Source organism: Globicephala melas, chromosome 5 (assembly GCF_963455315.2).
Source record: "Globicephala melas chromosome 5, mGloMel1.2, whole genome shotgun sequence".
NCBI lineage: Eukaryota > Metazoa > Chordata > Mammalia > Artiodactyla > Delphinidae > Globicephala > Globicephala melas.
Window position 1 is genome coordinate 138,853,236 of NC_083318.1, and position 102,622 is coordinate 138,955,857.

At 42.8% G+C, this 102,622-nt stretch overlaps 2 protein-coding genes and 1 long non-coding RNA gene across 3 annotated transcripts; 1 reads left to right on the plus strand and 2 right to left on the minus strand.

Moving 5' to 3' along the window:
* Window positions 1-16,087: 16,087 nt before the first annotated feature.
* On the minus strand, window positions 16,088-21,411 carry LOC138842707 (uncharacterized). Its single transcript, XR_011377498.1, has 3 exons — window positions 21,196-21,411; window positions 18,421-19,739; window positions 16,088-17,140 (listed from the first exon to the last, which is right to left on the minus strand). It is a non-coding gene; the product is annotated as an uncharacterized lncRNA (long non-coding RNA).
* A 1,638-nt stretch (window positions 21,412-23,049) lies between these two features.
* Window positions 23,050-44,559, plus strand: CTSO (cathepsin O). Its single transcript, XM_030865769.3, has 8 exons — window positions 23,050-23,302; window positions 30,027-30,135; window positions 30,705-30,844; window positions 33,899-34,066; window positions 35,383-35,504; window positions 39,859-40,022; window positions 40,590-40,682; window positions 42,781-44,559. The coding sequence occupies exons 1-8, from the start codon at window positions 23,195-23,197 to the stop codon at window positions 42,813-42,815; spliced, it is 939 nt and encodes a 312-aa protein (XP_030721629.1). The 5' UTR covers window positions 23,050-23,194; the 3' UTR covers window positions 42,816-44,559.
* A 2,630-nt stretch (window positions 44,560-47,189) lies between these two features.
* TDO2 (tryptophan 2,3-dioxygenase) lies at window positions 47,190-66,952 on the minus strand. Its single transcript, XM_030865792.2, has 12 exons — window positions 66,918-66,952; window positions 66,589-66,694; window positions 65,172-65,262; window positions 63,152-63,222; window positions 62,017-62,144; window positions 60,327-60,513; window positions 58,990-59,097; window positions 51,860-51,971; window positions 51,203-51,260; window positions 49,738-49,817; window positions 49,075-49,165; window positions 47,190-47,343 (listed from the first exon to the last, which is right to left on the minus strand). The coding sequence occupies exons 1-12, from the start codon at window positions 66,950-66,952 to the stop codon at window positions 47,190-47,192; spliced, it is 1,221 nt and encodes a 406-aa protein (XP_030721652.1).
* Between the last annotated feature and the right edge of the window lie 35,670 nt (window positions 66,953-102,622).

A 102,622-nucleotide genomic window follows, 5' to 3' on the forward strand; every position in this document is an offset into this window, starting at 1 on the left:
CCCTGTCCCGTCCCTGAATGTCATCGCAGGCCGACTTCACAACTTTCTGAATATTTTTCCTTACTGGAATTTGGTCCAGTCCAAGTTAAAATTCCAGTCTCAAACCTAATTCCACGCTTTCCCTTCTGCCGCCTCTGGCCCTGCTTGTGAAATGGCCCGAGGAAAGAGACATGGTCAGCTCCCCACGCCTCACCCACGCTCTTGTCAGCCTGAGGCCCTGGGTCACTGTAGCCAGAGAGTGAACTGGGGGGGAACAGGGCAGATGCCACTTTGTTGAACCGGGACCCCCGCGCTGGGTCACTGTCGCTCATCCAACTGATACAGGCTGGCGGCCGCTCCCTCGGTCCGGCAGACGGCCCAGAGCTGGCCCCTCTCTGAGCACACGTGCGAGGCCCTCGGAAGCCCCCGCCTAGTGCACCGTTCCCTGAAATGAGATACCTGGCTCAGGTTCAGTGTCCAGGACCGTCCAGCTCTAGCCCCTAATGGTCTAGCAAGCCCACGGCCACTACCGTCCCCTACACAGTGAGCTTGCCAGAAAGACAGAGCTGCCATACTCCCCAGCAAGCCCACTCCTGGGCATATATCCGGAGAAAACTATAATTTGAAAAGACACGCGCACCCCGATGTTCGTTGCAGCTCTATTTACAAGAGCCAGGTCATGGAAGCAACCTGTGTGTGTATCAACAGAGGAATGGATAAAGAAGATATGGTACGTGTGTACAATGGAATATTAGCCATAGAAGAGAAGGCAATAACGTCACTTGCAGCAATATGGATGGACCTAGAGATTGTCATACTAAGTGAAGTAACTCAGAAAGAGAAAGAGAAAGATCATATAGGTGGAATCTAAAAAAAATCTAAAAAAATCTAAAAAAATGATACAAATGAACTTATTTACAAAACAGAAACAGACTCACAGACTTAGAGAATGAATTGTGCTTACCAAAGGGGAAAGGCGGGGAAGGGTTAAATTAGGATTTGGGGATTAACATGTACACGCTACTATATAGATAACCAACACGGACCTGCTGTAGAGCACAGGGAATTCTACTCAATACTCTGTGATAACCTATATGGGAAAAGAATCTGAAACAGAGTGGTTATATGTATATGTATAACTGAGTCACGTTGCTGTACCCTGAAACTAACAAAATATAGTAAATCAACTATATTTCACTATAAAATAAAAGTTAAATTTAAAAAAGGAAAAGAAAGAGCCCAGCTGCACCCCCTGGAGGTCTCCACCTGACCTGTGAGAAACACGCGTCCCGGCCCTGCCAGCCCGGTGGGCGCCCCTTTCCTCCCCCCAAACACCTCTGGCCCTGACCAGGTGGCATCAGGCAGGGAGCAGTAGGGCTGCCCAAAGCAGCATCCGCCTGCAGAGCAGACCCCAGGCTGCGCTGGTTTCCATTTCTGCAGACCAGGCTTTATCCCTGCACGCTTCCCACCAACCCCACTGCGGTCACCGAGCCCGGGGACTGGGGCTGGAGGGACTCGGGACCCCCCGCGGACACTGCGCCTTCTTCTCCTCAGCCATCATTTCCCACAGTCTCCAAGGGACAGGGCTTCTCACGTCCACGGGGCTGGCTCTGCAGGTGTCCAACTGCATCTACTGGTCACTGTCTTTAAACTGTGGAGAGTTTGCTCTTGTCAGTTTGCGGCTGTGGATCCAGGCTTCCGGTTTTAGGGTGAGGCGAAAAATGTTAGTCAATGGTGGATGACAGGATTGTTACAAATATGACGCATGGTAAAGAAACGTCTGGCAAACAATGACACGGAGCAGACGGCAGCAAAAACATGTATTCGGTCCGTGCTCTTCCCCCTGGGTGTGGTCACAAACCTCCCACCGCGTAGCTGGTCTCATCTTTCTCGCCAGCCTCCATGCAAGACGGGGGCTGGAGGCAATTCAGCCTGTTAGCTCAGCTCTGCAGCTCTCCTCCATGCTCCCCCCTAAACAGTGTTTGTGTGAGTGCACAGGTGCTCGGGATCCTGAGGAAACACAGGGAATGGACTCTCAGGTCTGTGCAGGGTCTCTGGGGTCCCTTGCATCTTGGCAAAGATCTTGTTCAGTGGCCAGCCTGATATTTCTTGGGTGCACGTAGCCTGGGTCCATCCCTGGGTGATCTAAGAAGCATCTGTGGCTGAGTCAGTAGCTGACTAACGGCAGACTCAGCCTTGCACAGAGCTAGACACCCCACATCCTCTCCCAGGTCCCCTGGGCCTGACGGCCACGGATGCAGTTTCATCTCCCCACGACCTTGGCGCCTGCCATGCCGTCCACTGACCCTTTGCTCAGCATCCGTCCCTTACGGGAGCCAAGCAGTGTGAGAGGTACCAGTGAGGACCTTCGTGTCTGACCATTCCATCCACCCTCTTAATGAGGATCCTGGCTCCTCCATCCTCTGTGGGAAGATTTTTAAACGCTTGTGTGCTTTTCCCACTCATTCTCTGTAAGTTTCCCTCGGAAAGTTCTAATCGCCGATGAACCAAGAGATTGAACTACCAAGTGTTTAGTTCACTGGGATTCCTCAGGAGGGTCATCACCTCCAATGGAGTTGACAGAAGAGAGACACCATCATTACTTACTGGGTGACTTCTAGTAGGGATTTCATTACATTATCTGATGCTTAAATTTAATATAAAAGAAAATCTTACTACAATATTGTAATATGATTGTATTGTGCTCATTAAAGATGGAGATATAATGAAAATAAAGGTTTATAATAAAATAAAAATAAAATAAATAACTGTAAATCTGGCAACTGTGCTCCCATTGCCTTGGGAGAGGTCTCGGCATAGGTACGTAGCATAGAATTCTGTGATACAGAAAATAAAAGTGGTGTTTAAACATAATCCCAGTTACCACAGAAAATAAACGTTCCTTCATAATTTACAGAAGTTTGTTCCTCTTTGGAAATGATACATTAATACTTTTTAGATTTTTCAAATGCATGGTCCATTTGATAGTTGAATTTGATAGCTAAAAATCACTTTGATAGTTGAAAAACTATAGTTACACTTAGCATCTAAGAAATGACACCCTTGAGCTGAAGGTCATTCTTTCCTTCCAAGAAATTCTATTACACATCATAAAACTTATTTTGTAAAAAGAAACTAGAACCATTATCCTCCCAGCCTCTTTAATTGATATTACCCTGTAAACCCTCTAGTTTATAACTTTGAAAAGCCTCAGAACCAACATTTCAAAGTTGAAACTGGAGTAGATTTTAAAAGCCTTTATGTTCCAAGCTATCTTTGAAAATATGCCTATGTTGATTTAAATCATTTATTTTTACTGTTACTAAAACTTTCTAGGTTTGGTCAGTTTGGGTACTTTTTAAAAAGTAAAATCATCAGTTACCCATGTGCGAATGATATCTGAAGCTAAAATGTCTCAGAAACTCTGGATTTTCTGAACTTTCAGAACTAGAAAATAATTCGGCCTTTCATTTGGATCGCAGATTTTTATTCATGTAGTAATTAGAGCTTTCCTTCCACGTGTGACGCATATTTGCTACTTGTTTGAAATAGCAATGTTCACTTCTTCCCCAAGCGGGATTATTAGCTGGAACAAAGGTGGGATTCATTCAGAAGTATTTGGCCAGGTCTTCGGTAGCAAAGTGAAGTGGAGAACACAGGCAATTAGCAGCAACTACTGAGTACTCACTTTTCACAAATTTTTCTAGAGTGCCTTGTGAATAGCTTTAAGGGAAACAACCGGGTCTACCTTCACAGCATTTAAAATTAAATAGGAAAATCTAGAAAAGAGCATCTCTACACATGAATAAATACGCTCGTAATTTAAAAACCTAAACAAATGCATCAGACGTAGCTTTTGTTTGCAGCACACATGCCCATAGAGATGAGATCATTGCTGCAATTCTTTTGTTGTTTGCCCCAGACACAGTTTAAGAGAATAGAGTAGTGCCCACAATAATACAGGGCCTTTGTGTCCTAAGACAGAGGGGTCACCATCAGCTTTCCACTCAAGAGGGATTCCAAGTTCCGTACATTACTTTGCACATGAGGCGTGGTCCAGTCAAGCTGGTAACATTATGGCCCTTGGAAATGCTCACTGGGGAAATCCAGCTGGGAAAATCACACTGTACAGATAGTGTCTGTCCTTCCTAAAATAGAGTCTTGTCCAAAGGTTGCTTCCTGCCGTGAAAACAGAGACATCGCAGGTCAAAGTCCAGATGACCTGGGTTGTTTTAGACACTGTTGTACATATATTATGGGCATGATCCTAAAGAGATCTAGCAGGCTATTTAAAATATAAATAAATATAAACTGTTTCAATTACACTGCATATAATTTTTCAATTTCTATAAGCATTTTTCAATTAATCCTTGTGTCCTCTCTTCAGTACTCACTATTTTACGAACTATATTTTATCAGTGAGTGAATTAGACAGGCTTCTGCTGTAGCCATGCTGCACAGCAAACCTCACCCAGATTTCCGGGGCTTATGAAAATAGTCGTTTTTTCCACATGCACACATTGGTGGGTGATCTGCTATTTGGCTCATCTCAGCTGGGCTTGCCTCGCCTTGCGAGCTCGATGGGATCACAAGCTCCAGATTGGTCTGGGTCTTCTCTTCAGGATGAAAGAAAGAAAGAAGAGATAGCTTCCTGAGATACATTCCTCTAGCAGCAAAGGGCAGGTGTTCCCAGAGCATCGGCTGATACCTGACCAGAAGGCACCGGTTTAGAAAAGCCCATGGTAACTTCTGCCCAACATTTCATCAGCCAAAGCAGGTGTCTCATGGCGAAGCCCAAAGCCAACGGGTTGAGAAAATCCATTCCGTCCCCAGGAGAGTGATAGCACAGCAGGCGAGAGACGAAGAACTATGGGCCCGTGATATAATCCACCCCACTAATGTAAGTAAAAAGATGGATAATAAAACCTAGTGTCTGGTGATCACTGGCAAACACCACCCTAAGAAAAATCACAACTGGGAAAGGAGTCAGGATGGAGCGATGTAACTGCCTGGTAAGGACACGTCAAGGTCGCGCCAGCCCCAAAGCTGTCCGTCTCTTGTGCGGCCATCTGTGTCAGGCCCCAATGGATGTTCTCCTGACTCAGTGACACAGCCCACCCTGTCCACCTTCACCTGGGTTAGTGTTTCGGCAACAATTTCCCAAATGGCATTCCTTCCGGGTTGAGTCCTGGCCTCTACCTCAGGTATCCGCTCATCAAATCCTTCATTTATACTCACTCAACCTGGGTCTGGTTTTCCCACTGCCACCTCTCCCGTCAGCACTGGGTGCTTAGAACTTGACAACCTTGACTCCTGACTCCGTGCGTCCTACCTGTGAATCATCCAACGTCTTAATGAGAATGTTTATTCTCAAAATTATTTGACAGTTACAAATCAATCAACATATCTTATGAATTTAGACTATTAATAACATAAAGAAAATTGTGATTCAATTTTACGCATTTCATTTTTCTGTAAAATAAAGATGAAATGTAAGCTGTTGGGCTTCCTAACTACCAGAGAGGTCATGAAACATGGTAGAATAGGATAGTTTCTGCTTTTATCCCTTGCCTCTGTCATTAAGATGTATAGTTACTTTTCACACGACACGTATCCTGTACCTGAATTTTTGGTAACCCCATTCAAAAGATGGCAGTGTGAGCTGAAAAGCCTTCATAGAACCCTACTCGGATGAGACTAAATATTTGAGACAAGGTTATAACATTATCTTCGATAATTAAAGATACATATATATTTTATTTAAAACTAACCACAGTGTCCCACACATGGAATCCCTCCAATTTTAAAGTTTAGAAATTCCCTACAGGTTTAACAAATACATTTAAGTGATGCAATTTCTGACTTAGCACTTAACATTTGACCTTTTACTTTATTATTTAGTCTTGAACCATATGTTCAGATGAGCATCTGATCAGGAAGTCTTCTCCTCATGAACTGCATTTTCAGATTGTTTATTTCACGGACTCAGAGTCAGTCATTTCAGAGAACATTCAAGGATGGTCTAGTACGTATCAAGCGCTGAACACTCTAAGATAGGGGTCAACAGTATCGGCTTCTAGCAACATGGAGATTTGTCTGTAGTTTGCAGATATTATATGCCAGGGATACAGGTAAGGAAGAGAAAAACAAATTAAGAATAAAATATATTTTGGGATAGTTTAATGTCTTACGAAGAAAATAAGCAGAGAAATGGGGAAGAAAATGGCCACCGGCATGTGTACTGCTTGAATTATGGAGGTCAGGGGAGACATCTGAGCTGAATCTAAAGGAAGAAAGGGCTAAGTAGTGTGGATCCCCAGCAACGTGGAGACCTGGGAGGAGAGAGCTCCAGGCTCAGAGGAAAACAGGACAAGATCCTTGTGTGTGAATGTACCTGTGGTGACTAAGAGGCACAGTAAGGACAGGGCAGGAGCTGATGCCCAGGGAGCAAGGGGGAATGTGGTACCCCGTGGGCTCATCATGGTGGGCAGGTCACCAAGGGAATTTCGGAGTAGATGATGGTGGTTTCCAGGGGGTGATTTCCAAGGGTTGCTGGATACAGGCCAACAGAGAAGCAGTCTGCCAATGAAGGGATAGCAAATACTGGGTATATGGGGACTTTATATCCAGTAATCACTCTCTCATTTATTAACGACACGAACTTGGCCAAATGAACCAGTCTTAGAGACCTCATTTTTCTTACCTATAAAATGTAGGCGTCTGTACTGTCAAGGTGCTATTGTAGGCTTTAATAAATTAAATTAAAAATCTAATGATCTAACACTGACTGACAACTAACACTGTTATATTAAGCTTCTTTATGTTAACCATACTTGGGGTCTGTTTCATCCTTCAGCCTAAAACTATAATATGCATAACTTCATGGCTGTACAAAGTAGTATCCTAGCAACAAAAAAATAAGTACTTTCTTTGTACTAAGTTAGTAACTGCAGTATGCCCACACATAGGTGGAAGGAAAAATGCTAGAGCTCTGATAGAAGCAAAAATTCTTTCAAAAGATAACTAATAGAATTTACATATTCGGTCAACACATACTTGTTAAATACCCACTAAATGCCAAAAACTATCATGATCACTGAGGACTCAAGGTTAGTGCTAGCATAAACCAAAACTCTGGTTTCAGCTAAAAACACATGGAAGGGAACCAAAGTGTCTGCAGCAGTCAGGGTTCTCCAGAAAAGGAACAGAGTAGGAGAGACTTATTGATTGCCTGCTTGACTGATGATAAGGAATTGACTCACATGATTACAGAGGCTGGCAAGTCCCAGGACCTGCAGGGTGAGTCACCTGCAGCACCCTTTACAGGATGGAGTCTGGAGACCTGAGACCCAGGAGAGCTGAGGGTGCCGTTCCGCTCTGAAGTCCAGCCGGCTTCAGGTCCAGAAAGGGCCAAGGTTTCATTTGAGTCTGAGGCTGGAAGAAAGCCAGTGTCCCCAGTTTGAAGGAAGGCAGGAAGGAGGAATTCTCCAGATTCGCCATTTTCTTCTAGTCTTTTTTTTTCAATTTGCATTTCTTTTTTTTTTTTTAAACATCTTTTCTGGGATATAATTGCTTTACAATGGTGTGTTAGTTTCTGCTTTATAACAAAGTGAATCAGTTATACATATACATATGTTCCCATATCTCTTCCCTCTTGCGTCTCCCTCCCTCCCACCCTCCCTATCCCACCCCTCTAGGTGGTCACAAAGCACCGAGCCGATATCCCTGTGCCATGCGACTGCTTCCCACTAGCTATCTACCTTACGTTTGTTAGTGTATATATGTCCATGACTCTCTCTTGCCCTGTCACAGCTCACCCTTCCTTCTTCTAGTCTTTTTGTTCAGCCTTCACCTGCTTGCCCAGGGCCTACCCACATCGCAGAGGGCAATCTGCTTTACCAAGTCTACTGATTTAATCTCATCCAAAAATTCCCTCATGGAAACACCTAGATTATGTTTCACCCAATGTCTGGGACCCCTGTGGCCCAGTCAAGTTGACACATAAAATTAAGCATCGCAGTGTCCAATTTTCAAGGCTGATTGAGTAATGCAAAAGAGGGGTAACCATGGCAGTAGAGAAGGGAAGAAAGCAAAGATGTACAAGATGTAGGGGAGGTGAGGGGACTGGGGACGCTGGGGCCTACAGCAAACGTATTCTGCTGAGCTGGGTCATCTGATGCTTCTTCATGGAGCTGGGAAAAGGGGTGTGTGTGTGGTGAAGACTATCGGTGCAAAGTCAGAGCAGCTCTCTCCCAGCACAGATTCCCACTGTGCCACTGCCACTGGGGTGTATGTCTCTGTGTGTTCCTGGCTGTGTACGTGTATGTGTTCATACGTGGCTGGGGAGCGGGACGTGTTGAAAAAGTGGGTTAGAGAAAGGGAGGTTCCTAGGCAGGACTGGTGTGCACTCGTCCTTTGCTCACTCCTGCTTCCTGTGGTCAGTGCTGCAGTTTCAAGGTTGTGAGCAAAACACGAATGACAACCTTGAGAAGTCGCACAGTTCAGTCTTCTGCCTTCCAGGATGCACTTTTGCACTTATGTCTTCTGGAAATCAGATGCTATCTTTTGATTTGTCTATTTCTCCAGAAAGGAACATTTCAGAGGCTAATTCATTATCAGAAATATTCGATTCCTCCACAGTTCTGCCACACACAATATTAGCGCATAATAAAAGCCTTTAGAGAACTTGGGGGCTCTGATAACACGATTACTGTTGCTTCCTCAGTGCTGTGGCTGCTTCTCTGCTCTGCCATCCACAGACACCAGTTGTGTGACGGGGGACTCGTTAGTTGGCCTCTTTGGACCTCAGTTCCTTCCACCGTAAAATGAAAGTTTGGGTTAGAGAATTATTATGGAGCCTTCTCATGTTAATTCTGTGCCTATGATTTCTACAGCTTTATTACTAGATTCTTTCACCCCCCCCCACCATCCCCACCCCCCCCCACCCCCACACCCCCCCCACCCCCGCTCCAGCCAGGCTACATTCCTGTTTTAAAAAGTACCATGCTGCCCTCATGTGGTCATACCTGAAACAATGCACATTTGCAGAAACCAGGAAATAACGTTTTTTGTTTTAACTAATGTCAAGTGAAATCCTATACTTGAAGTTAAAATGTATAAATAGTAACAAAATCTATTTGGATCACCTATCCGCTAAAAGTGTCAAGATTTCACCTACTCACAGTGATGCAAAATTTTCCTGTAGGAATAATAGCACAGATTCTAACATGAGTTAACATTAATTAGCTAAGTACTAGGCAAAATTAAAATTTTACATATCTCATCTCACTTAGTTTTTCAAAGATAGGTTGTTTTGATATATTAGTTTTTAGATGTGTGCACTAAAACGCACTTGGGGAAAGTACCAGGATGTCAATAAATAAATGGAAAGGCCAGTATAAATCTAATTTGTCTGACTCATAGCCCAAGCTCTTTCACCACCGTATTCATGTTCAATCATTTTATATTTACAAAAGTACATTTTCTAACATTCCATTATTTCAGGAGACAGAAGGAAATGGACAAAGAATTCTTGAAAATGTGGTGAAAGAATAGATATGAAAACTATAAAATGCAATGCCTTATACGAAAATAAGAACTCAGAGAACATTAATTCTTTCTGAATTACCTGTCCTATTGTTAATAGTACAATACGGCTTTGTTAAGTAACTAATATTCGCTACCAACCCTTTGGGATGTGAATCAATAAAGAGATTAAATATCTTACATCAACCAATGTGTACTGATTTTCTCAACAGTTCAAACCCTAACCCTGGTAAGCGCAAAAAGATCTGTTAAGAATTCTGGAATGAAAGGGGATTTATTCGGGTTTCTAGCTCTGTTGAATGACTGCATAAGGCAGATCAGCAGTGACTTGTTCCAAGTTGCAAAAAAGAAAAAAGAACCATTTTTAGTTTAAAAATGAGACGGCGTGTCTCCTCAGAGAAGCAGTAGCAGTCAGAATACCTCGTTAATCTCTGGCTCTCCAGGGGCTGGCTGTGTAAATTTTAGGAGCTCTTCCTCTCATTAGGAAATGTCTCATCTGCAAATTAAAGAGATTAGACTCTAGGGTTTGATCCTAGTGATTCTAAAAAGTCTTGGGTTCGGATCATCTTCATCTTTGGTCCACTTTGTTTCATAATGCTGTAGTCCATGGTAGGAAGATTTGCGCTTGGTTAGGCTTTAGTTAACTTATTCAGTTATTTCTCAACCACCTGTCTGAGACTTGAGGTTAACAATCTTATTTTTGCCCATAACAACTCAATGACAGAACATGTGCCATCAGATCCTTTTAATGCATCACAAAGGCAAAGAAAGCCAGTGACTGAATGTCACATGACATTTTCTCTCCCCAAATTCCACGCATAAATCATGCTTCTGGTTGTCTCAAACTACAAAAACCCCTTTTCCGTAAATATCTCTTAATGAAGAAGCATAAACTTAAACAAAAATTGTCCAAATTCGCTGGGTCAGTAGGAATATCTAAGAAGAAATTATGGCTGTATTTATAAAACCTAAACAAGTTAGAGTCATTAGGAAATCACCTTATTTCCCTGACAATAATGATAGCTAGCTCTTATACTATATGACTCTAAGTCCAGTGTCAAGATCAGTAAAGGTCTTTAAGATGCAGAAAAGACAAGGAAGGGCTACTGTCTTCAAATATGAAATGATTTTTGCATAAGGACTTAATAATATAGAGAGTAAAGCCTCCAAATGTTTGTTCTGAATCTTGTCCCAAAGGGAAATTTTATACTCAAACAATTGTAGCTACTATTATGAATCAACTTCTATGGCTCGAGCACTCTTGATCCATTACCTCTAATCCTCACAACAACACCAGAACTAAAAATTATTTCCAATTTATATATAATGCTAATTGAGGCCCAAGAAAGATAATTTCTTAAGGTCACACAGACAATAAGCAAACAAGTATAAGAACCCACGTCTATCCAAACTCAAGGCTGTGTTTCATGCACTAGATATGTCACATGCACTGTGGCATTACCTGAGGTCTTAGCTCAAGAATTACCTTAAAGACTGTAGTGCAAAAATATGGTGTTAAAATGGTGACCATCAGGAACAAGGTAAGTAGACTCCTTCTCAGCACTGCTTTTCAACATCATAACTGAAGTCCTAGCTAATGCAATAAGACAAGAAAAGAAAAGGAAAGCTATGAAGTTTGAGAGGGAAGCCATAAACTGCCTTTGTTCACAGATGACAGATTCATCAATGTAGAAAATCTGAAAGAATCAACAAATCTCCTGGAACTAGTAAGTGATCATAGCAAGGTTGCAAGATATAAGGTTAATATAGTAAAATCAGTCTCTTTTCTATATAGCAGCAATGAACAAGTGGAACATGAAATTGAAAACATAATATCATTTACATTAGTACCCCCCAAAGTAAAATACTTAGGAACAAATTCAATGAAATATGTACAAAATTTGTATGAGGAAAACTACAAAACTCTGATGAAAGATATCAAAAAAGAACTAAATAAATGGGAAGATATTCCATGTTCATGGATGGAAAGACCTAATATTGTCACGATGTCAGTTCTTCCCAATTTGATCTGTGAATTCAACAGAACCCCAATCAAAGTCCCAGCAAGTTATTTTGTGTATATTGACAAAGTGATTCTAAAGTTTATATGGAGAAGCAAAAGACTCAGAAGAGCCACCTTGATTATTAAAGGAGAAAAGTCAGAAGACCAACATTACCCAACTTCAAGGCTTAATATAAAGTTACAGTAATCAAGACATTGGGGTTTAATGGAACAAAATAGAAACCTCAGAAATAGATCCATATAAATACAGCCAACTGATCTCTGATGAATAAGCAAAGGCAATACAATGGAGCAAAGACCATCTCTGCAACCAATGGTGCTGGAACAGCTGGACAGTCACATAAAATAACGAATCTAGACACAGTCCTTACACCTTTCACAAAATAGATAGACACCTGAATGTAAAAAACGAACTATAAAATTCCTAAAATATACTCAACAATAAGTGTATAAACAACCCAGATAGAAAATGGGCCAAAGGTCTTAACAGACCCCTCACCAAAGAAGATATATAGATGGCAAGTAACATAAAAAATGGCCGAAATCCAAAACACTGACATCAGTAAATGCTGTCAAGGATGTAGAGCAACAGAAACTCTTATACACTAATGGTGGGAATGCACAATGGTACAGACACTTTGAAAGACAGTTTGACAATTTCTTATGAAACTAAATATGCTCTTACCATAGGATATAGCAATGGCCCTTTCTAGTATTTATTCAAATGAAATTGAAAACTTATGTTCACAAAAAACCTGCACATGGATGTTTATGGAAGCTTTAGAGACAATTGCCAAAACTTGGAAGCAGCCAAGAAGTCCTTCAGTAGGTGAATAGACTGTGGTATACCCAACCAATGGAATATTATTTAGCACTAAAAAGAAGTGAGCTATTAGGCCATGAAAGGATATGGAGGAAACGTAAATGCATATTACGAAGAGAAATTTAAGCCAATTTGAAAAGGCTACATACTGTATGGTTCCAACTATATGACATTCTGGAAAAGGTAAAACTATGGAGAACGTGAAATGATTGGTGATTGCCAGGGGTCAGCTGTCTGGAGGGATGAATAGGAGCACAGAGGATGTTTAGGGCAGTAAAACTACGCTGTATGGGGCTTCCCTGGTGGCGCAGTGGTTGAGAGTCCGCCTGCCGTTGCAGGGGACACGGGTTCGTGCCCCGGTCTGGGAAGATCTCACATGCCACGGAGTGGCTGGGCCCGTGAGCCACGGCCACTGAGCCTGCGCGTCCGGAGCCTGTGCTCCGCGACGGGAGAGGCCACAACAGTGAGAGGCCCGCGTACCGCAAAAAAACAAGCAAACAAACAAAAAAAACTACTCTGTATGATTCTATAATGGTGGATATATATCATTATACATTCATCAAAACCCATAGAATATTTAATACCAAGAGTGAACCCCAGTGGAGAAGAGTGATGAGCTAATGTAGGCCATTGATTGTGACAGATGTACCATCTGGTGGGGACGTTGATGGTGGGAGAGGTCGTACACGTGTAGGGACAAGATGTATACGGAAATTCACTGTTATCGTTGTTCAATCTTGCTGCAAACCTAAAATTGCTCTAAAAGTCAAGTTTATTAATTTGTAAAAATGAGTGATCAATAAAAATCATTTAAACCAAGTAATCCTTCAAAACAATGAAACTGAATCTTTCTGCAGCTAACTGCCCCTGTAGTTCAGCTGTGAGTAGTTTTCTTTTTTGTATGCTTCCTGGGTTATAGATTTCTTTTGCGATTGTTGAGTGTAAGGCTAGATTATAGTCAGGATGAGTCAGCCTCATTTATGCAAAATCCACCTGAAGACTGTTTTGTGTGTGTGTGTGTGTGTGTGTGTGTGTGTGTGTGTGTGTGTGTGTGTCCCTCCCTGTGAGTCTTGCTTTTCTTACATCTCCTGTTTGGGATAATGTGATTTTTGCATAGACAATAGAAGTTAAAAGGCATGTAATCATTTCAGGCTCCATCTAACTCCAGGAAATGGAGAGATATTAAAAAGGTTGTACATTAGTACTAATGACGTCCTGAGAATAAAGGATACTAGAATTATTTTCTTAGATCATGCAAAGGACACAGTTCCGCTATTTAAAATGATTGCGTGAGAGAGAAAGGGAGTTTTAGGGTCCTGCAAAATATTATTGTCTTGTGAAATGTATTGTTTATACCTACAAGTCCCAGATATTTCTGAAATACTTAAGACCATGGAATAATCTAAGTCTATGAGGAGAGAACTGCTACTGTTTTGCTACAAGCAGCTAATAATGGTTCTAAGGTAAACCCATTAGCTGTCACCACAGCGCTTGCCATGCAGCAGAGCTAGTGCTATCCTCTGCTCGCATTCATTCAAATGTCGGCAGAATAGAAATGGATTGAGGTTTCTATGGAAACCACTCATGGTTTCAGGCATTTCTTGGGGCATTTTGTTCCATTAATTGTTTGGAGAAAGGAGGTATACATCAGGGCTTTTCATTAATGACATTTTCCCTCACGGTTAGAAGCTGGTGGGTGGAGTTACCACCTTGCCTTTTGTTTTACCGCAGTCTTAGCAGCTCCTGTGGCAGCTTCCCCTCCGGCTGAGAAAATGGAATGAGCTACTTCTAAAGCTTAACAAATCCTGCCCATCAGCAGTGGCTGTTCAGACAGCATTTCTTCTCTTCGGCCTTAAAGGAAATTTGAAATTCTCATACCTAGAAATTTATGTAACTTATTTTCTCACTCAGGATTTATGTAGCTCCTATGAAATGTAAACAATGCAAAAAGTCAAGACAACTTCAATGCCTTTGTGAACCCAATTAGCAATAACAATAACAGAAGGGAATGCTTGTGGGGAGGGGGGATTTTGGGGCATTCATGAAAATTTCAGTGTGAAATCCAAGACCAAAGAAAATAAAATATTTCAGTCCAGACACTAGTTAATTAATTGCCTGGAGGAATAAGATCCCTCCCATAATATAGAGAGAAAAATTAAAAAGAAAAAAACCAGCTCTTCAACGACTCAAGTGCATAATGAGTGTCACGCTTTCCTGTAATCATACCAGAACACGAGAAGCTCGTAGTGGACTAAAGAAGGTATTATTAATAAAGAAAAGCCAACACTAAATAAATAAGAAGAAGAAACAACCACAGAGGTTCCTTGGAGTAACTGAGGGCGGTCCGACAGCTCAATTTACATCTCATCGCAACCACTGACTACTTAGGATCTTAACTAATTTCCTTAGTCACCATACAAGCCAGTGACCTCATTTCTGGAGTGAAGGTGAGAATTCCTACCTTGCGGAGGTGTTGTGAGGATCAGAGGTCATGGATAAGGTTCCTTCTCATATCAGTATAGTCATTATCTGAGACCCTGCAGTCATGAGGTTGTATAGGGATGCAAAATTCCACATATCATGCAAAACATCACTAAACTACTCTCTTATAAAATTAATATCCATTCAAATATTATCCCTAGTTTAACATGAGCAGTTTCCTCGGCTTATGTTTCCGATTATTTGACTATCATTAGCTGATTAAAGTTTACAATGTCTCTTGCAATTATAGTGTTCCTTGATAAGGAGTTAATAATGCATCTCTTAAGAAGATGCAGAATTTCATAAAGCATATAAAGATGGGGATGAAGAAGTGAAGAGGCTGCAGGGCAGAGACTAGAGCCGGGCGCCCCCGACTCAGATGGGCCAGTTATCAGATACACAACATTGAGCAAGTACCTCTACTTTTCTGTGTCTCCGGTTCCCACGTGCACAATGGAAAAATTACAACCCCGTTTCCTACAAGGATTTGTTATGAGGATTGAATAAAGGTAATATTTGCAAAGTACTTAGAACAATGCTTAGAAAATCTTAAGCACGGGTGTTCATTAAAGTAAAAATAAAAACAAACAAAATAACTCCATAGCAAAGTCATTTTATTTATTTTTTTAATTGGAGTTTAGCTGATTTACAATGTGGGGTTCATTTCTACTGTACAGAAAGTGACTCAGTTATACAAGTATATACATTCTTTTTAATATTTCTTTTTTATCAAGATAAATATTTTTTTTCTTTTCCATGACGGTTGATTACAGGATATTGAATATAGTTCCCTGTGCTCTACAGTAGGAACTTGTTATTTATCCATCCTATATACAATAGTTTGTATCTGTTAATCCCAAACTCCCAATCCATCCCTCCCTCACCCCCTCCCCCTTGGCAACCACAAGTCTGTTTTCAATATTTGTGAGCCTGTTTCTCTTTTGTAGATAAATTCATTTGTGTCATATTTTAGATTCCACATGTAAGTGATATCATGTGGTATTTGTCTTTCTCTGTCCGACTTACTTCACTTAGTATGACAATCTCTAGGTCCATCTGTGTTGCTGCAAATGGCATTATTTCATTCCTTTTTATGGCTGAGTAATATTCCATTGTATATATGTACCACATCTTGTTTATCCATTCATCTGTCGATGGACACTTAGGTTGCTTCTGTGTCTTGGCTATTATGAATAATGCTGCGTTAGCAAAGTCATTTTAAAATAAAGTAAAATGATTATAAACTGAAGAAAACCCAGAAGCTTTATGACAAGATAGAAACAATAACAAATAATGATCTGAATACCACAGAGGTTGAGAAGCATTTGTGAAAACAGTGGAAACGCTGGATTGTTCTCACGCACACACAAATGACCGCGTACGCTGCTAGTGTTGACGTGAGGCTGTGGGATCTTGTTTCCCAGACGCACCAATGGGTCCAGCTCCTGGTGTTCACAGCCTGTGTCATCCCCTCCACCCACCCTAGACCAGGCTTGGTCTGTGTAACTCAGGGCAGAAGGGTGCTGTGCAACTTCAAGGTTAGGTCATGGGAGACACTGTGGCCTCACCCCGGTCCTTCCCTGGCCTGTTCTCCCCACCCCTGGAATGGCTCACTCTTGAGGAAGACAGCTTGCAGGCCCCGTGGAGCCCTTGGGGGGCCCCAGGGGGTAGGGACCGGAGGCCTTCATCCAGAAGCCTGAGGACCTCTGAGGACCCCTGCCAACAGCCATGTGAGCTTGAAATCGAATCCCCCGACCCCGTGAGACCTCCAGATGACCACAGCTGCTTTCAACAGCTTGTCTGTGTCAGCTGAACAAAAGGCACAAACTAAACGTTGAGAATTATTGTTACTTGGCACACATTCTGAGGACCTAAGCCCGGGACGCAGCCTCTCAGATGGCTCGGAGGGACTGTTTCAAAGAGGCAAGGGGGGAGCCAGGATATAGAGGAGTTTTTGCTACAAAGACCAGGTAGTCGGAACATCAAAAGATTACTGTTAAGTAAAGAAAACCAGACATCTCAAGTTAAGGAAGTTAGAGCTTTTCGGTGTGTGGAAAGATGCAAAATCTGGGCTCACTGAAATTGTTCCTTTGATGCCCACCTCAGCTCTCTGGGGCAAGTCTCCCCATCACTGCAAGGTGGCTGCGGTGGCTGAGGGCTAGATGGCGGGCATCCTGTTTCCATCCTGAGTCCCTCAGGGCTCACCATCCAGGCGGCTGGAACGTGAGGGCTCGACGGCTGCAACATCCTTTGTTTACTGATATGGCGGCAACCGCTTTCACTGACACCTGCAACCCCACGAGAGAGCCTGAGTCAGAATCACCCAGCTAGTTCGCTCCTAGACGCCTGCCCACAGACACTGTGTGAGATCATAGAGGTTAGTACTTTAAGCTACTCAGTTTGGGGGTTATTGTTATGTAGCAACAGACAGCCAACACAGAAGCAAAGGAAGCCCAGTGTGCTATTCTGCCAATTTAATGAGAAGAATTACACCTCCCACATAGATGAAATTGATGGTGTTTATTCTAAAAATTAGCAGGAACGTGCAACCTTCAATTTTCAAGATAAAAGCTTTTTCAAATCCCTTTCTAATAAGTACTTAATAAGTAATTTTGATTCCCCTTTAACCTGCAGAGAAGTACACAGTCTGAGCGCTGCTTCTGCACTCCCCGCGTTCTCTCCTCTCCACCGCACGGACGTCTTCGATGCTTCTGGACCGTGCCAGGCACACTCCCACCTCAAGGCCTCGGCACTATTCTTTCCTTCTTAGTTTCTTTCTCCCAGACACTTGAGCATCTCACTTCACCTTCTTCAGGTCTGCTCAGATGTCTCTTCCCCAGAGAGTTTCCCCCCAAGCACCTTACTGAAAATCACAGCCCCACCACTCACTCCTGACCCTCTGTATCCTGTTTTATTGCCTTGTAACACTTATACTAACTTGTGTGTATCCTTCCTCCCTGGAGGCCAGCTCCACGAGGGTGGGGATTTTTGCCTCTTCAGTCACTTACTTACTGACAGATCCTCATTAACCAGAATGTCTGGCACTTAATAGGTGCTCAATACACAATTGTTGACGTGCGCTTAGGAAATAAATTTAGTTTAAATGGTTTTTTTACTGAACCAGTTTTCCTGGGGTAAGGTGGCTGCCTGTATTTAAATGTTCTGACTCAGTAGGTTGTCAATAAACAGTAGCTATGATCTGAATGCAAACTTCTGCTAAAATATATATATATATATATTTTAGCAGAAGTTTGCATTGCAAACATATATATATGTTTGCTATATATATATATATTTATATATATATATATATATATTGCAATCATATATATGAGCTTGAGTGACTTACAGGAGAGGGCTGGTTGCAGAAGAACAGCTGGAGTTGATATGAACATTGACCTGTGAGCTCGCTGTTTAAATTAAACCTTTACCCCCTATATTCCGAGAGCAATCGTCTCATCATACGTGCATAGAAAAAACTTTCATGTCTTTATTCCTAATACCCAGAACAGGTGTACATTATCTTTATTATCAATTTTCCATCAGAGAATAGGACGACTCACCGTACCTAGGCAAAAACGAAAGACGTACGCCAGATGGTGGTTCTAAAAAGTCTAAGAGGGCTGACCTTGACATCAATTCCGAAGACTCCTGGAAGCCTTGTTTAGAAAAGGTTAGAGTAGAAAGGCCTAGTAAGCCGCCTGTGTGGGCATGTGGCATGGGGAACCACACAGGACCCTGTGCTCAGAGAGACTCAGCCCTTGTCGCCATCCTGAAATTCTTAATAACGTGTGAATAGGGGGCCTCCATTCTCAGTTTACACGGGAAGATGCAAATCACATAGCTGCCCTGAGGCCAGAGAGGACAATATTACTCACTGATACTCACTGTCCGAGGAAATGAGCAGAGATGCAATGACCAGAAAGGAATATGAATTTTCTCTGAGGGAGACACCTCAGTCCTTTTTCATTTCCCTGCTGAGTGAGGGGAGTGCAGAAACAGCAGCAGGCTTGGTGTACTGCTTGCCATTCTAAGTGTGGCCCCTGCTACCAGCAGCAACAGCCCTGGGAGATGGTTAGAAAAGCATAATCAGGACCCACTCCAGAACTACTGCACAGGAATTTGCACTCACTGTGCACTTTAAATTGGAGAAACAAATCTGTGTTCTTCTGAAAGACAATGGACATTAGAAGTGGCCTGGTCTCCTTGTTACCAAACTCGGGTTCAGTTGCTCACCACTCAAAAGCCAATAATTTGAGAGGCAAGTGTGAATAGAAAGGAAAGGTGCTTCAATCAGAAAGGGCGGCAATCTGGGGAGAAGGTGGACTCATGTCCTAACACCAATGCCCAAGATTCTGCTCAGCCAGGACAGTGTTTAAAGGGGAAAATGGGGGGAAGAATCTCAGTGAATCATGGAGGCAGGAGAGCGTGCAGGCTGGCTGACTCCTTCTTCAGATGTTATCTCCTCTGCCTAATCTGCCTGCAGGATTGTTAAGGGGCCTTGGGGGTAGAGAGATAGCCATTCTTTACTTGCTGAATTCTTCATTCTTCCTTCTTTTTTTGAAGGTGTTGGGGGTAGAAGTTTAGTACTTTATTTATTTATTTTTGCTGTGTTGGGTCTTCGTTTCTGTGCGGGGGCTTTCTCTAGTTGTGGCAAGTGGGGGCCAGTCTTCATTGTGTTGCACGGGCCTCTCACTATCACGGCCTCTCTTGTTGCGGAGCACAGGCTCCAGACGCGCAGGCTCAGTAGTTGTGGCTCACGGGCCTAGTTGCTCCGCGGCATGTGGGATCCTCCCAGACCAGAGCTCGAACCCGTGTCCCCTGCATTAGCAGGCAGATTCTCAACCACTGCGCCACCAGGGAAGCCCCATTCTTCCTTCTTTTTATCTAGGAAACAAATCAACAGGTTAGCAAGGCATGGTGTGCATTCAGGAGCCCGTAAGCCAGAAGTTAGGTTAAACTGCCTAGTGCTCTCATTCCTACAATTATTCTTTTAAGGTTAGAGGGGGACAGAAATGTATAAATAGGAAAAAGGGGCAAAAGAGCTGCTTTCATCCTTAAAGTGGCCCCCCCTTCACCAGAAAATCCTTAACCTGAGATGCTGCTGGAATGGGATGTTAACTTATTTGAACACTACTTCTGCTCCTTTGGTCCATTCTCTAGGATTAGGTTAATATGAAGTGAAATGATCTGAAAAAATTAAAAACAAGGAGAAGAAAACACGAAGAACTGGGTGACTATGAACTAAGCTGAGCAGGTGGAAAGCAGTGCAACGATAACCAAAGGAGGGGAAAAGCTACTTAAAAGTAAAATAAATAGCTAATACTGAGTGCTTAAGACATGCCAGACACGTACAAAGTGACTTTGCGCGATGATATACTTTATTTAAACCTGGCCACACGGCCGGATGTGAGGCTCCTGGGCACAGGGCCTGCCCCGAGCTCAGCCCCGGCCAGCCTAGGGTCTCCCGGGTGCCACCAGCTCTGGAGGACAGAGCCATTGCTGAGCCTGCCAGGAGCCCAGCCTCGGGGTTAGCGGCTGGGCCCAGACCCTGGCCCTGGCGATGGTGAGGCTCAGCATGCCGAGCAGGCGGCCGGAGCGCGGCTCCCTGTGCCCAGGCCACCCGGGGCCAGGACTGTGCCTTGGCCTGGGGCCCGGCGTAGGGGGGGCCGAGGGCAGGAGAGCTCGTCTGTCTGACTCTGCCCTGGAGCTTGGTCACCAGGGTCCTGGTTCAGAGCTCCCTTCACCTGGCTGCCTGAGGGCCCCAGCTCCCGGCCCCAGAGGTGGACAGACGCCTTGGGGGAGAGGCGCCGGTCCCGACGAGCCACATCGGGCAGCGCGATCTTTATCAGTGCCTGGCCGTGTAGACGGGCGGGGGCTGCTGGCCGGTGGAGGGGCAGCAGGGTTCCGTGCCCACTGCCGGTAGTTCTGGGTGGTGTAGCGCGGGCGCTGGGCGCTGACAGGTATAGCACGTAGTCAGACGTGCGCCACAGCGGCTCCTCTCCGAATGGTGCCTGTGGATCGCTGGGGGGCCAGGACCTGGGTCACCGGCTGGCCCCGCCTCCTGGCCCCGGGCGGTCTCACCCCAGCCCCTGGGTCGCGTGCCCTGGCCCAGGATCACCGTACTCCTTGTCCCATGGGTCTGTCTTCCCACAGCACGCTCCCTACCGCGCGCGGGGGCCCCTGTACTGCGCGGGGATGATGCCGTCTACCAGGCAGTCGTCTCCCGGAGCCGCTGGGTGTAGGCTGCGGGGTAGGGGTCAGGGGTCATCTCTGCACCTCTGGGCCTCACCCTCCCCTCGAGGAGGGCCTGGTGTCGGGGCGGGCGGGGCCGGGCACTCACCCGAGGGCATGCTGTGCACTCCCGGGGAGTGTGGCATCCGCGCTTGTGGACATAAGCCTCGAGGTATGGGCTGTCCAGAGCGCCTGAGGGAGCGTGTTCCAGGCTTCTCGGGGGTCCAAGCTGGTCAGGCCCGTGTACCACTGTGGACCGGCAGCATCGCGTCCCATGGGTGTGTACTTCCAGCGCAGCACCTGCTTTATGGCCGGCGTCCGGCGGGGCCCCTCCTGGGACAGGTAGTCATTGCTGAGGGCGGGGGTGGAAGAAGAGAGACTGAGTTTTCAGCCCCCCTGCCCTCCCCGGGCCTCTTCATCCCCTTCGCCAGCGCTGAGGGTGCAGAAGCCTGGCCCGAGGTGCGGGGGGCCTCGTCTGTCCTTCAGTACTGGACACCCTCCCACCCAGGCTGGCAGAGGGTGGGAGGTTGACCCCTTGTAGCCCCTCCTCTCTGCCACATCCTCTCCAACCCCCAGGACCTCCTAAACATTTCATCTTTTCTTGCCTCTACTAAGTCCTTTGCCCAGCCTCCCAGACCTGCAGGCCCTTTCCTCCAGGAAGCCCCCCTGGCCTGGAGATGCACCAGGAGGACGTGGTCTCAGCTGTGGCTGAGTGAATGGCACAGGTTTCACCGTCATTGGTCTGGCCTGGGAGCCGTGGGCTGGGGACACAGGGAAAGTGTGTGGGGAGCCCAGGTTCCCAGGGAGACCTTCAGGGAGCTCTTGCACCATCACCACCTGCCCAGTCATCGGGGCCAGCTGGGAGTGAAGACAAGCTCACATTTAAAGGAGAAACTATGCAGCTACACAGGAGTGCCTGTTCCGGGGGCCTCTGTTGCCAGAGCCCGTCCCAGGATGAGAGCATCAGGAGGGCTTCCCCAAGGAGGAGGTGGCAGTGATGTGAAGAGGGACCCGCTTGTGCAAAGGCCCTGGGGCATCAGGGATGGTGTAAGGAACAGAGTCTGACAGAGCAAAGAGGGAAATGGAAATAAATATGCTAATGATGGCAAAAATCTAACCTCAACCAGGTACCATTAAAACTAAAGCTATCCTTCCGGAACACCCTCGCAGCACCACTGCCCAAGAGACAGACATGGGCACGTGCTGTGCTTTGACTTGGTGAGCTCCCTCCGGGGAGATGCCCTAGGGAATGAGGACGTGGCCCCAAGATGGTCCTAGCAGGGATGCTGATAAAACGTTCTCCCCTGGTGGGCTCAAACCCTGGTGGTTCCGGGACACAGGTTTCAGGAAGTGGCCGCAGGCTGGGTTTGCCGCTTGCAGGGAGGGGAGTTTGGGGACCATCTGGGGAGCCCCACTCTTCTGAACTACAAAATGAGCCGAAACCACAAAATGCACCTAGCTTGTAAAAAGGAATTAAAAGTCTAAAATAAGACACACACACACACACACAATTTGACCACAAACTTAAGAATTAAACGCTACGTTTCTTTCTGTGCAAATGAAGAAACTGGCTTCCAAAGTTTGAAACGGCCATAATGTAATAAACCGAAACATTGTGTACTATTTTCACAACTGTACGTTTTGATATGTATTTAATAAACATCTGCTGAATGAATGTCTCCGTGCAAATTCGCAGACATTATTTCGGAATCAGGTTCCCAATGTCAGAGCCCATCACAGAAGAAACAGGATGAAGGTGAAATTAAACTCCGCGGCTGCCTGCATCTTTCCATCCGAGACAGAAGGAGGAGGCAGAAGGGGCTTGAGGCAGCAAGTGCGGTCACGCGACAGCGCGTACTGTCACTCCCGTGCGAAGCCCACCCTCAGGCTCTCTTCTAGCAGGCGCGGGGCGACACCGGAACACGGGGTCCCGGGCGGGCGCTCCGCCGAGCACAGCGCGAAGCCGCGCTTCGCGGCCGCCGGACGCCCACTTCCGGGCGGCGGGGAAGAAGGGGCGTAACCGTCTCAGCCCCGCGCCCCGCCCGCGGCCCCCAATCCCCGTACCTGCCGGCTGCGGGAGCCCGCGACCGGAAGAGGGAGCGCGCGCGATGGAGCTGCGGCGCCTCTGGCTGCTTTGCTGCTGCTGCTGCTGCGGCTGCTGTCCCGGTGCCGCCCCGGCCCCGCCGAGCGGCCGCAACCCGCCCGCCGCCTTCCGGGTACCGCGCTCCCCGGGGGCCCTTCCCGCCTGCCTGTCCCGGAAGGGGGAGGGGGACCTGAGCTCACCCCCGGGTCCCCTGGGCTTCCTGTCCCGGGGACGGGGGAGGAGGCCCTGAGCTCACCCCCGGGGTCCCCTGGGCTTCCTGTCCCGGGGAGGGGGAGGGGGACCTGAGCGCACCCCCGGGTCCCCTGGGCTTCCTGTCCCGGGGAGGGGGAGGGGACCTGAGCTCACCCCCGGGGTCCCCTGGGCTTCCTGTCCCGGGGACGGGGGAGGGGGACCTGAGCGCACCCCCGGGTCCCCTGGGCTTCCTGTCCCGGGGAGGGGGAGGGGACCTGAGCTCACCCCCGGGTCCCCTGGGCTTCCTGTCCCGGGGACGGGGGAGGGGGACTTGAACGCACCCCTGCGTTCCCCTGGGCTTCCTGTCCCGGGACAGTGGGGCCACCGGAGCGCCACCCCCGGGGTCGCCTGCGCGCAGTTCGGTGACGCGCCTGCGTTCCAGAGCTGGCGTGACGCGCGCGAGCCGTGCTGACCCACAGAGGGGTCCTCCAAGAAAGATGTGCAGCTGCGGGTGACCACTGGCTACGTCCAAGGTGGTCCTGATTGGAAGGCGCACCCCCTTTTGGAGCCCCCGGGCGTCCTCGCCGCCTTCCCAAACTGCATTTCAAGGATGGGAACCAGAAGTAGGCGGAGAAACCTGCCCATCTTCCGGAGGGGGCGCTGGCCACCTCCTTCTGAAGTCGGAATTTTATCCGCACAGAGCCAACCTTCAGCAAGCTCAGGGAATCCTGCCGGTTTATGATTTAACTGAACGCGGGCCCCTTGGACTAGCGCACACCCTGCAAGTTCCGCTGACTTGGTGGAGACCGATTTAGAGAAGGGGGAAGCATTTCATTTCCTTTTCAGATTATTCTGAAAAGGCTTGGTAATCTCAGATGCACGCCAGCATTAAAACTCAGGAACACACCAGTTAGCTCCGTATAAATAAGGTTTTTCCTGAAACCAAGCTGCAAGAGGTAATGATTTAGAGTTGTCCTCACTGTGTTCTATTCAATATGTATCTAGTGCTGGGAGCCGTGGGCTGGGGACACAGGGAAAGTGTGTGGGGTCATGAGAGGTCATTTTTTAAGTTATCAAAGAAAATTCCTTCTTAAGCAAAAGCAAGTATGAAATCAGTAATCCTGCTGCTTAGTGGAATTGCATTTCTTATTTTCCTGGTATTTTCTTGAGCTTTCCATGGGATTCTGTAGCTGCTCTCTGCTCCTTCTCCTCGTCTCCCTGGACCTCCAGTGTTTAGGAAGTATCAGCCTTGCCTGATTCTGCGCATTCTTGTTTTTTGCCCAGACCAAGATGTGTATTTTTATCACCAATTTATTTCTCTAGCTTTCAAAACCAGAAGCACCGGTATAATCGCTTAAGATCAAAGTTTTTGTCCTATATTCCATTCCTGCCCTGAGCTTGGAGGCATATGGTGGTGAACTAACACCTTAGGGGAAAAAAACCAATCCCACCCATACCGCTAATGTATTCATTGACTGAAGAAATAAAAGCACTGCCATACTTCTCAAAAATAAAAAAAATTGAGGATTGAAGTCACAAGGAGGCCAGAGTAATGAATATGTATTTTAAACCTGTGTTATTTATATAATTTATAAATATATATGTATTCACTCATACTGTATAGTTACTCATACTAGAAACCATACCCAGGAGATGATGTCTAGAAAATACAGCTCCTCTCGGGTTCTGCAAGGGTGCATGCCAGGAGATAGTTGTAAGCAGACAAGTGCAGAGTGAGGAAGATTCTCAGTAAGTTTAAAAACCTTGAGCTGAGAAAGCCTGAAAGATGTTCAAAGCAATTGCTCCCAGTGGGAGTTTAGTTCTTGAGATGGGGGCCCGGAAGGGAGAGCAACGAGGGCTTCTGTCCACACTTGCTGGAAACTGTGTTTGAACCTAAACAGCTGTTTGGACCTTGGGCAGAGCTGGACGTGAGCAGATAGAAAGGGCCTTGCTTGCTGGGTACCCACAAGCATTGGGAAGCACCCCTCTGGCCCGGCAAGATGGATTAAAATGTGTTGTAGGGCTTCCCTGGTGGCGCAGTGGTTGAGAGTCCACCTGCCGATGCAGGGGACACGGGTTCGTGCCCTGGTCCAGGAAGATCCCACATGCCGCAAAGCGGCTAGGCCCATAAGCCATGGCCGCTGAGCCAGCATGTCCGGAGCCTGTGCTCCGCAACGAGAGAGGCCACGACAGTGAGAGGCCCACATAACGCAAAAAAAAAAAAAAAAAAAAAAAGTGTTGTAACTGACACTCAGTATAACTCTGCAAAGCTTTATCTCTTTAAAATTATGTCAGGGCTTCCCTGGTGGCGCAGTGGTTGAGAGTCCGCCTGCCGATGCAGGGCACACGGGTTCGTGCCCCGGTCCGGGAAGATCCCACATGCCGCGGAGCAGCTGGGCCCGTGAGCCATGGCCGCTGAGCCTGCGCGTCCGGAGCCTGTGCTCCGCAACGGGAGAGGCCACAGCAGTGAGAGGCCCGCGCACAGCAAAAAAATAAAAGTTAAAAATAAAATAAAATTATGTCTCATTAGGAATTGGTTGAGATTCTCTGTTTACCCATCGGGGTAAATTATGTACAGATTCTAGAAAATTCCCTGGCTCCATAATCTTAAAACGAAAAAAAAAGTTTAAAAATTAAAATAGAGTTATAAAGTGCTCTGTGTCGTGCTAGAGAGAATGGAGAGGTTTTAGGGTGAAAAGTGGACAAATGTTGAACCAGCAGCTGTAGTCTTTGGATCTTGGTATCTTAGTTAGGGAGAGCAAAGAGGTGTCCTCTTGTTTGCAAATGCATTGATGACTGACTAGTGGCTGCCCAAAACCCAGTGGAAAGGTGTTCAGGGAACTGCTGACGCAGCTAGAGAAAGGATCTGATTGATTAGTAATGTTTTCACCATCATGGGTTCATGGTGAAACGTTTTGTCATCCCTGCCTTACGGGGTTTCCTAAGTTCCCCGGGAATATTCCTTGAGCGGAAGTCAGGTGGCACCTGTGATACTTGTACACAAACCAACACCTGTTATTGTTGGGTGAAGACCAGGCTCCTCCTGGGATGGTTATGGGATGCCTCACAGGATAAGTGACTGGAGAAGGGGGGGACAGCAGCTGCCCCTCTGCCCTTTCACTCCTTAGAAGCTTCTGGTGTTCAGGAAGCCCCTGCCGTTGGGTTCAGCCTGTTCTTTGTGCTACAGCCCAGGTGTGGACTGACATTTGCTGAGGCTCCCTGTCTGACCACAGAACAGCTGGTCTTCTGACCCCCGTGGGAGACCACAGACCCAATAAGGGAACCAATAAAAGTTGTATGTTCTCACCTCAGAAGAGTATTTGTATGCCAATGCACATGTGATTTTGCTTAAAATTTCAGAAACTCCACCTTAAAAATTCTTGCCTCGATGATTACATGCTCTGTTTTTAAAAAATAAAATTGTGTGTACTTTGAGGCATGTTTGTTTATGTATAAATAGAAGGTCATTTTACAATGAATGATCCTAATGAATGAACCACAGATGCTTGCTGTAAACAGCCCCTGAAGATCTGGATTATTTCCTGCAAATAAACTTTATCCAGAATGCTTTAAACCACAATTTCTGTCTAACAGAAACGTTAAGAGGTGAAATTGATGTAAGACACTGTGGTTCGGGTGGCAATTTCCAATGGCTCTAGCTTCACGCATACACTGCCAAAATGAAAATGTACCAGAAACTGGAGATCTTGGGTCAGAATCGATTCAGTCTTTCGTTCATCTGTCCATCCGTTTATCCAGTACTTTAACATCTACCATGTATAACAAGATAGTCTAGGTTTTCTGACTAATTCAGTAGGAATGAGACACAAATGGATTCTGTTCGAAGTTGGCCTCTGATTGAAATAGGCGCTTCATAGATTCTTTCCATCAGGTTGAAGAAGTTTCTTTTCATTCACTGCTGAGAGTTTCTATCGTGAAAGGATTATGAATTGTTAAGTGCTTTTTCTGCGTCTATTGAAAATACCATATAGTTTTCCTTCCTCTTTCATTCCATTAATATGGTATATTATGTTGATTGATTTTCAGCTGTTAAACCAACATAGTCTTTTTTAATGGCCCTCACTTGGTCATGATGTATTGTCTTTCTTATAAATTGTTGAATTTGATTTGCTAATATTTTCTTAGGGATTTTACGTCTGTAGTCATGAGGGCTATTGGTGTGTATTTCTCTTTCTTTGAGATGTTTTTGTCTGGTTTTGGGATCAGGGTTATACTGGCCTTATAAAATCAGTTGCAAAGAGTTCCCCTCGCCTTTGTTTTCTCAAAGAAGGTGCGTACAGTTGGTATTGGTATTTCTTGTTTAATTGTGTAGAATTCACCAATGAAGCCATCTCGCCTGGAGTTTTCTTTGTGGAGTCATTTTCAGTTAGGAATTTAATGCCTTTACTTGATAAAAAGCTGTTCAAGTTTTCTGTTTCTCTTGTATCCAGATTTGGTAATGTGTGTCTTCCAAAGAGTTTGTCCGTTTCATGTAGGTTGTCAAACTTATTGGCCTCAAGTGGTCCGAATATGATTCTTCTAGTTCCTGAAGCGTCTGTAGCGGCCCTTGTTTCATTCCTGATATTGGTGATTTGTGTGTCTTCTCTTTCTTTCTTTTCTCTATCCCAGGAGTCAGGACTGAGAGAGGAAGTCGGGGAGGGTCAGGGAGAGTGTCTGCAGCATCTCTGAGCTGAGAGAAGGGGTGAGGGCAGGGTACCCTAGACGCCCCGCAGGCCAGGGGAGGGTAGGAGGCCATGGGGACACACAAATCCCAAACCAGTCTTCAGTGGAGGCCCTTCCCCAGTAGGCCGGCCGAGTGCTGAGTCATGGCCTGGGTGCAGCCTGTGAGCACCAGGGCCTCCCTCCCTGCAGTCCTGGCAGTTCAGATTCAGGGGGTAAGCTCCCTGTGGATGGTCTGTGAGGCCCATCCTCCTGGCTGCAGCGGGCTTTCCTGTACATCCGTAAAGGTCCTACCTTCTCAGGCCTTCGCTCATCCCTCCAGCTCGCAACAGTGGCCAGTAGATGCTTACAGGACGAGGAAGCCGCTGGACTCCTCGGCAGTTTGCAGTCGCTGGCTTAGATTTGTCACGCGGCCTCTACTCACTTGCTTTGCATTTCTGTTCTGTTGATGGATTTTTACGTCTCCTTCCCAAATTATATTCGGAGGCTTGCTTCATCGAGATTATCTTTAAATATCTAAACCTCAGTAACTGTTGATTGATTAACAGTCCCTCCAGGCATATGCTCCATAAGGAAAAAATAAGATTACGATGAGTCCCAGGAATAATTTGCTTGAAAACAAACAGCTTATGCCATTTGCAGCAACATGGATGGGCCTAGAGATGATCATACTAGGTGAAATAAGTCAGAGAGAGAAAGACAAATACCGTGTGATATCGCTTGTATGTGGAATCTAAAAAACTGATGCAAGTGAACTTACTTACAAAACAGAAACAGGCCCACAGACAAAGAAAACAAACTATGGTCACCAAAGGGGAAAGGGGCGCAAGGGATAAATTAGGAGTTTGGGATAAACATATACACACTACTGTGTATAAAATAGATAACCAACAAGGACCTACTGTATAGCACAGAGAACTATACTCAATATCTTTTAATAACCTATAATGGGAAAGAATCTGAAAACGAATACATATGTAAAAAAAAAAAAAGCAGCTTAGCACTATCAAGGGCATGACGTATATAAAATGTAGTTATGCATATATTCAACAACAAATATTAATTAAGCATCTGTTGTGTGCCAGGTGTGTGCTCAGTGAGGGGAACCCAGTAGCGAATAAGACAGACCAGCCTGGCCCTCATTTTGCTTATAGGTTTATGGGACAGACACGCAATAAACACGTAAGTGCACAAGCAAGTACAGAATAGCTAGAGCTGGAAACTTACCAAATGGTGGGGTCTCCTGAAGTTCTATTTATCCCACACAGCTGGTTAGAAGTAGGAAATGGAGGCGTGCTCATACAAAAGACAAGCCTAAGGTTATTATCACAAAACTCAAAGCTGAGGAATCTGTAACAATGGTCCGATTTTCCCTTTGGAAAGACAAGCCAGGCGATCTTCCTGGGACAGTTCCAGGCTTGCATCTCTTTCCCAAAGCCTTTTACCCAAAATGAAACAGAGACCTCTATAAAGCTCAAGGAGAATCGGATTTATAGATTCATTAGTTACTTACTCCTTTTTTCGTGCTTCATTAGTTGTGCTGGGAAATACGGAGATAAAGAAGACAGTGTTCCCAGATCCATAGCTGTTGGATCAAATGAATGCTCTTTGGCGACAACTCCCACTAGTGTCTAGTGTTTATTTGCAATTTATTTTATTTTTTCCACTATGTTAAATAAACATCTATTTAGTGCTTTCAACACGCTTAGTAAAGAGGAATTATAAATGGTTACCCATTTATATGAATTCCTGGAACATTCCTTTCCCAGCTTCAAAAATTACTCCTGAAATCAGATAATATTTTTAATACAAAACATTTATAAAAGTAATCTGATTATCTTAGATGACCTTCCATTGTGATCTGCAGGAAATAAATCAAGCTTTAACTTTTGCATCTGAAAGCTATCTCCAAGTAAGTTATACGCAGCGTGCTCTGGAAAGTTAACATGGGTGATATAAATGAGTGTGTTTTTTTTTCCTTTTAGGAAAGTCTTAATAGACATCGATACTTGAATTCTGTATTTCCTGGTGAAAACTCCACTGCCGTCTATGGAATAAATCAGTTTTCTTATTTGTTCCCGGAAGAGTTTAAAGGTACGGTGCGATGGGGCTACTAATTGATTAGTTTCCCGACTTTAACTTGTTTCCTTAACTTTTGAGAATTGTTCAATTGTGAAGCTAGTAAATTGAGTAATACTTAATATTCATTAAATGCTTAATAAATGTCAAGCACGTACCTGGTGCTGACAGTTAGAAAAGTAAATTCATGTTCACTCTCTTCTAGTTATTGCTTAAGAACTAAATACCGTAAATACAGACATTTCCACGTGGCTCTGAGGGCTAATACCTCATCTCTCCTCCAGTTTTCTGTGCTCTTTCTATTCAAGACACCCATGGTTCCATGGCTTGTGATCAAACAAATGATGTCAATTATACTCATCTTTTTTTGACCTGCTTCTATCAAACACGTCATTTTATGTGAAAGCCCCGGCCCTATTGGAGGGATTCTCATCTTTGTAGTTTTCGGCTAATCCATTTCATGTATGGAAAAGCACAAAAGGCAGACTTTATCAGAAACTCCACTGTTGCTGTTGAAACGTCCCTCCAAAAGGAATCCCTATAATATAATGTTGGTTGCCTTTTCTTTTCATGTGTATCCTCAGCTATTTATTTACGAAGCAGACCTTCCAGTTTTCCCCGGTTTTTGGCGGACGCGCACACATCCATCTCCAACGTGTCTTTGCCATTAAGATTTGACTGGAGGGACAAGCACGTCGTCACCCCAGTGAGGAACCAGCAGACAGTACGTTTGTTTTCTTTTCCTTTTTGATAAGTGTCTGAGTCACTCTTGAGGTCAAGTTCGATCACGCTTGTAAAGGAGCCGTCACTGCTGTAGGTGGAAGGACACCCCAATCATCAAAAAATGGAGAACCCCTGGTGGGGGAGACGGATGTCAGGCCGGGCTCTCACTCTGGCGGTGAGCTCTGTGGGCGCCCCTCCCTGGCTGCCTAGCCCCCTTATCACGGTCCCCAGGCCTGTGCAGAACAGCGGGTGGAAGGCTGGAGGAGGTGAACTTAACCACTGACGCTTGAGCCGTTCAAAAGGGAAACGACGTGGGCTTCCCTGGTGGTGCAGTGGCTGAGAGTCCGCCTGCCAATGCAGGGAACATGGGTTCGTGCCCCGGTCCGGGAAGATCCCACATGCCGCGGAGCAGCTGGGTCCGTGAGCCATGGCCGCTGAGCCTGCGCGTCCGGAGCCTGTGCTCCGCAACGGGAGAGGCCACAACAGTGAGAGGCCTGCGTACCGCAAAAAAAAAGGGAAATGACGTGACATCAGGCACTGGCCCCCCACCGTGTGCCCTGGCCTCTTGGGTTCATCCCCTGAACTCCCTCAGAAACCCTACCTCCATCCCCACCCCTACGGGATCGCACACTTTGTACCTGTGATCCTTAAAAGTGCAGTCAGTTCTGCTGGAATGTGACATAAACGTTCCTAGAAATCACCAACTGTGTAAAATCAGGCAGTGAAAATGAGAGGGAGTATAGAAGAAATGAGGTTAGGACTCAGCGCTAAAAACTTTGTGACACACTAAAAAAAGGCAGAGAAGTAGTAAAAGTGGCAGTGCCGTTTTACATGTGTTAAATGATAAAGAAGTGTGTAAGTCCTGCAGTAAATGCAACCATTTACCACCCTGTGATATCACTTACATGTGGAATCTAAAATATGACACAAATGAGCTTATCTATGAAACAGAAACAGACTCACAGACATAGAGAGCAGACTGGTGGCTGCCAAGGGGGAGGGGGTGGGGGAGGGATGGAGTGGGAGTTTGGGGTCAGCAGATGCAGACTAGTATATATATAGAATGGATAAACAACAAGATCCTACTGTACAGCACAGGGAACTATATTCAATGTCCTGTGATAAACCATCACTGAAAAGAAAATGAAAAAGTATACATATGTATAACTGAGTCATTTGCTGCACAGCAGAAATTAACACATCATTGTAAATCAACCGTACTCAATAAAAACAAGTTTAAAAAATGCAGCCATTTACCTTGCAGAAGTCCTGAGTGTGCCTGTGAAGATCACCTGGAATCAGAGGGAAAGCGGGACCCCAGGTGTGGGTAGGCACACTCATTCACGAGGCGAGCCATCTCCCCGGCAGACATTGGAGGGCAGATGCGCTTGCCCCGCACCCCCGCTGGGCACGGGGATGCCCACTGACCTGGGAAAGTTGGTCCCTAACCCCAGGGATGCCCCAGTTTGTCTGCAGTAGAAACCTCAATGGGTCACTGAGTCTCCTCTCCTAAGACCACCGCTTTGGACCCAGCAGTTCCCCGGTCACCATCTAGTTAGGATGATCCTTTCTGCTTTCTCAGATTCTGTATTTATTGTTCTGTAATCATCTGCTTTATTTTTGGATTCGTAATGAAGGGTGATGTAGTCTGAAACCCAGTCCATCCAGGGTGTGCTTACGTTGTATTCAAGGCAAACTTTTAATTAGGAATCTTCTTACTAAAGGAAAGATGTTTTGGAGCAGGGACTGTCCCCCTGGGGCAGTGGTAGGTGGGTAACCTCAGGTGACCTGCGTTTACAGTTCTCAAGGGGTGGGCACCCTGCTGGAATGTCCCCTAGTGAATGCGGTACCCTGCTCCAGGCACTGAAGCTGGAGGTGTAAATAAGGCCACTTTGAGGCCATTAGATCGCTCAGAGCTTCCCTCCACGAACACCACCAGCTGTGCGTCCTTTCTTCGCCTGCAGTACCTGGTCCCGGGATTAAGACAGTTCCGCCCAGTTTCAAATCCCACTCTCTGCCTTTCCTGCAGTTCTTCCTTGTATGAAATTCTTGATCCTTTCCTTCCACCTCCTCCCTTTCTTGTAGGACCAGCCCTTTAATTCTTTTGCTCTAGTTTGTCCAGTGAGGGGAAGTTAAGAGTCCCACACTCAGGAAGATCGTGGGCCAGTATCTCAAGGAGGAACGAGCAGTAGAGGTCTCCATCATTGGGACATTTCCTGTGTTCATAACTGTGATGGGCTGAAGAGTCATTCAGCCAGTTCCTGAGTCCGTCCGTGAAAGGGACCAACGTAGGCATCCTCACCCCTGCTCACCTCATCCCTGCCTTCTAGCCGGAGCGGGGGAGGTGGATGGCCAAGCAGAGGGATGGAAGAACGGGCTGGGCATCGGTACACACCTTAGATGCAAGCCACCTGTTCAGTGAACTGGCTCGATTTTTTTTTTTAATGTATTTTACTGAAGTATAGTTCATTTACAATGTTGTGTTAATTTCTGCTGTACAGCAAAGTAACTTACTTTTATATATATATATATATATATTCTTTTTCATATTCTTTTCCATGATGGTTTATCACAGCATGTTGAATATAGTTCCCTGTGCTCTACAGGAGGACCTTGTTGTTTATCCATCCTATACATACTAGTTTGCGTCTGCTAATCCCAAACTCCCACTCCATCCCTCCCCCATCCCCTCCCCCTTGGCAGCCACAAGTCTGCTCTCTCTGTCTGTGCAGACTCATTTTTTTAAAAAGACCATCAGTTCAAGTGTGTTCCCAGTCTCTAAAATTCACTTGTATTCTGCATCGTCTAACCTGCAATAGTGATACTACCAATTTACCTTTAATGAATAACTAGATTTTGATGCTTCCAAGAGAATTTTGGGTTTCGTTTCCTTTTTTCAACTAGAAAGTCGACGGGATTGGCGTTTATATCCTGTGGGCCTGGGCCTCTAGACTGTGCTCACTTGATTTGATCATCTGAGATATCAGAGATGTTGGCAGACTTGATTTGCACGTTATTTGATAGTAAGTACTGTTCCTGTTTCTGTCCCTGGCAGTGCGGCGGATGCTGGGCCTTCACCGTGGTAGGAGCAGTGGAGTCCGCGTGCGCCATAAAAGGGCAGCCTCTGGAGGCACTGAGTGTCCAGCAGGTCATAGACTGTTCATACAGCAACTACGGCTGCAACGGAGGGTCCCCGCTCAACGCTTTGAACTGGCTCAATAAGGTGACTAGGTCCACAGCCTTTTAAGCTGCTTGTTTAATGCACATTCAGAATTCACAGACAGTCTACTCTCATTTACTAAATAATGTTTTCAGGGTCGGCAATGTAGCTAACCAGAGCTTGAATTAATCAGAAGACTTCCCAGTGTGACCATATCCGGAAACAGAGTCTTCAGGAGGCTCTGGAGGTTAAATGAGGCCATAAGGTTGGACCCTGACCCGATCGGACTGTGACCTTGGACTTCCAGTGTCCAGAACCGTGTGAAAATCAATTTCAGTTTTTTAAGCCAAAAAAGAAAAAAAGAATTGCTTCTGGGCAGGTCAGCCATCAATAGTGAAACCAAAGTATGAAAAATCTTACCTGCAATCGGTGTTCAGAAAAATATTTATGTTTATTTCCTCACATTACTTAACAGATGCTTTTTTTTTTGCAGATGTGTGTCACATGACTCAAAGCTGAGAGCGTATTCACTTCCGTAGAATTTCCGAGTGTTTAGGTTTACAGGGGATGAGCGGTCAGCTGATTGGGTGCTCTCTGTAGGCGCAGGGCTGAGCCCACGTTGCGCGTCAGTAGCTGGCATGGGGCTGCGCCCTGTCTCTCCCCCTCCAGAGGCTTCCCCAGCACTAAACACCCTCTGACGCTGTCCTAGGTCCAGCAGCAGTGGCGTGAAGCCAGCGATGAGGTGTTGTGAAAGCTTGTCACGACAGCGCTCCCCAAGCTCCAGGGCCCCCCTCTTACTCATTTGCTGTGTTTTGAGTCACCGCACACTGGACACTGATGCTCTGTACATGTTATGGGCAGCAGTGGGTAGAGCGTGTGCCCGTGCTCGCATAAGCCCCGCTCTCCGAAAGGGAGGGTTCGGTCCCGAAAACCGTACGGGTGTGTGGCATTTGCCAAGTGAATGGCAGCGAGAGAAGTGGATGGAAGGATGCTTGTGAGCACAACGCAGGACCACTGCCCTGCCTGAGCCTCAAAGGCTTGGCCACCCAGAGCCAGAGCCGTGGAAGGAGAGCGGTTTACACGCCTGTACCCTCGGGAGAAGGAGAGCCAGACTTTATCATCAGATCACCGGAGGTCCCGGGAAACGGAACACAGGAAACACAGGAGCCAAAGACAAAGAAAGACATTGAGTTTAAGTACCTAGGGTGTCCTTATAAAACACCTAAAGCGTTCATTTAAGATTTTCATAACTCAAAGAATACCCACACGATGAAGGTGTGGCCCAGGCTAATCTTATGTTGACACATGGTAATAAGTTCTGTTTGATTTCTGACACAACCCCGTGACAGAGATAACTTTGGGCGTGCATTTTCTTTTAGATGCAAGTGAAGCTGGTGAGAGATTCAGAATACCCGTTTAAAGCCCAGAATGGTCTGTGCCGTTACTTTTCTGACTCACATTCTGGATTTTCAATCAAAGGTTATTCTGCCTATGACTTCCGGTAAGTGTCTCCCTCTGTTGTGGTTCCCTCTGTATCTCTTAATTTATTATCTATTGATTATTTGGAATGAATAAGTTGATTGACAGCATCACTGCCTACTCTTGTTTTACAATGGCCTTTTTACTGAAAATTGGTAATCAACGTGGAGGTCTATGTACGTTGTTTCTTAAATACAATCCGCTTTCTCCCACGTCATTACAAATAGAAACAACACACTTAAATTAACACGTTTCAATCCAGTTTAAAGTATAATTGACACTCACCACCTCTTACCAAGTTTAAGTGCCACGCTTCCCTTTAGCGTATTTCAGTCTTACTCATGGATCAATGCAAGATTGCTCGGTGTAGACTCCAGCTAACGTCAAGCCGTCTACTTACCAAGAAGCATTTTTGAACGCACTCTGTGTTCCTTGCGTTTCTCAAGTGATCAGCTGTAAGAAAAACATGAAGTGCGGTTTTCATGTGAGAGGCAAGAAGGCAGAGCACGTGAAGAGCTGGTGACGTAGCACATCTGTAGGCGCGATGGGGAGGCCGGAGAAGAGGACTTGTGTTGGGACTGGAAGGGTACAGTGACTTTGGACAGATTCAGGAGAAAATAATCATTTAAAAATTCTTTAAAAACTCAGAGCCGGCTAGAGAACCATTATGACCATTTGATTTCGTGCAAAACAGGTGCTTAGGGATGAGGAGAGCCACGCAGCTCCTGGCTTCATTTTTTAAAAATATGAAGGGAGCTTGTCACAGTGTTTCGAAACAGAGAAAACAGAAGGATTAAAATCAGTTCAGCGAAGGTGACAGATTGCCCTACTACTTAGTAAATATAAAAGGATCTCTGGGTGCACGTGGAGTCTCCCCATGGGATCTCAAAGAAATCACGGGCGAATCTGGATCCTTGAGCAAAATGGAACCCTACGACGCCAGCATCCTTGCGTCCGAGGATGGCCAACCGTCCCCGGCTCCCGTCTGCGGGAGGGGCTCTCACCAGGTGGCCTCAGGGCCCGAGGGAGGATGCACAGAACCCACGATAAACGGGCAGGGTCGCTGAGCACATCGGCCCCCACCTCCCTTGAGGGTGAAGCTCACGCACTTTCTAAACAAGCAAGTGCGTCTCTAAGCTGTCAGCTCCTGGAGAGTCTAAGGGAAGTGTCTGCACATGAAGGAACTGCATCTTCAACGTGTCATTAGAAAGGACTCAGGGCATCCCTTGTCACGAGTAGCAGACTGAAAAAGTTAGGAAGAAACAAAAGAATAATAGGCACTAGTCTGAGTCAGAGAGAGAGGGAGAGGGAGAGAATGCAAAGGTGACTGCTTGGGGTCCGAAGCAGGATTCCTCCAGCCCTTGGATTAGAAGACAGAGGACCTTGTGAAATCCCTCACGTTACAGCGAACGGTTAACTCTGAGAACACAGCGCCAAGCTCACTGCGTTAGACTCTGCAAGAAGAGCTTCCTTTGATTTATCCATTTATTCAAGTATTTACTGAACCCTGTTTTAGGTTCTGGGGATTTGGCAGTGAACAAAACAGACAAAAATCCTGTCCTCAGGACTATATTTTAGTGATAGAGACAAGAAATAAATGAAAGAAATAAACATATGCCTGGTCTGTTAGATGAAATAGCTTTAAAGAGAACAAAGCAGCCGTGGGGTGAAGAGGAGACACGGGAGGGGTGCACAGTCTCAGGACGGGAGCCCAGGGAGAAGGTCCCCGAGGAGGTGGCCTTTGAGTGAAGACGTAACCCTGCAGATACCTGGGGAAACAGTGCTCCCAGCAGAAGGAACTGTACATGCAAAGGCCCTGAGGCAGACAAGGGTCTGGCATAGTTAAAGAGCAGTAAGGACGCCAGTGTGACCGCCACAGAGAGAAGAGCAAGATGGGCAAGTGATGAGGTGACAGGTCGTCAGTGATAACCTGAGCAGTGTTACGAGAATGGCCTTAGACCTGGTGGAGACTAAAGCCCCACAGGGTATACGGAGGGATGTTTCTGAGTTTGTACAGAAGAGCATCACGGGGGACTCCGGGATTTTTGCCCTGAAAGACTGAAAGGCTGGAGTTGCCATGAATAGAGCTGGGAGAGTCTACGACAGAACAGAGAACATCAGATTTGTAGGAAGTGACCCCAGGAAGCGCCGGGAGGGGACTAGGGCATGAGACAGAGTGGGGAGAGCCGTGTGTCCTTGGGACGCAAATTAGGTCTGAGGGTAACTCGGCCCTCAGTCTTACTGGGGGCCTCTGGGATGCAGGGCAGGATGTGTGTGTCAGGGACGATGTCCCGCCGCAGTTGGCGCACATCACCTCCCAGGATTCAGTAGCTGAGGGCTCAGCGGAGGTAGCAGTGGGACATGGGCTTGCTTTCCAGGATCTTGAGGGGAGAAGGGCTTCAGGCAAGAGCTGCAGGGTCTCCTAGTGGGACCCTGGCTGCCTGGCCACACCGCAGGGTAAGGGCCGGAGGGTGTGGGAAGGTCCCCAGGCATCTGCTGTGACCCGGCGCTGGGCAAGCCCCTGCCCTGGAATGTTACCGCTTCCATAGGAGGACCTGAGCCGCAGGGCCCGGTTAGGGCTCATGTCAGGCCAACTCTGAAGCTCATGCTTTTCCCCCGACCTCTATTTGTACGGTCATGCGCTCTTAGTTTTTGAGTAGTCTCAGACAACATCAGCCCAGGGCACAGCTACCAGCCAAACACTTCATAAAATCTTGTGGTGACTCTAAAAAGATCTAAAAGAAAAAACCACACTGAGTCATAAAAGCAAAATGATCGTTCGTACTCAGGCTGCGTTCTGCATTTTTGCTCATCACACCTCAGGAGAAGCATCTCAGGAGTCAAACTAGGATATGAGCATCACTATTTAAATAAACGGAAGGGACAAACATCACATGATATCACTTAGATGTGGGTTCTAATAAAGCATACAAAGGAACTTATTTACAAAACAGGAACACTCACAGACACAGAAAACAAATTCATGGTTACCAGGGGACAGGTGGCAGGGGGATAAATTAGGAGTTTGGGATTAACATGCACACAATACTGTATATAAAATAGATAACCAACAAGGACCTACTGTAGAGCACAGGGAACTCTACTCAGTATTCTGTAATAACCTAAAAGGGAAAAGAATCTGAAAAAGAGTGGATACTTGTATAGGTATAACTGAACCACTTTGCTGTACACCTGAAACTAACACAACGTGTATCAACTACGCTCCAATATAAAATAAAAAAATTTTTTAATAAAATTAAATATTTATGGGTGAAACAAACAAAAAGGGAAAGAACCTACTACATATAACAAGAGACTGAAACACTAGGAAGCAGTATACCACACTGAATTCTAGGGAGGTTGAGGTGCAAACCTACACACTCACCCAGGGTCTGCAACAGGTAAGACTCGCCTTAATCACCAAATCTGGATGACAGTAAAGATTAGGAGAATTCTCTGAAGACTGCGAGATTTGTATCTTACTGATGTGTAAAATTGTTAGTAAGCTCATGCAACAAGGTTTGATAATTTGATAGTCGTTCCATATTGGGCTAAAAATGGAAATAAAGATACTGTTCGGAGCATATTTTCACTTGTTTCCAGCCCACACTGCTCTGAAAGACAAGTGACCGCAGTTCTGGGGCTAAATGGAGCCTTTCCCTGCTGGTCTAGACCGTGGCGTGCACGCCTCTTTCCTATTTTCCAACAGCTGTGAGACCTCCCTCGTCCTGCCTCGAGCAGAGATGATAACTAAATCGTTTCCATCAGCCCACAGCGTTCATTGCCCTCCACGTTCTGGACAGCTTCTGTCCCCCCCGCCCTTCTCCTTTCCTCACACCGTCCCTGTAAGGTGTCGTTGATGTCCTGTATTTACTGTATAGCTTTTGTTACCTTTAAAAGGTGGCGGGACTCCCCTGGCGGTCCAGTGGTTAGGACTCCGCTTCCACTGCAGGGGGCACGGGTTCAATCCCTGGTCCAGGAAGATCCCGTGGGCCGCACGGTGCAGCAAAATAAATAAATAAATAAAATGGAAAAAATAAAAGGTGGAGGCGGACTTCCCTGGTGGCGCAGTGGTTGAGAGTCCGCCTGCCAATGCAGGGGACACGGGTTCGTGCCCCGGTCCGGGAGGATCCCACATGCCGCGGAGCGGCTGGGCCCGTGAGCCATGGCCGCTGAGCCTGCGCGTCCGGGGCCTGGTGTCCCACAGCCCTCCTGGACGGCCAGTCTTCCAGACTTCTTTTAGCTTCCATCGATTAGGGCTTGATAATTGCAACCAAACCTACTCCTACCCATATACAGATTAAATAGATCACTTTTATAAAGTATTTGTACCTGAAAAACTAAACTTCTTAACCAAACATCTCCTCTCTCGGTAGTGACCAAGAAGACGAAATGGCAAAAGCACTGTTTACCTTGGGCCCTCTGATAGTGGTAGTAGATGCCGTGAGCTGGCAAGATTACCTGGGAGGCATCATACAGCATCATTGCTCTAGCGGAGAAGCAAATCACGCCGTTCTGGTAACCGGCTTTGATAAAACAGGTGAGTGCTGGTGAGATGCGACCAATTGCTTTGCAGCTTGAACTCCAGCTTGACAAGTGATTGCCATCCTTTAAGACGCTGAAACCTGGTCCTATTACGTCTAAGTCCTCATGAGCTTTACAACTTTTCACTAAACTTCCAGGTATACACGCCCTGCGGGTCCCACTGTCAATCTGGTAGATGCCTCGTTGAAATGACACTAAATTCCTGATCTAAATAATGGGCATTCTCCATCTGGAATGTTTAGGGTAACTGCTGGGAAAGAGAAGTACTTATACTTATCTAAGGATCCTTTTTTTTCTTTCTTTTCCTTTTTCTAAGTCTCTGGAAAACGATGTGTGTTTTCATTTTCTGCAGAAACTGCATTAAGTGAAATGAATTCAAACACATTTTCCATTGATGGGCGTGTGACACTAGTACTGATCAAGTTTACTTGGCTGGTTTGTTAGCAGTTCATTACATTTTTTATCTTTTTCTTAGAACCACTGTACTTTTCAATAACTGAACTTTAAATAAACATTCTTTCACCACAAATATGTTCTCCAGGGTTTGTTTCATGTTTTTTAGGAAGTACCCCGTACTGGATCGTGAGGAACTCCTGGGGAACTTCCTGGGGCATAGACGGCTGTGTCCACATAAAAATGGGAGGAAACATTTGTGGTGAGTCGTGAGTTGATATTCAAAACTCCAGGCTAAATGTCAAGGGAGAGACTGTGAATAGATTAAAATTATAGCCCATCCAGTCCATAGTGTGCGTCCAGGATACTTAGATCACTTTTACAGTAAGAATTGTCATCCTTTAACTAATTGATAAAAATACAACAGTGTTTTTTAAAAAAGACACTACTGTACACATTCATGTTTTTAAAAGGAAGAGGGACTGTAGTAAAAACCAGTGTAATGAGCAAAACATTGTAAGACATGGTGAAAATTTACCAAAGTTAACTACTTCCAAAACCAGAAAAAACTCCACTTAGGAGGCTGAGCTTTTCCAGAAATGTCTCCAATTCCAAATTTACTTTTTATAATTGTATTACTTTCCATTATTTTATGTATTATAATACCTTCTCTAGGATCATCAAGAATCACTTTTTCTTTGTATCAAAATGGGTGAAAATCTGAATATTAGGGTTGTTTCTGATTTAATATGCCCCTTGTCACTTAGAAAATTCTAGCAAAAAATTCTACTCACTGGAATTGAGAGGCTTAAAAGAATGCCAAACATGCCCTTTTGTTGAATAACACTTTTTATTAATTAACAACAAACCAAATTAAGATAGCTATTTAAGTATGTTAAACGTATTCTAAAATCCATATTCAAATTCTGTTCTAAAATTTTTGATCTAGAAAATCAGCATATTTTCTGAATCAAGTTGGACCCAAACTATGCTGTGTGTACAACTTTTTAAAAATTGTAGAACACCCCAGGTTGTGATATTTATGATAAAAGAGAGTTATGGATGGGCTACCCTGGTGGCACAGTGGTTGAGAGTCCGCCTGCCGATGCAGGGCACACGGGTTCGTGCCCCGGTCCGGGAGGATCCCACGTGCCGCGGAGCGGCTGGGCCCGTGAGCCATGGCCGCTGAGCCTGCGCGTCCGGAGCCTGTGCTCCGCAACGGGAGAGGCCACAACAGTGAGAGGCCTGTGTACCGAAAAAAAAAAAGAGAGAGTTATGGAAAACTTTGAGAGCTTATATTTTGATTCAGTCTAGCGACGACAGCTCAGTCGTTCCACAGAGCCGCATCCGTGTACTTTAGTAAATGGCCTGTTCAATCACCCCAGTAAACAATTTTTCATAAATTATTTATTAACGAGAGTCAGCCTCACAGAAGCTTTTCATCCAGAGCGCGAGCACCCCGCCAGGCCTCTGCGTTCAGCTTCACTGGGGCTCTGCAGATATAGGGCCGCTGCCACTCCTGGAAGCCCTGCTGCCCCCACAGTTCATCCCCAGCTGCGGAGTGAGGGGCCTGCATCTGGGCCGAGGGGCGGCTGCTTTCACAGCGCTGGCAGGGTTGCTGCCAGGACGTGATCCGGATGCTGGTTCAGCATCACTGCATCCCCACCTCTTCCCAGCCCCCAGCTACAAAGGGTGAGTCGGGATCATCTTTGCCCTGTACCCGTTTCCCAGTTTGTCTCCAAGGCCTGCCTGGTTCGTCATTATACAGGAATCCAGATCCTTTCTGAAAGGGAGTATTTCCTAAAAGTTACATCCCTGGGATGGTCACATTACTCTCACGACCAGCTGCGGAAGGCGGGTAGCATTCCGTGGCCCCAAGAGATTTCAAAGGCGCAGCTAATCACAGAGGAATCCAGTCTTCAAATAGGATGTTTGATCACTTCCACCACGACATTCTGATCTGCGTCCGCAGAGCACGCTGGTGATTTATTGAAATGTTGTTGAAGTTCAAGTCTTAGAATTTAAATTTTCAAATTGTGTTTAAAATAATCCTATAAATTTTCGTATTGCCTCTAAGCAATATCTATGAGTGCCATACAGATTTCAGATACATTCACCTGTTTAGTTCATAAATCGTTTGGGGATTTTTAACAGTTTCTTGAAATAAAAATATGAGGTATCTCTTCTAATATCTGCGTGTGAGGTTGCCGTGTCGCTATGGACAGGTAGCTATCACCAGTGAGTGATTTTCTTAGTAGATATTAACTCTTTCCGAACCCAAATGAAAATTGTTTTAATTTGCTATTTAAAAGGCATGTAAGGAGGAAATAGAGTAGTACTGATCGTTTCCTTTTTCTCAGGTATCGCAGAATCTGTTTCTGCTGTATTCGTGTGATACGTTCGCCAGATCAAGAGACAGATACAAAACCGAAGGCTCGTGATGAGATGTGATACTTCATTCTTGGCATTTTCATCTTTAGGCTTTTGCAACTACCCACAAAAGACAGGCTCTAGGGCCTGGTCCTGCTGAAACTATTGATAAGTTGTAGAATATTCTCTTCTTAGAGAGAGATGGACAAGGTCAGAAGGAAGAAAACCAGCACCATGGCCTGGGAGGAAGTCTGTGGGACAGTTTCCTACTGGGAGGACGGTCAGATTAGCAGGTATTTTAGGTCTCTTCACTCTGAAAAGGCTATTGTCTGGTTTGTTTGATCATTGTTTCTGTTTGCCGTTTCTTTATTTTTAATGACGTATTTCCAATCGGATTAAAGAGGTGATAAGAATCCCTTTTCCTTTATGGGATAAAATCACCAGCCCAAGCTGTCCTGCGTACAGGAATAGCCAGCCTAGAACTAGGTGTGCCCCTGCCAGTTGTATTCCCAGCCCTCCAGGATGGAATTTCAAAGGAATGTTGAAGGGCCAGTTGCTCTTCCCCAGCACATGGTGCCGACCGGTGACCTGCGCAGATCACGTAGAAAGAAGCAAAGAGACAAAGTTACTTTTTAAGGCAGACAGTTAGCCTGATTGAAACTAAATGACCAATATGGCAACCAAGTGATAGGAAAATCTCAAGTAGCCTTGCCTGGAAGACAAATTATTTGGGGGTTTCACGGCCCGGAGGGTTCCAGTACGTTTTCTTTCCTCCTTTGTTCTTGCGGATTGAGGAGCGGTGTGTCTTCTCACATTTTCTCACTCTTTCCCTCACTCTTGGCCGTGAAACTTCTAAATCCTCCTGGTGGTGCGGCTTCCCTGGCGAAAGAAGTCTCGTTGTTTACTTTCCGTTTCAATTTAGGGCCGTTTATTTGGCTCCAGTTGTCTCTAAGCCTCGATCAGCATCAGGACCTCACCTGTCTGTCCGCCCATCATTTGGACGCACCACCTCTTTCAAAGTTCAAGCTCATTAATCTGGGGTATCAGCCAAAATGTGTTTCCCAGCCTCTGTTGTCCCAGTTTTCTGCTTATTTTTCCCAGACTCCATCCTAACTACTTTTTCGTGCGTCCCTTTGGCTTTCCACGTGGTCCCTGGTCCTCGAGGTCCAACTCCTCTTTCGCAGGGTCATTATGCTTGGTCGTGTAAGAACCTCAGAGCATGAAAGCTGCTCTTCTGATTGAATACAAGTACAATCGTACTGTGTGAGTTAAATGACAAAGTTGTATCAAGTACTACGTATGTAAGTATCTCCTCTCTCAAATTCTCGGTTGCGGTCCAGTGTAGACTATCTTAAAAGCGTAATTGTAGAGGTGGCAATAACCACTGAAAAAAATTGAGACATCCCATTTTTCCTCTCACGGTTGGCCTTTATTTATCACTCTCCTTATTAGAAGAAAATCAAAAACAAGACACTATTTCTTTTCCCTACACCAACAAGAAGCAATTTCAAAAGAGTATGTGTTGACTCAGGTTTAGAAATGACAAGTTGATATTCTGTTTGACTGATATTCTAAATACCCAGCTATGCCACAAAGGACTTGTGTCTTGATTGTTCCAGTTCGCGTTCATGTACTAATTCCTGTAACGTGTGAACGCTTTTCTGATACTCTTTTACAAAGATCAATATCCTTCTGAATTACAAAGTGATGAATACCTCTCGGCTCTTCTGGATTTTGATAACATTTTTAATAAAATGACCTGTATCTGACTCTGGGTTAAGAAGACTCTGTCCATGTGTATGGCTTACATTTTGTGAACACAGTGTTAATGCGGTTCACATTCACACAAGAGTTTTCTCAGCTCCAAACCCATATGTTTAATTTTTGGTTTTCTCCATAGACATCTTAACTTCCATGTCTACAAACTATCTCCTTCCCCCCCTCAAAACAACAAAACAAAACAACAGAACGAAAAACCTAAAAAACAACAACAAACGCCCACACCTCCTGGAGTCTCTGTTTCGGGTGACAGCATTAGTATCATGTAATAACCCAATCAGTAAAATTGAGGGAAATCTTAGATGTTCCATCAGGTCAGCCACACCTGAGGACCAGCACCTAATCACCCACCTGCTCTCCGTTTCCTTCCTCCATCCTTCACTCGCTGCATGTTCTTTAGCATCTCTGACCCCCACTGCTCAGGAGTCGACCCACCAGACCCCTTGTCCCTCAGTCTGGGGCTTCTCGAGTACGGCCCCCAGACCAGGAGCCACCCGAGGACTTGGAAACTGTTTCGTCAGCCCCCCGGGTGTTTGTGATGGACGGATTGATGATGCATCTGCTCTGTGTCCCCGGGGTTTACATTTCTAAAAGACACCATTTTCATGTTATCCCTCTGGTTTAGCCCATTCAGGGGCTCCCGGTGCCTAAAAGATAACATATCAACTTTTCTAAATGAGCTTTTCCCAAAGAGGCCCCTTCCTGCCTTCTCAGCCTCACCATCTGCTGTTCCACGTGGGCGTGCGCTGTGCTCCCGCGCTGACCAGCTGCTGGACGTTCGCCCGTGAGGCCGAGAGGAGAGCAATGAAATCTTCACATAATAATTAGGAGTCATAATGAAAAACCAAGATGTTCCTGGATGTGATTTCACTGGGATCTCAGAGTAAATACTAAATTAGCCCTACAGGGATTCGTGATTCATTTAAGAATTATTGAAAGTGGGTCGTAGGCACTAGAAGCACGTTTAAATGGGGCAAGGGTTCTAACTGGCATTATGAGTGGTTTCGACATTTACGTAAGAATTAGTGACACATCATTTGAAAAAAACCCCCTATTTAACCTAGTCACACCAAGAAACAGAGATAAAAATAACTAAATCAGATCATTCATTTAGTCTGTTAAAAGAATGTGCCTTGACATATAGCATTTATTCCAGGATTCCAAGGCATCTTGATGGACGGAATATCCAGTAACATATTTCTTCATTACTTCCTGAGAAAAAGCCAAGATTATAAGTATTTTATCCCAATACATAGAGAGGAAACTGGGGATTAAACTGGTGGTTTGGACCAACGTAGGTAATTAATAGATGCATTTGATCTCAAACTTGCTGACTTATTTCAAAGGGAGTGTCATTGGCCTCGCTACTTGTCTCTGGATTTTTCAGCTTAACCACCATCTGGTACCATGTACCTGTCCCTGCGCGCGTGCGCGCGCGCGCACACACACACACACACACACACATACACACACACACGCCATGGAGGCAAGAGCAAGTATATGTAAGTAATGTAGAGACAAACTAGACAATATGATCCTTATAAGAAAATTGTAATTGAGACCAAAGAATAGCTCACTTCCATCAAGAACCTACTGCTTGCCGCAGATGAGCACCCTCGGTCAAGGTGGCTGCGCATTCCAGAGTTCTTTGATAATATTTTGTACTCCCCTCATAACAGGAATTTCACTAGGTATTGACAGACTGAGCTAGATAAAGAAGAAAGGAACTCCTGTGTGATCTAAACTCTTGATCTAACCCATTTTATGCCAAACGAACCAGGTCATTGCTTCCTCTGTTCACCTCTCCTTTCCTCTGGAAAGAACACTCCCCACTACCTCAATTCTGCGGTGCGCTAGGGTGGGGTCTGGCTGCCAGACACGTGCCTTGGGGCTGGGGGGAGTCCAGAGGTGCAGGAAGAGGGACACAGCCTGAGGATGGAGCCGGTGCCCACAGGGCAGAGCGAGGCCAGCGCCGACAGAGAAGAAGAGGTGAGACAGAGGTCCTCCAAGGTTTGGGGAATGGCGTTCTCCAGGAGCTGGATCCATCCCGGTGCCTCCAGGCTCCCCAAGCCTCTCTCACTTCTGGGAGCTACGGGAGAAACTGCCCAATAAACCCCCTGCCGGTAAGTTTCCGATAGATTTCTGTCCTTGGTCACCAAGAGTCCTAACAAATACAATGTTTCCAAAACAGTATATGTCAAAAGACTAAAGTTTATTTACAAAACTTTTTGACTGAACACATCTTTGTACAGAATGACACATTTTATTGCATAAAATATTTGAAATAGCTGAAGTTTACAAGCTTATAAGGTATGAAACTGAGAAAATTATTACATTAAATGGTTACATTAAGGTAAACACAGGGACATTGTCTCTAATACGAAAACACTGGGTACAATGTTACAATGTAACTGAATTTCTTACTGTTGAGTCTGATATCATCACAAACATGAGGTAATAAAATTATTTTTAGGATTGAATCAGTGCTACAGTGCTATATATGCTATATATATGTATAAACATATATCACATTAGGAGTCTGCATAGTCATGAAAATTCATAGACAATAAAGACCACAGACTGAGAAATCAATGTTCTTCATAAATTTCTGCAGATGATTTCAATCTGATTCATCACTGCTGAAGTAAGAGCTGTCACAATATTCAGCTGTATAAAGGAACTTATGGATAACTGGGTTCATCTTCGGTATCCAGTGTCGGGGAACCAGATATGTTGAGAGATTAAATAAATCTACAAACACCTTGTACCTGTCACTGGAGAAGCACATATATACAGATGTTTTAGACTTACTGACATGAAAGATTTTTAAATTTCTCAAATAATGATATTTTGCCGTAAATAATTAGTATTCATTATTATATGTTCCATGTTGTGTATATCAAAGAGTATTAGTATTAAGATTGCTTCCTTTTTATTCCACATCCAAGGTTCATGCCCATAAAACCATATTACGTGTTTCGGTGATCCGGACCAGGCTGGTCCACATTAAAACCTAGAGCTTTATTATTGTCATGCTACCTTCATAAAGATAAGGGTGTGTCCTAGTTTCTGACTTTTAAAGGACAGGATGCAAAATTATAAATTGAAAGCATACAGAATTCCTAGTTGTTCATCAGAAAATATTTCCCACCCATTAAGTTGTTGCCGGATAAGTGACATGAGTGCATTAATAAATTGAAATGCCATCTTAGATTTATAATAAATGTCTATGAGAGTGATTTTCACATTTAAAATTGCCATGTGTTTGTTAGTCAACTATTTTAACTTGCAGTTTTATAGCAGAAGAACATTTGTCTTTGAAGTCAAATTTGGGTTCAAATTTTGCTCTTTCATTTGCAACTCATGTGACCCTGGGCAAGTTGTCTAAAGCTCAGTGTTTTGGTTTCTAACTCTGTAAGATAAAAACTACAATCCCATCCTCTAACCAGGCCTTTGTGAAGATTTAATGAGAAAATGACACACCAGGAAGGCTGTTTGTGTTCACTGTTCCCACCACCCCTGATGGCTGTGCTCGTTTCGTACAATCATTTACAGTTTCATGCTGCTTACAGAATTTACTCCCAGGAAAAGAGAAAATGTGTAATGACTGTGAAAATTCAAACCAATAACTTTTGTGACTCATTCAGCCTAGCGTTTATTCCCGGGGAAACTGAAAATCTCTACAAATGATGAAAATAGAAACACTGTGTTTTATAACTTAGTCCATCAGGTAGTAAGAGTAGGGATGAAAATAGTGAATTATAAAGAATTTTGGAGTCACTTTGCTGTACAGCAGGAATTAACACAACATTGGAAATCAACTATACTGCAATAAAATTTTAAAAAAAGAATTTTGAAGACTAAATCTAATTTATTCTCAATTCTCCTTTCCCACGGGGCTCTGTAAGTTTCCCAGTTTTCAGATGTGTCTGTCTATCTGTATATCCATCTGTCTATAATACTGTGAATACTAAATAAAGTAAGAACATGAATGTCCTAGAAATCTCTCTAGCATGTTTGAAGTGCTCAGTAAATGTTGCTTTCTTTCCTTGTAAACAATGTAAAAAGGCAGCCTCTGGAGCACATGGGAGTAGTTTTTATCCTATACAAGAGAGTCATCTCAGCAAACAAGAACCTATTTTCAGCTGTGTCATTCATCTGGCCAGGAGGACTTTGGCAGAATCAATGATACCCATTTTAGTCTAGCCCAGACCTGAGCCAGAATAAGTTGAGAACGCTTCTTGGGTTACCTGGTTCCTGCCCTCCCAGGTCATGCAGACATCGGTACCCGCCCCCTCGCACCCCAGGATGCAATGATGAATTTCCAGAACTAAGGATGTTTTCAGTGACCTCCAAAGGCGGAGGAGTCCCTTAATCTAAGGATACATGGGTTGCCGGCAGTCCAGACAGGAGGGAGTATAAGTGACTTTTCCTGGATAAGGCGCATCTCCGTGGGGAAAAAGGCGCTGGTGGGTCCCCGAGATGAGGAGGGATGCCCGGCTTACCTCACTGTGGAGCGCAGGTACTGGTACCCCGAGGACCCGCCGGTGCCCGCCTTGCTGCCCAGCATCCTGTGCACCACGCACACATGGTTGTCTAGACAGACACAGGCGTTTGCTCCACGTGCGCCAAGGACAAGGGGTCGGTAACGATTATCACCTCCCCTTATCCCTCAGCCGTGTGGAAGGCTCAGGTGTGAGCAGATGAGGGTGCGGGGCGGTTGCCCGGCGCCCTGCCTGGTCCAGTCTGCGCGGGGCGTCCGTCCATCCTTACGCACGCTCAGCCCTCGGACGCCGTGGGCGGAGGCCCTGCGACTTACATGAGCCCTCGCTACTCGTGTCCTCATGGGGCCCTTCCTCCATGAACTTGAACTATTGAAATTATATTTTCAAGTTGTACTGACGCCAAGAGGAGTGCATTGCTATTACAAGCGAAATCTGCTTCGACCCTAAGCCAGCTTGTTTCTTCTGTTTATCAAACACAGCGTCTTCCTGGGCCCACAGAGGAGCCGTGAGCACTGGGCACTGCACCTGCCGCGCCCTGGATGGGTCGGCCCTGAGAGCCGCTGCTCGGCTGCTTTTACGACGGAGCCCCACCCCGACCCACAGCTATGGGGGAGGGGAGGGTGCCAGGGAGGGAGCAGCTCTGGGGGGTCCGGGGGGACTTACATCTCCACTTGGTCATGAGCGAGTCCATGTCCATGAGGGAGGTCAGCAGCTGGAAAGGGACCTGGAACCTGGGCTCTTCCCTGGGGCAGAAAAAGAATAATAATAATAATAGTAAATAATAGTAATAATAATAATAAAAAGTGTTCGGGCAAGTCCAGTGTGTCAGGAAGAACACACGTTCTACCATCTGTTGGGCCTGAAACAAACATCCCCTTTGCCTCTTAGGAGCTGTGACAGCTCTGATCTCTCTCCCAGGCTTAGTTTCCTCATCTCATAAAAGGGCTTAACACCACTCATGTTTCAGAATGTGTGTAAGAGTCTAGAACATTCCTCGATAGACGTGAAGTGACCCGCCAGAGTCGCACCTCACACCCCTTCTCATTAAAGGCAGACACGGACACCATCTCGGATTTTCTAGCCAATAACAGTCAGAAACTTCTTCCAGGCAAAGATGTTAAAACGTGAAAACAAAGACTGCTTGTTACAGCTCCCTCTGATATATTTGTTTCCTTTTTCATCTAATCCCCCAGCTCTCTCAGTGCATTTTCTGCCGAGGATACATAAGCCTGAATAGCATATGCTTACTAACATTTGAGGAAAACAGAAGGGTTTTTTATGCTGCCATTCTGAAAAATAGATGGGACAGGATTAAAAAATAAACCCAAGTAAGTAAGACATGCAGTAAACACAGATTTTTAAATTTTTTTTTTTTTTTTTTTTTTTTTTTGCTTTTTACTAGTGTGCTATCTATTGCTCTGACACATTTAATCTATGAAACACAAAGATGGGCCGTTCACCCACGTGGCTAGGAGGACAGGACGTGGATGCCCCAGACACTGTGGATGGTGGAGACAGACTTGAAATTGCTGAACAAGCAGAACAACAGTTTATAAGGTGTTTTCACTTCATTTTTTTCATCTTACAAAACAGGAATAACAACATCATTAAGTGACAGAACCCATCTCATGGCTGAGTTTCTGAGACAGATTAAACTTTGGGTCCCTAGGACACTTAATGTACCTACACTCTGCAGAATTTAATGAAAAGGATATCGATTAATTTGTGTGTGTTTTTATGTTTTTTTACCCACCACAGGTATAAAATTGGACTCTTACTATTTAAAATAAAGAAAAACCTCATGAAACTTCACGATTATTTTCTAAGCTTCCCCCCCGCCAAATCTAAATGATTTTTTTAAAACTATGATTGCAATGTATAAGCTTTATACTGGATTTATTATCTGTATCCACTCCTCCATTTTTACTTCTAATTCACCTCTTTTGAGAATTCCCTGGCGGTCCAGTGGTTAGGACTCAGTGCTTTCACTACCAGGGGTACAGGTTCCATCCCTGGTCGGGGAACTAAGATCCCACAAGCCGTGCGGCACAGCCAAAGAAAACCAAAAATAAATAACTAAAACAATCATGCTGTATGCCTTAATTCTCCTCTTTTAATTTGCTTTTACCTGTAAAAGTATATCATCAAGGCCCCCTGAAGTGCTTTGTATGATAGCCGTCTCTCTCCTGCAAGACACATAGCAAGTTTTAATTTAATAGGTAATTTAAGGCACTCATGTTCACTTGGCAATCATCACCTTAATTGTGTCACATGTTTTTAGAAAAGAATGTGAATGTTCGTTTAAATATTTTATCCCTTAGCTTGAATTTGGAAAACTATCATTTAAAACATTATTTTAATATTAGATTTTAAAAGACAAATTTATATATATATATATATATATATATACACACATATTTTAAATTCTCAAAACCTTTAAATAGGCAGGGTTAGAAATCAAGCAATAAACAGCCACATACAAAAGGACTTGACCTTTTTTCTTTTCCAAAATACTAAGTTCCTGTATCATTTATGAATACCTTATTGGAAATACTTCAAATAAATTATAGAATTATAAAATAAGGTTTATTAAATATATTTTAAGTCACTTAAAAAAAAAGAGAAACCTGGTATAGAAAATACTTAACTTCACAACAAATGAAAAATTCCTTGTGCCTATGAGTGGAAATATCAGTGTGCATTTCTTCCCCCCAAGTAAGGTTTGACTTTTTGATCTCATGGTCTTACGTTCCAGGGGAAGTATCCTCGGAATAGAAATGCCTACCTTTACTAAGGAGATGCTCATGGCGTTTCTCATCAAATAAGGATAGTAACACCTCTTTCTGCTTCTGAAATTCAGCCTTTTGTTCCTCCTTTTCCTCTGACTCTTCCTTGGCCTTTGGGGAAAATATTGCATTAATATTCCCGAGAGAAGAGATCCTTATTTTAGAAAACTTTGCTTGTGAGAAAAAACTAGCTGGGTGCAGAAAGGGTGTACTTAGGATATGTACTATATCATCTAATACTGCAGCTTGGAAATTATGGCTTATGAGACAGGACCTTCCTCATACCACTGGTTCTATACATTTGTTTAAGTTTAAATGATTTGTTAAATCCAAATACTCTCTTCATAAATATCAAGAAAACTGGACTCAGATGGGCAAAGCTGGAGGTAACTACAAGTGGTCAATGATGGTCTAATTTTAGACAGCAATTATTTAATACAGGCAGTAAAGTAATTCCACTTAGGAAAAATTAAGAATTCCTAGTCAGAGATACTACTAATTCTACTGAAATTCTATCTTCAGTGCAGTATTCTAGAAATACAATTCCTTAGATAGTTTCCACTGTTATATATTTTTTTATTTGACATCTATTGATTTGTTTAAGGAAATTCTTATTTTCCTGCTTACAACACATGTGCTACTTACAACTCAATTACTTGGGCTGGAGCAAAAATCCGTTTCCCCAATTGTCTTCAATTCATCAGAACAACCACACCGTGTGGTAAGAATGTGTGTGCACACTATAGCCAATTGATTATTGATTTATTCAGTAAATAAGGCTAATGTGATAGAGATAAAAATCATGAGCAAAATTGAGTCCCTTGATCTCTATCTCATGGGACTGAAACACTGAAAACTTAAGTTAAATTACAACCATAGGCAGTGGTGTTATGGAACAGTGTTGTCCATAATAACTTATAGTAGCAGAGAGGTTGGGTAAGAACATCCCACGGAAGTTGTCCTTGAACGAAGACATTCAAATTGTAGGGGTCCCAGAAGAAGAAGAGAAAAAGAAAGGGACTGAGGAAATATCTGAAGAGATTACAGCTAAAAACTTCCCTAATACGCCAATCAAGTCCAGGAAGCACAGAGAGTCCCATACAGGATAAATCCAAGGAGAAATACGCCAAGACACATATTAATCAAACTATCAAAAATTAAATACAAAAAAAATATTTAAAGCAGCAGGGAAAAGCAACAAATAACATACAAGGGAATCTCCGTAATGTTAACAGCTGATCTTTCAACAGAAACTCTGCAAGCCAGAAGGGTGTGGCAGGACATCTTTAAAGTGATGAAAGGGAAAAATCTACAACAAAGATTACTCTACCCAGCAAGGATCCCTCATTCAGATTTGATGGAGAAATTAAAACCTTTATAGACAAGCAAAAGCTAAGAAATTCAGCACCACCAAACCAGCTTTACAACAAATGCTAAAGGAATTTCTCTAGGCAGGAACACAAGAGAAGGAAAAGACCTGCAAAAACAAACCCAAAACCATTAAGAAAATGGTAATAGGAAAATACATATTGATAATTATCTTAAATGTAAATGGATTAAATGCTTCAACCAAAAGACATAGATTGGCTGAATGGATACAAAAACAAGACCCATATATATGCTGTCTACAAGAAACCCACTCCAGACATAGGGACACATACAGACTGAAAGTGAGGTGATGGAAAATGATACTCTATGCAAATGGAAATCAAAAGAAAGCTGGAGTAGCAATTCTCATATCATACAAAATAGACTTTAAAATAAAGACAATTACAAGAGACAAAGAAGGACACTAAGTAATGATCAAGGGATCAATCCAAGAAGAAGATAGGACAATTGTAAATATTTATGCACCCAACATAGGAGCACCTCAACACATAAGGCAAATGCTAACAGCCATAAAAGGGGAAATCAACAGTAACACAACCATAGTAGGGGACTTTAACACCCCACTTTCACCAATGGACAGATCATCCAAAATGAAAATAAATAAGGAAACACAAGCTTTAAATGACATGTTAAACAACCTGGACTTAATTAGTATTTATAGGACATTCCATCCAAAAACAACAGAATACACTCTCATCTCAAGTGCTCATGGAACATTCTCCAGGATAGATCATATCTTGGGTCACAAATCAAGCCTTGGTAAATCTAAGAAAATTGAAATCATATCAAGTATCTTTTCCGACCACAACGCTATGAGATTAGATATCAAGTACAGGAAAAAAAATACAAACACATGGAGGCTAAACAATACACTACTAAATAACCAAGAGATCACTGAGGAAATCAAAAAATACCTAGAAACAAATGACAATGAAAACACAATGACCCAAAACCTATGGGATGCAGCAAAAGCAGTTCTAATTTTGTTGTGGTCATCCATTTACAGTGCTTGGTGTCAGTTTATTTATCTCTTGTAAAAATAAAATGCAGTGTGTGTGTGTGAAAAAAAAAGTAGTTCTAAGAAGCAAGGTTATAGCAATACAATCCTACCTCAAGAAACAAGAAACATCTCAAGTAAACAACCTAATCTTATCCTAAAGAAATTAGAGAAAGAAGAACAAAACAAACCCAAAGTTAGCAGAAGGAAAGAAATCATAAAGATCAGATCAGAAATAAATGAAAAAGAAATGAAGGAAATGATAGCAAAGATCAATAAAACTAAAAGCTGGCTCTTTGAGAAGATAAACAAAATTGATAAACCATTAGCCAGGCTCATCAAGAAAAAAAGGGAGAAGACTCAAATCAATAGAATTAGAAATGTAAAAGGAGAAGTAACAACTGACACTGAAGAAAATACAAAGGATCATCAGAAAAGACACAAGCAAGTATATGCCAATAAAATGGACAATTTCTGGAAGAAATGGACAAATTCTTAGAAAACCACAACCTTTCGAAACTGAACCAGGAACAAATAGAAAATATAAACAGACCAATCACAAGCACTGAAATTGAAACTGTGATTAAAAATCTCCCAACAAGCAAAAGTCCAGGACCAGATGGCTTCACAGGCAAATTCTATCAAATATTTAGAGAAGAGCTAACACCTATCCCTCTCAAACTCTTCCAAAATATAGCAAAGGGAGGAACACTCCCACACTCATTCTACAAGGCCACCATCAACCTGATACCAAAACAAGACAAAGATGTCCCCAAAAAAGAAAACTACAGGTCAATATCACTGATGAACATAGATGCAAAAATCGCCAACAAAATACTAGCAAACAAATCCAACAGCACATAAAAGGATCATACACCATGACCAAGTAGGGTTTATCCCAGGAATGCAAGGATTCTTCAATATATGCAATTAATCAATGTGATATATATTAACAAATTGAAGGAGAAAAACCATATGATCATCTCAATAGATGCAGAAAAAGCTTTTGACAAAATTCAACACCGATTTATGATAAAAACCCTCCAGAAAGCAGGCATAGAGGGAACTTACTTCCTCATAATAAAGACTATATATGAGAAACCCACAGCCAACATCATTCTCAATGGTGAAAAACTGAAACCATTTCCACTAACATCAGGAACAAGACAAGGTTGCCCACCCCCACCCCTATTATTCAACATAGTTTTGGAAGTTGTAGCCACACCAATCAGAGAAGAAAAAGGAATCCAAATTGGGAAATAAGAAGTAAAACTTCTTCACTGTTCACAGTGACATGATACTATACATAGAGAATCCTAAAGATGCTATCAGAAAACTACCAGAGCTAATCAATGTACTTGGTAAAGTAGCAGGATACAAAATTAACGCACAGAAATCTCTTGCATTCCTATACACTAATGATGAAAAATCTGAAAGAAAAATTAAGAAAATACTCCCATTTACTATTGCAACAAAAAGAATAAAATACCTAGGAATAAACCTACCTAAGGAGACAAAAGACCTGTATGCAGAAAACTATAAGACACTGATGAAGGAAATTAAAGATGATACTGACATATGGCAAGATATACCATGTTCTTGGATTGGAAGAATCAACATTGTGAAAATGACTATACTACCCAAAGCAATCTACAGATTCAATGCAATCCCTATCAAACTACAAATGGTATTTTTCACAGAACTATAACAAAAACTTTCACAATTTGGATGGAAACACACAAGACCCCAAATAGCCAAAGCAATCTTGAGAAAGAAAAATCGAGCTGGAGGAATCAGGCTCCTAGACTTCAGACTATACTACAAAGCTACAGTCTTCAAGACAGTATGATACTGGCACAAAAACAAAAATATAGATCAATGGATCAGGATAGAAATCCCAGAGATAAACCCACGTACATATGGTCACTTTATCTTTGATAAAGGAGGCAAGAATATACAATGGAGAAAAGACAGCCTCTTCAACAAGTGGTGTTGGGAAAACTGGACAGCTACCTGTAAAAGAATGATATTAGAGCACTCCCTAACACCATACACAAAAATAAACTCCAAATGGATTAGAGACCCAAATGTAAAGCCAGACACTTTAAAACTCTTAGAGGAAAACACAGGCAGAACACTCTATGACATAAATCACAGCAAGATCCTTTTTAACCCACCTCCTAGAGAAATGGAAATAAAAACAAAAATAAACAAATGAGACCTAATGAAACTTAAAAGCTTTTGCACAGTAAAGGAAACCATATACAAGACGAAAAGACAACCCTCAGAATGGGAGAAAATATTTGCAAATGAAGCAATCGGCAAAGGATTAATCTCCAAAATATACAAGCAGCTCATGCAGCTCAATATCAAAAAAATAAAAAAACCAATCCAAAAATGAGCAGAAGACCTAAATAGACATTTCTCCAAAGAAGATATACAGATTGCCAACAAACACATGAAAGGATGCTCAACATCACTAATCATTAGAGAAATGTAAATCAAAACTACAGTGAGGTATCACCTCACATCAGTCAAATGGCCATCATCGAAAATCTACAAACAATAAATGCTGGAGAGGGTGTGGAGAAAAGGGGACCCTCTTGCACTGTTGGTGGGAATGTAAATTGATACAACCACTATGGAGAATAGTATGGAGTTTCCTTAAAAAGCTGAAAATAGAATTACCATATGTCCCAGCAATCCCACTACTGGGCATATACCCTGAAAAAACCATAATTCAAAAAGAGTCATGTACCACAATGTTCACTGCAGCCCTATTTACAATAGCCAGGACATGGAAGCAACCTAAGTGTCCATTGACAGATGAATGGATAAAGATGTGGCACATATGTACAATGGAATATTACTCAGCCATAAAAACAAACGAAATTGAATTATTTGTAGTGAGGTGGATGCACCTAGAGTCTGTCATACAGAGTGAAGTAAGTCAGAAAGAGAAAAAGAAATACCATATGCTAACCCATATACATGGACTCTATGAAAAAAATGGTTCTGAGGAACCTAGGGGCAGGACAGGGATAAAGAGGCAGACGTAGAGAATGGACTTGAGGACACAGGGAGGGGGAAGGGTAAGCTGGGACGAAATGAGAGAGTGGCATGGACATATGTACACTACCAAATGTAAAATAGATAGCTAGTGGGAAGCAACTGCGTAGCACAGGGAGACCAGCTCGGTGCTTTGTGACCACCTAGAGTGGTTTGATAGGGAGGGTGGGAGGGAGACACAAGAGGGAGGGGATATGGGGACATATGTATACATATAACTGATTCACTTTGTTATACAGCAGAAACTAACACAACAATGTAAAGCAATTATCCTCCAATAAAGATGTTAAAAAAATAAAAAGTAAAAAAGATAAAAAATAAAATAGAATTCGCCTTCCAATGCAGGGCATGTGGGTTCGATTCCTGGTCAGGGAACTAAGATCCCACATGCCGCGGGGCAACAGCCCGTGCACCACAACTACTGACTGAGCCCATGCACTTTGGAGCCCGCAAGCCACAACTAGAGAGAAGCCCGTGCACCTCAAGGAAGAGGCCCCACCCTGCAACAAAAGATCCCGCCCCAACTAAGACCTGAAGCAGCCAAATAAATATTTTTTTAAAAAGCAAGAAAAAAAGAAATTTAAAGAGTTAACTAAGCTAAACAGTTGAGGATTACTCGTGTCTTAGCAGATGCTGAAGCAGTGGGTATAAACGAGTTCACTGGTGGAAGAGGACAGAGACGGAATGCAAGGGCTCTGAGCCCTTGTGAAAAGGAGAGAGAGAAACAAGGGCCAGCACACTAGATGAAGACACAATGTTAATGCCAAAACCATGGGGGAAAATGTTCAAGAAAGTGTAAGTAGTCATTAGTAGTAAAGCCAGTAGGAAGTGAAGTAAAATGGAGATAAAAGTGGTCATTGGATTTAGGTACCTGTGACCATTTGTGAATGACGGACAGGAAGGCAGACTGAACCGGGGCGAGAATTAGATGGAGAAAAAGAAATAACCATGCTGACTGCTGTTCTAAATACTCTGCGAATATGAACCTCATGTAATGTTCACAGTAATCCTATGAGGTAGATACTCATATTTTCTATTTTGCCAGTGAAGGGAGTGAAGCAAAGAGAGGTTAGGTAGCAGGAGGGGTTCAATGGCACAGGGTCGCCAAGCAGGGACGGGGGACTTGACCCATGACTGTGGCATCAGGTCCCTGCTTTAAACACCTCGTGACACAGCCTCTCAAGGTGTAGAATTGAAACAACTCTTTCAAGAAATTTGGTCATGAAGAAAGGATATGGGGCCCATAACGTGAGGGAAATTGAGGAATCTACAATATATATTTTTTTAACTGAGAGAAACTTGACATTGTCTGAGAGCCAATAAGAAGAACTCAGCAGACATATCAGAGTGAAGGAAAGTTATATGGCTTAGTGTATTGGATCACTGGTCCTTTGTGAGCCCACTTCTGTCTAGAACTGGTCATAACATGATATTTTCAATATAAATGAGAAAGGTCTATTAGTCTCATCTATTCAAAGTCTTGCTTACAATCAACTTCTTCATTTAATTTTTATTGCACATCAGTAAAATTAAATCAATCATGTCATATATTCCAAGCAGATGCATTTGTAAAAGAATATGAGGAAAATGAAAGATTAATAGAAAATGGTTAAAATGAAATTCCCAGTACTTCTCCTGTAGCAAACTTATGTTTACTTATGGCTTCACAAATACCTGAATTCTTGTGAATTCTTCTTCCAGGCCTTTGACAATGTTGTTTTCAAACTTTCTCCAGAAGTTAAATCCATGTGGCTCTAAACCTGGGGTTCTTTCCAGCCATGCCTGAAATAAATATTTTTCAAGTAAATACATTGTAAAATTTAAAATATGTAAAATGCTTTGTAACAAACATTTATGAGCTTGAAATAGAAAATTTTCATGGTTTTGAGAAACATACATCCTAAGTTTTTTTGTGTGTAAATATTTCTCTTTCCCTTCAATTTCTTCATTTATAAAATAGGAATATTTTATTCTCCTAATCTTAAAAGAAATCACATTAAAGATATTTACTCTTTATTAAGAAATATATTGTTACAGAAATCCCAATTTTTTTCTATAAATCTATGAACATATCTATACATTCTTTTAATGAGGGCTTCTGGTTTATTCTCAAAATAGTTTATGTCTTAGGAGCTGAAGGAATCATGACATGTATAAGATATGATTTCTTCTAAACGCAGGGACATTGTACACTTAGCAACTTTGAAGTCAACTGACTGCTCAATTATTTTAAGATGCCACAGGATTTTTAATCTAGAAATAAAACCGAATCTGTGCATCTCTGTGGGTTCTCACTTAGCCTATTTTTGGTTTTGAAATTAGCTTTCTGATTCTTTCTCTATCTTTATAAGCCATTAAATAGCATTATCTATAATTTATTAACCTAAATCTACACTTACAATGCCCAGGGGATTAGTGAGCAGAGTATAATTCACTAAAATAAAAATTTAATTTGCAAAGGAAAAGACTTTGTCAAGGAACTCAAGACTATACAATCCTTATTTAATAATTTACTTATGCAAGAACAAATTAATAATTCCTCAAGGTCATTTACAGACCCACAGAGAAGTAAGATATGAAGGGAAAGAATTCTGAAGGATAGAATCTTAGTGACTTAGTTTAATTAAGAAACACAACTTGTGGAACTTCTCAATTATGGAATATTTTAAAGAAATAAAGCTCATTCAATAAATAACCACACCCAATTTAAAAATCAGCTAATCCAATGTTGCTTAGCAGGAATATTTAAAAGGATTGTTATAATAAGATAAGGAGGTTATTAAATATTAACATATCATTGATTATATAAATCTCTCTGAAGTTCTCAAGAGAGCTTTTAATATTTTAATTAGTGGAATTTACCAGCTAAAGTATTTCTATACATTCATTCTTCTCTTATTTACAATGAACGCGACCCAACTTTGATATGAATTTTAAAATCCGGGTGTCGCAGAAGCTCAAGTAACCAGGTGTGCTGAGCTAGGCGTTCCCAGTGGCCTTTGCACACACACCTCCACCAGCTGCAGGAGGGTCCTTTCCTGCTCGGACTTCAGTAGTAGCTCGTTGTCTTCTCCCCTGAAGTTATCACGGTAGTGTCTTCTGTTGTAAGGGACCCTCAAGCTCTGAAGAACCCCGATCTTGTTTTCTAACAGTCGGAACTGCAGACTCTGGAAGCCTGATGCCGGGGATAAGTACTCTCTGTGAGAACAGGTGGGGGAGGGCAGAAGAGGAGGGAGGAGATTGTTGTCATGGCCAATCGCCGCAAGGGTCTCTTCTGTTGGGAAAGGTGGTCAGTGTGACTCTCCCAGGCATCACCACACACAGACACACAACTGCCTAGCGTTGGACCCAGGACTTGGACTTCACCAAAATCAGGACAATGAGGTCCTAGCCATCTTTGTCACTGTCAGTTGATGTTTGTATAGTCTGTGAAAGGTCATATGTGTATGTATGTGTGTGTTTATCTATGTGTGTGTGTTTACATGTAAATTTATACGTACACATGCAGACACGTACATGCATGTGTGTATACTAAGCTTTTCCTAAGATAAAGACAGGTGAACACTGAGCAATATTTTTCATTCAATAGAGCTAAAAGTTTCTTTATAAGTATTATTCAAGGGAATTCCCTGGCAGTCCAGCGGTTAGGGCTTGGCACTTTTACTGCGGTGGCCCAGGGACAATCTCTGGTGGGGGAAATCCCGCAAGCCATGCGGCCAAAAATATATATATTATTCCATTTCTGTTTAAAGGTCAATTCATTAATCTCACTACCTAGTATTATTATGAGCACTGGTAAGACCCTACAAGTAAAATGAATGGGATGTTGCCTAGCACAAAATAGGGCATCACAAAGTGTGAGTACTCCCACCCCACATAACTCTCACATCCTTACAAATTTCCTTCATCTAACTGGTACTAAAACTTCAAGTTGTTAAATATACTACAAAGGAATTCTACCACTTTTCATTTGATCGTCAAATATGTAGAAGACACTGTCTGTTCCATCAGTAAATGCACCTGACGCTCTTAGGAAGATTTCTTCTCAAATTTTGGTTATGAGAAAAGATTTCATAGATAGATAGATAGATATCTTCCTGGATATGTACCTCTAAAATTTATAGTTCAACTGTTCAATAGTCTGTAATAACCTAAATGGGAAAAGAACTTGAAAAAGAATAGATACGTGTATATGTATAACTGAATCATTTAGCTGTACACCTGAAACTAACACACCTGAGTATAGCTGTTAATCGACTGTACTCCAATATAAAATAAAAATTTTAAAGTATTAAAAAATAAAATTTATAGTTTAATCTATAACTTATGCTGACATGTTTCTTTATATATCACTCCTGTTTCTCTTTTATTTTTAGTTTTTAATCATTTAACTTTAGTTATGTGTATTATATCAGCCTTTTTAGCCATTTTGGTAAGTTGTCTAAAATCCTTTGGGGATAAAAATTGGGCACACACGATGAATTGAAATTCACGGATCGTGCTGTGTTCATATGTAAGAGGAAAGGGATGAAGTATTTCCAGTAGCTGCTTAAATGCTTGTGGTGATGATTCCTGAGTGTTCCCAGTGACAAAGTGTCAGCAGGACAGGCTTCTTACGTCACACAACACAGCACACACATTCTCTCCAGCCCATCAGAATGGGAGGGTAACCCCTGCGTGTTGACAAAGCCGCGTGCACACCTGAAGTCGTTGAAGTCCAAGGCTGTCATGGTCTCCAGGACGGAAAACTGCTGGACCAAGAGCTTGAGTATCACCCCCACTCGGTGCATTCGGGTCACCACCTTCAGCATGTTCCTCTCATCCCTGACCTGGGGGTTAGGAGATGAACAGAGTCCTCAGGCGTCAGTTCCGGAAGACACTAAATAGAGTGTAAATAACGATGTGTTCCTGTCAATGCCGTCTCTACTCTAAGAAGGGACCTTGGCACTAAAATGCGCCTTAGGTCAACACTGAACTCATAGCAACTCTGATGCGTACAAGGAACGCCTGCAACCTCAAAATCATTTTTTTCTTTAAAAATAGAAAACTATATGGAAGCAAGTTTTAGGTAAATTCTGGACCACAACTCCCACCGATTCCTTAGCAAATGCCTCTGTTAGTTTTGCTTTAAGGAATAAAGTCCAGGGGAACATGGGGACCCGTGCGTGCAGGTTAAGCAGACCCCTGGGTCCGTGGGCTCCGTCCTGAGGCGGGAGTTGCCGATGAGACGGATGGGGTTTGCGTTCACAGGTACGAGAAGGGCACTGTCCGAGGATGGATGTTCTCTCCTCCCAGCCCCCTTGGCGCAGGGACTCCGAGCTGGGGGACCCAAGGCTGGGTCCTGTGTCCTCCAAGGGCGGAGGAAGGTGTGGGCAGGATGCGGGCTGGGAGGGAGGCTGCGGGAGCTTCGCGGGGCGCCCCTCTCTGCCCTCCCCCGCATCCCCTCCCACTTTCCCCTCCTCTTTCTCTCCGTCTCCTTTCCTCACCATTGCTCCTGTCTTCCCATGCAGACGTTCAGTAGAAATACAATTCTGGTACCTACTGATGAACGAATCGGCATTAGCTGTCCTGGCAATCCACCGTCGTTCGTCATAACTTTTTTTTAAGGGAAAAATATGGAGTTCTAAGCAAGGGGCTTGAAACTAAAATCGGAAAGGAACCTTGAAGCAAGGTGATAACGAGGCTGGGAAGATGTGACTAAACTCTTCTCCGCTACAAACTTTTTTCCACCGTTAAGTTATAATTCCACCATTTGGTGTTAAACTTTTCCCATTAATAACACTTTCTACTTTCTCCAAGAAAAATATGAAAACAATATTGTGACATGGCAACTCACGTGGCCATGCTGAAAGATCTCGCGAACAGAATCCAGTTCCCAGAGGATCTGCTTAAACCAGAGTTCATAAGCTGTGAGGGGAAAATCATTGTCAGTTGGAAAGTGATGGGAGCATTTTGACCATAATTATATGAAAGACTCGGTTAACACACTGAAAGAGAAATCAAAATGGAACTTAAAATTCAGTAAAGGCCAATATAGCCCCATTTTATGCTACAAACAAATATTAGTGATAAAGTTGTAACAGCCTCCTTTTATTGAGTTCTTGAATATGCCAGGCGTGTTATCCATATGCTTTACGTTATTTTCCAAACGACTTCTCTCAACAAAATATTGTTAATGTCCTTGAGGATACAGCACATAATCTAAATCTAACTTCCCGTGTGGAAGCTGGAGGTGTGTGGAGAAGTGGAAGTGATACTAAACTTCTATAGAGTGAGACCCTAATACACATTAACCTAATGAGTATGACAACGTATTTGTTTCTAGGGACTTGGACTCTATGGGGAGGACAAGCTATGAACAGGCTGAAACTCTGTCATACTCATCTATTTCCCTCAGTTCCTAGCACAGTGTTTGGCGTAAGATAAATGCTGGGTGATTATTATATAAATAGATGAATTAAACAGCCAGCGTAGTCACTAAAGGAGCATGGAAACCAATCACCTTAGTGATCGCTAGTGTCTTCTGTTTGGGCACAGGCTGTGCTTCTGTACTAATGAAGGGGATCAAATTGTACCTTTAAATTACATTTAAGGAGACTTTCAGAAATCTATTTTCCATATGTGGACAAAAAGAGCAAACCAAATATATTTTTGGATCAGTTTGTGAGTCACGTTTTCAGGTTTAACTTGGTGTAGCTGGTCCCATGACCCACTGACCACGTGTTCTGATGGAAGGAAAGTCTCCGCATCAGATGATAGGTGCTACCATTCGCTGTGTGCTGACTGTGTGCTCTACCTTGAGCTCAGTGCTTAGTGCACGTTACTCATGTCATCCTCACAACAACTCTATGCATGAGAGGAAACAATCATTCTTTCCATTGTATAGGTGGGGAAATGGCGAGAATTACTGGTCAAGAAACCTGACCGAGGTTACATCTTTAATGGTAGAGATGGGATTCGAAACAAATTTCTGATTCCCAACGTGTGCTGCCCTGCGGTGATTCCTCCCCTGCTGATTTTGCCTTCGAGCCACTGATAAAAATGGCAACATAAAAAAACAGGAGAAGTAACACATTAGCCCCATTATTTTCCATTTTTAATTCTGTTTAACTCAGAGGAGACGATCATATTAGCCAGTCCGTGAAGAAAACACTCATTTGAGGAAAAGACACAAAGAATTGATAGGACAAGGAAACATCTAGAAACGCAGCACCGACCCGCATGAGTCACTGGGCTCTGGTCAGCCAGATGACAGTATTATGACACCAACAATCTTAGAGGAAATCTAAACGTTTGGGGGTCACAGACCTCTGAAAGACATGTTTGTGAAATTTTGCACAAAATTTCAAAGAGTTCAGGGACTTCCTAAACTTCCAAAGTCAAGGACTCTACGTTAAAAACCACTACCCAGAAGCAGAAGTATGGAGAGTAGGAACACACATTTTAGACAAAATTCACATTCCTGTTTAGTACCAGCTCTCCGTAGGATATGTAAAGTTACAGTAAATGTGAGGGATCTTTTTCTTGAAAATAGTCTCCTAACGTTCCAAGTGGAAAAAAAAGTGACCTCTTAGCTTGCAAATTCTTTGTGAATTCCAAGAGATAGAAAGCCCCCTTGGGTTTAGGACAGAGTCCTAACGGATCCAACAAGCACCGAGGTAGCAGAAAGAAGACTGTTATAAATCGCGGAAGGAGGTCCTATGAGAACTTTTCTGGCAACGAAGTATTCGCGAGCATCCTAACAACGGTGATGTCTTAGTCCTCCACCGTCTTACAGGTAAAAGTGTGGTATCTTTCCTCATTACTGATGGAAAATTCCTATGAATAGCTACTGTCCAACCTTGTGTGCAACTTACCTTGATGAGTTATGATGAAAAGATGCTCATCATGGATTTTATTTCCTTTTATTTCACTTTGAAGTTCCTGCGCATTCAAAACTTTTTCCAACTTTAAACAAAAAAATAGAAACACTGATTTTGTAGAAACTTCCAGTTACAAGATGAATACGTTATGTGGATCTAACGTATGGCATAGTGATTATAGTTAATGACAATGCATTACATACTAGATCTTAAGTGCTCTCACCGCAAAAAAAAGAAAGGGCTATTATGTGACATGATGCATGTTAATGCTCTGGTGGTAATCACTTTGCCATATATAAGTGTATCAAATCAACGTGCGTGCACCTTAAACTTATGCAATGTTATATGTTAATTATATCTTGATAAAGCTGGAAAAAAGATTACAAAGAAAGACTGATTTTGAAATCGCAAAACTAGATTTTTACCAACTTTAATAAATAGAATACAATACTGAAAAAAGTCCCCCAAATCCCAAATGCTCAGGAACCAATCTACTTTCTTTTAAACAATTAATGTGTCTTCATAAAGAATGAGTTGAATTCATGAGTTTTATTCTTTTCAGAAGAAAGTATATTTGGTAGGAATCTATCGTAACAAATGCTGTTACCCTCACTGAGAAATCATGTCCCTTCCATCTCTTGACCCTCATATCCCTTCCATCTATAAAAGCTTCATAGCTTGCTTAGTCTACTGTGTGTCCGCTACTCTTTTATTCTCCTAAAGAGTTGATTCTAAGACCTTAACGTTGCCTGTCAGCTCATCCTTAGAAACCCACCAACAAGGGCATCAAGGGCTCTAATCACTTCACATCTTAAAAACAATCTCCAGGGACTTCCTTGGCAGTCCAGCGGTTAAGAGTCCACGCTTCCACCTCGGGGGCATGGGTTCAATCCCTGGTTGAGGAACTAAGATCCCACATGCCGCGTGGCATGGCCAAAAAAAAAAAAAAGATAAAAATAATCTCCAAATGCCTCTTTGTAACATCTTTCTTTCATCTAAACATACGCCTTCAACATTTCTAGTTTACGATAAAGAATTTAAAAGAGAAAATGTTCTGGCTACATTTGCAGTTATCTAGGCTGGAATTCAGTAACCAGGTCTCAGGTATACAAGTTGTGCAACGCCTGCCATTTATCTGCGCTTTATCTCATCCCATGTGCCCTCGGCCTGGGTTCTGCTTTCTCTGCTTTCATTGTATTTCTGTCAGGCAGATGAATCTTCACATATGAGTCTCTTGACGTGTTCTAACAAAACTTGAAAAAGCATACATGTGTATGAAAAGAGAGATCTTTAGGTCCAGAAAACTATTTGGCGACTGAGAAGACAAAGAAACAAACAAAAACCCCAACATGAAAATGTCACCTAGCGCTTAGCAATGAAAGCTCCTCCTTGTGAGGACTCTGCCACTTACTTGCAGGTAGTTCCCATAGATAAGTCCCCCTTTACTGGCTCTATTCACACCCATTTGTGATTTGTCTTCTTCACTGCCTTGTACAGAGAGGTTTTTAAAAGCATATCTGCAGATGAAAAAGTGAGAAGAAAAAAATAGAGCTTGAAAAAGAACTCTAACTAATAAAAGGACTGATGAGAATTCCCTTATTGCTAACTCTTCAAAGTAGATTATTAAACAAGGGAAGAAGGGTGACAGTGTTCACCCTTGCTTTTGAAATTCCGAAATTAGTGTTCATACTTGACATTCCTAAGAGCTTACCCATACTTAGGATAGAGGTAAATACTCACCCAAAGCTGCTTCCTAAACATGGGCACCCACTCATGGTGAAGACGTGCTGTCACAGGAGCCCTGAGCTTTGCCTCTGGCCGGGTGATGTCTTTGCCCCCCAGATGTTCCACAGCTGCCCTTTATGGACCCTGCCCACCCTGCCCAGCCAATCAGCCCCTCTGTGTCTCTTACCAAGGCTCTTGTTTCAGCTGGAACAGAAGCTGAACTTTGGTAAACGTTAGCGTGGATTTGTGTTTGGGACAGTTTGTTTGCTAGAAGTGTGAGTGTTCTGCCTAACAATATTGGACTTGTCAACTTCTGCTTTCACATCCACAGTAGCAAGGAGCAAATAACTCGGTAAGAGGCAAAGGGAACAACCCAAAGATTTAACTATTCTGTTCCAAGAGCACATTTTCATAGTGTTTCAGTGTATAAGAGGGTAAGCTTGTACACTGTATGAGAAAAACAAATATTTATTCTCTCAGTCTCACATTTGAATATTCTTACAACTCCTCAGCTACAAACGGACCTCGAATGTCTCTGGGGAAAGAAATTCGTTATGTAACAGACGCAGGATTCATGCTTAAACCCCGTTTCCAGCCCCTCTTCATAGCTCTTCTGGCCTGAATCTCATCTAATGATTAGCAGCAGTTAGGCTGCTGTATTGAATTGGAACTTAAATGCACATTATTAATTTACTGGTCACCTGTCACACCCTGATTACCAGGCAGTGGCAGTCATCCCACTTTGTCTGCAGACAGTTTTTATTTTTATTTCTTTTTTCCTTTTTTTTTTCCAGGATACAACATATAATGAGCTTGGTCAGGTGGACGTACATGTTTAATAAAATGGTGACGGTGACATTGCTTTGAGAACACAAAGTTAGCATTGCCGCATCCAGACTCTCACGTTGCCAAATCACGTGTTATGATGCAGTGCAGACAATTTCTAAACGATAATAACGTGCCCAGGGTTCCAAGCAATGTCTGTGAGAAAGTATTCTTTCTAGAAAACATTATTTACTGGACTAACTTCTAAACCGTTGCTTTGAGGCCCCTGGAGCCAGGGCAGAAGCTCCATCCCCCTCCCTACCCGCCGCTGAGAGGCACGAAAAAACACACAGACAGACAGCTTTTCCTATTTCTCTCACCGTCTAAAGGGATGGATTTATGTCATCAGAAGTCAGAAGCTTCATTTCTAGTCTTGGCTGACTAATTTGCGATATGGGAAAATTCACTTAATGCCTGTACACATCAACTTCTTCATCCAAAGCAATGAATGTGTTAAAGTTGATTGTAATTTCGAAGGTCTTCATCCACATGAAAATTCTGATTTTATGACTATAATAAATTGTAGCGTCAATGCAGTTTTACAGAAGTATAAACAGCATGAAAATGTTATAAGAGCTGGGAAATCATCTAAACCACATCCTAGATCCCTGTACTCCACTGGGGTGTTTACAGATACCTCAGGCCATTGCTTATTCCCTGGACTGGGGGTTGTCAGCAGGAAAGGTAGCAATTGTTCCTGGTGTGCTGGCCCAGAGTGTCTGGAAGCAGAAAATATCTAATAGCTCCTCCTTCTCTACGTGGTTATTCAGCTAAGTGTGTGTTTACAAAGAATACAGCTAAATAATTTATTCTACTCTCTTTAAGCCTTTCAGCTGAGAAATGATCTTCACTTACTGGTCCCCATGCTAGTGAAAGAAATAAGGAAATGATGTTGTTTTCACTATAAATTAGAAAAGTTAGATATTTTAGAAGCAAAAAAATTTTCTGTCTTTTTTTTTTAAAAACAACATTCCACTTAGATCTCCTAAGCAGTGTCAATTCAAGTGGCTTATCTGAGCAACACAAGAGCTGATTATTCGAAGATTTGAATTCAGTGCACCAGAGAAATCCTAAATTAACCTAAGAAAAGCTTGTTTCCTTCAGCCAGGACAGTAGCTACAATGACAGTGCTCAAACACATGTATTCTCATTCTTTTCTTTCTTTTTTTGGCTGTGTTGGGTCTTCGTTGCTGCGTGCGGGCATGCGGGCTTTCTCTGGTTGCAGCGAGCGGGGATTACTCTTCCTTGTGGTGTGCAGGCTTCTCATTGCGGTGGCTTCTCTTTGTTTCAGAGCACGGGCTTCAGTAGTTGTGGCACGCAGGCTCAGTAGTTGTGGCGCACGGGCTTAGTTGCTCCGCAGCATGTGGGATCTTCCCGGACCAGGGCGCGAACCCATGTCCCCTGCATTGACAGGCGGATTCTTAACCACTGCACCACCAGGGAAGCCCTCATTCATTTTTGCAATAGAAAGTATTATGAGATTTAGGACTAGTTATATTCTGGTCAGCATCTTGCCAACACTTAAATGTTGCCACCTGAAAACCAATTTGTCAACCTGACGCTTACCCCATACTGAAAACGTTTTCTTCGTGATCAGGTTTAAAACTTCTATAACCAATGTAGTACTTACTGCTCCCAACATAGCTTATGTACTGGATATTTTATACAGACCTTCTAGAAATATACTTTAACGCAAAGAAATCTCACGGTAAGAACCTCAGACATTAGAGCAGGTGAAAAGAGGAGACCATATGGCTACAGGCAATGCTTTGTGGTAATCTCTTCTAAACTCTTCACGGGTCCTCAAGCACATAACTCTGTGTACCCATGGGTTACAGAGAGAAAATGCTAGAGGCAAAGCTGCCTGATGTCCATGCTTAGAAGACAAGAATCATGCCCAATCCTGGGCCGAACGAAACCCTCCAAACCATCCAACCTGTAGAAGTAAAAATACTGAAAACGTGGGAGACAAAATAACATTTTTTTCTCAGATATGTCCTAAAAGAATATTAAAGGAATATCAAAAATAACTTGACTGTCAAAATAAAAACCCATGTCTCTGGTTCTTTTCTTGGCCTAAGATTAGGGGGTAGAGAGTGAGCCCGTGAGATGGAGCGAAGGGAAGAATTAGCAAGAGCTGGTGTTGGGCGTAATTCAGAAAGTGAGGGGAATTTACTTTATTCCTTCAGCCACACAGCATTGGTTTCAAGCAAAAGGCCCCCTGTAATCTGCTGAGGAGTGGTCCATTTCCTTCTTTCACATAACCCTCAAATCTTAGAACTGCCACAATCCCCACTCTACTCTCCAGCCCAACTGTTCCCATTTTTCTTACTCAACAGTTAGAGATGGTGACAGACATGGAAACACAAAGCCAGGAGGGGACTTCTCATGGATAAATGCCCCAGCATCCTGTTTTTCAGAAGATGATTCTGAAAACACCCCACACCCTTCTGGGACCATCCAAGCGGAATCCCCACTTGTCTACAGCCTTGACCTCCATAAGGAATCCTGCCTGTCTCATCACCTGCCTGTCTCATCACCTCACCTCCTCCTGGGACCAGTTCCCAAAGAAACTCCCTCTGCTCAAGCCCTTGCTCTGCTTTGGAGAAAACCAAAGCAATATGCAGATCTCTTATTCATCATTTAAGAATGAAATAGTTACCTTTGTTTTTCAAAATCTTTTTCCTTTCCAAGCAAAGAAAGTTCTGTAAACATAGCAGCCATTCAGCAATCCATTTTCATTCATTTACTTGGTATGGTGAATTGCCTTTTGTTGTATGAAGTAGCCTTTCTTTGTTGCTTTGTTGTTGTTGATGTTTTGTTTGATTCCCATAGATGGGCATCTCAAGAGAATTAAAACCCCTTACCTGGGTGCTTCCCTGGTGGTCTAGTGGTTAAGACTCTGCACTTCCAGTGCAGGGGGTGTGGTTTTAATCCCTGGTCAGGGAACTAAGAGCCTACATGCCCTGCGGAGTGGCCAAAAAATTAAAAATTTTTAAATTTAAAAAAAAACTTTACCTGGAATTTAAACTTAGTTATAAAAGTAGGAGCTTTGCAAAGTCTTTTGGTAAAACTCTGCAACAGCCATCAACACGTAATATTTGCTCAGTTGTAACTATTATGGCAGACCCCTAAGAAGCAGAAAAGAAACTCTTAGGACACGAATTTCAAGGGAAGGGGTACTCAGGTTGCGAATTATGGCTCAATTAAGGGACTATTTCTTTCCTCTGTGTGGATTTAGGATGACTAGCGTCATCAAGAAACAATGCAGAAGGCTGTAATTAAGAAAAGAGATTTGGGGGGCCTTAAGAATCACAATTTGGGAGACATAGATTCAGGTAAAACCAAAAAAGTGTTCTGGGGAAGAGAAAGAGTCAGGAAGACAGAAAGCCACAAGATTGTTAAAGCTGCCTGGTGAGAGCTGTGATGGGCTCCAGCTTGAGCCACGAAACATTTGCCTTCAAGGATCATGAGTTGTTTTAGGGCAGGGATCTGCTAAGAAGACAGACCGTCATGAGTTATTTCAGGGTAACAGTCTGAGAAGTATCTCGAGTTTCTGGCAGACATTCTGGATGTCTTCTTTGGACAGTAAGTGGTCAAAAGGTCAGATTCCATCCAGGCTAATGTGCGCAGGTCACACTTCCTTACTGGCCTCCTGGCTCCATTTTGGAGAGCTCTCTTAACAATACCAACTCCATTTTTATTTTCCCTCCTTTGATTGAGATCTTCCGTTAGAAGCACTGATGGTGAACCATTTGGTTCTTTGGCAACAGTATCAACTCCCTTGCTTCCGGGAAGGCTCGTTCTCAGAAAGCATGCCCCACTGAGGGGTGAAGAGGTGGCTGTGTGAGAGGTACGCCCTTTGAGAGTTTATGGCCCCATAGGAGCAGCACGAAGCCATCCAGGAAGCGAGTCTTCGAAATAGGCATGTATCTTCATCGGGAGGGGTCTTAGAGGAGTGGTTAATCATCTCAAGACCTCAAGCTACCATTATCCCTGTGGAAGGTATCGTAGCACAACAGCAAAAGATACAAAGCATAAACTGTTTAAAACAGCAAAGAGAGAACAAATCAGAAGCATGATTAGAATCACTAGTTGCGATCCGGATCGCAATGAGGCCCCGAGTCCAGAGCGGAGCCAGCTGATTCTAGATGTCAGGGTCAAAGCATGTTTTGCAAGGTCTCTGATGCTGTCATCAGGTGTTTAGGTAAACTTTCTGAGTGGCTCAGATACAAAAGGTACAAAGATTGTCTATACAGACATGATGTTATGGTGGTTTCTCTGAGGTTTATATCAAGTTGTCCAATTTTAGTTCCCATGACTTTGGAAAAAGGGCAGTTTTAGTTCTCGGTGATTCCAAGTGTTCAAAAAATGGGAGAGGCACTGAAAATGTTAGTTTGGAGAATTATAGCCAGATATTGGAGGACACCAGAAGAATTCAGGATCTAGTCCAGTTTACAGATAAATAACAAAACCTCACAGACAACTGAGTACTGGAACCTAATATCCACAAAGGTATATTACTGAAACATAATTTTTCTCTCTCAGAACACCCTCATTTCTACCAAAGAGGGTCAAATTAAGACTAACGTGTTTGCAAAATGTCTGGTTTCAGAAAACTTGATCTGATTATTTATATACATGTAACAACAATAACGATTGACCATACGGGCTTTTTAAAACAGGATTTGCTGGAACTTCTCATAAGAAATCTCAGATTGAAATTTTTTTTTTTTTTGACCATGCCCCATGGCTTGCAGGATCTTAGTTCCCTGACCAGGGATGGAACCCAGGCCACAGCAGTGAAAGCACCAAGTCCTAACCACTGCACCACCAGGGAATCCCAGATTGAACTTTTAAAGACCTCTCAGGGCAAGGAAAGACAAGCAAAGAAGGATGGCTATCAGACTTTGCCTGCAGTACCTACAGATATGGGTGAATTCTTCTCTTCTTGAGGTCCCCAAAATGTCTTGAGTTTTCTGCACCTTCCAGGAAGTTACCTTCCTTACTAAGCTGGTTATGCTGCTGGGAACCATGTAACCAAGGTACCAAGTGAATATTTCCAAGAGTCTTATTGGCTCTATAAAGTCAGTCTTAGTTCCTTAAAGCTCTCTGGTCACATCTGAGTCTGTTTCTCTCAAATATGACATTCCAGTCAAAGACTTGGTAATATAACACTTCCAATAGTGTCCAGTAATAAGGAGAACAGATTCTTATTGAACTTATGCAAGTAACTATGTTGAAATAAAAATAAAAATACTAAGAGTTTCCGAATTCTGGAGGAATCGGGTAGGGAGAATAAGATAAATATTTCATCTTTGTTTACAAAGGTATACTTTACCAAATTGCTGCAAGTCATAGACAGCTTGAGAGAGGAGGTTTCTTTAAACCTGGAAGAGCAAAACATAAATGAACCAGCAAGGTTTAAAAAAAAAAGTCATAAATATTGTAATCATCCCCATCAGTTCATTCAGTCCCATGGAATAAATTCTTGACCTTTATCTTTTGTTAGCAGTTATATGAAGTCATCAGTTTCTTCATTAGAGTTTCATAAATTCTTTCCCAGTTCAATGGTATGATCTGAAAGTTCATTAGAAAACTGTACTCTAGATTAAGTGTCAGAGTCCTTTACTTGTCTGAAGATGAAACATGTTTGTAAAAGCATCAATGTAAAACAATAACTGTCTAGAAATGACAAAAAACTTAAAATGACATGGTTAAAGAGCTGAGTACAATGCAATTGACAAAGGAAATTAGGTTATTTCCTTTGTGGTATACAACATTTTAAGACAATAAATAGAATTTGCTGATAACATTTACCAGAAATATCCAATTTCTAGGAACTTCACAGTTTCTGAAACACTTATATGCCTATAAAGAAGTCTTAGCCTTTCTTGCCCATGTACTTTAACATATCAAATAAACTTAATTAACGACCCTTTTTTATAAGGAGAGAGAACAAATCTTTGAGATATTTCAGGGACCCTCTGAAACATATCTCAAAGTTAGTTCTAAGTAAAAAGAACAGAATTTGATTTGGAGAAGTTTGTCAAAAATATCAAAAAATTTTAAAACACTTGTTCAAATTGGATCAGGGGTCACTGTGAAACAATGCTTAGTTATCCATTTAACCAAGATAACAATTAAAGATGCCACAAGCAAATATAGATGGTTATACAGTTGTAAAAATCTTTGTTTTTCCAGACAGATTGCATTAAAAGTAAAGAAAACCTTTGTTTACAATTTATCATTAAGACCAGAACAATAATCTAAGAAAACTCTGTCTTTTAACGGAGAGAAAATACCAAATTTTAATTTTTCACCAGCTTACTTTTGTTATTAAAACTCATTTACTAAATTAAAGTTATTCTGATTTTATCCAGATTGGCCACTCATAAAATTCCTTTCTAAAGATTCCTTTTTTGGGCTTCCCTGGTGGCGCAGTGGTTAAGAATCCACCTGCCAATGCAGGGGACACGGGTTCGAGCCCTGGTCCAGGAAGATCCCATATGCCACGGAGCAACTAAGCCCGTGCGCCACAACTACTGAGCCTGCGCTCTAGACCCCGAGAGCCAGAACTACTGAGCCCATGTGCCACAACTACTGAAGCCCGCGCGCCTAGAGCCCGGGCTCCACAGCAAGAGAAGCCACAGAAATGAGAAGCCCGTGCACCGCAACAACGAGTAGCCCCGCTCGCCGCAACTAGAGGAAGCCTGCACGCAGGCAACAATAAATAAATAAATGTAGAAAAAACATATAGATTCCTTTTTTAAAAACCTCTTACAACCTTCTAATTCCATTTTATTTGCCCCTTGTTTTCTTTCTCATTTACAAATAACCAGCTTTAGGACAAAATCACTTTTTTTCCCTTAACAAATGCTCTTCCATTCTTTATACCTTTTTTTAAAAAGTTTCCTTTCATTCAAAGATGCTTTCCTTATCATTTTAGGAGTTTTAATTACATCTATTAAGTAGAATTCTTAATACTTTGAAACCCTAAATTTTTTTTAGTAAAAATAAAGAACTAAACAATTGTGAATTGTATTAATGTTACGTGGCTTGGCATACTTATAAATACATTTTATAATTTTAAAAAGGATATGCTAATTTATAGCACAATCTTTTAATAAGGCACAAGATATACACATTTACTTATAGACCCAATAGTTTTAGTCTATCTGAAAAAGAGGTCAAAAGTAGGTAAACTTAGACTTGTTTAGCAATAAAGCTTTCAGTATTTTGACTTTTAGCAAACCTAGGTACAATAAAAGTATTATACTTAATGCTGATAGCTCTAGCGACATGTCTGTATTAATTAAACCAGCCACAACTTTAACAGGTTTTACACCAAATGTTAATTTAATACCAGAAATTCCCCAGACCACATGAACCTGAAATTCATTTGGGCTAGTTTCTATTATATTTCTGAGAATTTATATAAGTACTTAATTTTCTTTAAGTCAATGAAATAGAACTCTTTACAAATTAATTTTGGTTATACCACCTAGAGGTAGAAAAAAATACCATATCTAAAATGTACATATCTCGACATACAAAGTGATAGACACAGACACAGACAGAGATCTCACAGCTTTCTTTTTAAAACTTTAGCCAGGGAATTCCAGTGGCGGTCCAGTGGTTAGGACTCAGTGCTTTCACTGCCGGGACCCAGGTTCGATCCCTGGTCAGGGAACTAAGACCCCACAGGCCAAGTAACACCACCAAAAACAAGCAAACTTTAGCCATAAATCAATTATAACACAAAAGTCACTAGTTTATAAATTACAGTTGGAATAAAGTAAATCAACTTGCTTAGATGGCTTTCATAATTTGTGGGGAAGACTTTTAAGATTTGTGTTTGTCCTTGACAAGCAATTTTAAGAAGGCGGTTTGGACAAGAGAGTTCCGTTAGTAGTTTGTGTTTAAAAAGACCCCTTTCCTCAGTCTTTTAAATAAATCTTCAGTCTTAGGATTGGTGATGATCTAAAAAAGGGTTCTTGAAGTACTGGTAGAACATTTACATTTCAAAGGCACAGGGAGAGAAATGCAAGCTCCTCCTAGGAAGACTTTTGAATAAATAGTATTTTCGCAATGATCATAATAATCATAGACAATGTCACCAGGCCATTGGATGCACTGTTGCCTTCCATGCGGGATCAATCTTAGTGTTATAAGAAATACGTTCAGAGAGAGGTGGGCAGCAGGGCCGAGAACACTGCAGTGGACATTCAGAGGAACAGGAAGAAGCAGGGGTGGGGTGGGGGGAGGAGGGAGACCTTCAGAAGCCTCAGAGGACGTTTTTCCAATTTGGAAATCCTTTGAAGTAATCGTGAGCTCGTTTCTGAGGGAAGCATTAGTGGATTCATTAGTGTGTTTGGGGCCCTCAAAATACCAATTGAAATGTGCTTCCCTATTTTGTCTTACATCCTTTTTTCTAACTGACTGGGCACATAGACTAACAAATAAATTAGATAAACGAATAAATAAATTAGGTAAACCAATTCAGGGCTTTCAAAGGAGCCACAGGTAGGTCAATTTAATTGTTAATCATCCCAGGTAATCACAGTCAGCGAAACAAATACTTGCAGGGCTGGGGTCCACAGTTCTCATACGAAAACCCAGCAGGAGTTCCAGAGGGATTGCTCGGCAAACTGACCCTTAGAGAGTGAACTTTCCATATTTCAACAGTAATTACTCCTCAGACCAAACAGAAAACGACATCTTGAAAACAGAAGTCAACAACAGAGGACAAAGAAATAAATTAGAACCTCTACAAGGTGAGAGCCTTGAGTAGAAGAGCACCCACCAGCAAGTCCAGGGCCACGGAGGAGACACTGGAGCGCCGCGCACTCCCGCGGGGGCTTCCCTTGGATCCGAGGTTGCACCAGAGCTGGGGCCGGAGCAGCTGCCCTGTAGCCTATTCATCGGATGCCGTGAAAAGTCGACCCCAAAACAATGCAGAGGCTGCAGTTAAGAAAAGAATTTATTTGTGGTCTTAAGAACTGTAGCTTGGAACACACAGATTCGGGTAAAACCAAGAGTGTCCTAAGGAAGAGAAAGAGTCAGGGGATTGTAAAGACTAAAAGCCATGAGGTTGTTGAAGTTACCTGGCGAGAACGGTGATGGACTCTTGATGTGGGTCAGAAAATACTTGTCCCTGAGGAATCGTGCGTCGTTTTTGGGTAGGGGTCCAAAAACACATGGACTGTGGCGAGTTATTTTAGGGTGAGGGTCTGGAAAGTGTCTCGAGTTTCTGGCAGATGTTCTGGACGCCTTCACTAGGGCGATAAGCGATAAGTGGTCAAAGGTCAGATTCCATCCGGGCTGAGACACACTGAGACCACATTTCCCCAGTGGCCTCCGGGCTCCATGTTGGAACTCTCTTAGCAGTACAGACACAATGATGATTTTCCTTCTACACTCGTTTCCAAGGGAAAAGGAAAAAAGAGAAACACTCGTGGGAGATGTGTTTGTGCAAGGCTGCTCTAGCCCACTGTGTGGAAATGGCTTTTGTCCACTATTGCTGGTGTTATTTGTCATGAAACTCCCACCAACATTTTAATATTCATCTTTCCCTAGGTCAAACGTGATATTTTGCCATTTAAAATATGTCCCCAGATTATGCTTTTCATTATATAAATTAATATAATTTTTTAGATAAATGTACTATTTATACAATGAGAAATCATTCAAAATTGTCTATATAGTATGAGTTGTACAAAACAAATTTTATGATATAATCTTCATGTATCATATAATTTTTAAGAGTACTAAGAACACATTTTATAATCAATTGGATAAAATGGATAAAATAATGGAAAAGTTTAGGTATGCAGCCATAATATATGGTTTGAATCACATGAAATTGTTGCTTTTGTGAGTCAGAATAGTTGAACAGCAACTTCATATGGTTCATGTTATCACTATTCAGGTAATGCTTAGTACTAAACATAGAAACATTATTAAAGGGGGTTTTGAGTCAGGAAAATTTGTGAAATGCTCAAATAGACAAGTCAATTCTTTGAAAAGGAAGAGGGAAGCCCATTCTGATGCTGCCAGGTTAAACATATCTTTAAATAGTCAACAAAACCTGCATCATAACGTATTAGCAGAGAACCCAAGATTTCATCCTGTTACTGATTGTGCAATTTTCAGATATTATTTCCCATCGCTTCCAACCCAAACATCTCTTAATAAATCTGGAGCCCAGTGACTAAGTTCTGCGGTTTCCTGAGTCCTTCATTCTTAGCGCGCTCGCGCAACTCCCCCACTGAACTCTTACTGGTTCTTTAAAACGGCACTTCCTCCGCTTTGCTTCCATGCTTTCCGTGATAACCCCAGCGGAGCCCTGTTTTCCCTCCCCAGTGTTCAACAAGACTCTCTACTTAAATTCTTAGACTTACTATCTTTGATTTTGAACCTAGGGTTTTCGGCCTGATTTGCTCACTAGGCTGTATTTCCTCTAGGTAAGTTCTGTGTGTTCTCTCGCTTGCGTCTTCGGCCTGCAGCATCCGCCCAGGGAAACAAGGATGCAACGAACGTTCTACCAAGGTGAGCCTCCTCGTCCCATCACCCCTTGTTCAGCAGAGGCCAATCTAAACGCTTAGGTACTTAACAGAGAAGGAGCCTGTCGATAGTACTTAGAAACATGGGGACAAACATGGATAACCTTTGAAGAAAGTCAATGAGCTTTGCTTTAAACTTATGAATCTCAGGTACTGGGGATTGTATATTTATAGCAAATATTTGCACACAGGCGGGTAGGTAAGTCAACAGCGTGCTGAGCACCTGTCAATAAAAGTCGTTCCAGTGCAGTTCACTATCTTCTGTGCACTTTGAATTCTCATGAGTCCAAGATTAAATTGATCACTCCCAAATCATTGGCCAATATGTGTGAAGTGATTTGCACAAATGGATGGAGAAAACACGAAAAAGAGAAAGAGAAAATAAGTATGTAATTTTTGTAATGCCTATTACGTCCCACACACTGCATTAGGGTTGTTTCACAGATTCATGCATTTTTGGTCCCCTGAGAACCGAGGCTGCATATGTTGGGAGATAACAGAGCTGCGTGTAAACCAGACTCTCATTCCGAAGTGCTGCCTTGTCATTCCCAGCTGGTAGACTTCAGTAATGCACTGGGAGACTATAGTTCCTGGCACAGAGTTCTTGAAACCTTGTAATTTCTCAAGTGATAAGAGTGCTGGGAGCATCTTTTGTTCCAATATTTGGCCTTTGACCCCAACTCCTGACACAGCTCCTGAAACCCTTGTCATTTGCTGGAGGACAGGAGTGTCTTTTGTTCTAAGGAGGCGTCTCTGGGTGGGGTCCTGGACAAGGGTGGGTCACTGGAAACGCTAAGCCACTGTTAGAAGCTGGGGATTTTCAGGCCCAGCCCCTTTCTCTTATGAAGGGAGAAGGGCGGGAAATGGGGTTACAGGTCCATCACGGCTGTGTGATGAACCTTCCACGCAATCCCAAGAGTCTGGCCTCCAACAGGGGCCCGGTGGGTGCACAGGTGGTGGGAGGGTGGCACTCAGTGGGCAGCAGTGCTCTGCACCCGTCCGCACACCATGCCCTGCAGCTCTCTCCATCTGGCTGTTCATCTGTACCTTTAATGAACTGATAAACACGAGGCAGTGGTTCTCTGAGTGCTGAAAGCCATCCTAGCAAGTAATCGGACCTGAGGACGGGGTCAGGGGAGCCTCCAATTGGTAGCCAGATCGGACGGAGGCTGTGGGTGACCCGAGGAGCTACTGCTGCAGCTGGCATCTGAGTGGCAGTCAGAGGCGGTGCTGTGGGGCTGGGGTACCTGACGCCGTCTCCAGGTAGAAGCCATTAGAAGCCGGTGAAATCGTAGGTGTCCCGCCTTCCTCCTTCCTCCTTTTGGGTGCGTTTTGTCCTTGCCCCCTCTCGTGACTTTTGTGGGGAGCTTTTGGTGGCCTCTGCACCGAGAGCACCTGTGCTTTGCGGCAGAGACCCCACCTGTGTGGGCCGTACCCCCAGCAGCCCTCGTCGGGGGGCAACGAGCCCGGGCCCTGGCTCCCCGTGCCCCCCACCTGCTGATCTGCTGCCCACCCTCTCCCCGCTCTCGCCCCACGTCCAAGTGGGATTTTTAAGTCTGCGTTGGCCGAACAACAGTTATCAGTAATTCCAAAGGGAAAAAAAAGAGAATCGCTTGATGGGGTGAAAAACCTCCACACATCTGGTGACCAGAAGTAAAGTGCTCCGTGTGAGAGTAAAGGAGACACAACAGGTAAAAAGCGTTTTTTCTTTTTACAGCCCTTTACTCATTCTCCTCTTTATCAAGGACCAAGTCCCATGTTTTACATCTCTGTAAACCTAGGAATATCTTTAATTGTCTTACACAGCAAAGAAATCAATTGTTATGATAATGAGTTGCTGATTTGACTTTGATTTGAACTTTTATTTGCTTAAGTGACAGAATTGCAATAACCAGAATCTGACCCGTAAGTCAGGTTTATTAGTTCTCCAGGAAGTAAGGCATTTGTGACAGGATAAATCTCACTAGTTCCAAGGTTGCTTCAAGGCTTGGATCTGTTTAAACAGCCAAATTAAAAGAGATGCGTCCAAACTTAATAGGATAAAATATCAATAGGACACCAAAGACTCATATCTCTCGTATAAAAAACAAAGTGCTTAGAATTTTCTATGTAGCATTTGTATTTCATAAGCTCCGGTATTTAAAATACAGCCTGGGTTTTAGAAGTTAAAATCGCTTAGTTCATCATCCGTCCAACCTTTTAAAACACTGACCCAAAATATAAACAGTCTTAAGTGTTAAACTATGTTATTATAAGGTTATTTAAATTTGCTCTAAAAACATTCATTCAGTCACAATATTGAGAACGTCGAGTACGTTACGAGCAGTGTTCTAGGCTCAAGGGTTCAAATGACGAGTGGCACAGAGAATATCCATCCTTTCATAAAGATAATACTCTTAGTAAGAGAAAAATGACAATAAAAATTAAGATGAATTAAGAAAAAAAGATGATGACTTTAGATCCCAATGAATAAAATAAAACAGGGTCATGAGACGGTCCAAGCAGGGCTGGGGAAGCTTGACTGACAAGGAAAGGGCCCTCGGAGAGGTGTCACCAGCGAGCCCAAGCCGTAGGAGGGAACCAGCCAGGCCCAGACCTGGGTGGACATAATATCAGAAGCTTGACTCCTGTAAAGGATTTAAACTCCAAAGCAAATGTATAAAAAGGTACCAGTAAAATTGTATATGCAGCAAATTTAAAGTCACAGATCTAACCTCATGTCTGTTGAAAGTGCGTGTGCTTGGCTCCAGTGTGACTGCTCACACTTGTTTCAAGGCAGGTCTTTCTGAGTGTTGTTTGCTGATGGTGACGGGGCCCAGTGATGCCTCCATCCTGCCAGCACTGCTGTCTGTCCCTACGATTGTGAACACCTTTCCCAGCACAGCAGAGGATAACATCGCGGCTGTGCCGGGTGTGAACAGGCAGACACCTCCGCAGCTCACCTGTATTCTCGTCTCACCTGCCCAGGACAGAAGTACGGGGTGCGGGTGATGACATGAATATAAACACAAGTGCACACATCCCCACATCACAGGTGACATGGAACCAGAGCCTTCGTCTGCCTGCATAGAAAGCACCTTCAAGGCTGGGGGCTGGGCAGACTCCTCACGAGCCCCACCTGTTGCAGTGGAACATTCTTGCCACGAGCATGTGCGCTGCAGTCAGCTGACATTCTGAAAGTAAATACAGCAAGTCCCCTACATACGAACCTTCCAGCTGTGAACTTTCAAAGATGCAAACGTGCGTTTGCACGTCCAGTCACGTAAGTTAGTTCACGTGTCTGGCGTACATTGTCACGTGCGTGCAGCCTCCACAAGGGGTTGTGCTTTTGTGTACTTTACTGTACAGGACTGTATAGGGCACAGTAATACAGTGTCTTTATTTCAAGCCCAGGATGTCTGGAAGCAAGCATAAAAACAGTGGCATACAGCCGATTGTGTTAGTTGGGTAGGTAGGCTAACCTTGTTGGACTTATGGACGAATTGGACTTACGAACGCGCTCTCGGAATGGAAATCGTTCATATGTAGGGGACTTACTGTAATGCAAAACAATTGCAGTTTCCCTGTTGGTGGGAATGTAAATTGATACAGCCACTATGGAGAACAGTATGGAGGTTCCTTAAAAAATTAAAAATAGAATTACCATATGATCCAGCAATTCCACTACTGGGCATAGACCCTGAGAAAACCATAATTCAAAATGAGTCATGTACCACAATGTTCATTGCATCTCTATTTATAATAGCCAGGACATGGAAGCAACCTAAGTGTCCATCAACATATGAATGGATAAAGAAGATGTGGCACATATATACAATGGAATATTACCCAGCCATAAAAAGAAATGAAATTGAGTTATTTGTAGTGAGGTGGATGGACCTAGAGTCTGTCATACAGAGTGAGGTTAAGTCAGAAAGAGAAAAACAAATACCGTATGCTAACACATACATATGGAATCTTAAAAAAAAGGTTCTGAAGAACCTAGGGGCAGGACAGGAATAAAGATGAAGATGTAGAGAATGGACTTGAGGACATGGGGAGGGGGAAGGGTAAGCTGGGACAAAGTGAGAGAGTGGCATGGACATATATACACTACCAAACGTAAAATAGATAGCTAGTGGGAAGCAGCCGCATAGCACAGGGAGATCAGCTTGGTGCTTTGTGACCACCTAGAGGGGTGGGATAGGGAGGGTGGGAGGGAGACCCAAGAGGGAGGAGATATGGGATATATGTACACGTATAACTGATTCACTTTGTTATACAGAAGAAACTAACACAACAACATAAATCAATTATACTCCAGTAAAGATGTTAAAAAGAAAAAGACTATAGGCTGCACGTGACTTTGAAGATTGAAACAGCTGTAATATCTTTCTATCTAAACATTGGAAGCGTCTGCTTTTAATTATAATTGTTGTGATTCTTCTAACAAAAAAAATAACTCGTACAAGTCATCCCTACTTGATAATGTGGGCTAATCTATAACAGTCATTGCTAACAAGTATTGAGCTCACCATGGAGCAGACACATTACCTCATTTAATTCACGGACAGCTTTATGAGAAGCCATTGTACTTGATCCGAAGGAGAATCCGAGGGACATTTTCTGGCTACACAGCCAGTCAATGGCACAGCCAGGCCATTGCAAACACTGTGCGCGTTCTACTCTGCTAGGCTGCCTTCTCTTAATAAACTTACTTTGTCTCCTAGAAGAGATTATTGTCTTGATATTTGCTCAAACTGATTGACAAAGTATAACCCACTTGATAAACCGTAATAACTGCAAGTAGGAGAACCACAAAATGTAAGAGAAAGAAATTCTATTAAAACAAACAGAAAAATAAGGGCAACTTTGCATATGATCCACTCCTGGGCATATACCTGGACAAAGCTATAATTCAAAAAAGATACGTGCACCCCCTATGTTCGTAGCAGCACTGTTCACAGTAGCCAAGACATGGAAACACCCTAAATGTCCATCAACAGAGGAATAGATAAAGAAGATGTGGTGCATATATACAATGGAATACTACTCAGCCATGAAAAAGAACAAAATAATGCCATTTGCAGCCACATGGATGCAGCTAGAGATTATCATACTAAGCGAAATCAGTCAGAAAGAGAAAGACAAATACCATAGGATACCGCTTATGTGTGGAATCTAAAATATGACACAAATGAACTTATCTACGAAACAGAAACAGACTCACAGACATAGAGAACAGACTTGTGGCTGCCAAGGGGGAGGGGGGGAGGGAGGGATGGACAGGGAGTTTGGGATTAACAGATGCAGACTATTGTATATAGGATGGATAAATAACAAGTTCCTACTGTAGAGCACAGGGAACTATATTCAATATCCTGTAATCAACCGTCATGGAAAAGAAAAAAATATATCATTTATCTTGATAAAAAAGAAAAATAATGGCAACTTTAAACTTTTTTTAAACTCAAATTATCACTCAGACTTGAGTGAGTCGTGGCTTATTTTACGCAAAAGTTTTCAGTCACCTCAAGCTACAAAGGCCATTGTAAAAGAGCCATGGGCCTGCGCACCATAGCTGCTGGCCCCAGCCAGGGGCAGACCTCATGTCACAGAAGGGAAAGAACCATTGTTGTCTCCTCAACTGACGGATCAATTCAGCACATCAACAGCAGCTCTGCAAACACGCCTGCACCCACAGACTCCAGCTATCTTTATTTTTATTTTTTTAATATTTATTTATTTGGTTGCACCGGGTCTTAGTTGCTGCAGGTGGGCTCCTTAGTTGCAGCTCGCCAGCTCTTTAGTTGTGGCATGCAAACTCTGAGTTGCGGCATGCATGTGGGATCTAGTTCCCTGACCAGGGATCAAACCCCTGCATTGGGAGCGTGGACCCCCACTGCACCACCAGGGAAGTCCCCTCAGCTGTCTTTAGCCACCTGCTTTGGTAAGTCGTCTGAGAAACACATTTGTCCCGGTGAAAGCTGGTTTTAGCTTGCGTGCAGTGAATGCTCAGAATTGTTACGGAAGGGGAGCAAAGAGTGTTCCTCGACCCTTTGAGGGTCCCTGGCTGTGTCTGAAAATCAAACTGCCGTATTAACAGGAGAAAAGTATACGAATGTTGTTGAACTTGTACATGTACACGGGAGCCTTCATAAGGGAACGAAGCCCTGAAAGGACCAGAGCAGGAAGCTTTTATATTTTTTAGACCAAGAAACAATAAGTTAGTGAAGAATTGGCAAGACAAAGGGGTTTGAGGTAGTAAATAGTGAAGAAGTAACTTGGGATATAAGGGCGAGTGGAGTAGGTTTTGTTTGCAGATTTCTCCGGTGACTTCTCTGGGCTGCTAAGGGTGAAAGGAGGATTTATTTCCTGCCTTTAGGCAGAAAGTGGGGAACTTTTCCTGCATTTACTGCTTCTTAATCGCCTTCACCTCCATATCACTTTTATGTCAAAGAAGCATATTTGAGGTGATATATTCTGGCGTTTCTTTCATTACTTTGGTCACTTTGGTTGTCCTTTGTATCTATTATCTAACTTGGTATCACACACACACACACACACACACACACACACACACACACACACACACCAATCTCATTCACTTAACAATTCTTTTGAAAATCCCATGTTTTCTTCAGGAGAGAGGTTATATCAAATTAAAGGACCTCCAGGAAAGAATAGGTATTTGAATTTTTCTTTATTCAGACAAAAATGTACACATTGTAAGACAATATTGATACAAAAAGAGCACCACGTCAAAAATGAAAGTCACCAGGTCCCACCTCCCAGAAATGACTGATCATTAACTAGAGTCAAATACTCCCCGAATTTTCCCATGTCTAGAAAAACAATTATTTTAAATATTATAAACTTAGTCAAATCTTTCTTTACCTATGTTGAAAAATGTAAGTATGTATATGTTACACAAGTTTTCAACCCCAGCAAAGACCCTCTCACCTCCTAAGAGCTGTAAGCAAACCAGTGTCTGTTGATTAACAGGTTGATTTCACTTTCCTGAAAAAACATCCCCTAAAGACATTCATCCCCAAAGAAGCCCTCTCCAACAAGGCTGCTTCTTCTCTCCACAACCCCCCAGGCCTTGTACCATGGGGCGCGATAGAAACTCTACTCCCTTTTTTTAAATTTAATTTTTATTTTATATTGGGATATCGTTGATTTACAGTGTTGTGTTAGTTTCAGGTGTACAGCAAAGTGATTCAGTTATACATATATCCACTCTTTTTTAGGTTCTTTTCCCATATAGGTCATTACAGAGTATTAAATAGAGTTCCCTGTGCTCTACAGCAGGTCCGTGTTGGTTATCTATTTTAAATATAGAAGTGTACATACGTCCATCCCAATCTCCCAGTGTATCCCCCTCAACCTTTCCCCTTTGGTAGCCACAGTTCTGTTTTCTATGTCTGTGAATCTGTTTCAGTTTCGTAAATAAGTTCATTTGTATCATTTTTTTAGGTTCTACATTTAAGTGATATCATATATTTGTCTTCCTCTGTCTGACTTACTTTGCTTCATATGACAATCTCTAGGTCCATCTATGTTGCTGCAAATGGCAGAAGTTCGCTCCTTTTTATGGCTGTGTACTCACTTCTTATTCTTGTTTTCAGACTATTCTTCTTTCTTTCTTTCTCTCCAAAAACTGTATCACTCCTCACTGTTGCTGTGATGGACAGAATCCTGCCTTGTCCTCTCATGTGTCCAAGAGATTCTACCTACCTGCTTATTGGTTTTTTCTTCAGAGGTTCTCCTTTGTTTATTCTTGGAACTTTCAATACACGTCTAGATGGTCCTATGAGCAGCCTGGACTCTCAGTTCCGCCAGTCACTTCCGCCGTCACCACCTGCATCTGCACCACCAACGCTGTAGCCATTAAACACACATTATTGACACTTGGAATGTGCTTGGTCCAAATAGAGATGTGAGTGCAAAATATACACCAGATCTTGAAGACCAAGCGCTGAAAGCAGAATGGGGACATGTCTCCTTAATAGTTCTTATGTTGATTACAAGTCCAAGTAATATTTTTAAATTATGTTGTTACAAAAGAGCCATGATTAAAATTAATTTCACCTGTTTCTCCTGTTTTACATCTACAGGAAAATTTGAAATTACAAATGTGTCTTGTCCTAGTGCCATGCTACTGGGCTCACTTTAGAGTCATAACCATGAACCTCAGGTGGGCTCTTCACATTATTTTCATCTTCTCCTCTCTCCCCTACCCCTAGAACACAAAGGAGCAGATCCAGTACGGAGTCAGAGTTGTTCTTCCCCGTTACACAGTGACTTCCCCACTTGTCACCTTCATCGCACTGTCTCCACAGACCCTTGATTTCTCCTGCCAGGTTTTACTTCTTTTATGCCCCTAGCACACTTCCTTCTCTAACGCGCTGGGTAACTTACTCACTGATTAGGTTTACTGTCACTTGCTGCTAAACTAGCAGCTCTACAAGATTCGTCATCTCTGTGTTGCTCGTGGATGCATCCTACAGAGCTGGGAGCAGAACCTGGGCCACATCAGGTGTCCTGTCTTTGTTGAATGAAAACAGCTATCCCTGGGAATTTAACGCAAAACCCAAGCACAGTGTAAAAACACTTCTCATCGTTCTTGACGGACTGAAAGCCTTACAGAGGTTCTGGCCTTTTGCTGTGACATAGACGTCATGAGGTGTTTCTCTCCATCTTCTACATCCTTCCTGGCATTCATCTGGATGGTCACATTTGTTTTGCTCTAGAACCGCAGAAGAGTTTCATATCGTGTATAAACTCACTGTTCACTTTTGAAAACTAGGCTTTATCGTCCGGCTTAGTTGCCAGGGAACCTCACAACGTTTTTACAAGTCCTCAGTTAAAATCCGTCTGATTTCTCTTCAGTGTGTGTGCGGGTGTTTTAGGACTGCTAGAACAAGTTACCACAGGTGCGGTGGCTTAAAACAACAGAAACTCATTCTCTCACAGTTCTACCAAAATTCCAAGTCAAGGTGCTGCCAGGGCCAGGCTCCCGCCAAGGCTCCAGGGAGGAATTCTTCCTGCCTCTTCCAGCTTCCGGGGGCTCCTGGAGACCCTTGGCTGGTGGCAGCCACACTCCAATCGCTCCCTCTGTCTTCACACAGCCTCCTCCCTGGGTGTCCCTGGGTCCCAAACCCAGATGGTTTCGTCCTGAGAGTCTTAACAGATCACATCTATCCATAAAAAGACTCTCTCTCCAAATAAGGTCACACTGATGTTCCGGGTGGATGTGCATTTTTTTTAACCCCACTGTAGTGTGTGAAATTCACAGGAGAAAAAACTAAATCGTTTCTATTATATCATGCCCGGTGATCTACACCTCGTGAATGTTCAGTTTTTAAAATTTGCCGTCTTTGAGTTCTTTTGTTTTGCTTTCTTTTTGGAAGATGCACTAAGCACACAACTTCTTTAGAATAGTTCCCAAAGGTATGAAGATTACGGGAAATCAATATTTTTGTTCTCAGTCGTTGGAAGGTAGGTACGTTTCTCCCAAATGTTCTACTGTGCAAAGAGATAAGAGATCAGAGTTGAGAAAAGAGACAGGAACATGATATTGCCAGTACAATGTTTGGATAGTTTGACGCTATCCGGGTAACCTTGACCCAAGTGACACATGATTTTGCAACCTCCTGGACCTGCAGGTTAAGCACTAGTGGAGCCCGTCCCTACCTTGACCAATTTCAGGAACAGTTGCAATGCTGGGAAGAAAGCCCCAGAGGTGCTTATACAGAGGCTGTTTCCCTGGTGGCGTCGCAGCAGCTGAGTGACAAACAAACCTCCCACAGACTGGACCAATGGCAGGTGTGGCAGAGCTGAAGTGAAACTCACCAGCAGTCCCCCCAGACTTTCATTTTCAGAAGGTTGAACACACCAGCCGGGGATGGGCTTTTTGAACACATAAATAATTAGGATATATCCGAGGTGCATTTAATATGTGATTGTTAATGATGGTGTTACGGATCTGTAACATTTTCCTGTGTGTATTACTCCTATGTGCATTACAAAACAGTTGCTTCCTATATTTAAAAATCGAAGGACGGGCATTTCATTTAATCAGTGCACAAAAATGCAAATCAGAAGAATTCTGTTTGGATAACAAGTTCAACATCTCATTAAATATCAAAAAATAGGGGCTTCCCTGGTGGCACAGTGGTTGGGAGTCCGCCTGCCGATGCAGGGGGCGCGGGTTCGTGCCCGGGTCCGGGAGGATCCGGCGTGCCGTGGAGCGGCTGGGCCCGTGAGCCATGGCCGCTGAGCCTGCACGTCCAGAGACTGTGCTCTGTGGCGGGAGAGGCCGCAGCGGTGAGAGGCCCGCGTACCGCAAAAAAAAAAAAAAATATATATATATATATATATATATATATATATATCAAAAAATAGAATGAAGAAACAGAGAGTCTGTGACTCGATTTTGTGTTGATCCAAGAAGTTTTGTTTCTAGTATATCTGCTAGAAAAGAATAATATAAATATAGCAGAGGAAACAGAGTTATTTAAAAGGAACACCCAAAAGTTAGCATGTCTATATGTCGCCTTACCACTCTCTTTATAACCACCCAAGTAACTGAGAGCCAAAATATCATGAACTCTATCTCCTTTCTACAGCTAAGTATTTTGGTGCTTTAAATTGATTGATCTGACTACAAAACATCACAAGTTTGTGTTCTCAAATTAACAATGTTTTTCGTCTAAAATATATTTTTGAGTTACTAATTTTAATAGATAACTATTGAAAATGAGATAGTAGTAAATACAGTAAATTTATTTCCATTAGTTCTTCCGGAAAAGGTGCCACTTTAAACAATTTTTTTAAAAATAGCAACTATGGAAATAGGTTTTAACGTACAGGATAATAAAGCAATTCTTTAATTTTTTAAAAATAAGGGAGATCAGAAGTTAAAGCTCTACTTTAGCGAAGAATGCCAACAAGATATAGAAAGAAAGATAGAAAGAGAATATCATAATTTTGTAAACACCATAGCAATAATTAATTAAGACGAGACTCACTGATTCATACTAAAATCACTGGGTGAAAGGCTGGGGACGAGATAGGCTAATCTCCCACAGATTACTGATTAATTACAAAGGGAAAAGGTACGTTTACAAAGGGGAAATCTGACTGACACACCTTAGCCGAGAGATCAAGCTTATTGTCACCAATAGGAGGAGAGACTGAGGTCATGTGCTCTTCGATGTGATGCTTTGTGAAGGACGCTCATCCCCGTGTGGTCCCAATGACCCTAAATACTAGACCTGAGCCTAATGACGAAGAAGAAACTGTACAACCCCAAACTGAGAGGCATTCTGCAAAACATCAGACATGGATTCTTCAAAATTAGCAATGCAATGAGAAGACAAAAAAAAAAAAAACCCAAAAAATAAATTAATGGATAGGGAACTGTTCCGGATTAAAAGTGAATAAACAGAAATGACAAGGAAATAAAACCTGTAATCCTTGACGGGATGTTGAATTGGGAAATAAAACATTATAAAGTTTGATTGGGGAAGAATTTAGAAATGTTCAGTATGAGATGTATACTAAAAAAGAGTGCTGTATCAAAGTGAAGTTTCCTGAATGTGATTTTTATATCTTATTTACACAGGAGGATGTCCCTTTTCTTCAGCAAGAAGAGGAAGTTTCACTTAACGAGGAAGATAAAGCAAATGTGGGAAAATGTTTAAAATTAATGAATTACAGTAAAGAGTACATAGGTATTCACTGCACAGTTTTTGCAACTTTGCTGGAAGTTTGCATTTTTGAAAATAAAAGGTTGGAAAACTTACAGTCGTTTTCTCATATCATGATGGCATGTGTGTAATGAAAGCAGTGCAAAGCTAGGGCAAACTTTTTATTCATTCAACGTATTTCCCGAGTGCTTCCTACCTACCAGATGGGTGGATCCACAGCACATACAACGGAGCAGCCAAAGAGCCCGGACCTTGTGGGATTTACACTCTTCCTCTTCGGGTCTGAGCTTTCGCCACTGTTGAATGAGTGAGGGTGGCAGTGGCTTACAGGGTTGGCCTTGGTGGCAACATAGGGTCCCTTTCTGCACGAAACGCTATCGTTTTAGGTCTGTGAATTTATTTGCTTTGAATAGATAGGATAGAGTGGCTAATTTCTTCCATTTAGTATTTTATAGAAAATATTGTAATGAATACAAAAACAGTAACCCACAATGCTTACATACAGGGCATAAAGAAAATAGCAGTTCTGGTTTTTGTCTTAATACAAACCCAAAGCAAGGCAGCATTAAAGTATTTATTAAGAACATGCTAAGCTGTGAGTTTGCTTTGTTTTTCCCTTCCAGGATTATTAAGAAAAATATTTACTTCCAATACAAGAAAAGGTATTCTTTACACTGTCTTCCTTTGCAGACCCTGTAGTCTTATCAAAGCTGTCTAAATCTAAAAGAGAAATTGCATCACTATTAATGGTTATGCGTTGCCCCAAAGAGATAGTAAAATACAAGTTTTAATTCAAAGCTAAATTTAAAAGTAGTAGCTAAAGATAACTTTTATGTACCTTTAGCTGTATGCATATTCAATCGGATCAAAAATTTTATTAAAAACACATAAGATTTTTTGAAAAACACCATAAAAATGTGTCTGTATAACTGGTGGTGGGCCAGAACATACTTCTCTAGACACTGCATAAAATTCTTTTTTTTTTTTTTTTATTTGCGATACGCAGGCCTCTCGTTGTGGCCTCTCCCGTTGCGGAGCACGGGCTCCAGACGCGCAGGCTCAGCGGCCATGGCTCACGGGCCCAGCTGCTCCGCGGCATGTGGGATCTTCGCGGACCGGGACACGAACCCGCGTCCCCTGCATCGGCAGGCGGACTCTCAACCACTGCGCCACCAGGATGCCCTTATTTCATCTTTTGCAGTCTTCCGTGGTAATGAGCGGTTTTCTGCTGCTGATGCTACTTGTGCAAGGGTGGTAGATAACACTAATTCAGAACCCTCTAGATTCTCCCTGGGTTTGGCTTTGTCATTCAATTCCCCATTCTTTTGTTTGTGAGCACGGTGATGGGAGAAAGCTGAGGATGGATCTTTGGCCAAAGGCATCTGCTCTGCAAACCAAGGGCATGAGCGGGGGAAGCAGGAGGAAGGAAAGCGGGAGGGTCTGTGTTTTTATTGAACTACTTAGAGAGTTAATAACAAAGAAGCAAGCAGAGGGCGTTGCGGGGGGAGGATGCTGGGCTTTGATTTCAGACAGGGGCAATGCAGGCAAACGCTGGGGTAGGGGCGGCATTTCCTCGCCAGGCAAAGAGGGAGTCCAAATTTACTACAAGTCGCCACAGTAGAGGGCGGTGACGGTGAAATACTTTTTAAATGAGCGGAGACGAAGAAAAGGCAACAATGTTCATCCTAAAGTCGAAGAGGCATCGATGAGACGGTATCAGAGCCCTGCAAGCGAGAGCAACCAAAATTATCTATTTATTTTTATTTTTACTGTTCAAAACCATTCTATTAAATAGTTGGTTTACAGTGTTGTGGGAAATCATCATTTTTAAATGTCACAGAAGAGAGGAACACGTGAGCAAATAAAAATAATAGGCTTTTTAAAATTGAATTCTTTATCAAGTAAAGGGTAGGCACGACGGGAGAGACCTTGCTGGCCTTCTTTCCTTTTTGTGTTTCACTCTCTTTTTTCCCTTTGCCCTGAGGCCCTACGCGGAAGCAACTAAAGGTTGTGAGCTAGAAAGAAGAGGAAGTGAAACTGAAAGGAACGTCAAGAAAATTTCTGGTTATGCCTGAGCCTTGGTTAAATCACGGTGCAGGTGAAATATGGCTTTGTAGGGCCTCTTTCTCTCTCTCGAGTTTCCTTCCAGCGCTTTCCCCCCAGGGCACCCATGTCCCCCTGCCCAGGTGCATTATTGGCCCCCGCAGGCAGTCTGTTCCCAAACTGAAATCAGCCAAAGACTCTGCACCTAGAAGTCCAGTGAGTGACTGACAGGACACTGACATGTAACCTCCAGGAATGCTGTGGAAAGATGCTCAGAAGAAGAAAGGAAGGGCGGCTGGCAAGAGCAGTAAGGGCGATGAGGTAAGTCAGGAGAGCCTGGATTTTAACAGACTGTACCTGAAGCTGTGATTAACCCCAGGGAGAGCTCTCGAGGGGAGAAACGCATACGTCGTCGTAAGATTGACCCTCTCCCTGAAATCTTTAATTGGATGCTTGGGGAAGTCTCCCTAGGACTTTCATTTACATCTCTTGAAATTTCTTAGTTTGTTTCCATATAAGACTAGTTTCAACTTAGAGTCCTGAGTTTCCAAGAAAATACTTGTGACTCATACATGTTAATGGTTAGAGGTTATATACCTGTAAAATGTTACCGTGGCGCTCCTAAAAGGCTCTGAGATACACGCAATTCCTCAGTTCTGTCAGGAGATGGCGCCATTTATACGCAACAATGCATATTCTCCAGTTTATTATTTAATATAATAAGTTCTAATAATTTCTCAAAAGTGTTCATGTGAACCAATAATTAGCCTTTGTGCTTTACTGAATTTGAATGCTTTCAGCAATCATTTCTTCTCGAGGAAATATTCTCTGGTGCTTCATTTTATCATTTTCATTTGATTACTATTTCTGTTTAAAACAGTTTCATCTGCGATTTAGAAAGAAACTTCAACAAGGAGAAGACGTCTTTGTCCCCACAGATTTCACTTCAGCTGCATTTGGATTCAAAGTGAGGTAAATAGAGGTAGAATTAAAAACTAAGGAGACGATCTCCGGTGAGTCTCCTGAGATTCAATTAGCCTGGTCAATTAGAGATGATTCGAAAACCACAAGTATTCGTAGAGGTTGTCCCTCTAATTGTGAGAAAATGGTTGCCTTAATTATGTTTTTTGGCTTCACTCTACAGTAGCTTCTCCCAAGTCCATAAATGCCCATAGCTGGTTCTGCCGGCGTTTATGGGGCAAAACATAGCAACACAAACATTGAAACTGCCCCACGTTTCACAGCCTCGACTGCTGTATTTTATGCAAAGGCCACAAAATGAGTGTGGTTGTTGATGAAAATTGCTTAAACCTCAAGGACTCCTGCTCGCTGAAATTGGGGGTGGAGCAGATTGAGAAACCAGAAGCCCAGGCTGAGCAAGGTGTAAAATCCTCAGAACAGTTACAATTTTCATCTCTAAAAGCGAGAAATTAGCAAAGGAAAAGGGGGTTATATTTTTCATTGGGGAAATTTGACCTCCAATATTCCTTGGATATACGTCATACAGCTTCTGCTACTTAGGAAAAAGTCATTCATATGAGGAAGTCGAATATATGTAGCTTCAAAATATTCCTATATGCTGAACCTGTTTTTTGTTTTATTTTGCTTGGTTTGGTTTGGTCTGATTCCTATTTATCATGTGCCTACAATTTTTATTTCAAAACACAGCAAGACTTGTTCGATGTTCCTCAAAATGCTTCTGTAAAGATCAGTATTCAATGCAAGGGCCACTTGTAATAATTACATAAGAAATACATGGGAAAGTAAGAAGTTTCCTGCTTTGTAGGCTGCTAGGCTCTTTATTAAACCAGTTCTAATCTTCCTCACAGTAATACATCCCCTTGTTTCTTCACCATTCATCTAAAACAAGATTTTTGAAAACTCTTTTGAAACACTAGCAAAAGATAGAGAAGACTCCAGGAAAGCCAACGCAGTTGTCAAAGGGTAGATTTATATTAAACGAGCTGATTTTTGTGTGGTTTTGTTTGTTTGTTTACGGTACGCGGACCTCTCACTGTTGTGGCCTCTCCCGTTGCGGAGCACAGGCTCCGGATGCACAGGCTCAGCGGCCATGGCTCACGGGCCCAGCCGCTCCGCGGCATGTGGGATCTTCCGGGACCGGGGCACGAACCCGTGTCCCCTGCATCGGCAGGTGGACTCTCAACCACTGTGCCACCAGGGAAGCCCAAGAATTTCTTATTTCTAACAAAGATCTGGATCCAGTGACTCCATGAATTCAAGGGTAACGTCTTTGTTTTATATTGTCTCCTCTGATGTATTTATACTAAAATGTAAATGAAATATAAATACCACTTGTTAAGGGGGCAGTGATTGAACTTGTTAACCACTGTTTTAAACATTGAAAGTGAAATGATAAAATTTTGAAAAGCTCTGTCCTCCCCACTGTGAAGTAACCCTCTTGTCTGCGTATCCTGTCCTAATTTTCATTTCAGACCACACTGAGGTTAGGGGATTATGTACGATGGGAACACATAATTCCAGCTGCCCTGTTCCCCGTGAAGAAGCAGAATACCCTGCTGCCGTTTCTTATTCTGCTTTTCCGAGTCAAAAAGCTTTGAAACATCTTTCCAAGAAGTTGAATCAAAGCCAGCAATATATCAGGTAATCGTTTTAGTCTTGTAAATTATTTGTAATTAGCATACATATTTTCTTTACTTTCAAAGGCTCAGAAAATGAAATTCTGGTCACTCACAGGAAGCCACAGCTTACAGCAATGAATTGTCAGTGAAAGCTTAGAATTTGAAACATAGAAAAGATCGTGTCTTTCGATCCCTTAATTTAATTTAGTGAAAAGTAAAATGAGGTCTGTCTGAGTAATTTGCTTATGACCTTACATTTTTGGCCCAACTGGGGAATAATGCTGACTAATATCACTTAGTGTGTGAAAGCATAAAGTTCCTTACCTGTATATTATATAGTCTGAGTCTTCTAATAGCTGTGTTAGGGGGAATACAAATTAGTCTCATTTTACAGATGAGGGAACTGAAGTTACCGTGTTTCAAGTAACTGTCCTGTGAAGGTCCTTAGTGGTGCACAAAGAATTTATGCCCCAAACCTATGCCTCTGGTCTCCATATATTTTCCACAGAGACATATCACTACAGTTTTGATGAACTGAAGATTATATTAGGTCTCTTTCTGCTACATCACACTACCCATCAGAAATTACAAATCAAACTTCATAAAAAGCTCTTTATTTAAAATCAGGGAGCAAATGTAGCATTTCTCTTTGTATCTTATTTATACTTTCAAGCTGAGGGCCTGAAATAACAATATAGTACATTTGGTGTTTGTACTTATATGTATTATAATAAAGTAAATTCACTAAATAAAAGCTGATTTACTTCTGGACAGCCAAGTATCTAACGTTGAACGAATGTTTTGATTCCAGTTTTAAGCTGGTGTTTATTTTAATGAAACAAACAAAAAAAACATGCTCCCGGTATAAATGCCTAGACAATAAAGCGATCTTTCAAATCAGGAAGAAAACGTCTTTTCTTTAAGACAGGGTGGATAGGATAGCACTTCAAACGCTTGGCAGATAAAAAGATGGAAAGCTGGAAGATTTGCAGCTATATCTCTGTGAGTACTTCTGTCTCCAATCTAGATGTCTCTGTATTTCATTTTAATATGGGAAACTGATGTGCTTATAGTGTTATTCCTATTATACTTAAATGTGCCTGAGAAGAGCACTTCGTGTGACATTTGGCTGGAAAGAACCTTCTAGGTTTCTTATTTGGCCTGCAGAGAACGTAGGCGCCATTTTGGAGACATACTGGTGAACCAGAAAAGAAACCCCCTGTTATACAAGGCAACCTTAGCGAACACTGCTGCGTTTTTTCTCCTAAACCTTGTATTATTGTAAGTAGTTATGCAATCCACCTTCCCGTGTAACTGACACATAGGGACCTTGCATGCTTGTGACCAGCAGAGGCCAGTATCAGGAAGGCTAAGGCAAGGGCCTGAACAAGTACGGCTGGACGCAGGGGCGCCCAAATCCTAGACAGAGCCGGGGTTAGGATCACACATATAATTAAAAAACTGGTTCGTGCACAGGGACCAGAAATCAGAGTAGTAAATGAGAAAACGCACATACAGTTTGTCAGGAGAGCAGATACAGAATCTTAGCATCAGTAGGATTTAAAACACCCCTAATTTAATTACGAAGCCCTGTATGTTTTTTCTTGGGTACAAACCAACCCCAGACTATGACCAGCACAGAGCCCCACGTGGCAATTGCCGGACTCTGTTACGAAGGTGATAAGAAGCTTAGCCTGACTGAAGCAGGCGATGGGGAAGTGAATTGTGGCTGAAATTAGGCCAGTTTCATTAGCAAAACAATATTTTCTGTTTTAATTGAACAAATTTTCAAGTAAAATGTGTATAAACTGGTTTGCTTTATGCAAAACAAATTTATTCCCCTTAATCCAGCACTCAGACTCAAGCACGTGAAAGCGTCTTTTTAGTGTTTAGTAAATGCAATAAACACTGTTTTTTCTTTGATCTTCTTAGCCTCATTAAAATCCAGATTTTATTTCATAATTGTGCCTCTCCTGACATAAACAAATATTCCTGGACTTAAGTCCTGAAAAATGTCGCCATCACCATGAGGTGTAGATTCAACGAGACCCAAATTAGTGGGCAAGTCACACACCGCAGAGAAGCTGAGTAAACCTCGGCACATTTTTGTAGGGGACGAATTTATCTTCTCGCAAAAACACAAATGGATAATGCTGGGAAATGGCTATGAGTTTTGTGCTTGGGAATTTACACAGTGTTATCAGTTTACACGCACATTAGGAGCACAGTGGAGCACAGAAAGATTGCAGTATTACTAAAATTTCTGGACTTCCAAAATAACTTTATTACTTCCTTCACTTTGGCAACTGGTTCATTATTTGCAAATATTACAATATCCCCCTGATTAGCTATTTAAACACAGTACACTCTCCTGTTACCCAGGGTTAAACCAATGGAAATTAATTAAACGTATTAATGGTATATTTTGAATTAATTATATTTGGGAATACTGATTTCTAAACAGTAAACCATAAGGAGAGTGATTTATAGCCATGCTTCTTAGATATATTCAAGACATCACATGATTCCGGGAAACATTGCTAATGGGATCTATTTTTTTTAACTTTTTATTCTATATTGGACTATATAGTTGATTTACAATGCTGTGTTAGTTCCATGTGTACAGCAAAGTGATTCAATTATACATATACATATATCTATTCTTTTTCAAATTCTTTTCCCATTTAGGTTATTACACAATAGGATATATTCTTAATGAAATTATTGTTGTGTCTGAAAATCATCAGGTTTCCAGTTTCCACCTCAGCTTATAAAACAGACAGTTAATATGTACTTATCTATTCATTCCTGGCTTTCAGTTTTGATTTGTTCCCTTATTTGTCCATTTCACAAATAGGTCATGAGTGCCTAGTGTGTGTCAGGATTCCAGGGTGCACAAAAGACAAAAGCCTGCCTTGCTGCACTCACTCCCCGTGGAGTGAAGATGGACGGTAAATCCGTGAGGGCATGTCAGTGGTGCTGAGTGCCGGAGAGGAAAGGGGCAGAAAAAGAGGCTGGAGGAGCCAGGTAGGGTCGGGGGGAGGGTTGCTCTCAGCCTGGAGGATTGTGATCAAGTCAGATCCTCCTGTGAAGGTGACAGCTGAGCAGACCCAAGCCAGTGGGTCTCAGACTTTTCAGTGTCGAGGTCCCTTTGCATTCTCATAAATCACTGAGGGGTCCAATGAGCTTTTCTTCATGTGGGTTTTAAGTAACAATATTTGCCATATTACAAAAGTAAGGTGTGAATTTTTGATTTTTTGATTCATTTAAAACAATAATGAACGTGCTATACGGTGACGTAAAGAAAAGTTTTTTTTATAAACAGTGACTATTTTCCAAAAAAAAAAAAAAATTTAGGAAGAGGAGTGGTGTTATTTTAGGATGTTGTAGGTTTCTTTGGTGTCTGGCTTAAGAGAGGAGAGCTGGACTCTCATTTTTGCGTTTAGTCTGTTGGTTTATGTCATTTGGTTGGAGAACACAAAGAAAACCTTGCATCGAACAGAAGCACTGCTCGAAAAGAGGCATATTTTAATAGCCTTTATGGGTAATTGTGATACTTTTCTTTGATTACACATCAAAACTCAACAAGAGGAGCTTCTCACGTGTTAACTGTACTACATGTCTGTGGTCGCCCCACAGGACTGGGGTCAACTCTCCACTCAACATTTGGTGAGGCTGCTGGGGTCTATGCTGCCACACGTGCATCAAGAGGGTATGAAAAATGTACTTACTGCTCACGTAATGACACTTTCTGGGAAGAGTAATGCAGGCTCCCAGGCAGAACCTCTCCTGGTTTGAGAGAACAAGGAAAGGCAGCTGGCTTTACCTGTCCTTGTGGTTTTGAGGTAGGACGTGGACGAGCGATCCCAGATGAGGGTCAGAGTCTGTGTGCTTGAACTTTCCCAGGTGCCGAAGCAGGAAGCCTTCTCATCAGCGTAACTCTCTGGGGACAAGAAAAGGGCAGGGTGACATTTGGAAGCTGTGAGCACTGAAATGTCAAAACATCTCAGTGAACTTTTCGTACTCAATTGTGTTTATACTCATTGATCTTGCACTTTGGATCTCTTTCTCATGCATGATTTGGACATGAGAAGAATTCTCTGGGCTATGCAGATTTTCCAAATATTGATCCACTTTATTATATAATGCACATTTCAATTTAATACCATTACTTATCCTGCCATAAATGTCTTTAAAAATTGAGTTGTCAAGCTCATCATAGCAGACATAAATTTTCCAAAATTCTCACTTTAGCGTAAAAGTTAAGCTTGAAATTTACTGTGGCTGCAGGTCTTATCTGTTATTTTTCTGGTGCAACAGTTCGTTTTGTTCATTATGAACAAATGTTCGTTTTGTTCATCATGAAAATGTCCCCCAAATTTCATAGTCTGAAGGACCGTAGCTTGTCAGTCGTTCCTTCAAGTGAAAACGGTGCGCCACATCGAAAGTGGCTACTGCAGCTTTCTTGAAATACAATCATAGTGAAGATGTCAAATAACACGTTAGTACTTTATGAAAATAATCTTGACTTTGTGAACCTCCCTAAAAGATAACGGGGGCCCCTAGGGGTCTGCAACCACACTTTGAAAACTGCTGACCTAAAGGCAATGTAAGAGTTGGCCTCGATACTAATGGGGAAAGGACGTTTCAGGAGGGAAAACCACACGCAGAGGAAGGTCCTAGGCCAACAGCATGCCTCGTGTGTGGGTAGAATAGCTTGGAACTGGATGTGTCAACAGGCAGAGTAGGTGATGGCCAAGGATGGCCCGGGCGTGGGTCGCTGGTGGACAGAAATCTCTCAGGGCCACAGAGGGTTTTCCTTGGCGTATTCTGGGAAGTCTCTGCGGAGTTTGGAGAAGGAGAGTGATGGATCTGCAAGTTGCATAAGTATTACGTTGGTTCTTGTGTGAAGAGCAAAGAGTGAGTATCTATTGAGATGGAGTACGCCAAAGTCAGAAGCAGAAGGACCAACCAGAAAGCGACTGGAAAAATCCAGGTGAGAGATGATGACAGCTTAGGCACAGGTGGTAGCAGTGAGTGGGTGAGAGGTTGGAATCTGGGCATATTTGAAGGTAAAACAAATATTTATTGATGAACTGGCTGTGCAGTGTTATTGCATTAAAATGGGGAAATATCAAGAGTTTGGCTTGGAATATTTGAAATACCTATTGAACAACCAAGCAGAAATACCAAGAGGTAACTCAATGTACTAATGAAGTTCAAGGTGGAATCTGAGCTGGAGATGGTGAGAGTTCACAAGTTATTTAAAAATATTGTTTAGCTACTCTGGTCACATATAACGTCTTGCAGAATGTATTAAGAAAGCAGAGTCTCTGTCCTAATATATTAAGAATGTCAGGTAAGTGACCACCATTCATTAAACACCCAGTATATGCAGGGTCTGTGCCAGTTCTGTCCATACGTTGTTTAATCGCTTCTTGCCAGTCTAAAAGCCCAGCCACAGACGGAGCGCCGAGACTCGGGAAAACCGTGTGCCTTCTCCGGGACCCTGTAAGTCACACGGGACAGGACCAAGACTTGAAATAAAATTAGACACACACTCAATGTTTGTGGAAAGGAATCCATAGGGCTTGTCATTCGCCTGCCGCATAAATCTGACATCTTTCCAGCCCCTTGAGTCGCCTGCAGCAAACTCACAGGGGTGCTCGCGAGTAAAGGCCGGGGCTCATCATGTCCTAGTCACGCTCAGCATCTCCTTCCCCTCAGACGTACCCCAACCCATGTCGGGTCGAATGTCAGCGACGAAGACCTCTGCACAGAACTCCAGGCAGATTGGGCTGCAAAGAGCCTGAACAAGCCTGAATTTATTAAGTGCTGAGCACTTTACGTTCCTTCCATCCTTGGCAAACGTAATTGCTGATTTCCTAGATCTCACCGCCTACTGGGAGGTCGTGGAGGAGACAGAAGAGGGCATCGGAGTCAGGCAGAGTGAGCGCAGTCAGGCCCTGGCAGCTGAGCCCCTGAACAGGGAGGAAACACACAAATTCCTCAGCGCTCACAAAACAGCATCGTCCTAGGCACGGCCCAGGCAAGGAGCAAAAGATTAATAACGTATCTCTTTAAGAAGGCAGTGCTACAGCAGTGAAATCCATAAAGACGAACGAAGGTGGTGGGTACAGGGGGCTGGGGGAGGGGCGAAGAGCTAGTGTTTCATGGGGACGGAGTTTCCGCTGGGGAAGATGAGAAGGTTCTGGAGACAATGGTGGCGACGGTTTTACAACAATGGCTATGTGCTTCGTGCCTCAGAACTGTACACTTACGATTGGTCCACATGGCAACTTTTATGTTATACCCATGTTACCACAAAAAAGCACAAACAATAAAGACACATAGATGTTTAGAACTTCTTAAAAAGAAGGCAGTACTGTGTTAATATATTGTCGTATAACGAAATACTGCAAAAAGAAATCGTTTGGACACTTGACGTCACAAAGGGCTTGGAAATTTGTTTCTGGAAAGTATCATTATCCAGTAATGCCACCCCAATGTCCAATTTCTGTTCTCCATTCAGCACTTAGAAATGAATTTGTACTTGTCTAGGGGGTTTTATGAATTTGCTGAGATTTAATATCCTCCAAAGTCTTCGAGTTATATTTCTGGAAATGGATTTTACGTTTGCCTTTTCTCTCTTTCTTCTGAGATAATATTAAGACATATTCATTGCTGTTGCGTTATTTATACCAAACAATATGATACCATTAACTCTTATTCATATATCAGTTACTATTAACTAATTAGCTTCAAATCATTTAAAAATTAGTAATGTTTAACTTGCTTTTCATGAAAAAACATGATTTATTCACTTTCTTTATTGGTTTTATACCAGCAGATCTCAGACGTCTGCTGGGCCTATTTTGTGGGCCAGCGTGATTACAATTCCAGAAATCACTGAGTATATAGTCACCAGTTTCTACTGGATATGCATTTTGTTCTTGCTGGAGATCCCTGAAATGAGCCGGGGGCTGCTGCACCTCAGATTCATCTAGGGAACAAAACCAGCGCACAGGAACGCTGATGTCCACTTAGGACAAAATCTTTTGCCGTTCTCTTCATGATACCTTCAGCTCGACTCGTGACTAACTCACTGCTTTGTGACTTTATGTTAGAGTTCTGGGGGTTCAGTAAAATCCATTGTAGATACTATCTCTTTATACATATCTTCATCTCTGTGTCTGTGTTCAAGTATATATATTAATTTATATATAAAAAAAGAAACAGGCACTGTCTTGTTTTGGGGTTTTTTTTTCCCACCATGGAATTCCCTGCACCTAGAACAGTAGCGATTACGTAGAAAGCATTTTGGAAATATTTTTTAATGAATGAAAGTTTGAGTAATGGAAAAAGACATACTTTAGGGCTAACTCATCTAGAAACTGAGGCTTCGGATTCCCACCCCAAGAATAATGCTTGGATATTTACAGACTAACGTATGGCCAATCAAACGGGCCCCCAGTAACTGAACGATTAGGAATATCCCTCTACGGGGAAGGCAATTTTAGAAATCTGTGTTGGAGAATTTTAGAAATCTGAAGGAGAATCAAAGTGGATTATCAGATGCCCACCTGAAGACCCTGTGTCGCTGCAAGTTTGTTTCTTAAAGGTTAGGGTATGGGATGCTCTACCAGCCCAGATGGGCCTGAAGTTTAGTGACCACTGGCCTCCGGTGAGTCCTGTGCTAACCGGCAGTGCATTTCAGATAGAAAGAGATCTTTGGGTGAAAGTTTGAGAAGTAATATTAACTGAGATGTGTTATGTAAAGCGTATTTTTAAGCTCTCCACAGCAGCTATATGTCATAATAAAAGATTCACAGTTTTACTTATAAACCTAAATGTAAATGAAACTTGAGTAAACTATGATCTCAGGATAAAGGTATGTTTTCAGGGGTTAACTTAAAACTCCCCAGTGATGTCATAACTCATGAGATTGATTGGCCAGAGGAAAAAGTAAATTTAAGTTTGGAAAAGTAACA

What these genes read in the sequence shown, in the direction of transcription:
- TDO2 (XM_030865792.2), bottom strand. Translation starts at nt 66,952, where the DNA reads ATGAGTGGGTGCCCATGTTTAGGAAGCAGCTTTGG. An exon ending in AAGAATTCACAAGAATTCAG is followed by an intron (nt 51,972 to 58,989) that starts GTATTTGTGAAG and finishes TTTTCCCCAAAG; the next exon opens with GCCAAGGAAGAGTCAGAGGA. An exon ending in TGAGCATCTCCTTAGTAAAG is followed by an intron (nt 51,261 to 51,859) that starts GTAGGCATTTCT and finishes TGTGTCTTGCAG; the next exon opens with GAGAGAGACGGCTATCATAC.
- CTSO (XM_030865769.3), top strand. Translation starts at nt 23,195, where the DNA reads ATGGAGCTGCGGCGCCTCTGGCTGCTTTGCTGCTGCTGCTGCTGCGGC. An exon ending in CAGTGAGGAACCAGCAGACA is followed by an intron (nt 30,845 to 33,898) that starts GTACGTTTGTTT and finishes TGTCCCTGGCAG; the next exon opens with TGCGGCGGATGCTGGGCCTT. An exon ending in AATGGGAGGAAACATTTGTG is followed by an intron (nt 40,683 to 42,780) that starts GTGAGTCGTGAG and finishes CCTTTTTCTCAG; the next exon opens with GTATCGCAGAATCTGTTTCT.